Consider the following 144,179-nt stretch of genomic DNA (forward strand, 5'->3'; position numbering starts at 1 on the left):
CCTTGCCAAAAATATAGGAAAGTTGGACAAAAATGTAGGAATAAAGGATTATGTAGAAAACTAAAAACTGAAACCCTAAGATGCAAAACAAAAACACAAATTTGGCTAACAGAATCTTTGGAAGATGATACAAAAATCGTCGAGACCTTGCAAAAAAGTGGAAATGCAAAATTGTCGCAAATCCAACTTGCAACTTTCAAAAATGCTTAACAAAATCAAAGAAAATGATTAGTATGAAGGGACTAGAGCCTCACCAGGCATTGCCAAAATACAAATAAGTCACAATTCAACATACACAGAAGCAGCTCCACAAAAGGAGATGAAAGGAGTAATCTCATGATGTGTGTCATGGAGAACTACTAAATTGTCCACATGCCTGAATCAAAGGAATGCTAAACAAACTTAAGAAATCTAAATAACTATGAAGATACCTATAGAAAAACCTTATAAGGAATCGAAGGTGAGATGATAAGTGGGTTGTAGTGTTGGAGACTTGTTGAGAGAATTCTAGCAATGTGTGTTGTCATTGATGTCAACATTGGTGTCACATGGCTTGTATTGTATGTATATGATGAGGTCACTATGGTTGATATTTGTATGTGTGTATGATGATTTGATCATTTACTGGGAGTTTGAAGAAAAAGTTCACGTCGTGACGGTGAGTTCTCTAGTGACTTTGGGTTAGTGTTTTGCTCTGTACCACATTACACCTTTGGGTTGTGCGGTTCAGAATTTAAGCTTGGTGATGTCTTATGTGTTCACTATCAATATATTAGTTGATTATATTGTCTACAAAAAAAAGTTATAAGTGATTGATCTTTTTCTTCTAGTTTGATAGAGACAATTATAGGACAGTCAGAAGAATGCTCCACATTCTCCCATATTAACAGATATGATCATATAGGTTTGAGGATATGATAAGGATGGCGTTGTGGATCAATGACATGAATTCCAGGTCTATTGGTGTCTTTGGTGGATGATTCTTTGCATACCATTGTTACACAATCTATTAGATCTACATAGTGATTACCAATTCAGTAAGATATTTCCTTTATATCAACAGTCGGTGGCTTGTCAGTTCAAGATATGATTGGACAATGGTTGTCTATGGGTCAGATGTCTTTTTTGGTGGTTCACATTATATTTTGGATGTCAGGCTGTGTTGGGATCATTCTTTGATAAGCAAGTTTGTTGTTTGAAGCTGACTATGTGTATTTTGTTTGTGGTGGTTCTTGACCTATTCTAGTTGTGTTGGAGAATTCTTGGAGGTGTGTTATCAATTATTAAAGTTGACCATGATATTGGGTTGATCCACAACCCATTTTACTGATAAAGTATCATGTTTGGAGTTGATTTGTGTCTTGTCACATGTTTTTGCTCATCAGGTCCTATTGAGCCAACCTACTTGATATTTTGGGATATATATATATATATATATATAAGAAGAATAAACCATTTGCGATAGATGTCTGTATACATATCTTGATGGAGATGTGAAAGTCAATGTGAAGTTCCATATTGTGTGTAGTAAGATGGATAGATATTTGAGTTGTATAAAGTGTATATCAAAGGTGTATAATTTGTGTAAATTTAGTGTGATAGAATAGTTTTGGACTACAAAGAGGATTGTACTATCATCATATCAAGGATGCTACTATAGTTTTTCACCATATATTTTCATTGTATCTTGCTCTAAAGAAGTGATCTTTAGTTTGTAAGTCATTATATCTTTTCCATAGGGTAGTGCACCTTAGTCTGCAAGTCTAGATGGTAGTGAGTTTCCTTGGCAGCAAGCCTAAAATTGACAATGTAATACTTGATTTATATATTGTGAGCTGATCCTCGCCATTTTTTTTCCCTCATTGGGTTTTCCATGTAAAAATCTTGGTATCCTTGTGTGATGAATGCTCTACTCTATTCTTTATTTCTACAAATCTAAATTTAATGTTTTAAAAATTAATTAATGGATGAATTTTAGCTTATGTTGATTCACCCCCTCTCAGCATTTGGTCTATGTTCAACATGTAGCTACCATCAAAGAGGAAGTAAATATCCTGAAGCATGTTCCCAATTTTGGCAATGTGTGAATCAACAAATAACCTTGCAATATTTGGCAAAAAATCATCCCATAATGTTGAAATTGGAAGTGAAGTATCATCACATTTAACTAAATTGATCTTTGAATAAGCAAGAGGTGGAGTAGGAGGAGGCTCAACACAAGTCTCAAGAACCAAGGTGGATGATGGAAGTACACATAGGCTCAAGTGACCAAACCTCTCCTCAAATATCTAATCCACTTTAGATGCATGAGAGTGAGGATCATTCAATGGAGCTACAAGCTCTTCAAGAGAAAAATGAGAGAACTCGTACAATCAAGATGCATGATCAACATTCCTAGCTACAATAATACCTCCACCATGTAGGTCTCTAATAAGCACCAAATCATGTGTAAACTTTATTGTCTTGCATTTCCCACTATGAGTAATATGATAGATGGAAATGAGATTGGAAGATAATGAAGGGACACAAAGTACATAATTAAATGTGTCATCATCAATATTTATAGAACCCCTCTTGGTAACACTTATATAAGTGTTATTACCCATCAAAATGTGTGGTAGAGTACACTGATCAAATGAAGAGAACATAACCAAAGTTAAAGCCATATGACAAGAGGCTCTTGAATCAAGAAGTCATCGACTTGACTAAAGATGTGTGGATGCAAAGAGAGTGTGACCTCTCATCTTTTCTTCTCCACATGCCATAAAAGTTAAACTGTGCAACTACTAAGTGGAAGAAGAGGATGGACTAGATGAAGGTAGTTGAATAAGATTCTTCTCTATAAGGTGCTTCAATTTATGAATCTTATTTTCATACCACCTTTGCTCATCGTGTCATGTCTTAGTGCAATATGCACACTTCAATTTATCCTTTTTAGATGAATCCCTCTTAGAAGAGGAAAAATAATTCAAAGTATTTTGAGAATATTGGCTTTCTCATGTGATTTGGAATCCTTGTGTTTTTGTTTCTTTCCTTTTCAATCTGAAGCCTTTTGATCTTGGGTTCATGAGAGGCTATGATTTGGAAGATTGTAATCAACCCATCTATACCAATTTTGCTTTCTCCCTAGAGAAATATGAAACAAAATCATCAATTGAAGGCATGGTGAGCCTAGTACCAAGTGCATCTCTTGTTATATTTGTGTGAGTGTTGTCATTGATTTCAAACCCTGTGATTCAATTAGGACTAGATGTAGCATATTGAACAACAGTGGAAGATAGGTATGTATGTGATGATGAGCAATAGTGGAAGACATGTATGTATGTGACATTGAGCAATAAAGTATGTATGGATTACTAGAGTTGTTTTCAAAAGATCCTTTGCTCCAAAATCTAGTGTTTTGTTAGTCATGGTTGATTTTTCTCTTTGTATCCAGTGTTGGTATCAGTTGTGACAGTTGCATTGCTATCCAAATGTTTGTATTGCAACATAATCTATGAATCCTATGCTTTGAAATCTATTGCATTCGTATCTTGAAGATGGAAGTTTTTATGCTTGGAATTTGTGTTTATGGGTCCGATAGACCTTTGTTGTGCTCTAGTAATTAAAACATGTGTTTCGATAATTAAGAATGAAGCAATGGCTGACTTGGTTACCCTATTTTGGTTGAGGCATGTTTGATTAGCGTGTTGATCCGAGTGAGGTATTTTTATGTAAACCTTTAGATGATATATTATCTTGGTATATGTGCTTACCAGTATGTATATATCTATGTATGTCGATGTGTGTATGTGTGAGTGGTAAAAGAGAAGGAAGCAAATGTATATGAGTAGTAAATTGTGATATGTGTAAGAGAGAAGTGTGGAAAGTGCTAGTGCAGTGACCGTGTTGCAATAAACCCTCACTGGATCTACTACAAGCAGTTGGATTGACAGATTGATGACAATGTTGTAGTAATCCCTTACCAGATCAACTGTAAGCAGTTAGATTGACAGGTTGGAGAAAGTGTTGTAGTGATCCCTCACTAGATCTGTTGTGAGTTGTTGTTTTGATATATGAGCTTATCTTGGAACTGACCTCATGCATTTGGATATGTAATTTTCCTCAATTCACTTATTTCTATTGCACTGAGCATTCTGACAGTAAGTCGTATTATAATCAAGTAGCAAGCCAACCGACAGTGAGCCACGTCCCTTTGTAAACACCATATAACTCATTATATTATCTTGAGAGTTAACGGTCTCTATGGTTTTTCCCATTTGGGTTTCCCACGTATAAAAATCTACTGTATTTCTTGTGATCATGTTTTCCTTTTATTTTGAATTTGCTAAGTCATGTTGATGAGATTAACTACGAAGGTTAAAATCAGTGGAAAGTTTTTTATTGTTGTGGGAAAACTGATTCACCCCCACCCACCCCCACCCCCCCCTCTCAGTATTTTGGACCATTCAACCATTCAACATCTCTAGTGGCATACAAGATAGATACAAAAACTAAATAATCAAAACCAAGCTTGGCAAGGATGGAGAGAATCAATTGAGAGTCCTCTTTTTGAATACCATGTGCTACTACAATTGCAATCTAAGAGAATTGATTTCAGTGAAGAAGTCCTAGATGCCATCAAAATATATAAGTGTCAAGCCAATAATCTCATTGTCCAACTAAAATCGTCTCAAAGTATCATGCTTCCCAAACAAGGATTCCAATTGAATCTGTATTTGATTATGTTTGGTATAAGATTCGATACGAAAGAGAATGTATGAAGACATTAAAATGCATAATATCTTAAAAGCCTCATCACACCTATTAAACCACTTTCTCTTCCTAGCAACATTTGTAGGGTCAAGTTCTATACTCATGGTTACTATGTATAACCCTTGTTGCTTTAGATGAATCTCCATTTGTTTTTCCAACCATAGTAGTTAAATGGAGTGAAGGGAGAAATGTGGTTTGGATTCATGATATATTAATGAAAAAAAGTACAAAAAAAATTGATATAGCAATATAGACCCTCTCAATACAAAATAATTCCACTTTGATCTAAAAACTTGCCTGATTTACATGTTTTCCAAGGAAGGAACTTTAAAAATAGATATCTAATAGAAATAAAAGATACTTGGTAAATATTTTAGAAAAGTAAGCTTGGGATATGTGTAGCTAATGGAACCATCTTTCTGATGCCATAAGAATCACAAAAAATGGAGTTTGGATGTGAATGTTATGGGCCTCAAAGTGCAAACAACTAGATTTGATTTTAAAATTTTGTAGAATACACCAAGAGAAAAATATACAAAAATCACCTCCACCACTAGATTAGTCTCAAAACCAACTTTCCAACAATATATTGATCCTGAATGCCAGAGATCAAACACCCATTATACCCAATCTATTTAAACTTCTCTATTTTATCTAAAAATTAAAACAAGGAGCTAAAAATAAGGGCCCATGGGAATATGGGGGGTAGGTATTAGTTGTTGGATGCTTGGATGGTTGGTGGGTGATATTGGTACCTTATGTGGTGGTGGATGTAGGCAATGGCACATAATAGGTGGTAGGATAGTGTCAAAGGAGCTTTTGGTGTTGATAGTGGAAAAATGAATTTTGATCCAATATTTTGTTGATCGAATTAAAAATGGTGACCGTGTAGAATATTCCTCAAAATATTTCAGGTACTTGCTAACCTCACTTTGTGCATGCACAAATGGTCAACGACAAAATCTAGTGGGTATATTCATTGGAATATTCTACCAATTTATTTCTCTAAAGGGTTTCTCTACATAAATATGGTGTCACTTATGGTATTATTGATTTTATGATTTTGTTGAATGCACAATCATATATCATTTATTGGTTAATATTATTTTTTTAGATTCACAATAACATTCTAAATTTGATATTGAAATTTAGTTTTATCTTGTCTCAACAAGATCCTTTTTAGGTAGATGCTCATTGTTATCATAATACATAGGATCAACATGGAGTGTCTTGGATGGTAGTGAGAAAGATATGTTGATTTTGGTCTAATAATCTTGTCATTAATGTCAAAAGGATTTATACTAAAGGAAGGGATTGGTATTGAGATGGGTCAACATGACAGAGAGAAACAAAGAAGTATTTGAGATTCCATGAGGTTGATAGACATAGAGTAGATGTGCATCTTCAGGCAGAAGAGACAGAGCACGCACAAAAGGCAAACAGATCATAAGTAGAAGGAACAAACCTATGCATGTAATGGTTTTGACCATTTATCCCACATTGGTTGTGTGGTGGTAGTATCAAGTTCTTAAATAGACTGGTGAGTATGATTTAAGTGAGTAGTATCTCACATGGTTTTGCCCCTTGACTTAGAGAATGCTCAGTGCCAGGTCATTAGTGAGACATAGTGTTTTCGGTGAGAGTTAATTTCAGTCTTACCTTGATATGGCAATGTCTCTTCAATGTGAAGAGTTGAAAGAAGCTCGTCAAGGAGACACTGTGCCTTTAATATGAGTTTATCTCTGTCTCTTCAATCAAAAATGTGGAGTGGGCGTTGAAGTGAGTGTTCGATCCAAGAAAAAGGAAGTGAGAGCATGCGGGAGACGTGTGGACCCCACATAGTTTTGACAAGAGCCATGGAGATGTGCTATTGAAGAGAGGTATAAATTCATCTCTTTAATATGATGTTATTACATTGTTATAGTAAGTGACAAGTTGTGTTGGACCTACCTGCAAAGTTGATATTGATAAGACTATGCTATTTCAAGGAGACCTTTTTTGAGTCACACTGATATTGTGATGTATCTTCGATTAGTTGTAAGTTTGAACTGTTGATGAATTTTAAATGCATGTCGATGAGATATGGCCTCATCAAAGAGAGACATTTCCATGTCTCTCTGCTATAGTTGGAGAACTTAATTAGAAGGCTAAGATAAATACAAAGGAGAGTGTCGATAAGAGACTTTCCAAGTCTCTTCGATGTGACATATAGAAGAAGATCTAGGGAGATTGAGCAAGCTATAAAATTATGTGGCATGTGGAACCACCATGGTGGCAACAATGACCAAATCTTTTGGTCAAACCAAGATCATCAATGGTCCAAATTTAAAGGATCTAGAGGAACTTGTTTTGGCACGATAATAGAGCAATTTGGGAACTTGCACAAGTCGACTTAGATAACTATCTATTGAAAGCAATTGGAAAGATTGTGATGAGTTACAAAATGGGATGGATTCTCTATGTTGTGATGATAAGAATTGAATGTAGACCGACTTAATGAACGATCCTAATTCTAGCATAGAAAGATGTATAGATCATACTGCATGATTACGATGCAAATGACTTCTTGTATGATCTGTGATGTGATATTAACCAACTTTTTGGAGGTGAATACAGAGAATATAAATGGAATGCAATTTGATATAGATGATGATGATGTTGTTGAGAAGAAAAGATCTAGAAGTGGTAGAGAATCATAACAAAGTGAGAGCAGATATTGTTTTATCAATCTGAGTAGTAGAGAAGGAGAGTTGCAAAGCTGAAAGGGTGTGAACCAAATTTCTAAAGAGATAGTGCAGAACTACATAGGTTCATTTTGATTTATTTTCCTGGTATTAAGATTATTACATCAATATTGTAGTCTTGTATGTTAATGTAAAGGGGTTGGTGCTCCTTTGGATTGGTGTCCATAAAGTGTAGGTGATTGGTGTCTTCAAATTAATTATAAATAGTTGATACATTTCTGAGGCTATATTTGGACAGTATCTCCAAGCAACATTTTCTCACCGTGGTTTTTTCCATCTTGGGTTTTCCACGTATATCTTGGTGTTGTGTGTTGCATATTGATTTTCTTATTCTTCTGCATTATATGATTAATTACTTGTGAATGTTGAAAAGTGTTTTTAGAAGTATTAAAGTGATACATTGATTCAACCCTCCCTTCTTAATGTATTTGTATGTTCAACAATTGGTATCAAAGCTTGGTTCCTTGGTATAGGCTTAATCGCTCAAGGTAGATCTTGGTATTGAACACATGGTTGGTAATGAAGGAGCTTCATCCAACAAGGCACCATTGTTCAATGGTACAGACTATGCTTTCTGGAAGATCAAAATGAAATCCTACATTTCCTCTCTTGGATTTCATATTTGGTAGTCAGTTGTGACTGGGTATACACCTCCTACCAATTCTCCATCTACTCTAGAAGAGAAGAAGGAATATGAAAACAATGGAAAAGAAAAGAATGCCATATTGTGTGGGCTATCAAACTTAGAATTTTTCAAGGTAATGCACTGTAAAACCACAAAGGAGATTTGGGATTAACTTCACTATTAGGATAACCAGTGAATAACTGAGAGGGGGGGGGGGTTGAATCAGTTGTTAACAGATTATATCATTTAATCCACTTAATAACCTTAAACTAGATTAAGTACCAGTAAAGAAGAAATAGATACCAGTAAGCAATAAAACTTAACAATGAAACAGATAATCAACACAATGCAACCATACCACATAACACCATGATTTGTACGTGGAAAACTCAGAAAGGGAAAAACCACGGTGGGAAGCCTACCCACAGTCAGATGATTCTTCTGCAGAAAGTATGTGATACAATGAGGGGCTTGCACATGCAGGAAGGCACACTGCCTAGAGCGTACTGCTCATTACAAAAGAGTCTCACTGACTACAGAGAGGCAACAACTATCTCAAGATAAATGGACAACAATCCAATAGAGTGAACTATTAGAGATAGCATCTACCATGCCTAATTATAGTCCTGGTTAAGCTCAATACTGGAGGCCTTTGACCTCTTCCCTAATCCCAATTCGATCACCTATGATCGACCAAATCTCCTTCACATATGATATTGCATTCGAAGACCACAAATACAATTCCCATTTCCATACCCATAATCTACAATGAGATCTTACATCATTTTATACCAACCCTAAGGCCTAAACCAATTAGGTCGGCCACCTAAAAGATATTACAATAAGATCATTACATAAATCCATATTACAATGATATGCCATGTCAACTTAAGACCAAAATAACAATAACCAATCCATAGAACATCCTGAAACATCTTGGTAATGTGTAGAGAAAACGATAACATGATATTGATCCATAACCTAGATAGGTACGAAACCTATTTTGGGTCCACCACGCCAAAGCAATGTCTTCAAGTAGTTGAAGCATGATCAAAGAACATCTTCAGTATCCTGAAATCCATCTAGAAGTTGCACCAACACCACTTATGCATCCTGTCAAGTTTTCTCAGTGAAAGCTCTGTCAGTTAAATCTTAAACCAATGTCGTTAAGGGCTTACAAGAGTGTATGATAGAATATGATTATCAAGTCAATACCAACTGACCAAAACATGCTCCAGGAGCATATAGCACATAAAATCAAACATACTTCATTGATCCAAACATGCCAGAAGTCTCCAACAAATAGTCTCTTCTGCCAATAACACTAGATCTTCTACCAGTAACCAAAACTTGTCTGTCAGTAACCAACCATAATAGCTAGTGTTGACATCAATGACAAAACATCAATGCAACACATAATCAATTCATCCATAATGCCAACAATCTCCCCCTTTGGCATTGATGGTGACACTAGATGTGAAAAACATTTAAGTACCAAAAAATGCCAAACAAGTCTCCCCCTATGGAAGACAACCAACAATCTCCTGAATATCAATAACTCTCCCCTTGTGAGTGATATCTCTGTATAGTTCTGAATTTATTTTTCACATTACTATCTCTCCCCCTTCAACATCAATGCCAGAAATCTGACACAAATATCAAAGCAAGAATATAAACCTCTGAATCTCAAAGCTGACTACTCCCCTTGATTAGTAGCACCACTCATCAATGCCAAAATGAATAATATCTCTGATAATTCATGTCGGACCGATGACGAACTGCATCAATCAAGTCTCTGTCGGAGGGGCAGAAACCCCTAACCTATCTCTCAAATACTCAAATGATTCCTTAGATAGTGGTTTAGTGAATATATCTACAATATGTTCTTTAGTGTTCACATAAACCGATTTGACTTCCTTTCCTTCTACCTTGTCCTTCAGAAAGTTATACTTTATTGATATATGCTTAGTCTTAGAGTGAAATACCAGATTCTTAGACATGTCAATAGCTGCAGAGTTATCACAGTAGATAGCTACTGGTTCACTATAATTTACCCTGATATCCTTCAACATTTGCCTCATCCACAAGACTTGAGTGCAATTAGTTGTTGTTGCAATATACTCAGCTTCTGTAGTAGATAAAGAAATGGATGACTATTTTTTGTTGATCCATGAAACTAGTTTCTTTCCAAGAAAGAAAGCTCCACCAGAAGTGCACTTCTTGTCATCAATATCTCATGCCCAATCTAAGTTGGTATACGCACATAAAGTGAAATCATCATTTCTAGAATACCATAAGTCATATTCTGTTGTTGCTTGAAAATACCGAAATATCCTCTTTACTGCACATTCATGATTTTATTTAGGATTACTTTGATATCTTGAAACAATACTTACTACATTCATAATATCCAATATAGTCTGAGTTAAATATAACAAACCACCAATCATAGACTTATACCTTATCAAATTTACCGGTGTAGAAGTATCCTTGATAGATAATTTCTCACTCATCACCATAGGAGTACTTATCGGTTTGGAATAATCCATACCAAACTTCTTCAACAATTCCCTTAGATACTTAGTTTGACAAATAAAAATGCCTTTGTCAGTTTGAGTGATCTGCAAACCTAAGAAAAATTTCATCTCACCAATCATGGACATTTCAAATTCATTCTTCATATTGTTAGCAAATTACATGCATAATTTATCTTCTCCTCCAAAAATGATATCATCAACAAATAATTCAATAATCAGAATATCATCATTAGTGATCTTATAATATAAATTACTATCAGCACTGCCTTTAGTAAAACCGAGCTTTAAAAGATATTTATCCAACCTTGTATACCAAGCTCTAGGAGCTTTTTTCAATCTATATAAAGCTTTCTTCAATCTGCAAACCATATCTTTATCATTTGTCAGTGAAAATCCATCAAGTTGCTCAATTATACTTCTTCCTCAAGTTCACCATTCAAAAATGCACATTTAACATCCATTTGATAAACCTTATAGTTCTTATAAGCTGCATAGGCAAGAAATAGTCTAACAGCTTCAATTCTAGCTACAGGTGCAAATGTCTCACCATAATCAATTCCTTCCTTTTGAGAATATCCTTTACAAACCAATCTAGCCTTGTTTCTTATAACTTTACCATCCTCATTCGGTTTATTCATAAAAACTTGTTCATCCTTATCTTCAACTTTTGTTGCCAGGGCCCTTTCTTCATTCATGATAGCCGGTTCCGATTTATCTTCCTTTAATGCATAGAACACCCATTCCTTTCCATTGTCGGATCCACTAGCAGAGTCTTCTGTCAGTTCATCTCCAGAGTCATCACTTACTCCTTCCTCATCCGCTATGTAGCATTGTTTACTTTTCTTGAATCTATATCTGTTCTGGTTAGGCTTAAATGATTTCTTAACTCTTTCCTCAAATCTTGCATTCCTTTCAGGACATCTAGATGCAAAATGACCAGTCTTATTACATGCAAAACATTTAAAAGGTGCTTTTCCTTCATACTTATTTCTTGTCGGACCTTTAGGTACTCTTCTAGCAAATAAGGCTTCAAGTTGCTCAAATTCTTCATCTTCTTTCCTCATATCTTCCAATTCTTTTGCATATGGGACTTTCCAATCACTTTTGTTGGTAGATAATGATGATGATGATGCATGAAAAGAAGGTTCATACTTTACAGCTCCAGAATATCCAAATTCTTCAAGCTCAAAAGCAGATAATTTCAAAATCAGAATGTCTCTGTTAACTGAAGAGTTATCCATTGTTCTCAACTCATTAATTGTAGTTGCCTTCATCTTGTAAGCCGGTGGAAGGGCTCTCAAGACTTTGGAAACTATTTCATCTTCAGTCAGAAATCCTCCACAACATTGAATTACCATAACAATCTCATGTACTCTTTCCATAAACACAACAATTCTTTCATTATCTTCCATCTTCAAGTTTTCATATCTTACCCGATAACCATCAAGTTTAGCAATTTTGACAGTAAGATCACCTTCATTCAGAGTTTTCAGTTTATCCCACATAGCCTTTGATGATGATTTATCAGTCAATCCCATGATTTGCTAATCAGTAAGTGCACACAAGAGGCAGTCTCTAGCTCTGCAATCATTTTCAATATTCTTATCCAAGTCAGCAGGAGCATGATTGCCAGAAGTCGAATCATAAGGTGTGTATCCTTTCTGAGTGATCTCCCAAATGTCCTTGTCAATATATCTAAGATGAGTCTCCATTCAATTTTTTCATATCCCATAATTTGTTCCATCAAGATTAGGAATTTCTCTTCTGAAAATAGTTGCCGGTGGATTTGAAGTGTTAGCTGCTATAGGATCTACCTTAAGTGGTTAAGCTTCTGCAAAAAAGGATCAAAGCTCTAATACCAATTGTTAGGATAACCATTATAACTCAATGATGAATGGATAGTACCAAACTAGTACTGAGAGGGGGGGGTGAATCAGTACAGACAAAAACACAATCTTAAACCGGTTTGTAAGCAGACACTGTGCATTGACAGACAAACAGTAACACCGATCTTTAAATAGAGTACAACCGGAAAAACTTAGAATAACTGAGACAAGCATAAACTGGTTGACACTTATCTTCTCATACAGTCTAACACTTCATTTCCATTTCACCCTAATGCATGAGCAAGTAATCTATCATCAAAGATATATATATAAACAACTATATCAACATGATTCACTGCTTGACAGAAAACCAACATAGCATCACATGAAGAAGACATCACATATGCCACACATATTTTTCACGTGGAAACCCAACTAGGAAAAACCACGGTGGGGATGAATACCCACAAGCTTGTTTTTGAACTCTTTAGAAGTCCGCTCTATAAGGAGCCTTGTCCGGTTAAAGACTAATACAATAGGTTCTGTTAGGAACTGATCCTATGAGGAATCACCCGGTTAAGGGATGGCTAGAATACCCGGTTAAGGGTTAAACCCTGTTAAAGGTTACCTTGTTAGAGGATTTCAAGAACTCAATGGTTTTGAGTCACCCTGTTAAAGGATTTACAGCAAGCCGGTTAAAGCTACTCTGTTAAGGGATTTTCCAACTGTTGAGGTGGTTAGAGATCAACAAGTATTACAATGATCTGGTAACAACACTCAATGCCAATGCAAATCTGCTTTAGCTCCTCTTCACCTTCTGCACTTACACTCTGTAGGTATCACTTCTCTCCTCTGGTCTGGCAAGAATCACGTATCTCTTCTCTTGGATACACACACATAACGTTTGCCAACAACCTCAAAAAGAAACACATTGACCTTATCGGAAAACAGATAGGTTGGTAGCATAAACCCTAAACCCTAAACCTGTTAGGTTAAGGAATTTAGATGGTTCAATCCTAACCATTGAGCACACTACATTAAATGCAACAGTCTTGATCCAATCTTGCAATGTTCTCCATCGTGGCGGTTGATAACCCATCATGCGTTATCACCGTTTACAGGCTTTGCACATTCCCGAGGTAGATGGGAGCAATCTCCTTCATGCAAGATCCTTCACGCGCATAAGAAAGACGTGGAAACATGATGTATTCTTTGTTACCATGCTAACTCATCACACAAAGTCACCGGTTGAGCCACATAGGCTTGAAGCACTTCAACCGAAAACCCTGAAGTTGAGACGACCAACCAGTAGTCATACAACGCTTCCATGTGTTGGTTCCCATAATCATATGTCGGTTCACCTTGAACAAACACACCACTTCACTTTGGCACAAATGTCGGTTCACAGTGTTATACCGATTCTCTTCTCTTCATCATATTGACATCAATGACAACACACAATGCCATTATGTCCTCATACTAGTTCACATAATGTCAACAATCTCCCCCTTTGGCATTGATGGCAATATACAAAGATATCTCTCCGCTTCACATCTTCTCCCCCAATTTCTGCAGATATCTTCTCTACTTCACATCTTCTTCCCCTTTGACAACAATGCCAAAGTGGAGGCACAAGCTTCCCTGTTCCATTATGCCGCTCCCCCTAAGGAGTAGCATCCTTCAACACATCAATCCAAAAAAAAATTTGACTATGGAATACCTGACTGATGTGGAACATATGCCTTTAGTTTACCTCTTGAAGGTGAAACACCCCTAATTCACCTCTTAAGTACATAAATGTAGCCTTTGGGAGAGACTTGGTGAATATGTCTGCTAACCGCTCCTTACTGGAAACATGTTCCAGTGTAATCTCTTTGTTCTGAACCTTTTCCCTCGAGAAATGATACTTAAGCTCAAAGTGCTTGGTTCTAGAATGTAAAACCAGATTCTCGAAGATGTTAATTGCACTAGTATTGTCACAAAATATACTTACTAGTTTAGATACAGGAACTTTGAAGCCATTTAACACATGCTTCATCCAAATTGTCTGAGTGCAGTTCATGAAAGCTGCAACATACTCTGCTTCCACTGTGGACTGAGAGATATAACTCTACTTCTTACTCATCCATGAGACCAGTCTACCACCGAGAAAGAATGCACCACTGGTTGTGCTTTTTCGGTCATCTACATTACCTACCCAATCAACATCTGTGTATACTTTCAAGTTGAAATCCTTCCTATATGGATACCACAATCCATAATCAATAGTTCCCTTCAGATACCTAAGAATCCGCTTGACTGCAACCAAGTGGGATTCTCTTGGGCTTTTCTGGAACCTTGCAGTAATGCCAACTGCATGCACAATATCTGGTCTGCTATGCACTACATAATGCAACTTACCAATCATTGATCGGTTTTCCTTCTCATCAACCAATGTTGAGTCATCCTCTTTGGATAGTTTACAACCGATCACCATTGGTGTACCAACCGATTTGCTATCTTCCATGCCAAAGGTCTTCAACACCACTTTGACATACTTGGACTGAGTGATAAAGATTCCATTTTTCATCTGCTAGATCTGCAGTCCAATGAAGAACTTAATCTCCCCTATGAGTGACATCTCAGACTCTTTCTTCATCTCATCTGCAAACTCATGACTCATCTTGTCATCTCCACCAAAAATAATGTCATCAACAAATACCTCACAGATCAGGATCTGATCTCCTTCAGACTTCAAGTAAATATTGCTATCTTCACTTGTTCTCTCAAATCCAATCTTCACAAGATGGGAATGCAGACGTTCATACCATGCTCTAGGTGCCTGATTTAGACCATATAAGGCTTTATGTAGCCTACATATCATGTCACTATCTTCAGATAGGGCAAATCCATCTGGTTGCTCTATATACACCTCCTCTTCAAGTACACCATTTAGGAATGTAGATTTTACATCCATTTGATATACTTTGAATCCTTTAAAAACTGCATATGCAAGAAGCATACAAACTCCTTCCAATCTGGCTACAGGAGCAAAGGTTTCTCCATAGCCTTCTCCTTCTTCTTGGGCATATCCTTTGCACACCAATCTGGCTTTGCTCCTAATCACTATGCCATCCTCATTCAGCTTATTTCTAAAAACCCATTTAGTACCAATGACATTTTTATGCTCCGGTCTGGGTACCAAAGACCATGTACCATTTTTCTCTATTTGGTCAAGTGCCTCTTCCATTGCCTTGATCCAGTCTTCATCTTTATGTGCCTCTTTGAATGATTTAGGCTCAAATTCAGAGATCATACATGAGTTTTCTCTGACCTTTCTTCTTGTAAGGATTCCTGCATCCTTATCTCCTATGATCTGCTTAGGATCATGATTTAGCTTGACATACCGAGGAATGGTCTTGATAGATTCCTCTTGCTTTTCTTCTTCATCCTCATCTCCATCAATATCAGCATCTACATCTACTGGTGTACGAACATTGTTACTAGTACTCGGTTGACTGACAACCGGTTCCCAGAAGGTTACAACCAATTCATTTACCGCTTGCTCACTACCGGTTTCCTCATTTTTCTCAGAGGTTTCATCAACTCTTACATTGATGCTTTCCATAATTCTCTAAGTCCTATTATTGAAACACTTGAGAGCTTTGCTCTTGGTGGAATACCCTAGGAACATTCCCTCATCACATTTTGCATCAAATTTGCTCTGTTGTTTTCTCCTCTTGATGTAACATTTACTACCAAACACTCTAAAGTAGCTAACCATAGGTGTCTTACCGGTCCAATACTCATAAGGAGTTTTATCCTTACCTTTCTTGATGAGTACCTGGTTCATTGTGTAGACTGCAATGCTCACCGCTTCTCTCCAAAAGGTGTGGGCTACCTTTCCTTGAATCAACATAGTTCTAGCTACTTCAACCACAGTCCGGTTATTACTCTTTGCTAGGCCATTCTATTGTGGAGTCCGGGGGCCAAACAGTTGCCTCTTGATGTCATGTTCTTCACAATACTTGTTGAATTCACCGGAAGTGAATTCCCCTCCTTGATAAGCTCTCAGGCACTTGATCCTTTTACCACTTTCCTTCTCCACTAATGCTCTGAAAACTTTGAACTTTACTAAAGCTTCAGACTTATCTTTCAAGAATGTGACCCACATCATTCTTGAGCAGTCATCAGTGAGAATCATGAAGTACCTATCACCCTGCACACTCCTAGTTTTCATAAGACCACACAGATTAGTATGCACAAGATCAAGCAAATTGTCAGCAGTGAAAGGTTTACCTTTAAAGGTTGAGGAAGACATTTTACCCAATTTACACTCTCTGCACAAGGTATTATCTGGTTTTCTTAGCACCGGCAACCCTCTAACTGCCTTGATCTTACTAGCCTACACATTGTTATCAAAGTTTACATGGCAGAGTCTCCTATGCCATATCCAACTATCATCAAATTTAGCCATAAGACATGTACTTATATTTGCATTCAGCTGAAATAGGTTACCTTTGGTCTGCATGCCGGTGGCCACCAATTCACCATTCTTTCCTTTGATTCTACACACTCCATTCTTGAATTCTGGAGTGAGACCACTATCATTCAGTTGGGCAATGCTCAAAAGGTTGTGTCTGAGACCATCAACCCAATACACATTGTCAGCACTACTCTTTCCATTCAGAGAGATGGACCCTCTGCCTTTGACCATGCATGGTGCATCATTACCAAAGTGAACCACACCATCATCATACTCTTCCAAGGATAGAAACTTTCTCAGGTCACCAGTCATATGGTGAGAACAGCCACTGTTAATAATCCACTCATTGGAATTATCAAACCGGGAGACAAGAGCCTTCTTGTCTGACACATCTTCCTTGACAGCAACAAACACAATATCTTCTGATTCTTCATCTGTGACACCTTCATCAACTGCCACAAAATAATTTCTTCGGTTTCCTCCTTTGAATTTATTAAACCTTTCCGGTTTGTCCTTGTTGTCTCCATAGGGACAGTTTACAGCAATATGTCCTATCCGGTTACAAGAAAAGCATTTCAAAGGGAGATTACCTCTGTATTTGTCAATTCCCTTAGGAATTTTCATGGCAAGAAGAGCTTCAAATGCCATCAAAATCTCCTCATCATCCATTTCTCTTCTCTGTCTTGGTTCACCACTAGTGCTAGCTTCTTTTCCTTTTATGGATGGTACAACAGAAGCTTTAAAAGTTGATTAAGTCTTTTGAACACTGCCATCAAAACTGTTTAGCTCATAGGCTGTCAACTTTGCAATGATGGAGTCTAGAGATACCTTAGTCTTGTCTATTAATCTCAGCTTTTGAATAGCAGCAACCCTTATTGCATAGACCGGTGATAAGGATCTCAGGACTTTGCTTACCACAGTGGAATCTTCCATTTTACCACCTGCACTCTTGATATCTCCAACAATGGTTTTGATTCTTATTCCATACTATTGAATGGTCTCACCTTCAACCATCTGCATGTCTTCAAACTTCCCTCTAAGGCTTTCTTCCTTAGCTTGTTTTACATGTTCATCGCTGCCATAGATATTTTCAAGAGTATCCCATACCTCTTTGGGATTTACCTTATCTTGGACATCAATAAACTCAATGTCAAATAAACTACTAATTAGGGCTTCCATGGCTTGCCCATTCTCCTGCATCTCTCTCTTTTGGTCATCGGTGAGAGTACCGGTAGGGGCAATAAAGCATTCTCAACATAGCTCCAGTGTTGAGCACCCATGCTTCTGATGTATATCTTCATTCCGTCTTTCCATATACTGAAGTTTTCTCTGTTAAACTTTGGACCTTCCTTCTTCATCATTAGACTGGGATCTTTACCTCAAGCGGTTAAGCTTATAACACAAAGGACCTAGAGGACGCTCTGATACCAATTGATAACTCAATGATGAATGGATAGTACCAAACTGGTACTAAGAAGGGGGGGTGAATCAGTACAAATAAAAACACAATCTTAAACCGATTTGTTATCATACACTGTGCATTGACAGACAAACAGTAACACCGGTCTTTAAATAGAGTACAACTGACAAAACTCAGAATAACTGAGACAAGCATAAACCGGTTGACACTTATCTTCTCACACAATCTAACACTTCATTTTTATTTCACCCTAATGCATGAACAGGTAATCTATCATATATATATATATATATATATATAAACAACTAGATCAACATGATTCACTGCTTGACAGAAAACAACATAGCATCACATGAAGAAGACATCACATATGACACACATATTTTTCATGTGGAAACCCAACTGGGAAAAACCACAGTGGGGATGAATACCCACAAGCTTGTTTTTGAATCTTTAGAAGTCCGCTCTGTTAGGAACCTTGTCCGGTTAAAGACTGATACAATAGGTTTTGTTAGGAACTGATCTTGTTAGGAATCACCTGGTTAAGGGATGGACAAAATACCCAGTTAAGGGTTAAACCTTGTTAAAGGTTACCTTGTTAGAGGATTTCAAGAACTCAATGGTTTTGAGTCACTCTATTAAAGGATTTACAACAAGTCAGTTAAAGCTACCCTGTTAAGGGATTTTCCAACTGTTGAGATGGTTAGAGATCAACAGGTATTACAATGATCTAGTAACATCACTCAATGCCAATGCAAATCCGCTTTAGCTCCTCTTCACCTTCTGCACTTACACTTTGTAGGTATCACTTCTCTCCTCTGGTCTAGCAAGAATCATGTATCTCTTCTCTTGGATACACACACAACTTTTGCCAACGACCTCAGAAAGAAACACAACATCGAACTTATAGGAAAACAGATAGGTCGGTAGCGTAAACCCTAAACCCTAAACCTGTTAGGTTAAGGAATTCAAACAGTTCAATCCTAACTATTGAGCACACTACATTAAATGCAACAGTCTTGATCCAATCTTAAGACGTTCTCCATCGTTCATTTTCCACCGATTTCATGGTGGCTAATAACCCATCACGCGTTATGACCATTTACAGGCTTCGCACATTCCCGAGGTAGATGGGAGCAATCTCCTTCATGCAAGATCCTTCACGCGCACAAGGCAGACGTGGAAACACGATCTGTTCTTTGTTACCATGCTAACTCATCACACAAAGTCACCAGTTTAGCCACACAGGCTTGAAGCACTTCAACCGGAAACCCTGAAGTTGAGACTACCAACCGATAGTCATACAACGCTTCCATGTGTCGGTTCCCATAATCATATGTCGGTTCACCTTGAACAAACACACTGCTTCACTTTGTCACAAATGTCGGTTCACAGTGTTATACCAGTTCTCTTCTCTTCATCATATTGACATCAATGACAACACACAATGCCATTATGTCCTCATACCAGTTCACATAATGCCAACAAACTGGTGAACAATTGAGAGGCGGGGGGTGAATCAGTTGTTAACAAATGATATCATTTAATCCACTTAATAACCTTAAACTAGATTAAGTACCAGTAAAGCAGAAACAGATACCAGTAAGCAATTAAACTTAACACTGAAACAAATAATCAACACAATGCAACCATACCACATAACACCGTGATTTGTACGTGGAAAACCCAGAAAGGGAAAAACCACGGTGGGAAGCCTACCCACAGTCAGATGATACTTCTGCAGAAAGTATGTGATACAATGAGGGGCCTACACATGCAGGAAGGCACATTTCCTAGAGAGTACTACTCATTACAAAAGAGTCTCACTAACTACAGAGAGGCAACAACCATCTCAAGATAAATGGACAACAATCCAATAGAGTGAACTGCTAGAGATAACATCTACCATGCCTGATTATAGTCTTGGTTAAGCTTGATATCAAAGGCCTTTGACGTCTTCCTTAATCCCAATTCGATCACCTATGATCGACCAGATCTCCTTCGCATATGATATTGCATTTTAAGACCATTAATACAATTCCCATTTCCATACCCATGATCTACAATGAGATCTTACATCATTTTATACCAACCCTAAGGCCTAAACCAATTAGGTCGGCCACCTAGAAGATATTGCAATAGGATCATTACATAAATCCATATTACAATGATATGCCATGTCGACTTAAGACCAAAATAACAATAAGCAATCCATAGAACATCCTAAAACATCCCGGTAACGTGTAGAGAACACGTTAACATGATACCAGTCCATAACCTAGATAGGTACCAGACCTATTCTGGGTCCACCATGCCAAAGAAATGTCTTCAAATAGTTGAAGCACGATCAAAGAACATCTTCAATATCCTGAAATCCATCTAGAAGTCGCACCAACACCACTTATGCATCCTGTCAAGATTTCTCAATGAAAGCTCTGTTGGTTAAACCTTAAACTAATGCTAGTAAGGGTTTACAAGAGTGTATGATAGCATCCGATTACCAAGTCAATACCAAATGACCAAAACATGCTCCAGGAGCATATCACACCTAAAATTAAACATACTTCATTGATCCAAACATGTCGGAAGTATCCAATAGATAGTCTTTTCTGTCGGTAACACTAGATCTTCTACCGGTAACCAAAACCTGTATGTCGGTAACCAACCATAACAGCCAGCTTTGACATCAATGACAAAACATCAATGCAACACATAATCAATTCATCCATAATGCCAACATTCACAATATCTATGAAGGTGATGACATAGTTAAGCAAGCAAAATTGCAGACTTATAGAGATCAGTTTGAGGGATTGAAAACGAAGGAAGAAGAATGAATTGTGGAATATTTTATCAAAGTGGATGAAGTTGTCAATGCTATCAAAGGACTCAATGAAGAAGTTAAGGATGCTATGATCGTGAAGAAGGTGTTAAGATCTCTACCCTACAGGTATGACTCAAAAGTCTTTGTTATTAAAGAAGTTAAGGGCTTAGATAAGTTTCCTATGGATGAATTTTTTGGATCTCTTTCTACATATGAAATGAGAATAGGAAATGGCGATACATCAAAGAGAGAAGCTACATTTATGGTTGTTCACGTGGAAGATTCAAAGACTGACAATGAAGAGGCTAAGGAGATTATGAAGAGGATAAGGTAAGTACAAAGGAAAACTACCATTCAAATGTTTTGAATGTGGAAAAGTAGGACATTATGCATCCCAATGTAGAAACAAAAAAGAGAACAAAAATCAATAAAAAATTCCTAAGTACAAGAAAGGAAAGAACCAAAAGAGTCTTTATTCCAAAGAAGATAGTGGTACCTTAGATGTTGAAAGCGATGTTGAAGATGCCATATAACTTGGAAGCAAAATTATTTATTCATGGCAATTATTGATATTGAAACTAAAAAGAATGATTATGAATCAATTAGATCCGATGAAGAAGAATCTGAGGTTGATTTGGAAGCAAAGAATAAAAAATACAAAAAGAAGATTGAGGAATATGAAGCACTAACCATCAACCTCAGAACTAAAATTGAAGAAGTGAAGAAGATAGATGATGCCTTGACAGAAAAATTGCAAGGCAAAGAAAAAGAATGTGAGCTACTTGAGGCTAGGATAATATGTCTAAGGAAATATGACAAAAGCACTGAAGCCTTGGATAACATGTTGAGTAAATAATGAAAGCCTAATATCTTGGTTGGGCTAGGTTGTGAGAAGGGATAATGTTCTAATAGCACTACGATAAATAAGAAGAAAATAAAAGACAAAATCAACGATGTCTTTGTTAAATTTGAAGATAAAAGGAAAGATGAAGAGATGATCCAATCAGTTGTAGAGAAGGAGGATATAACAACTGACAAGAAATCTAAAAAACAAGGAAACTGAGGGATTCGTTGATGTTATCAGTAAGAAGAGAAGATCCACAAGATCATCTCTTGCCAAGCAACAACAAGCATTCAGGTTCTATCACTCTTTTCCTGTCTACTGTTTCTCTTGTAATAAGTATGGTCATAAGGTAGTAGATTGTAAACTTAACATAAGAAGAAATACTTTCATGACTCAAAATCCATTTGCATCTTTTTCTGATTTCACTACAATATGTTATAAATGTAACAACTTTGGTCATATAATTTTTTTTTGTAGAAGTGGTATTAAGTCTACCAAACAAGATAAGAAAATGAATACTCATGAAAAAGAAGAAAAGAAAACTAAATCTGAAATAGACCAAAAGAAAGAAACTAAAAGGGAATGGAAGGTGAAGAAGGAAGAAAAGAATCTTCTTGTCCAGGCTACATTTCATGCACAAGATGAGAATGGTATATGGTATGTTGACAGTGGTTTCTCAAATTGTATGTTAGGTGACAACAATAAATTTCTCTCATTAAAAGAGACTTGCAAAGGAATGGTAATATTTGGATCAAATGACACTGCTACCATAGTTGGAAAAGGTTCAAGAACTTTTGATAATGGAAGGACAACAACGTAAAATGTCTTTTATGTTGAAGGACCCAGACACAATTTTCTTAATGTAAGTCAAATGTGTGATAATGGATATAATGTGGTATTCCACAAGAAAGGATGTGATATCAAGAAGTACGGAAGAGTAATTATTGATGCACATAGATCTGATGGAAATTTGTACATACTTAATAAGTTCAAGGAAATGAATGAATCCAAATGTCTAATGAGTCAAAAGGATGAAAGTTGGTTGTGGCATAAAAGGTTGGGACATATGAACTTTGACAGTCTTGTCAAAATAAGTTCAAAGAAGGCTATAAGAGGCATGCCTACTATCTCAAAGCCATCTAATACTGTATGTAAACATTGTCAAATTGGCAAGAAAACAAAAGTGAGCTTCATGACTAAAGAGCATTCAACTACAAGATCACTTGAGTTGGTACACACTGGTTTATGTGGACCCATGAGAACAAAAGGTTGGAATGGTGAAAGATATTTTATGTTGTTTATATATGACTTCTCTAGAATGACTTGGGTGTGCTTCTTAAAAGAGAAATCATAAGCATTTGAGAAATTCGGATGTTCTAAGCCTATGATTGAAAATGAGATGAACTTACAACTAAAATAATTAAGGCCTGACAGAGGTGAAGAATTCACATCAGATGAATTTAAAGATTACTATGAAAAACATGGTATAAAAAGACAATTTTCTACAGCTATAACACCAAAATAAAATGGTGTGGTTGAAAGGAAAAATTGAACAATGCAAGAAATGGCAAGAACCCTATTGAATGAGTAAAAAATAACTAATAGATTTTGGAAGGATGTTGTTCATACAATATTTTACATTATAAATAGAGTGCAGTTGAGACCAAATAGATTTAAAACTCCTTATGAGTTATGGACAGGAAAGACAACTTTAGCTAGTCATTTCAGGGTGTTTGGAAGTAAATGTTAGATAAAGTGTGATGATGACAATCTTGTCAAATTTGATGCTAGATCGGATGAAGGATACTTTGTTGGATATTGCTCAAGAAGCAAGGCATATAAATGCTATAATATGTAGAAATGTGGAAAGCATACATGTAAAGTTTGATGAGGATTCACTTTGTACTCCTGCAATTGAAGATGACTCAGACGAACCCAAACCAATTCATACTAAGCCAATAATTGAGGAATCAACAAGGAAAGACACAAAGGTACTATCAAAAGTTGTACAAAGAGACCATACAAAAGAGAAAATTATTGGTGATAAAAATGTAGGTGTGCAGACAAGGAGAAATATTGCAATGATGACACAAGAAGTTCAATCTAAAATTGATACCCAACCTGAAAGATTTGCTTTAATTTCTTTTGTTGAACCCAAGAACTTCATAGAAGCAAGTCAAGACAAGAATTGGGTTGATGTTATGCAAGAAGAATTCAATTAGATTGAGAAGAATGAAACATGAGAGCTTTTCCCTAGACCTAAGGACAAGAATGTAATTGGAACCAAATGGGTATTTAGAATTAAACGAAGACGATAAAGTTGTTAGAAACTAAGATAGACTTTGTGCAAGGGTTATGCACAGGTTGAAGGCATAGACTTTGAAGAAACAATTGCACCTATGGCATGTTTGGAAGCTATTAGAATGTTTCTTGTATTTTGAGTCTACAAGAACTTCAAAGTGTATCAAATGGATGTCAAATCCACATATCTAAAAGGTAATCTTGAAGAGGAAGTGTATATTGAGCAGCTAGAAGGTTGGTTATTAACAAAAGATCAGATTTTTGTATACAGACTTAATAAAGCTTTGTATGGGCTAAAACAAGCTCCTAGAGCCTGATATGCAAGATTGAATTCATATCTACAATAGTAAGGGTTTAGAAAAGGTCTCGTAGACAACATTTTGTATATCATATCTGAAGGAGATCATCAATTGATTATGGTTGTGTATGTTGATGACATAATTTTTGGGGGGAGTAATGATGAGATGCGTAAAGTATTTGGTAAAGCTATGCAACATGAATTTGAAATGTCCATGTTAGGTGAGTTGTCTTCTTTCTTGTTTTGTAGATCACTTAGACTGACAAAGGTACATTTTTATTTGTCAAACCAAGTATGTAAGGGAAATGTTAAAGAATTTTTAGATGGAAGATTGCAATCTAGCCAACACACCCATGGTGACAGGGTGTAAACTAAGCAAAGATGATGAATCTCCATTGGCAGATCAGAGAAGGTATAGATCAATGATTGGAAGTTTGTTGTACCTAACTACTTCTAGGCCTAATATAATGCATGCTATATGCATGGTTGCAAGGTTTCAGTTTGCTGCAAAGGAAGCTCATGTTAAGGTAGTCACAAGGATATTCAAATATCTACAACATACAAAAGACTATGATTTATGGTACCCTAAAGGCAAATATTTTAGCCTACATGCCTATACAAATGCTGGTTGGGCTGGGTGTGTTGATGATAGAAAGAACACTAGTGGTGGTGCATTCTTTCTTGGGAACAAATTGGTTTCCTGACACAAAAAGAAACAATACTGTGTGTCAATATCAATTGCAAAGGAATAATATATCACTACCACTTCATGTTGCACTCGACTATTATGGATGAAACAAACTTTGAAGGGCATAAAGGTAGAGTATGAAGAGCTAGTATTGATTATTTATGATAATACTAGTGCCATTAATATATCAAAGAATCTTGTGATGCATTCCAAAATGAAGCATATAGTTATCAAGAACCACTTTTTGAGAGAAAAGGTTGCAGATCAAGAGGTTCAACTAGAATATGTGGCCACAAAGGACCAAGTTGTAGACATTTTTACAAAGCCACTTCCCAAGGAGATATTTGTGTTTTCGAGACATAAGTTGAAGGTTTTACCCCTTTCTTCCTTGTGAAATGTTCCTGAAGAGAGATATTTTACTCAAGGGAAGCGTATGCAATTTTAGTTTTTCCCTGGAGCAGAGTTTTAGTTCATCCTTTCTCATTGATAAGAAAGGGGGAGAGATTTGTCAACTAATCATATGAGAGTATTGGCAGATATGGTGTAGAAGGAAAGATCAAAAGGGGAGTGTGTTGTACAGAAGCAATAACGAGTTAAGTTTTATCATCAATGACAAAGTGGGAGATTGTTAATTTTGGTCTAATAATCTTGTCATTGATGTCAAAAGGATATGTACTAAAGGAAGGGATTAGTATAGAGATGGCTCAACATGACAAAGATAAATAGAGAAGTCTTTGAGAAACCATGAGGCTGACGAATATAGAGTAGATGTTCACCTTCGGGTAGAATAAACAGATCATGCATAGAAGGTAAAAAGACCGTGCATAGAAGGAACAACCTATGCATGTAATGATTTTGACCATTTATCCCATATTGGTTGTGAGGTGATGATATTGAGTTCTTATATAGATCGATGAGTGTGATTTAAGTGAGCAGTAGCTCACATGGTTTTGTTGCTTGACTCAGAGCGTGCTCAATGCAAGGTCATCGGTGAGATGTAGTGTTTTCAGTGAGAGTTAATTGTAGTCTTATTGATACGGCAATGTCTCTTCAATGTGAAGAGTTGAAAGAAGCTCGTCGAGGAGACACTATGATTTCAATATGAGTTGATCTCTATATCTTCGATGCTCATGTCTCTTCGATCAAGAGTGTGGAGTAGGCATCGAAGTGAGTTTGTTTGATCTGAGAAAGAGGAAGTGGGAGCATGTGAGAGACGTGTGGACCCTACATAGTTTTGACAAGGGCCATCGATAGGGGATGTTTTATTAAAGAGAGATATAAACTCCTCACTTCGATACAATGTTGTCACACTGTTATGGTAAGTGACAAGTTGTGTGGGACCCGCAAAGTTGAAATCGATAAGATTATGCTATTTCGAGGAGACTCTTTTTGAGTCACACTGATCCTGTGATGTCTCTTTGATCAAATGCTAAGTTTGAAGTGTTGACAAAGGTTAAATGCATGTTAATGAGACATGACCTCATCGAAGAGAGACCTTTCCATTTCCCTTCGATATAATTAGAGAACTCAATTAAAAGGCTAAGAGAAATGCGAAGGAGAGTTTTGACAAGAGACTTTCCAAGTCTCTTCGATGTGACATACAAAAGAAGATCCAGGGAGACTGAGCAAGCTGTAAAATGATTTGGCACATGGAACCGCTGTGGTGGCAATAATGTCCAAATCTTTTGGTCAAATCAAGATGATTAATGGTCTAGATTTAAAGGATTTAGAGGAACTTGTTTTGGCACAATAACAAAGCATTCTTGGGAACTTGCACAAGTCGAGTTAGACAACTATCTATTGAATGCAATTGGATAGGTTGTGATGAGTTACAAAATGGGACAGATTCTCTATGCTGTGATGATAAGAACTGGATGCAAACTGACTTAATGAACAATCCTAATGCTAGCATAGAAAGATGTACATATAATACTATATGATTACGATGCAAACAACTTCTTGTATGATCTATGATGTGGTATTAATTGACTTTTTGGAGGTGAATACAAAGCATACAAATCGAATGCAATTTGATATAGATTCAATGATGATGTTGTTGAGAAAAAAAGATCCAGAAGTGGTAGAGAAGCAAAACAGAGTGAGAGGAGATATTGTTTTATCAATCTGAGCAACAAAGAAGGAGAGTTGCAGAGCTGAAAGGGTGTGAACCAAATTTTTGAAGAGACAAAGCAGAACTATAGAGGTTCATTTTGATTCATTTTCTTGGCATTAAGTTTATTACATCAAGATTGTAGTCTTGTATATTGTAAAGAAGTTGGTGCTCCTTTCAATTGGTCTCCATAAAGTGTGGGGGATTGGTGTCTCCAGAAGGTTGGTGCCTTCAAATTAATTGTAATCAATTGATACATTTGTGAGGCTGGATTTGGAAAGTAGCTCCAAACAACATTTTCTCACCATGGTTTTTCCCATCTTGGGTTTTCCATGTATATCCTGGTGTTGTGTGTTGTGTATTGATTTTCTTATTCTTCTGCATTAAATGGTTAATTACTTGTGAATGCTGAAAGGTGTTTTTAGAAGTATTCAAGTGATACACTGATTCAACCCCCCTTCTTAGTGTATTTATGTGTTCAACAAGATAAACCAATATAGATGGACTGAAATTTAAATTAGGGTAGGATGATTGTGAGAAAGATAAACCAATATGCATATCCAAATCCTAACCAATGTAAATATACATATGTATCTCAAATCTTAGGGAATTTAGAAATGGATGATAATATTAGAGTTATATCATATGTAAATAATAAAAATAATAACGAAACTGTATCCCTTGAGTAAAATTATAGTGGATGTAAGCATGAATAAGTTCACCAAAAATTTAAAAGAGAACAAGTTATCCCTAACCATAATCTATTTGATCAAATGAATTTCATACCACTCAACAAATATTAACCTAGATTAGTTATTTGATAGTTAAGGGAGTGATAATTAAAATATTGAATTATAAGCTAGGAAAATAAATATGAATGGCTAATGATACTAAGCTCTAGAACAATGAAGAAGTAATAATACAAACACCATTGAGATTAAAGGCATTTCCTCACTATCTATACTCAACATGAAAATTTGGACAATTTTTCAACTTTGTGGCTTTCAATCTTTTTGTAGGTACATATATGATCTATTGTTCATAGATAAGATTTGGTACAACATGCACTCCTACTTTCTAATTTGTTTATCTTCTATGATTGTTAAGGATTGGTGATGTTTAGAAACACCTAGAGGAGATTTTTGGATCACAGGGTTCATGTTTAGCTATTTCAAGCCATTTGATATGACTGAACTTTATAATCACGATAGTGATCAAGGACAATAATCTTCAAACATGTAGAAGATCTAGAATGATGGTGCACTTGGATTCATTTTAGTGCTCCAATCAAAGTGTTCCTACCATGATTTCTCTTTAATTGTAATCATATTTTAATAAATATTTGATTTATTTTTTGATGTGAAATGAGTGCAAGTGAACGCCTTTAAGTACAATGCCATAACAATTACATAAAACATGTATTGAATTGACTCATGGTAGGAAAGAAATCGGAAAAAGTCGGATTTTTTTTTTAAATTTATAGGATTAGATATGTAGTGCAAGATCAATTCCACAATGATGTAGATCAAATACCAAGGATCTAAGAAGGATAGTTGATCTTTATAGCCCCACAAATTAAACTCGTGTAGCTTAATTTTTTTTTATAAGCCACTTTTTGGAAATATTTTTAAACCTAAAAATATCTTCTTCTTTTATCTAAGAAATTTGAGAAGAGAAACTCCCACCTTCATTTACATGAATACAGGTAGATCATCACTTTTATACCAACAAAACCATTCTAAATCTCAAGCCAAAATCACAAAAAAACTTATAAATCCCCACATTGTTTAGGAAACATTAACTCATTCTACTTTTTAAAAAACTTGAAAATGCTTAAAAAATAAAGATGAACCATAAATATGAACCAAGCATGTAAAAATCAACTTCAAACATATGCAACCATACTCTTGTTCATTTGGAACCCCTCATTTGAGCACCAAGAAATTTTAAATTCAAACTTTCACAAAGTCATAAATTTTTAAACTCATAGATAATTCAAATCATGAGAATGAGATAAAATGAATAATGCAACACACTTTTGAAGGCAATTTTTTTTGGATTAATCATTATTTGAATTTAAATTGAGTCTCCTTTCCTATTCAACAATCTATAGGAAAAACAACAAACATACATGCATTGAAATTTGAAACAAATTTTATCAATTAAATAACCCCTACAAATTTGATCTTGAAGCATCACATCCAGCTACATAAAATGTAAAATAACTCTCATTTTCAAACATCCAACCCTCATAGGTGCCAAGGAAGCTATTTTCTTCATTTTTTCTTTAATTTCCTTTCATAACCTTCATTTTTTTTCATTTCCTTGCATAACCTTCATTTTTTCTTCATTTCTCCAACCTTGGCATAGCTTTTCAACTTGTTGCAATACATGTGATATAAAATCATTTTTCCCAACTCACTTGGACGTGGGAATCCCTCCTTTTCCCCCTTTCATTTGTGTACAATATTAGTTGAAATATTTTCTAAACATTGTTGAAAAATCCAACAATTTCCACTTCTAGGTGCCTAGGACTTTTTTCTATCTCATAATGACAATTTTCAAAAGACATAAAGTAGTCATATAAGACATTTAATGAGACTTTTCTTGCTTTAAAGCATGGTTTTCTTGCCCATAAATAAAAATCAAACATTTAAATTTGCAAAAGAACAACTTTGATTTCTTGAACCTTTGACCTCGTGAAAATTAATAATAAAATTTTGAGAGTTGGGAGATAAGTTGCTAGAATTAAATCAAGTCTATAGATGAACATCATAAAAAAAATGAGACATGAAAATAAAGCAATTATTTTTTGTTGTGTAGGATTGTTCGTGCACCTGGATGATTCTGCATGAAACACCCCAAGTAAGAAGAAAGGTTTCATGAGTTGGACTCATAAGCATTTGAATATCCTTTGCTTGTTCTTCATCCATCATTCCTCCTTATCCTCTTTCTCTTTCTTCTTTTTCACCTTACTTTGTACCTATCTATCTCTCCCTTCCTCAATCTTTCCTCTATTTCTCCCCCTCATGAAATTTACTTGACTATACCATGATTCATTCTCTACTCTATCTTATTATTTTCATCACTTTCATACAAATTGTCTCTAACAAATTCATGGAAATCAATGAATCGAATTTGGAAAAATTTCTCACCTATTTTTCCTTCATCCTCTTCTTCTCGTGGGACAAATATGAATAAAATATTGTTGTAAATCAACTTGAAACATGTTATATCTAAACCTAACCACTCCTCTTTCTCCACATTCCTTCATCATTTCTTTGAAACAAAAAATAACTACAATATCATCTTTAATAAACGTAGAATTTAAATTAACAATTGCTCTATAATACCCCCCTTTTTGTCTACATTGACATTCTTTTCAAGCTCCTTACATCCTTCCAATTTTTCCAATATATTTTGTATGCAAATCATCATCATCAAAGAATTCACAAAATTCAAATTTTACCTTTTCATTTTCTGTTATAAATTTTGCTCCATTTTCTGTCAATGCTAGACACTCATTTTCAACTTCTACAAATCACATTTGTATATCATCTTCTTCATTATTCTTTTTATTCCCTTCACCATTTTTTATTTTCCTTATTTCCATGCACTCTTCTTCGCATTGTTCATCCCAAATTTTTAACTGTCTCCATCCCCTTAATAAGATCAAACCTGTTGCATCTTAACTATTCTTCATCTTTGTAGCTTTATTATCATCTACTATAGAAACACTATTATTTTCACTTTTTTTCACATTAAGAATGTAATTCCTTTTCAAAAAACTCATCATCAGATTCATTTTCACATATCTCAAAAAAATGATCCTTTATGTGTGTAATCTCTTGTTTTTTGACTATTGCCTAATTTTTCCTTCATGAGAATTTTCTTCTACATTCTTTATACTCATCTTCCACCTTTTCTCTGTCCTCTCTAGTTCTTGCAATCAAGACACCATTAGATAAAACCAAGTTTCTAAAATTACTATAATCTACTATGACCATTTTCTCCTCTTTCTTTCTCCATTCTTTCTTTCTTTCTATTTCTTTGATTTTCTTGCTTTCTTTCTATTACAACGATGTGGGTTGCTCCCACATATTTTTCTCTCTATAACCTCCCCATCATAGGATTATAGTGATGCATCCTTTCTTCTTGTCACCCTCTTTATTTGATCTCCCACTTTCATGAGAGATATCTAGCGCTTCTCCTTTTTTTGGATAACATTTTGCCCTCTCATCATGTCTTTCAACTTTACACCTTTCCCTATTCACCACACCTTTCTCACATAAACTTTGTTCACCCTTTCTTTGAGCCTCTTTGATATATTTTCTTTATCCACTCTTTATCACATCTAATATAGCCTCAATTTTATTTTATTTTTCAATAAGAAATTTTGTAAACCTCTTGTCTTGCCATTTTTTCAAAGGGTAAAATCCTCACAAGTATTCTAATGACTCAACTTGTCTTCTTCTTCAAAGACATATTTAGAGACTCATAAGTCCCTCTATAGTTATAAGTCCTCCTTGCAACAACCTCTCTCACTTTAGGGTATCAACCTTCTGCAGTTACAGGTGCACCTTGCAACAAAATTACCACATCACACTACCCTCTACCCACACAAAATTTGGAAGACGCACCTCTTGAAACCCCCTCTACCCACCCTCTCTTAGTAGAGGAAGTTGTACACCTTCTACCCAACCTTATCTATGTTGGAGGATAGTAGTTACAATTCCTTTCTCATGTCTGCAACAACAAAATAAAAAAAACTTTTTCGTGCCTATAACAAGTAAAATCTTACATAAATTTCCTTTTCAACTCTCAACAAAACCCCAACAAACAATCGTCTCTGATATCATTTGATGCAGATCAAAGACCAAGGCTCCAAGAAGGAGAGTTGATTTTTCCAGTCCCACAAATTAAACTCATGTAGCTCAAAATTATTTGATAGGTCACTTTTTAGAAATCTTTTTGAACCTACAAACATCTTCTTTTTGATCTAAGAAATTTTACAAGAGAATATCCGACCTTCATTTACATGAATATAGGTAGATCATCATTTTTCTACCAACAAAACAATTTTGAATCTCAAGCCAAAATTCTAGAAAAACTCATAAATCCTCACATTCTTTAGGCAACATTAACTCATTCAACTTTTTCAAAATATGCAAATGCTTAACAAAAACAAATCTTTAACCATACATTTGAACCGAGCATGTAAAAATCAACTTCAAACATCTGCAACCATACACTCTTTCATTTGGAATCCCTCATTTGGGCACCACGAAATTGTACATCAAGGATCTCACAAAGTCTTATTTTTTCAAACTCGTAGATAATTCAAATCGTGGGAATGAGATAAAATGAATAATACAACACAATTTTAAAGACAATTTTTTGAGTAATCGTTATTTGAATTTAAATTAAATCTCCTTTCGTGTTCAACAATCTATATGAATACAACAAACATACATGCACTGAAATCTGAAACAACTTCATAAATTAAACAACCCTTGCAAATATGATCTCAAAGCATAAAAAATAGCTACATACAATGTAAAATAACTCTCATTTTCAAACATTCAACACTCATGGACATTCTTGCTTCACCTTTCCTTCATTTCTTTGCATAAAATTCAATTTTTCTTCATTTCTCCAACATGGGAATGACTTTTCTTCATGTTGCAATACCTACAATATAAAATCATTTTTCCTAGCTTGCTTGGACTTGGGAATTCCTCGTTATCTCCCTCTTTCATTTTCATACAAGATATTTTGATATATCTTCTAAAAATTGTTGAGCTCTAACCAATCCAACAATCCCCACTTCTAGACACCCAATATTCTTTTCCAACTCATAAAGACAAGTGTCAAAATACACAAAGCAGTTACATAAGGCATTTAATAAGCCTTTTCTTGCTTAGCGTGGAGTTTGCTTGCCCATAAATAAACATCAAACTTTAGAACTTGCAATGGAACAACTTTTATTTCTTAAACCTTTGGCCTCCTATAAATTAATAATTAGAATTAAATCAAGCTTGCAAATCAACATCACGACAAAAATGAGACATTTAAATAAATGAAAGCAATTTTTTTTGGTTGTATAGGATTTGCTTGTGCACCCGAAAGCTCCTCCAACACATACTTGTGGGATTGACTTGCGCCATGGAAGCAATAATATTTAGTTAGAAAATGGAAGCCCAAGCATGAAGTGCAATGATAAGTATGATACATATCATATATGAGAAAATATACAAATAAAGATAAAACAGAGCCAAGTGTAAGAAAAATTACAAATAAAGATGGATAATAAAATAAAAGAATGCACCTTTTACACAAGATAGAACATTTATCAATATATAAACATATTAAACCATTCCATCGAAATAAATCTAAAACTAAGCAAAAATTAAGAATGCACCTTTTACACAAGATAGAACATTTATCAATATATAAACATATTAAACCATTCCATCGAAATAAATCTAAAACTAAGCAAAAATTAATATAAATATATGAATTTCACCATTACAATACCTAATATTTATATTTTTAAATTTATATAAATATTATATTAAAAAACAATCCAATTACCTTTACCTTTCATCATTTCAAAAATAAAGTAAATATTATTAATGGAGAGTGATGATATGTTAACAAAATAGAGAGTCCATCCATCCAAATATAACATACATATATATTAGGGACAAGAACATTCAAATTGAAACTTTTAAGCCAAACACTATATTACCTAGAGAACAACCCAATACAGGTGTCGAGAAACTTGAAAGTTGCAGTGTTTCGTTAAGGAGATGTAGGATCCGAGTTACTAAAGGCCTAAGCTTTTGCGGGTTACCTCTTATTGCATTAAATAATGAAGCACACGTAAGAAGATAACAATCATCCCATGTGATACAATTTATATTTTGTCAACTATTATGCTAAGGCTGCAAGTCAGCAAAAAGAGAAAAATCGAAATTCAGATGCAAAGCACTTGAGTTTTATAAGATCCCCAATTCCGCATTTATCTTCTTTGGAGGGAGTGGGACCAAATGCTTTAGCGACAACATATGATGATGGTACTTTCCAAGGGGAAGGAATACAAAGTCCCTAGATGTGATGGTGTCATTGTGGTGTAGTACTGGGTGTCGGCTATGGCTATGACCATTCCCCTCCGCTCTTCTCTATTTTTCAAATGTTTACTGACCCTCCCAGTTTCCAAGCACGATACACAAGGAGTTTTACACAGGCCAGAGGCTACATGCAGGTATTTGCTTACACCCACAAACTCAAATCCGCCTTTACTTCGATCTATCAGTAAGCTAGATCCGTTTTCTCATGTTTTGGAGCTTATTCCTTTCAAAAGTTGAACACCCATATGCATATTTTTGTTGTATGTGCACTAGTGAATTTTTTTCAGAGAAGTCTATACAGTCAACAGACATATAAGTGAGGTCTAGCTAGATTAATTTGATTCATTTCAAATCTGAGGTGAACACCCAAATGCGTTTTCTACTGTATAATTGGGGCGCTGTTTCAGAAAGCTCCCAACAGACATATAGTTGATCTTTGGGTAGGTTAGTTTGGTTCATTTATTTCTTAAACTGAACACCCATATGCGTTTCCTACTGGATGATTGGAATATTGTGTTAGATAACTCTCAGTAGACAGAGAGGGGAGCTCGGGGTAGATTAAATTGCTTCGTTTTTTTTCTAATGCTTCCTGTTCTCTCATCTGCACTTGCCTTTGTATAATTGGATTTTTTTTTGTGTATATACAAATATGGAAAAAATAAAGCATCAAGGAGAAATATGATATGGATTATAAAATAGAAATACAGAAATTGCTTATGAACAGAGTGGATACATGATAGGTTATATGTACATAGATATACACGGTAGGTCACGTCCCTGTTAATCCCTTCCTAGCAACCCTTGGTAACTAATGATGCTTAAAATGGTATGTAAGAAATTTTGCTTCAGAGAGCTCTACACAGGCACATAGGTGAACTCTTGGCGGACTGTGTTGATTGATTTTCAAGCAAACGAACAGTTTAAACCTTCCTAAACCGAAATGTAATTTCTCTAAGTGCCTTACGTTCGGGCTTCCTCAGACTCATTAGCAGTGTGTTGATTATGTATTGGCATATGATAATAGTAAAAATTTGGTAAAAGGGTTCCTATAAAGCCTCCCATGTGGAGCCTGTACTGAGGATCCTTCCAGGATAGGACTTTGTGCCGCTTTTTGGCCAATTATGTCTGCTTGACATTGTGGCGACTTTTGTTTTTAGCAAAATTCTCCAATTAGATCAGGTGCTTGAATGAGGATATAGAATTAGTTGTTTTTATTTGCAGTCCTACAACCTTAGTAAGCCTCATGGTGAAGGTGTGTATATTCCATACGGGAGGGCATGTGTTTAAATCCAAAACGAGGTCATACATCTCGTTGAACAAAATATAAGGTAAATGAAGAAATCAATTTGCTTGTGGACTTCACAAGGGGAATATCATATATTGAATTGATGTCTCGCCTGTTGGTGACCTAAAAGACCTACCTTTATCTATCTCAGGATTCTGTGAGTGTCTGAAAAGTCTAAGTAATTGGAATATTGCTACAATTCGGGTGGACTTGCATAATGTAGGCTCATCACTCTCAAAATATAGCGTGCCCTTTAGATTTTGCCAGCAATAGGTTCTGGCAGTTGAAACTCCTGTAGCTGTTTAGGACAAGTTATATGAAAGGAGCTGGTGCGTCTGATCTGAACCATATCCTTTGGAATTTGAGCACAGGATGACTGTATAGGATACATTCAATTGCTACTTTTGCTTGGTAATTGTTCTTGGATAATTATTAAAATAAGCATATTCATCTTTTTCTTTGAAAGAGCATTGGTCCAATTTTTTGCATTCCTCTTTGATTAGGAATAATTCATCAAATCCCATGACAACAAGACACATATAATTGACATGAAATACCATCAAATCAGGAAAAATGCGATCTTTCCAAAAAAATAATGCGCACAATATTAATTGTAGCAAATGATATGATTTTTGAAGTTCAAAATGAGAATTTAGTTTTTACTCTTCAGATTATAAACTATTCTCACCATTGATTTCTCTTTGTAAGACATATAATGAGAGCTATGACATCCTTTCTTTTTCTTTGAAAGAGCATTGGTCCAATTTTTTGCATTCCTCTTTGATTAGGAATAATTCATCAAATCCCATGACAACAAGACACATATAATTGACATGAAATACCATCAAATCAGGAAAAATGCAATCTTTCCAAAAAAATAATGCGCACAATATTAATTGTAGTGAATGATATGATTTTTGAAGTTCAAAATGAGAATTTAGCTTTTACTCTTCAGATTATAAACTACTCTCACCATTGATTTCTCTTTGTAAGACATATAATGAGAGCTATGACATCCTTAATTTATATTTTAATAAATTATTGATTCTGTGGAACTTGTTTGGCAGGGGTAAATGATGATAAATGAATCGTAAATGTAGGAACTATTAGAGTCTTGAAGATTCAGCACATTTGGGTGCAAGTTCCCATGGACTTGTAATATGGGGAGCAGGGCCAATAATTCAATGTAAGGTTAATACGTCTGTGTTTTGTAATTGGATTATCAGTTGAATTGTAATGGAGTCTGATATGGTTTTATTGTAGCATTTAAATGCAAACTGTAGATAAATTGGCAAATCTTGATAAGACTTTTTTCGCAGGATGGACTATGTTTAGCAACAGCTGGATTACATCTTGATAGGAGCATACATTTTCATTTAATCATGGAACATGTAGACTTATTGGCTTTGACAAGGGGTAACGACAATGGAGAAAGAGACTTATGAATAACCAACCTTATTAAAAGATGAAGATTTATTACATGTCACGTTGATGTTTACAGCTACTTAGAGTTAAACAGGTTTGACAATCTGATGGCAACGCCGGGGTCAATGGAAGGAAGTACTAAATGCTCAGAAGAATCAGATAGCTTTAAAATGTCCTTAAAGGTGGAGAATTCTCAATCAGCAGAAGCAGATAGCACAAGACAATCACTAGTGAAAACCACCTCTCAAATAGAAGATGTTACATCAAACAAACAATTGAATGGAGTGGATATTTTACTGTCTAATACGTCAAGCTTGGTAAAAGATTTACAGGCATTGAGTTCTAGTCATGAAATAGAACCAGCTTCTTCAAAGCATTCTTCAAGGGAAAAAGGTGTTTCTAAGTTATCAAGAGCAGCAGCATCAGGAAAATCACCCATGAAAAAACCTTTAAGGGTTGGGATTCAGCGGGCATCTGAAGCAGGCATATCAGAAACAATGACCTTGAAGCAAGCATTAAGAGGAATGAGCATTTCTCAGGCATCAGAACTAGCTTCTTTGAAACGACTCTCAAAACCACCAGTCACATCTCAGTTAGCAGAAGCTGGTGCAATAAAACAAAGATACAGAGCTGTTGTATTTTCCCGTGGATTGGAACCAAGTACTTCTAAACACATAACATGGACACAGGGCACTTCCCGTGAGTTAGAAGGTGGCATTTTGAAACCATCACTAAGGGAAACTGATGCTTCTCAGACTTCAGAACCATGTTCGTTAAAGCTTTCATCTCTAATTGACACACCCCTTTCTTCTGCAGCAAGTTCCTCAGAAGCTGGAAGTAGCCGAAATAATGAAAGGGCAAACAGACAAGGTAATGAAGATACATCAGGGACCTCGTTGCCTGTTAGTAGTGGTCTTGATGCTCAAAGCAGTATCAACAACACAGATATCGTCAGGGTGACAATCACTAACAAAACAAGTAACAATGGAGAAATTAGTGTTGATAACGGCAGTGAGAGTAAATCTCATATGGGAAAGACTATACAAGGATCAAAATGTAGTGACAGGACAGATTATGTTGAAATTGCAAACAGTAGTGCCAGCAGAGGTAGCAGTAGCAGTGGCGTGAGTGATGAGAGCAGTTGCAGTAGTCTAAGCAGCAGTGGCAACAGGCCTCATATGTCAAATGATTCAAGATGGGAAGCCATCCGTGCTGTTAAGATGCGGGATGGAAATTTAGGGTTGAAACATTTCAGGTTGTTGAAGAAATTGGGGGAAGGTGACATAGGCAGTGTGTATCTCTCAGAATTAAATGGTACAAGGTGTTATTTTGCGATGAAATTTATGAATTATGGATCTTTGGCTAGTCGAAAAAAGATGTTGAGGGCTCAGACAGAAAGAGAAATCCTTCAGATGCTGGATCATCCTTTTCTTCCAACATTATATGTTCACTTTCAAACTGAAAAGTTTTCATGTTTAGTTATGGAATATTGCCCAGGAGGAGACCTTCATATACTACGACAACGACAACCAGGCAGGAACTTCTCTGAACAAGCAGCTCGGTATGACATTCAACTCTTCTGTATTTTGGAGCACTTCTTGTTTCAAGATTTTCAACTATCAGTTTTTACTTTTTAGGGGATTATTAGTGTAAACTTCAATCTGTGAATGCTATAGCTTAAAAAGTCATAGTAATATTGTACAAGAGTGTTTTCCTCTCCTTTAAAGAGTTTAAAAAAGTAGTGCTTCAAAAGTAAGCTCGATTTTAGTTGGACTAGGTGAAGGTGTAATTGCTTCTAATGGTTAATCCATAAATTTTTAAAAGAAAGAGTATTTGAAGTGTTGGATGCCTAATGTCTATTAATGACAATCTTTTAGGTTGTGGACTATAGTACAACAGAAAAAATGGTACTTATTATATTGAACCATGACTCATGATATATTTAAAAAGGCCTTATTAAGATGAATTTGAGTTCAGAGCAGGATTTGAAAACTCAGAAAACACAAGACATCTTACAATCACAAGTCATATGAGATGAGGATGAATGATATCTTCACCAAGTAGGATCAATCCGGTAGCTAAAGTCAAGCAATTTATGTTTGGTCTGCTGTTTCCATATGTTTTAACAATTTCATATCATTAACATCACCCATTCTCTAAAGTTTTGTGACCCACTAAATATACCAGTTGGTGTTCCAATCCTTGTTGCAATTTAATGCCTTAAAATACTTGTGTTACATACTTTCGATCAACATTCCATCATGTCTCAATTGTTTGTTGAAACTTGGGTGTTTTGGATGTTGAAAACGCAAGCTACTGGGCATTAAAACTAGCTTCTGCATTATTTTTAGAGGAAAGTTTATTCCTATTAGAGAGTGGGTGAAGTGTTGGCCAGCTTCCTGAGCAACATAGTAACTGCTACTTTCAGAATGAAGATGAATAGCAGGCACCTGTGGCTCTGGAGCTCCATCCCCATTCATCCTCCACCCAACAGGTTCTTCTGATCAATAGTGAGACTGAGTATAGTGGCCTCTCAAAGTGGAGGAGCTCTGGAAATGAAAGAAATTGTAACAGAAGCTCCAAGCTCCTCCTTCACCTGTCAGTCATGGCTAAGAAGTATTCTTCTACGCCTTTCCATACATCATTTGCAGTTAAGTGCATATATTTGCATGCTCAAATGAGCATTAATCTTGTTCCTCTTTTGCTGAACACTGGGTTGAGTCAGACGTCTGGTGTGGAATCTCATTCTTCAACAACTCTTGCCTGGCCACGCATACTGTCAAATTTTACATAAATATTTTCAAGATTGGGAGAGTCTGTGTTAGAAAATAGTACATTTGATATCTCATTCTTGGCATCAATCAGGTAATCATCACTCGATACCCTCTGCTCTACACTCTTCCCCATTTTATCCTTTCTCCACCTGAACCACCCATCATATACAAAGCACAGGGTATACAATTTCTTGCACCTAAATCATTTTTTCCCACAAAGTGAAATAGATGTGTCTCATACCTACAGGTTTGAGGAATTTCTTTCTCACAAAAGACCTGTAAAAATCTCTGGTGGTTGGAGATGAACATCTGTAGCCTTTTTCATAACTTCCTCACTTAATCAATCTTTTCAATGTCCTTCAATGCTTAAATGCAACATGGGGTCCAGTAAAATGCTTGTACCAGATTTAGAATATCAACTCAACTAATTTGCAAACATGGGTTGTGTGTCACACAACTTGTATTGCATTGGGGAAACATCCTCCCTCTAACATCTCTCAAAAACCAAAATTTTAAAGCTGCATCCTTGTGCGGTTTAGAGCTCTCAGCAACTCCAAAGGAAACATAAATCTGCTGCAGATATATTATTATTGATGAATATCCATTGGTACATTCATTCCAAGTCCCCATCCTTACCCACATCCCCAACTTATCCATTCCAAAATGTTGGATTTCAATTTCTAAGTAAAGTTTCTGTTGAGGTCTTTCCTGAGGGTCCTGCAATTGTTGCCTTGTTAAACATCTCTCTCTAATAAGGAGAAGTGGCACCATGGAATGGAAGTCCATTGGAAATGAAAATAATGCCCATTGCATTATCTGCAGCTTGACATGACATGTATGCAAATGGATTCTCTAATAGTCTCTGGAGCCCTCCTTTTATGTTTGGAAGATCCCATTTCCCTCTCCACATTAGCCCTTTGACTTTTCCAATTAAATGAATAGTGGTTAGTAACTTAGTATGTTTCACAGGAATCTTTCTCTCTCTGTCTAGAACTGTGTCCACTTGCAGCCTTCTCTTCAAGGGCCATCTTTTTGCAGTTTCTCACCTTACCCCATTTTTGTGCATGAGAAAATCTCTTACCCTGTTTTAATTTCTTTGAAAGCTTGTATTGTATACATGGGATAAAAATGATGTGAACATCCATTGTTTTCAGGTTTATTTTTGTTTCTGCACCAAGCAGGGGTCTACTGATTTGATAGGTCTCTGTACATAAACCATCGTAATTTGTGAGGTGTATGAATATGTATATGAAGTTTTCTTGTAGATTTGTTGTGTTTCTAATTTACCTTTCTTTGAAATTAGAAGGGGAAGTGCCCTTTTGAAAGGCTGAAGGAAATAATAAGTTTCCCGATGCTGAAATTATGGTAGTTATAATCGGTGGGGATTTTGGTATGCAATACAAACAAACTTAAATGAAAGCCTGCCTTATTGTTAGGGTAGGGCACAAGGTGATTTGGTACTTTGCACTAGACAAAAGGTCTTATATCTTATATCTAATGCAGAAAAAGACCTATAACAGTCAATTGAACACTCACGCTTTTCAGCTAAACTTAGAGACTGAAAATTGCGAGTATAATATGATTGGATTGAATGGAACAGATACACAAATTACCATGAGTTAAATATGAAGATTGCATAAACAGCTGCAGTACTTCCTTCGATAAAAATTGCATGACAAAGCTTGCAATAGTTATCAAATTATATTGAATTCACAAAACAAGTAAAGATGGAAACCAGGAGAACTCTTTGGATAGAAATTGCAGCAGCAAATACACATAGAATTACTATTCACTCCTTTTTTCTCTATCAATCTAAATGCAAATGACACTTATTTATAAGAGTTTACAAAGTTTTGCCTGAAAAATAATTAGAAAATCTGACTAATTCTTTTGCTGTAAATACTTTGGATACACATAAAGCAAATTTATTAAACAAGTTTATCCACAAATTCCAAACCCTAAATCAAGGGATCTTCAAATAAATTTTTGTAAAGATGACTATCAACTAAAAATGGACCTTATAGAAGATCATTTAAAAATAGCTGATCTATAAATACTAGTAGCTGTTCAAAAAATAGATTTCTCATAATATGATTATTTCTCAAAAATGGTGATGGCTAAAAATAGCATAGACTATAAATAGCTCTAGCTTAAAAATAGCCAATTTTATGGCTGGCTCTCGAAGATGATTCTGACAAAGTTTCTCTGCTCTAGGTAGATCCTTTGAAGAATTCTTAAATCCTGAAGACTAATCTAGTGCCTTGAATATGCAAAACCTTACAATGCATGAAAATATCGGCAATTGTATATATGAAAGATCAAATCGTCCCTTAAATTATCAAAACAATAACATCCAGTAACTTTATCAATAAATCCCTTCTGCCTTATGCACGTTAACTGCTGTTTACAAGACTGAAAGACCATACCAATAGTACTTATGGTAAAAAATATGTGAGTGACCCTTCACTGTTCTGTTACAAAACTGTACCTTATACTGAAAATTTGCTCACTGTGGCTGCCCCAAATTTCTTGATATATATCTGAAATTAGAGACATCATGAAAGCATTCAAACTGCTGTTATATATACTTAAAAATCTGCTGTTATCAAAGACTTAAAATCCTTGATGACCCTGCTGTTCAATGGAGGCCGCTGAAAGAATGAAGGTCTTGAATGGAAAACCCCAATACCAATTGAACAATTGGCAAACCCCTTTGAAACAATGGAAGAGTGGAGAATGATGATCTATTTATGAACAAAAACAAGCTATTTCTGTCTTGCTTTTTCCTTGAATTGTCTATGTATAGAGCTTCTGTTTTTAAGCTTTTGACTTTTTGATCAAAATTGTGTTTACTCTTGACAAATTGCACTACCATGTACATATATGTATAAACTCAAAATCTTGAAAAACCTACCTTTATACTGGCATGCGTTGGTCTACAAGTGAACATTTTTGTTCTAGAAAAATGATGTCCTTCAATGTGATGCTTCTCAATAATGTTTTGCATTTTTGAATTTCTTAAACACTGTCACCTCTCAGTATGGCATGTGCCTATTTATATGATTGCATATTTTGTTTTTTGAAAACCTGTATAACCATCAGAATGGCATGCTGGTTCATTTTCATGCAATTAATTTTTTGATAGTTTACAAATATAACTCAAATGACTTAGAAATTACTAGTACAAGCCAAATAGTGGAAGACGAAGAGTCACCACCTAGAGTTCCACCTTAGATGTCACTTTAGGGATTTGGACTCGGAAACCACTTGATCTTAACCCCTTGGACTTCTATTTTGTTCTTTTTTTTAAAGAAACTTGTTGCTATCTACTTTTAGTAAGGCACTCATTGATCCATAGCGTTGCTTTTTTTTACGTAGTGAAAATTCCGTCAACCTTCCACATTACATGTGAGGCACAAAAGGGCCTGCAATTTTTTACTCAACAAATTTATTTTCGCCTTGTCTCAGGCATACCTATATATGGGCCTGCAATTTTTCACTCAATAAATTTATTTTTGCCTTCTATCAGGCATGAACCCTTTCACTGGGCAACAAATTCCATGCCTCAGTGAACTTTTGTCCATACTCCATCATCCAAGCTGTAATCTTCACCTTGCTGGATGTATTGGAAGGCTTATTTTGTTGCTGGATGTATTGGAAAGCTTATTTTGTTGGCCTTGCAAAGAGATTGACTAGAGATGGCAAAAACAACATTGATGATTTTGACAAGGTTTGAAGTGCTCACAAAGCCAGGAATTTAAGAATTTGACTCAAAGGATGACTCAATATGAAGAAATTTTGTGTGCATACAACATAGGTAAAGCTCACCACCCTATTCCCCATTTCTCCCATTTGCTTGCTGCCTGCTGATTCAGTTTCATATTAATAGCTTTCACTGTGCTGTGTATCTTGTTTTGAAGATTTTCTTTACCAATATTTGATTAAAACTTTAAAGAACACATAAGCTTGAAGAGGATGAAAAGAAATAGATAATTCCCAATATGCTCCTGAAAATTTTAACCCCTTAAAATCCTGCTTCATTGGTGAAAATTTCTCAATCAGTAGTGAAGAAAACACCTGCCCCCTTCTGTGCTTCTCTTGCTAATATACCCACTCATTGCTCAAAATGGGAACATCAGGGTTCAAGAGCTAGTTTATGGTAGTGTTGATGTGTGTTTTAGGCACATAACATTACAGAATAAATTACCAAGATAATTTACCCTCTGTTGAACAAAATCACCTCAGATGCTAAGAATGAGATCAACTAAAATGATTCCAAGGTTTCTACATGTCAGGTCTTGACGAGTGGTTAAGTTCAGTGGTTGATGTGAATTGCTGTGTTTCACTTGGGGACTTACGCAAATGTTTGGATTATCATGAATGATGCGGAATAGGTGTGCTGACAACTTAAGATTTATCAATATGGCTCTGGATTTTACTTCTTACTAAAAAAGGGGGAAAAAGAATAGGGTTTAGGAAATCTATTCTAAGCCTAGGAATGTAGGAAATGATGAATGGATCTAGTGGAATCAAACCAGGCAAGGTCTCACAATCAGGTATTGACACAAGCTTAGTGCAATCGTCTAAGGTATACTTAAAGATTTTCAGGCTATCACCATCAAACGTAGACACCATCCAAGTTGATGCTTGTCAACGGACGCGTAATAGTTGAAGTTAAGCTTACTTAAATTCCAGTTGACCACACAAGGCACACTTACCAGCGGCAAGAGGCTAGTGGTATGGATTAAGGATTCCACACAAATGAATTCAACAAATCTTCCACTCAATCTAACATACATGAAAATAAATTCTAATCTAACTTGGAGGAATTGAGAACCATGAATGCAAATACAACACTTGAAGAGCAAAATCACCAACAATTGAACAATGATTAGGATTCAAATAGCTGTAGCATATACCAATAATTCTACAAAAACTCTCTCTTACAAATGAGAGACAAGGAGGCATATATAGAGTCTCTTACAAAATGGATGGCCCAGATTGATCTAAGATCAATGGCCGACATCATGCCAACAAAACCCTAGAATTGCCCTTAGGGTTACATAAAAAATGGCGCCACCAACATATGGCCCAATGAAAAGATACCTAGTCATCAAATAGGGAATCTTCTAGAAGATTCCTCCCAGCATCTCTCTCTCTCCTAGCATACTCCAAGAATCTAGCCAATACTGAATCTAACTCCTCCATGGAAATGCTAGGCAAGGTATCCTGCTGTAAATCAATCATGTCTAGTGAATTCGAGCAAGCATTCAAAGTGTTCTCCCATTCTGGCATGAACTTCTGCGAACTATGAACATGAATCAACAAAGAGACCAAGTCATCTATCTGACTCTAATTCAAAGAGTCCAACTAGCAAAAATACATAAATTTCATCGTCTCTTAATTCGGCTATAAGTGTAAACCACTAGCATCACTAACATCAACACCCAATAATTCCTCAATCGAGGCAAGGATCTTCATCTGAATGTCCTGAATTAATCCTTCCATCTCCATACAACTCGATTGGGCGTTCTCATAAGTTGATTTCTTCATGGCTAGTGAACAATACCAGCCATGGAAATCGTATCTGTCTCCACTGTGCACAATGTTCTTGTTGACCAAGGTGGAATTAGGAATATTCTTCAATGGCTGGAGGCGTGGAATAGTCTTGTCTTGAATAGGCCGGAATTCTTCCCAAACTCCCTCCAAATACTGGATTTTGAATACAAGCCCTGTTGTCCTATCATATGCATGAACAAACTGAGTAAGGAAATCGTCTGCCTGCTTTCTTGTGCTCTTAATCCACTTTTCCACCTCTGAGTGTGTACCTCTCGCTACCTCACAGTGTGAATGTATTCCATGGTCAACTGCAATAGGGGAAATAAGGGTGGGATTTTCACGCCTTGTCCCTGCAATATACTCTCTGAGTCTAATATTTTCTTCTCTGTACCTTTCTTTCTCCGCAATTGCTCTGCCTAACCTTGCATCGATTGCCTGGAGGTTTTCACCAATCTCTTGGAATTCCTGTTTTTTGGATGTACGACTAAGGGCAACTGAAGTGATCTAGAAATCCATAGGAGTAGCAATGTCCGTTGTCACGCTTGCAATAGGAACAACAATCTGCGCAATCCGCATTCTTGTCTCATCTCTAGCTATGTGCAACAAAATCTTTGCTCTCTTGGGCTCCTTCCCCTTAGCACTCCTAGCTAGGTAGTCATCAATATCATCAATAGGCTGCACCTCTATCATTTCTTTACTTTTTTTCATACTTCTCATCAGCCATTCAGGAATAGCGGCCATTTCCATACCATCATCGAGACATATTTCTTGATCAAGTCCTTTCAATGCTAAAATAACATCATCATTATCATCAGAATTATTCCTGGTCCAATCATATACTTCATTTCCCAAACTAACTTCCAAAAGGACGGTAGGGGAGTCTGGCTGATCATTGTTCTCATCAGGAGGTGCAGATGTCGTTGTGGCATGGAACTCTTGAATATTCTCTGGTAGTATCACTGTGTTGGAACATTGCCGAGTCTCCTTGTTCTGTTTTGTTACTTCAATCACATCGATTGATGAGACACTGGGAGGGGGTGAAGGAATGATAGGCGGAATGATAGTCTTCTGTTTCTTCTTCACCTCCTCAATCTTCTTCCTTCTAGCCTTGACTTCTAGCGTGTTCTTCCTTCTCTTGGGAGCTTGACTTTCTTTGTCTGCATGAATCTTGACATCACTGACAGTCCTTTGATCATCCTCAGAAGTAGACTCTTCCGGCTTCATTCTTTCATAAGTGAAGGGAACACCCATGTCAACTAATTTATTCATCTGTATATCCACCCATAGGCGGGAGAAATTCAAGACCTCTCTCATCAATGTATTCAGGTCAATCTCTTCTGACTTTGACCAATTAGGCAATAGGATTGCCATCTTCATTTCACTCTCATACTGTGGATGTGTATGATCTCTATCATCTAATACCTGATCAGGAATGAGGAAAAGTCCACACTTCCTCATGAAATCCACTGACATTCTGGACTACATTCTTCTCTTCACTGCTTGCTCGTCCATCAGGTTAGCCCAATAATCTTCTATGTCAATCTTATGAGTGAACTTCTCTCCTCTGATCCTTCCGACCTTCTTGTCTAGATCAAATCTTTCTCTTTTCTTGTATGTAGCAAATCGATAGAATGCAAGCTCCTCACTCGCAATGCTGGTGGCTATGGCGGATTGGCAAACCTCTGACGTCTTCCCAACTGAAATAGGGAATGTCATGCCTGTCCTGTGCTTCTCTCTCTGGATAACATCGAACTCTAGAAGCTGTCTCACCACTTTTAACAATATCATTCTGTCTGTTGGATACTTAGGAAGGTTCAAATTGAAACCCATGAATCCTGAGGTATGTGAAAGTGGGAAACTGTATATAGCATGATCCATATTTTTCTATTAACTCTGTTGCCTCCTTGGACAATCTTCTGTGGATTCCGCCTTGCAGCATCCGCGTGATGTACATAGTGAATGCATCATTCACTCTCTTATAGTCTTCAATTCTATGCATGCTCAACTCGAGGTAGCATTCATAACTTTTGAATTGTCCTTGCCCATTCTTGACTTCACCTTTGCATATTAATCCTCTGTATGAAACAAACCGTGCAAGCAAGTACATCAGGTAAGAAGTCATAGCGAATGACTTGGACCGCTCTACATTCCTCAGCTGAAAATCCAGATTGTCACTTATAATCTTGGACCAATTCACTAGTGTTCCTCTAAGACAATCTAGGATGAAGTAGAACATCCATCCATCAAATATTGCTCCCTGCGGCATCCCTATCACTCTGTTGAGTAGGAATATCAAATCACTATATTCCTCCTTAAAATCTATGCACATGAGTGTCTTGGGAGCCTTGGAATGATGAGACCTAGGCTCAATCATCCACTCTTTGTTAATTAAATTCTTGCATACACCCATCTTCTTCGTGTATCTTTCTGCATAATCCTCCTTGGTCACATCCTTCATGTCTGTCCCGCGTGGAATTCCGAACACCTCCGCAATAGCATCCTCAGCAAGGTAGGCGATGACAACGCCCTTAGGACTCTTGATCATTCTTGTGAGCGGATGGTAACATCGTGCACATTCCAGGATAAGCTCACTGCACTGTATGGACTGTGGAAATCCAACGACATGGAAAATGCCACTCTTCATAATATTCGCATATGCTGGGGAAGGAACCTGATCTTTGACTCCGAACATCCGACGCTGCATCTGGTTGAAGTCCAGGAAATGCATGTTTGTATCAGCGATCTCCTTCCATTTGGATGTAATTTTAAGCTCTGGATAAAATCCAGTCTCCAACATCTTCAATAGTTATTTCCTTTCCTTATATCCCGACTTTGACATCGCACCTGTACGAAGCTCGAAGTTAGACTTAGGAAAATAATATTCGTAATAAAATTTCTGACTTTCTAAAGATTTTAGCTTATTAGAGCATGGAGTCAAGAAAATAATCCATAAACTTGGTAAATTTTAGCAATTAAGTTCAAAGTGTGATGACACTAAGGCATGTAAGCCTTCCATAAAATTCATTTAATACCTCCTTATGCTTAGAAAATATGCAAGCTAAAATGCGAAGGAGTATACCGGATAAATGATGACTAAGGAAAGGTGTGAAAGGTTTGTATTTTCACACAATGAATGTCTGAAGACACATTCCGCAGTCAACAATGGAGGTCAACAATTCTGAAGGCAACTTGAAAATCAGACTTTTAAAACATGTTGTAATTTTCAAGATGTGCATAATCTTGATAAAAATTAGTTCTAATGATCAAAACAATCATATTAAGGAATGTAAGTATGGTTGGTAAAAAATTAATTTCTGAGGACAAGTCTGAAAATTGAATACTTCAGACTTACCAGCACTTTGCAAATTAGTCAAAAATCCCTGAAAATGATGAAAAATGGCCAAGGAATCATTTCTAAGCAAAATTGTCAAAATGTTTAGGTCGCTGGAAATGAAAATTTCTGAAGACAACCGCTTAACAATGGAGTTTTTCAGACCTGCAACAACGATAAAATGGTTTAAAAAATGCATAGAAAACTCCATAAAACACCTCCAAATGCAAAATGCCCAAGTTAGAATTGGCTGGGCAATAAAAACTTAGGTCAAAATCTGAAGCAAACCTCAGATTTGAAGCGAATCAGCAGGCTGGAAATGATGGCAGCCACCAAGCATGAATGAAAATCACTAAAATGTGGCATCAAATCACTCTTAAAGCAAAATCGAAATTTCACCAGCTATGGTGCCAAACTGAAAATCTGCAAATGTTGTCAATGGCAGCTTGGATCTGCAGTGGCAAGGATGGCAGCAATTTGGAAAATCGCCCAAGTTGGGATTGGATACCCCAAACACAAAAAAATTGCCTGCCTTAGCAAAAATCGAATTTTTCCAGCTATGGTGCCAATGTGAAATTCTGAAAAATGTTATTAATGGCAGCCTTGATCTGCAGCAATGGAGGTCTAGACAACAAGCAAATGATGGAGGAAAATATTGCTCAAGTCTCCAAACATAAAATCACCAACTTTCACTAAAAAATGCCAAATTTGGAAAAATCACCAAACTTAGCAAAAATCGAAATTCTGAAACTGGTTTTTAATGGCAGCCAAGAGGAATAGATCAGCAAGCTGGAAAAAATGGAGAAAAATAAATCCTCAATCCCACACTTCACCAAAAACGCCTTGCCAAAATTCACCCAACTTGGAGAAAAATCGCTTTCATGGAGACACCTGACAGATTTAATAAAATAATGCTAAGTCTCCTCTCTTATACTTGCTTTCACCTCTCACTTTCACCACACAAGCAATGTGGGATAAAACACTTGTATAAATACTTGCTTGGTGAAAACCTAACTTGCTTCTAGAAGGTTCAAATATTAAATGATTATTGCAAGTTATTAAATTTTGTTATTAAATTTCAAATAATCATTAATAATCATTTAAAAGCAATAAAAAATGGGGCTTATTTATTAAAATATTGCAAATTAAATCCAAAATAAGCTTCCAGGGGAAAATCGACTTGGGTTGGGATTGAAAAAATCCCTTTAAAAATCATTAAAATGTCAAAATTTGCCCCATAAGGGAAATTCAACCCTAGCTTGGACAAAAATCCAAGCATAAATTCATCAAAATTGCACACAAAACCCTCTCTAGGGGAAAATCGATATGAGCTTGGACAAAAATCCAGACAAAAATCTAGACAAAAATCCACTCTATTTGCAAAAAATCACCCCCAAGGGGAAATTCGATATTAGTCTGGACAAAAATCCACACTCAAAACTCACTTAACTTGGAAAAAACCTTCTTGGTGGAATTTCGACCTTAGTCCGGATGAAAATACGGATTCAAAACTCTTTACAAATGCTCTCAGGGGGAAATCGATCCCTGTCTGGATGGAAATCTGGACAAAAATCCTCACTTAATGTTCTTAGGGGAAAATTGACATCTGTCTGGATGAAAATCCGGACAAAAATCCGCACTTAGTTGTCACAAAAATCTTGGTGGAAAATCGACCCAGGTATGGAATCCTCCTCAATGTTGTTCGCATTCCAGTTCGCACTCCTGGGGGAAAATTGATGACAGTCTGGATAAATCCTGACACTTAGCCAAATTTTAGCACTTCCAGGGGAAAATCGATCCAGGTATGGATAAATAGTGAGGGGAAAATAGTAGCCAGTATGGATTTCAGGGGAAACCCATGTGTAGCGTGGATTTTGAGTGGGGGAATGGGTTGGGTAGTCTGGAATGTGAGGGGAAAAGCACCTCTAGCATGGATTTTGACCCTTTAACCCTAGGAATAAGGATTTCCCTTAGGATTTTATCATTTTAACCACTCAAAATCATTGAAACTTTAAATTTGACTGGACTTAGGCTAATTTCCCAAAAATATGAGCGAAACGCTAGGAACAATATTGGAATAAAGTGCAAAACCAACTTAAATAATACCTTAGGAGCGAGAAAACAACTCCAAAAGGTCTGTGAATACCTTGGCACTTTAAAATCATTGATGTGCGTGTTTAAAAACACGTTAATGTTCAAAAGGTCAAACACTTAGCAAAACTTAGGATCATTAAAATATCAACTTTTGCAACTTGATCGTATAACTTCAAAAAACCCTAGACGGCACTAAGCATGATCAAAACTCCGAGACTCGGACACGAGAAACGCAAAATTGCCCACTAAGCAGCCAAAACCCTAACCTAACAACGCAGAAAGCCAGCAAAGAGGGGGTCCCCGTTAGCAATGGGGCGATGTGTGAAAAGGTCACAACAGGTAGTCATTTTGTTTCTAAATTATTAATTTTACTTGAGATTATATTTTGTGTTATAAGAGTTTTTCAAGGAGGCATAATTTTTGAATAGCATTGATTGCCATGAACATTTGCATGCTTGGGCATGCTTGAAATGTTTATGGGATGCCTAGGCATCTCTAAAACATTAGTTGGAAGCCCCGGGTATACATTCAGTTGTTTCTGAAATCTCCAAAATCCTCTTTTCTGGTACCTCCAAGTAGTTCCAAGGACATCTTTATCATGTCCTTTATATTTCAGGCACAGCCTGGGATACTTTGTAGTAAACTTGAGGTTCTCCATATGTATTGAATAAGGACCTTGTGTATTTAAGGATTAAGATAAGGGGAAGGTGTGAATGGCAGATGTTAGGAAGTGCCTGAAACAGGAAATTCTTCACAAAGTTAAGATATGGATCTGGGATTGTATATAAATAATTAATAAATAATAAAGACCTTGTAGAACCATGTTAAGAATTAAAATAAGGGGAAGGTGCAAATGGCAGATGTGAGGAAGAGCATGAAATGAGAATTTTTTCACAACGGTAAGGTATGACTCTGGGATTATATTAATGATGGAGGGGGAGCAGTTGCAGGGAGGCCACTGTTGCCTGCTAGGCTTGTGGTGATATGATCCAGATGTGTTGCTTGTTGACTTGAATATAGCAAATGAATTAAGGTTTAGTGTATTATTTCGTTGTTTATCAAACAAAAGTGCTGTTTTTTGAAATTTCTTATACTCTGGTTTATCTTATTCTCTACATGATTCATGTGTTTTGTGTCTGTATTTATTCTCTGTAGAGGGCCTGGTCCAACCGCTTGATATCGACAAAGTTCTAACATCTGAAACTTCAAAGGTCTATCTGATACAGTGAACAACTATGGAATAATCTGAGTGGCAGCAAAAATAAAGATTGTAGTCACACGGTGATAGGATGTTACTATTTATTGAATTAGGCTAGTCTTGCTTCAAAATTATTAGGCTAGTCTTGCTTCAAAATTGTAATGTGGGGCAATATGTGAATGAATGAACAGCAGTAAGCATTTGGGTGACCATAAATTTTGAAAGCATATCTGTTATTAATGACGACTACCTTATCATGGCAATTTCAGTTGTTTCTTTTATGTGGATTTTCACTTAAAGGTAGACTGAGTTGCACAATTGTAAATAAACAGCAAGAAACCACAGTAAATCTACCTGTGAGATGCTGAACATGTTGGAAGTTGTAGGTCAGTTGACGCAACTTCATAAATGTTGTTTATAAATTAGAAATTTTAATTTTAATAACACTATGTTGCCAATTCAGGTTTGGCAATTTGCCCATTTTTTTCTGGGTTCGGCATATATAAAAATAACCAATAATTTGCTCAAAATGGACAAAATTAAATACTGAACTGAGAATGCAGCTGATAGCTGATAATTTAGTGTTAATTGTCAAATCATAATGTGAAATAAAAATAAAAATGATTTATCTTAGTGCAACTACACATGGAAAATTAATACAAATTAATAATCATCTTCATAGCTAGAGTTATTTTTTATATTTTTTATATTTTTTGACTCTTTTATAAAACCTAGAAGGTTCCATAGGTTTCATTCCAGGCCTGCATATTCAGTATAGGTATGTCTCAGGCATGCCAGTCCGTGGTCATCCAGATTCCAGGGTTCTTGGCAAACCTGGCTTCAGCGTAAAACATGCTCAACTTTGCTTTCTTGACCCAAAAACCATGCCAAATAAAACGTGGTATCAAAGCTAGAACAAGCTGTTGTGTTTGTAATGAAGTTGTGTTGGTGGTTGAAGATATGTAGCTGGACAAGCAACAATGGAACTTCTTATAGTAAGAGCCACATGAATCATGTTCTGTAATGTCCCCACTCTAGCAGATTGACCAAGTATATGTGCGTTAGCCTAGCTCTACATGGTCCCGAGGGCTAACGAAGGGTTTAAAGGGATCCTGGAGTGTTTTGGCCTAGTCATTTCCAGTTTGGGCCAAAACGAAGTTGATTTACTTAGTTTCAGGCATACTTACTATTTTTAGTAAGTCAGCAAGACACAACGGGGGCTAGTTTTGGTGATTGGATTTGATACTCCTTGGCGAGAGCTTTCCGACGAGCTATCACTCACGCTATTCGGAGTCCGATTGCTAATATATTTTAATGCCTGAAGTTTTATTAAAGTAACATTTAATTTAATTGTAAAATATTAAAGTGTTACTTTAATATTTATTTCATGGAGATATGTGTAAATCAAAGGGGCAACCAAGGGAGACATAAGTGAATATTCTAATATGTTTTATATTGAACATGTTTTATCCCACATTGCTTGAGTGAGTTGGGTCGCCCCTTGGAGAAAGAATAAAAGGGAGTTTTTGTGGCTTCATTGGGGAGGGGGAATATGAGAAGAATTTGGTGTGTGAGTTGCAGATCCGTTCTTGGCATTAGAGGACGTCTATCCTCTCTTGTGACATTCTAGACGTCATTCCTTTGGGGTTTGGCCTTTGGAATCCTTTGCTATCAGCTTCATTTACAAGCAGATTGGGTGCTTTTCCAGCTACAAGCAGCAGCATTATTTGGTTGCATTTCCAGCTGCAGGCCGCGACACTATTCACGCGGGTACTATTCACGTGACACTATTCACGTGGGTACTATTCACGCGGCACTATTCCAGCGGGTACTATTCACCTGGCACTATTCACGTGGCACTATTCACCTGGCACTATTCATGCAACACTATTCATGTTACTGTAGCAGCAGAATTAGAAACTTTGGTTGGAACATTATGTCAAAATGCTGGAGTATTTAGTGAGTTGAAAATAACCTGCTATGTATTTGATTTTTGTTAATTCTGGAAATAATATTATAACAGCAGTAGTTCAATTTCCAGCTTGCCTATTATTGTAAATTCTTTTTAGTTCATGTTATGTGGTTTCATACCTGTGCAAAGACTTAAAAACAAAAAAAAAAACATTGAAACATTAAACAGAGGAATAAGGAGTTGGCTGCAAACTGTTTGACTAAATTCCTATCAGCAGTGGGGTTAGTTTTTGGGCATTCTAGGGTGTCCACTACAGTGGTATCAGAGCAGAAGATTCTGCCATCTTGTGGGAAACTTTCACCAAAACATATTGCAGAAATAAAACAGGTCCAGAATGTATGATTGAGCATGCGACAGGGGCATTATAATTTTCGCAATACCAGGGCCAGACAAAATAGAAATCCGGATAGTCAGAGTGAGCAGTCTAGTTCATTCGTGCAGGTGGACATAGAATCTAGTCATACAGACATAGAGGAAATATTCTTCGATCAGGACAGCAATATGGGTGACCGAGATGAGAGGAATATCGTTCCAGATCAGGGGGAGGTAATGTTCAGACAGTTGCTGGGTACGTTAGAGCAAGGGCAGCGTATGCAGCAGGAGCAGAATAGGCGAATGGACATGATGTTGCAGCTTATGGCTAGACAGATGGGCGTTAATATTAATCCAAGTGAGGCCAACAATGGAAACAATAACAATGGGGGAAACGATAACAATAGGGGCAATGATAATAATGGAGGCCGAGGCAACAACAATGGCCCTGAGAATAACATTAATGGTAATAATGGACATGGCAACAATGGAATTGAGGCGGATAACTTTAGACACATTGCACACCCAACTCGAACAGCGAGCTCGAGACCTCTTCTACCCACCTTTCCACCTAGGGATCCGGTTCAACCAGTGAACGAACCGCAGATTACTGAGTTACAGGGTCAGTTCAGGAGGGACTGGGAGGCCAGTGGACCCGAGTTTCAGGCAGATATTTCCCTCAAAGATTATATGGACTTGAGGATGAGACATATGCCTAGAGCAGGAGGGAGGAATCATAATTTTGAGCTGAGGAAGAAAGTTGGAAAACTTTCCTTGCCTTATTATGATGCTTCAGGGAAGATGACTGCACGAGCTTGGGTGCAGAAGGTAGATACATACTTGCAGCTAAATCCTATGCCTGAGGATGAGGCTATCAAGTATGCGGCTATGCATTTGGACGGCGTTGCGCATGAATGGTGGCATCATGGCATGGTGACTCTGGGGCATAATCAGATTACATCCTATGAGGAATTCACAGAAAGATTGATTGAGAGATTTGACACTAGGGATCTCGAGTTACATTTCAAGGAGCTAGCACAGTTAAAACAGTCAGGGTCAGTGGATGCTTACATCGCCGAGTTTCAGCGTTTGTCTGTACTTGTTACTGATATCTCTCCTAGGAGATTGGTGGTGTTATTTTGTGATGGGCTTGCTGATCCATTACGTGGTTGGGTGAAGGGACATGATCCACTCACCTTAGCAGAAGCAACTAAAAAGGCACGAGATTTAGCCCCTTTGGTATACAAAGGAAAATACCATTCAACAGATTCTTCCTACCGCAAGGACAAAGACAAAAAACCATTTCAGAAAGAGTATAACAAACCCAAAGAAGGATCAAAAGGACTAGACAGTGAAACCTTGAATGAACTTCGAAAGAAGAAACTGTGCTTCCAGTGTAGAGAGCCTTGGGACTTATCTCATAAATGCCCTCTCAAGGCTAAGGCAAATCAAATGGAGTATTTTTCAGCAGAGGAGTCAAAGTCAGAGGGGGAGGATCAGCACTCCGATTCAGATGAGGGTAACATGATAGAGGAGAGCAGCATTCCTAAGGATGATAGATCGTTGGCATGCTTGACAGGGGCCCAAAAGGCAATCACATTTAAGGTCAGGGGTACTATCCAGGGGCAGAAAGTGATATCTCTCATTGACACTGGGGCTACACATAACTTTATAGATACACAGTTGGTAGCCAGGAGAGGTTTACAGATAGAGGAGCATGATGGTTTTAGGGTCATGGTGGCTAATGGCCAAAAGCTATTATGTACTCAGAAGGTGTCAAATCTTCACATTAGATTTGGAGATGGCTATGAGTTGGAGGATGATTTCTACGTTGTGGACGGGAGATTACGACGTCATCCTCGGTATGACATGGATGGCATCGCTGGTTGAGTTCACTTTCAACCTAGCGAAGTTGGAAATGAGGTTTCAGCATGAGGGTAGGACTGTTGTTCTCAGGGGACTTTCAGATGGGAGTTGCAGGATAGTCTCTTTGAAGAGAATGGAGAGACTTTTTCGACATAATGACATAGAGTGGGCCATAGAGTGCTTAGTTATGCCAACTTCACCGGAGCCTCGGGTGAAGAGTCATCCATCAGATATACAGGAGATTCTTGACAGGCATGCCAAGGTATTTAGTGATATTTCTCACGGGGTTCCTCCTGACAGGGGTGCAGAGCATGTTATTGAGCTCGAGGAGGGAGCCAAACCAGTGATGATCACTCCCTATCGTCATCCTAAGAAACATAAAGATGAGATAGAGAAGGCAATTAAGGAGTTGTTGGAAATGGGGCACATCAGGCCTAGCAAAAGCCCCTTTGCTTCAGCTGTAGTTTTGGTAAAGAAGAAGGATGGGACAATGCGCATGTGCATCGATTACAGGGTACTGAATAAGAAAACAATTAAAAACAGGTATCCCATTCCTAGGATTGATGAGTTGATTGATGAGTTGCATGGGGCATGCTTCTTCACCAAAATTGATTTGCGATCCGGATACCATCAGATCAGGATGAGAGCAGAGGACATTGAGAAAACAGCCTTCCGATGTCACTATGGCCACTTTGAGTTTATGGTTATGCCATTTGGACTAACCAATGCACCCGCTACATTTCAGAGTTGTATGAACCAGGTATTCAGGGAGCAATTGAGGAGATTTGTCTTGATCTTCTTTGATGACATCTTGGTCTTCAGTAAGACCTGGGAGGAACATTCACAGCATTTGGAGTAGGTATTATCTATCCTCGAGAGAGAGTCTTTATATGCCAAGGAGTCTAAGTGTGAGTTTGGTATCACAGAATTACTATACCTTGGGCATATTATTAGTGCAGATGGAGTTCGAGTAGACCCTGAAAAGATTAGAGCTATAGTAGATTGACCTACTCCCACGAACCTCACACAACTTAAGGGGTTCTTTGGTTTATGCGGGTTTTACAGGAGGTTTGTTAAGGGGTTTTCACAGACTGCAGCACCTTTGACAGACCTCACTAAAAAGGGAGCCTTCGTATGGACAGAAGCAATGCAGCGATGTTTTGACCACTTCAAACAAGTGATGTCATCTTGTCCGGTTTTAGCTCTACCAGATTTCACGAAGCCATTTGAACTTCAGTGTGATGCTTCAGGTGATGGGATAGGGGCAGTGTTGATGCAGGAGAAACATCCCATTGCATTCGAGAGTAGGAAGCTCCGAGGTGTCGAGAGGAGCTATTCTATCTATGACAGGGAGATGTTGGCCATAATGCATGCATTGGCCAAATTCCGATCATACTTAGTAGGCGGACGGTTTGTGATCAAAACTGATCACAATAGCATAAAATATTTCATGAGCCAGCGTGATCTTAATGACCGGCAACAGAAATGGGTTACTAAATTGCAGGCTTATGACTTTGACATAGAGTTTGTCAAAGGTAAGAAAAATGTGGTGGCTGATGCCTTATCTCGGAGACCTCACTTATGTGCTCTGGCAGAGATTTCAGGAGATTGGAGAGATCAGATTATAACAGAGTATGTCGGAGATGCTTGGGCTTCTGGATTGATTTCAGGTACTATACAGGATGATCGCTATGAGGTGATAGATGGATTGATCAGAGTTCAGGACAGGGTTTATTTGATTCCGTCATCACATTTGAGAGAGGTGATACTAAAGGCATTTCATGATGCACCCACAGCTGGGCATTCGGGGATCTTCAAGACCTACAGGCAGATCCGAGAGCGGTTCTCATGGAGAGGGCTCAAGGATGATGTTCAGAGGTATGTCAGGGAGTGTGCGGTTTGTCAACAGAATAAGGAAGAGCACACATTTCCTGCAGGCTTATTACAGCCCTTGCCCATTTCTGATAGGAAATGGGAAAGTATTTCGATGGACTTCATCACTGGGTTACCACGAGTGCAGGGAAGGGATTGCATCTATGTGGTGGTGGACCGCTTGACGAAGTTCGCTCACTTCTTTGCTATTCTGTCCATTTACACAGCAGCACAGGTGGCAGATCTTTTCTTTAGAGAGATATTCAGGTTACATGGGTTGCCCAGATTCATTGTCAGTGATCGGGATAGTAAGTTTATGAGTGTTTTTTGGCAGGAGCTGTTTAGGTTGTGTGGTACAGATCTTACACCTAGCACTAGTTATCATCCGCAGACAGATGGGCAAACAGAGATTGTGAATAAATGGGTGGAGGGATATTTGAGGAACTATGTAACTGCACAACAAAAAGCTTGGGTCAGATGGTTGCATATGGGAGAGTATTGTTATAACACCACTTATCATATGTCCATCAGGATGACTCCTTTCATGGCACTCTATGGTTATGATGCACCTAGCTTCATGGATTTAGTTTTGGGGGACAACAGAGTGCCCAAAGCCAAAAACTTATTGCAGGATAGTCAGGACATCCTGAAAGTGCTCAAGGAGAATATACAGCAGGCCCAGAATCAACAGAAATTGTACGTTGATCAGCACCGAATAGAGCGCAGTTTCGAGGTAGGGGATATGGTTTACTTGAGGCTACAACCATATAGACAGTCATCACTCAAGAAGAGCGGAGCTGAAAAGTTGAAGCCTAGATTTTATGGTCCCTACAGGGTGATTCGCAGAGTGGGCGAAGTCGCCTATGAGCTTGAGCTTCCAGTGGGCAGTCGGGTGCACAATGTATTTCATGTGTCTAGGCTTAAGAAAGCTATTGGTCAGAGTGTAGTACCTTCTGCAGATTTACCTCCTTTGGATGAGAAGGGGAAGCTCGTGTTAGTACCTGAGGCTATTCTGGACACCAGAGAGAGGAAACTCAGAAACAGGATAGTGAAGGAGTATTTGGTCAGATGGAGAGACCTGCCGGAGGAAGATGCTACATGGGAGAATGAGCAGGTGATACAGCAGGCTGGACTGAGATTGCTTGAGGACAAGCAATTTCAAGGGGGGCGGACTGTAATGTCCCCACTCTAGCAGATTGACCAAGTATATGTGCGTTAGCCTAGCTCTACATGGTCCCGAGGGCTAACGAAGGGTTTAAAGGGATCCTGGAGTGTTTTGGCCTAGTCATTTCCAGTTTGGGCCAAAACGAAGTTGATTTACTTAGTTTCAGGCATACTTACTATTTTTAGTAAGTCAGCAGGACACAACGAGGGCTAGTTTTGGTGATTGGATTTGATACTCCTTGGCGAGAGTTTTCCGACGAGCTATCACTCACGCTATTCGGAGTCCGATTGCTAATATATTTTAATGCCTGAAGTTTTATTAAAGTAACATTTAATTTAATTTTAAAATATTAAAGTGTTACTTTAATATTTATTTCATGGAGATATGTGTAAATCAAAGGGGCAACCAAGGGAGACATAAGTGAATATTCTAATATGTTTTATATTGAACATGTTTTATCCCACATTGCTTGAGTGAGTTGGGTCGCCCCTTGGAGAAAGAATAAAAGAGAGCTTTTGTGGCTTCATTGGGGAGGGGGAATATGAGAAGAATTTGGTGTGTGAGTTGCAGATCCGTTCTTGGCATTAGAGGACGTCTATCCTCTCTTGTGACATTCTAGACGTCATTCCCTTGGGGTTTGGCCTTTGGAATCCTTTGCTATCAGCTTCATTTACAAGCAGATTGGGTGCTTTTCCAGCTACAAGCAGCAACATTATTTGGTTGCATTTCCAGCTACAGGCCGCGACACTATTCACGCGGGTACTATTCACGCGACACTATTCACGCGGGTACTATTCACGTGGGTACTATTCACGTGGCACTATTCCCGCGGGTACTATTCACCTGGCACTATTCACGCGGCACTATTCACCTGGCACTATTCATGCAGCACTATTCATGTTACTGTAGCAGCAGAATTAGAAACTTTGGTTGGAACATTATGTCAAAATGCTGGAGTATTTAGTGAGTTGAAAATAACCTGCTATGTATTTGATTTTTGTTAATTCTGGAAATAATATTATAACAGCAGTAGTTCAATTTCCAGCTTGCCTATTATTGTAAATTCTTTTTAGTTCATGTTATGTGGTTTAATACCTGTGCAAAGACTTAAAAACAAAAAAAAAAACATTGAAACATTAAACGGAGGAATAAGGAGTTGGCTGCAAACTGTTTGACTAAATTCCTATCAGCAGTGGGGTTAGTTTTTGGGCATTCTAGGGTGTCCACTACATGTTCCTGCAAGATAAAATGTAAGTATGTACATGACAATCCCATCAATAATTTCTTTGGTGATTGTTGAGGTCGAAAACAGACTCAGGACAAAGAATAGGAAGCTCGAGCCAGCTTCTCCACCTGAGCACCTCTTGGTAACTCTATTCTAATACTATCCTACATCAACATTCACAGGTAAATTTAAAAAGGATAGGATTAGGTATAGTTTAGAGAAATGTATAATAATTAAAGGAGTTGATGTGCCAGGATAGAGAATAAGAAATTTTGCGAAGAAATTGAGAAATGCAAAACCATAAACTCGTTTTATGTTGCAAAGAACACTCCAATGTAAATATCATATGCCCAGAGGTTACATTCAATTACAAGAAGAAACTTGCAGATGGGAAGGGACCTCTTGCAGCTGGGGATGAGGAGGTGCGGGGACTCCAGTACCAGTATTTGATGCCTTTGGGAATTTTTTGGCAACGACAAGATGATGGGGACCAAAATCTGCAGAAAAATGCCAAGAATGTGGCCAATCCTCTTCACGGAGCCCCTCATCAAATTGCATAGAATTCACTCTAAAAATGAAGGGCAACACACAACCATTGATTTAGTAAGAGGTCTAATGGATGAGATTTTGAGAGCATGCTTTCCACCATTATTACACATGTCCACTTTTGCATACATAAGGAATGTGGTCCATGTCGTTGGTGCTTTTATGATCTTCCTTGACTGGGGGAATTGCAAAGAAAATCTGTTTTTATTTGCAAGCCTCACATTAATTTACTTGCTTCACACTCCCCCACGATCCAAGTGTAGTGATATATTCACCACAGTGACCAATGGAATAAGCAGTAATAAAAGTAATTGATAAATTATTTGATTTAAAGATTTCATTGCTAAGTTATGATTAGCAGCAATATGGAAGATTTTTTAGAGCAAAGGAAGGCAAAGTTGAATAAATTGGTGGGAGGATGAGAAGTTGCAGATAAAATGCAAGGTAGCTAATATTGTGGTGTCAGTGCTGCTGTTTTTGCAAGACACAAGCCTTTTCAGTGCAGGGAAAAATAGGTTTATATTTTGGAGGCTGCAGTTAAATCACAAGCCTAATCTGTTTACTGATGTTGTTCAGGAGTAGGCTTCTTGGAGATCTAGTATACAGGCTTACTGCAATCTGTTTTGCTCAACAAGCAATCATAAAAGCTTTTCCCATGATGGAATCGTGGCAAAATAGGCTTAGAATGCAGCCAAAATTCTCTTGATCCCAGGAATTAGAAGATTGTGGTTGTAGCTCCCTCCAATTGTCAATTTAAAATGTGGCCTCTGATATTCCTGGCAGTTCAATGCCACCTGATTTTTTAAGCCCACACACACTCACACTGGCAACTTGTCTTTCTATTCTATAAGCATCAAAATACACATTGTTATAATTACTCTAGAGAAATGATGATACATCATTGTAGATGCAATAAGGAAAGGCAAATTTGGCCGTGTGTGTTAAAATTGAACAATCCAAGGATTTTGGTTTGCCGAACACACAAAATTTTTATGTGGATGCATCGTGAATACTTGGGTTTGGATTATCCCTCCTTTAGATAAATGCCATCTATTGCAAACGTTATACTGCACTTATGATGTGCCAGATGGTGTCTCTTCTCCTACCCTTCCTATGAACAAGCTTCTCCTACCAAATCAGCAATCATCCACCAGTTCCACCTCCACAGTCAGATAACTTTCACACCAAGTAGCCAGATGCTGATTGGCCAGTGGAGTTTTTTCCAAGAGGAGGCAATGGTCTCCTCACAAGGAATACCTCCCAACAATCCAAATCAGAACTTACAGATCTGCTTTCTCCAATAAAGTGCCACAGATCTGCAAAGAAAAGATACAGGGATTTATCCCATTCCATGTCAGAAGAACAATAACTATGCTCAGTTTCCCACAAGAAAGGAAAATTAATGCTACCTAAAGATGGACATGCTTCCAAAGATATCATTCTCAATGGATGTAATAGAGTAGTGAATTTCGATGTTTGAAAAATGAGCTTTCATATGCTCATATATGGGAGCTTCCCAGTTCCAACTTCTAAGACAATAAGGATATGGCATCAAAGAGAACTGGAATTTGTATGGTTCAGTTAACATCTTAATGATTCCCTAGCAATACTTATTTGAATATATTTCAACAAAACAAGAGAAAGATCAAAATTTCAAAGTTAGTCCAGTGTTCATAAAGGAATGATGTCTTTTCATTTAACTTTGGTCCCTGGCCTTCAATCCAACTAAGGATTTGCCAAGCACTGAACAATTTTGGGGGAGGTTGTCTCTACTTCCAAGTGAATGCTAGCAGGAAAGTGCTTTGAAGAATGTTGGAAATGCCATTGAAGAGTAAATAATAACTTAAAGATTCAGTAGAAATTTGGGGTTCCCCAATTACACACGAATCTGTGTCAATCTGGATCTTGATAAACCTTTGCATGAAATGCTGGCGGGAATGTTTTCTAAAGAATGTTGGAAATGCCATTGAAGAGTATATAATAACTTCATGATTCACTAGAAATGTGGGGTTCCCAACTACACAATTCTGTCTATTTAGATCTCGATAAACCTCTGTATGACAGATTGAGTTTTGGAGAGGTGGAATCAAACAGGAAAAACAAACAAACCTCCAGACTATGTAGTCATATCCTTAAGATTTTGGATTTGTCATTAATATGGTCATCTAGGTCATCTCTCTAGGGTATGTCTTACTCAGAATCTACAAAATTAGGTAGTGCGAAAGTAAGAGCAGTGGCAATCAAGCAATGATCAACCTGTATCTGCTTAAAAAACAACCTTAAAATCCACAATAGATCATAATAAACAAAAAATAGGTTCCAAAAGGATTACTCAAGAACAAAGAGACATGGAAGCAGCAATAAGATTGCCACAATAAATCCCTTCATTGCCCTCATGGACCTAGACATAGCAGTTGTGGAGGATCTCCACATCACAATGCCACCAATAAGCCTCTACAATCTTCATGGGACTTATGATATAGGACACATTGAGAAATCTGAAAACCTACAAGGCCGGGACAAAATACAGATGGCTAACCTTTGAAGATTTGGCATGCCAGCACTATAATTCCCCCACCATAAATCTACAAAAAAGAATGTAAAAAATATAAGAATCAAGTTTCTAATTTCTACTTGTAGTATTGAGCTAAAACTTAAAAGATTGTTTTAACTGGTTGTTGTTTTTCTCTCCTTTGAATTGCTAGCACTGAAGGAACGAGTCTCTCTTCCACACTCTTGTAGACCTTGAAGAGATAGATGAAATATAGCATGTTAATTATTATGTATGTATAATGGATGTTTATAGAGATTCAACATTGCCAAATTCATAAATAAGATAGAGTAAGTTAGATTTAGTAAATCTCACCTTGAACTCATTAAGAACTTTGTCTCTTATACCAGCATCTGGCACCATCTTATCAATGCATGAAATAACACCTGCCATGACCTCTTCATCAACCTTAAATGTATTGGAGAAGTAGAACTTTGGGTTGAAGTTTTAGGCTAAGGAATGTATCTGATGGCAGAGTTGGTTTGTCCAATGATGCGGAAAATGATTTCATATATTTTTTTGTTTCCACCATAGTAATACAAAAGGCCCTCTTTGGCCTTATCCATGGCTTCATAAAGGAAACCCATTGGCATGGCAACTCCATCTACCATATGAAGAACCTTGACCAAAGGTTTTATCACTGAAAAAATTGAAAACAAATTTCAAATTATTACAAAATTAATCCCCCCCCAAAAAACAAATAGATAATTTTGTATAAAATTTATGTGTGTATTTGTTACTTACCTTGATTTAAATCTTCTCATTTTTTATGAATAAGTCATCAAAAACTGTTCTTAGTCTTCTCTTGTAATGTGCCCTACCAGATCTATTTCAATATATTAAAATTGATTGATATTCTTCAATTAGTTATTAACAAGTGCTTATCTATTTTCCTCATTAGATGATTAATATCATTATTAATATAGATATCAAACCCTGCTACTACTTCAATTTTAAGGGAGAAAGGTTTACGTTTGTTACCAAAGCGCTTAGAGACCAACTGCAATAGGTTCCCTCAAAGTTTACAGATCCAAGCCCTTACCTATCTTGGGTCTATACCCTCAAGGCCTATGGGTCGCTGATCCCCACCCTATCTTGGGACTTAACCTATTGTTTGGATTTAGATTGCCCCTCTTTGGAACATTTCATCCCCATCTTCTTAAATACTGACAGTAATAACATGATTTAGACATTAAGTACACTAACTTCTCATGTATTATGAATATATATGATATTAAGTATGATTGTCATACATGTTGCTGTTTATAACAATATTATTACTAGATTCTGCATAACAGCTTTATCAGGCTTCATATACAAGCATACATATTAAGCACATCCCCATGCATACCACCAAGAACAAGGATGTTACTGCCTGTAACTTGATAACAATTCTGATCTGATCTGATCAATGGTGATGTCACTAGATGCTTTTGATTCCTTACCTTTATATCTCTCAATTTGAGGGAGAGGTCACACCTCTTCATCATGTATGCCCTTTGGCAAGAGACATACCCTTTCACCATTAGCACCCTTTGAAAGAGTGCAACTCTTCATTATTTCTACCCTTTGAAAGGGCAACAGCCTTTTGTAATCAGATCTGCACTTCTCATTTCCAATTTATCCTCCCTCTCAAATGAGGTTCTCTTCTCCTTTTTATATCTCATTGTTGAGGGAGTCACAACTTTTCCTTTCATGTCTTTTGACTTTTCATTATCTAATTAATTATATTATTTTATATTTTAATTTAATTTTTAATGTTTTAATTTTATTATTATCATTTATTATTAAATTCTATTTCGAAGTGGGGACATTACATCTCTCCTTAGACTTTTTGGAAAATGGAGAGTTTAACCAAGCATCAGACACAAACACTTTCTTCAGATGAAGAATTGCAGCAATAATGCTTTGCAAAGTGCTTGCCATTCGTGTGCTTTCTCATCAAAGAAAGGATCCAATTATGGTTATAGATAAGTTTGGTAATTTGTTTAGCATCTTCAAACACACTTTTGACCCATCCAGTCTTCCCATTGCCCTCTAATAACAATTCCAAGCAATGTGCAGCACAAGGAGTCCAAAAATAGTAGGATGCCTCTCCATAATATATCTCCCTGTGGCTACATATGCTGCTGCCTTATTTGTGATAAGTTTGACAATGTTTTCAACCCCAACCTCCTAGATCACCCTGTCCAACAGATTCACAAAGTCTCAACATTTTTGACTTGATGCAAGGCATCTATAGCTTTCAATAACACTAATGTGCCATTAGAAGCTACTAAAAAGTTAAGGAGAGTCCTATTCTGTCCATCTATCCATCCATTTGATAAGATGCTGTAGCTTTGTATCCACCATACTTTCTTTTAGTCATCAACCACAAGCCATGCATTTTTTACAACTTCCTCTAGCATTGGACCACTCAATTCTTTACTTGTTGGAGTCTTGAACCCCTTACCAGCAACTATTAACGAATTCACCAACTCTTCCCAATATGGGCTGTTTGCCATATTGAAGGGTAAATTATTACACCATACTTTCTTTTAGTCATCAACCACAAGCCATGCATTTTTTACAACTTCCTCTAGCATTGGACCACTCAATTCTTTACTTGTTGGAGTCTTGAACCCCTTACCAGCAACTATTAACGAATTCACCAACTCTTCCCAATATGGGCTGTTTGCCATATTGAAGGGTAAATTATTATAGTATCGAAAGTTTTCTGCTGCCATCCTAACCTTATGGTGTTTTTCTTTATTCCAAGTGGTACCTTCAAGTGAGGGTTGTGCTCTTGGAACATAACATGGAATAAATAAAGTTTGTGATGATGAAGGAATATGGCCAGAAGTAGAAATAAAACCTTTAGGACTCTCACCAATACAGGAATGTGGATGATGAATGCATGAAGTTGGAGTAACAACGGAATCTATAGATACATTTGGACTCATCACTCCTACTATTGCTTCGTTTGTCTTTTGCTTTTCCACCATTTTCATTTCAAACTGAACAAGTAGGGCATTCATCTCTCTAGTAACCTCTTCAAACACCTTAGGGCATGCCTTCACATTTTGTCTAGGCATTTTAGCAAGGTGGTTTTTTAATCTACTAATTCCTCCTATTATAGGCTGCTTGCATTCATTACAAGTGATTTGGCCTTTGATAGCTCCCGGTGTCCCATACTTTATGCAGGATCTTTTCTACCACTCATTTGTGTTGAACTTGATATTGCTGTATTAACGTGAAAAAATTAAAAATCAGTAGCAAACAAAATGATAAGCATGTATTTAAAAAAAATTGAATGCAAATATAAGCTAAAAGTGTAAGGAAATAAAAGACGAGGGGAAGTGAGCCCACACAGGTAGTGGAGTTGGTTTGGGCCGTGGGTTTGCTCCCTATTGGTTCCGGGTTTGACTCTAAGGCCCGGGCTTACCCAATACACGTGGTTTGCTGTAATGTCCCCTACCTGATTAATATAATTAATCTATTTCAATATACTAAAATTGATTGAGAGACTAATCATGAAGCCAGTCATTGATATTCTTCAATTTATTAGTTAGTAACAAGTGCTTATATATTTTCCTCATTAGATGAGTAATTTCATTATTGATAGTTCTTAATATAGATATCAGGCCTTGCTACTACTTTAGTTTTAAGGGAGAAGAGTCTATGTATGTTACCAAAGCGCTCAGAGACCAACTACAATAGGTTCCCTCAAAGTTTATAGATCCAAGTCCTTACCTATCTTGGGTCTATACCCTCAAGGCTTATGGGTCGCTGATCATCACCCTATCTTGGGACTTAACCTATTGCTTGGATTTAGACTGCCCCTCATTGGAACATCTCATTACCATCTTCTTAAATACTGACAGTAATAATATGATTTAGACTATAAGTATACTAATTTCTTATGTATTATGAATATATATATATATATGAAATTAAGTATGACTGTCATACATATTGCAGTCTGCATAATAACATTATCAGGCTTTATATATTAAACATACATATTAAACACATCCCCATGCATACCACCAAGAACAAGGATGTTACTGCCTGTAACTTAATAACAGTTCTGATCTGATCTGATCTGATCCATGGTGATGTCACTGGATGCTTTTGATTCCTTTCCTTTATCTCTCAATGTGAAGGAGAGGTCACACCTCTTCATCATGTATGCCCTTTGGCAAGAGACACCCTTTGAAAGAGTGCAATTCTTCATTATTTCTGCCCTTTGAAAGGGACACAACCTTTCACAATCAGATCTGCACTTCTTATTTAAATCAGATCTGCATTTCTCATTCCCAAATTATCCCCTTTTCAAATGAGTTCTCTCCTCCCTTTTATACCTTATATTTTTGGGAGAGTCACAACTTGTCATTTCATGCCTTTTCACCATTCATTAACTTTAATCAATTTTTAATTATGTTCTTTTATATTTTATTTTTATTTTTATTTCTATTCTTTTGTCTTTAATTTTATTATTCTCATTTATTATTAAATTATATTTCAAAGTGGGGACATTACATTTGCGGGCTCTTGCGTGCATCCCCAGGGGATTAGTCTCGCTCCGGCTCGCCCCTCCTTGACCCCAACTTGGCAATAAATAAGACCAAGGTAAGACAGGTTGGGCGCTAGGCTGGGTTGGGTTGTGGGGATACCCCTGGCAGAACAAAAAAAAAGAGAGATGAGGAGAAGTGGAAATTTTTTTGACAGCATTTCCTCTAATTGTTCAAGATTTTTTGATTTTCGAATCAAGACAACAAAAAAAAAGAAAATAATAGTTACTTGTTTCATGATTTGATCAACTTTTGAATCCTGAAAAATTCTCTTCTCAAATTGTCTTCTTGCTAGGTTGATGTTTCGCTAAAAAATGACAAAAAAATGAATGATTGTTCACCTAAAAATCGCAGCTGGGTGTTTTGGTGTAGTTCAGGAATCTGAGCTCAGGACTCAGGAGTTTGAGCCTGAGACTTGGTGAGTCTGGCCTTGGTCTCAGCTGAGTACTCAGCCAGACTCTGCTAGACTTGGCTCACGAGCCTAGTTGACTTGGTGCGGCCAAGAAAAAGACTTGTGAGTTTGCAGAGTCTTGTAGAGTACTGGGCGAGTCTCCAAACACTGGCTAATATTACCAAGCCAAATACATTGAAGTTAAAAAGCTCTAATGGGCATTGCTTTCAGGAAGCACTCCTTCCTAGAAACATAAAAATACTTGAGTTCAAATGCATTTCATCCAAGATAGCTAAAAAGAAAATTAGTAAATGAAAACTTTCACGTTGATGTATATCTAAAAGTAGAAAGAACTGTCATAAGATTCATGCATAGATGGATGCTAACAATATCTAATTTAGAGATATCAGAAAAGAAGGCATCACAAGACCTTCTCAAATTCCTATTTGACTGTTTTTATGGAACAGAAGGGGTTTAGATGTTTCTAATAAAATTTGGTAATTGAAAATAAAAGTATGCACAAATGGCTATATTGGTAAATGGCGAAGATAACTAATGATCCTTTGACCTTGAACACACAATGTGATCCAGTGGGATTCATACAGGTATATACAAATCTCAACAAGCTTTAATATGAGAATTGCTTGCAAACTTTCATTACTTACAAATTTCACTTGAATTTTAATATTGTAAATATATGCATATTCTAATGGAAAAAATCATCACTTTGTAAGAGCAACTAGTAGATTGAATTAGAACAATCAATCCTCCTAATCTCATCCATCTGGGTGAATTCAATATTCTGTCAAACTTCTTGAGTAAAAAATAGAGGAAGAGGGCTATAGAAGCACTCACAAGTTTGGAAACAGATATGTGTTATATCTGGCATTTGTAGAAGGCCCATACACGTTCTGCAATGAAGAAAAGGAACACATTATATGGCTAAGAAAATAGACAGAATTACATCAGCATTCAATTGATCTCATCAACAAAACAGATCTCCGGCAATATCAATGATACCATATTATCAGATCACTGGCTTGTAAAACTCACAATCTCATCTTCATACAAGTGTTAAGAGAAAGACTCACTTCAGATTTGAAAGAATATGGATATTTCATACAAGAGCTAAGAGAAAAGTAACAGTGGCATGAAGTAGGTAAAGTTCAGGGACCTGCTATTAAAAAATTCGTGGGAAAACTCCAGCATCTCACTTTTTGCATAATAAAATGGAGCAAGAATGAATTTGAAAATGTTCACAAACAAGCATCCCATACCGAGACACAATTTCCACAAATATAGAAGAAAATTGAAGAGACAAGTCTCAAACAAATGGCAATGCTATCTCATCCAGGAGTTCACCTGCATCCAAAAGAAGGAAGAGCAGTATTGGAAACAACAATTAATAGATCAGCAGGTGAAATAGGGTGAGATGAACATAAATTACTTTCATAAGTCTTACCTGAACTGTTAGAATATGAATTCCATTTAGTGTATCAAAAAGGAGGATGAAGAAAATATGATGGCAACCGATGACATAATGGAACATGTCATGTTTCTCTAGCAATGCTCTTACGGAAGTACAGAAAACAATGAGATGCAAATATGCCTATCAAAGGATGGTTAGTGAAATCTCTATATTAGTTGATAATGAGGACAACTCAACAATATGCAGCTTTACTTGCCAACCGGATAAAGCACCTGGGTCAGATTGCATTCCTCCATTATTCTATCAATAATGTTAAGAACTAATTAAGAAGGATACTCTGGACATCATGGAGGAATCTTGATTCCTAAGTGAAACTCTATGCAAATTGACGGATGAAGCCAAATCAAATGAAAGCATATGCAGCATAGTTGCCATATCCAGACAGACTTGGGCTTTAAATCTGGCTGGATCTTGTTTTTTGGACCAGCGGGATATGTCTGCTTCAATCTGGACTTTTTAGTTACTACAGAAATTTTGCTGATATAAAAAAAAAATTCTGGGTTACCAAATTTTTGTTGATCCTGTAAACAAATAATTTTTTTTTTGAACCTCGTCATTTAATACAGTCTCCCAGTTATTGGAGGAGGCTAGAAGTATCTAGACTTCCATTTTGCTGATGGTTCACTTCTTTTGCCAACTCTTAGCCTTAGGGAATTCAAGAAACTGCATTATTTGTTGGAAATCTACCAACAAGCCTCTGTACAATAAGTCAACAAAAGCAAATCCAACAACTTCATCTCCCTTAAAAGAGAGATAACATGATGTAATTTTAAGAATACAAGCAACCTTTGAAATTATTAGGATTTCCTTTACGTACTAAACTGAAACGAGGATTATGAGAAGCTGTCATTGGTCAGTAGGAATCCAAATTGATTCATTGGATGCATAAATGGATCATATTTGCTGGGAGAGTTCAACTTCTGTGAACTGTATTATATAGGGATTCCTATCATACATGCTCACTCTCCTTCACAAAATGAGGATAGGCGGACAGTGAGCACAAATCCAGAGAACTTGTGCAAAGAATTAAATGAAAACTATAAATTTCCTGGACTACCATGGGCCACACTATGTACCACTAGAAGAGGATATGGTATCAGAAGTCTTTGTCATTTAAGTCTGGCATTAGCAATGAGAAAAGCACAGAGAATGTGGCATGCTCAATCTCAATGGAGAACTATTCTCCTGCAAAATTACTTCCCAGCCAATAGGAAAATCCATTCAAAAGAACGTGGCATGTCCTCTTGCATGGATGGCTTGACTACATAGAACAGGTAATGTAGATGCTCAGAACTGAACTCACTTGTACTCATTTAGCAAGCAGGAAATGATAAAATCACTCTTTTGGGAGGATAACTTGAATGGATATATGCCACTTTCGCAAACAACTCTACAAGGCTTAAAACATGAGTTCCAAAATCAAGGATTTGAATATCACAGGTTATATAAAACAACACCAAGGAAAAATGGGTCAATCACTTAGCACTTATTGGTAAGTTAACTAAGATCCATATTTATCAGCTTTTAACATAATGCTTTTGAATGGCTTGACATTAGTCACAGGGAATGCACCGTGGCAAGTCCCTGCTATACAAGGACCCAGTGAAACTAGTCTCAGTTGAAAAAATGTATAAACATAAGGTCATTGCCTGCATGTCTAAAAATCAGAATCTTTCAACGAGTTGTACGCAATTGTGGAATCATGGCTAATGGCCAACTTCAAAAAAGAGGTTGTATAGGGCCCCATGTTCGTATCAATTGCAACAAAGATGGAAAGGCAATGCATCATCTCTTTTTACGCTACCAACTTGTTGAGTCTACTTGGAAAACAATGGCTCCTATGTTTGTCCAAATAACATCAATTCCATATTGTCTTATCAAATACAAAAATCTTATGGCCTAGGGTATAGACAGAAATTTAGACCATCAAAAAATTTCATCAAATGGCCCTAGGTTTCATCCTATGGAATATAAGGAAAGAACGACACAAGCAAATAGTCAATAGCACTTTACAAGTTCAGATTCAGATTCTGAGAAAGGTCATAGCTTAAATCAAAACACTGATCTTACTAATTCAAAAAAGCAATGGATGTTTGATTTTTCAATTTTGGAGATCTGCAAAATGGATAAGAAATAGCCAATAGGATTTGGCATTCCACCACAGGTGGCAGTTTACTTAATTATGCATCCAACACACAAGTGGATACCTCCTGAGAGGGAATATTTTAAATTGACTTTGATGGAGCATCCAGAAACAACTGAGGCCAAGCCATAATGATATTATGATAAATGAGAATGCCATTCGTACTGTTTGTAATATAAAATGGATAGGAATTTAATAAAATACTTTTCCAAATTGCTGGCAATACAGATGTTATTTCAGTTAGCAGTCAAAGAACAGATGAGAAAAATCCAGGCATGCAAGAAAGGTATACCAGACAAATAACTCATTCTCTCTGAAAATTAAGTTAAATTGGAAAATGTATAATATAAAATTTATTTTGTAAGGATCTAGATAAGAACGAGAGCTTTGGAACACAGAAAAAAAATTTCAATTCAGTGGCAAACCATCTTGCTAATGAAATCATCAATCGTTGAGAGACAAATAAGAATTTATAGAGGCCAGGATGTTCTACCATCAAAGCTTGGTCATCTAATTCAAAATGGAAATGCCCACCATACATTTATAAATTTATAGGACTCAGAATCAAATCTTGTGGCCCAAAAGAAACAGAAATTACATAAACTAGCACTCAAGGGTTGGAGTTCGGGGTAATACAAATGGAAGATTCTATAGCTTCCAAGTCAGAACAAAAATGCAATGAATGTGCCTCACATATCCAAGTTAGCTCAGGTGAGATTTTCCTGTTGATTTGACACAATACACCTATGCCATGTTTCCTTTGAATATTTGTATATTGGTGCCTAAGGGATGGTTTAGTACTAATGCTTCTGCTAAGCCATGTTCGCCTTTGTATATTGTGGCTTCAAACATTGAACTCACAATCTCTCCCATACCACAAAGTGTCCATGTTCCATTCACACCCATTCTGAACTGTGTCTATTGGTGCCTAAGGGATGGTTTAGCACTGACACTTTTGCTAAACCATGGTTACCTTCGTATATTGTCACAGCAAGCTTTGAACTTGCCACTTCTTCTTTAGCATAAGCATTCACATTCCATTCACATCCATCCTGCACATTGTCATTGCATTCTGACTTTACCAGTTCAGTAATAATGGTCCATCAGTGTTTAATTGAACATATAGTGACCTAAGGGAGGAAATAAGACCATGATTCTACCCTACTCACCCTCTGTTTTGAAAGTCAGTTGTAATCTGCTTTTGCTTTCCGGTTGATGTTTTCCTTAGCAAAAATCTACGATAGAGGTATGCCACTTCATTTTGTATCAAATACTTCTATTTTGGGTGAAGGATTACTGGATTCAAACATGTTGAATTACATTTATTTTTCCAATCCAAGTTTAAAACTGTAACTTTACTAATCTTTATTCAATGATATTGTTTGCATGTTAATATGGCTTCGAATCACGCTAGAAGTAGAGACTATATTCTTTTGATTGAAATAATATGAGACTTATTAAAATTTGCTTAAGAATTGCACCACATCCTTTAAAGACCTCCTTGCCACTTCCCAAATGTTGGGTGGCTGTGTTAAGAGGTTTGCCTTAGTCAAACTCCTGCTTTGGTATTCCTACCTCCATAGACAACCAAGAAGGATAATAGACACCAATAATATGGAAAAGAGTCAACAAATGTAAATGCTTCAACAGGAAAGATATTAATTATGCTACGGAAATGAAGTTAATGATATTAAATCTCCACAGTGAAGGAGAGACAGCCAAAACAATAGAAAGACCTCTCCAATAAATTGCCACGATCTTCCGAAAGTGATCTCTTCAATGCCCAAGAATTGTGCTATACCAAACCACCATGAAAGTATGCATGCAATTGATGAAATGTTTACAAGATGGTATGTGAAAGCTAGAGAGAGAGAATTGTGTTGTATGAGTTCTATCTTTCAAATTGTTTCTCCCTTTGTCAAATAAAGGGTTTTTGCCTATAATAGGAGGTCTGGATCTGTCTGTGAGACCTGACTTGGCAGGCAAGGGACATTACCTTGGCAGATTCTAGGAAGTGTAATGCTCCAATAGCTTGTTGAATCGTGCATTTTTGCAAGACTCTAGTGCGCCATGCAGACATTTGAGAAAATTGGACCCAAAAGCCATGGAGCAATATAAAATCACTAGAATAAAGGCATTTTGAAAAAATCATAGCATAATTACAAACAATGTCTTTTCCAAGGCTAAAGAGAGGTTTGTGTAATGTGAAATTGCAATGGTATGCAATTTACGACACTACACTTATGTTTGAGGAAATTAAATGTTTGTTAGTTGCCACTATTTGTGGACTGCCTTACCATGATTCAGGATTGTTGAGAGTTGGGACTATGAAATAGAACATAAGGTAGAAGAGAAGGATCTTTTGGAAAATTAAAAAACATTTGACTCTCACTTTAGTGTTTATGGCATTGCTACGGTAGTTGGGTACAATGAAGAGGAAACCCTTTAGGTGTGAACCTATCATCTTGGGGAGGGAAACCCTTGGGAGAAGTATATATCAGTTAATATAGAGTTTGTAAGATGGAAGTACACAGTAATTTGTATTAGATTGGTAGTCTTGCCTTTGAATTATGTTGTTAGTAGAAAATTATAAAAAATATAAAAATTATAATTGTTGTTGGAGTGTTTTTATTTGTGCAATTAGCAGAGGTTATTGCAAAGCAGCACATGTTTGTGTGAAGTCTTTTTTAGCTAAATGGAGGCAAACCTAGTTTAAAAAGTTATGGCTTCTTGTGCTCAGCATTGTGAGGATTGATTAGAAAAGGGGGAAATTGAGGCAATTTGCAATCTTCTAGTCCTTTCACTTGTTCTTGAAGACCAAATGGAACTGTTGCAAGTATGTCATCCTTTTCATATGGTGCACAATTTCTAGCTTGATTTGTGTACATATTGTTGTACTCATACAAATCTTTTTGTATGAAGTCATCTTTCAAGTCAATTTCTTGATCTTTGTGTTTTGAGCTTTTAGGTGAGTTGTTATTTCTCTCTATCATGAAGGTTGTTCTTGTTTCAAGTTAGTGTCCTTGTGGGGCTAAAGGAGAGTGTTTTCCAATGTGATAGTCAAGGTAAAGATCGATATTTGGATCAAGAAGGAAAGTTGAGACTGGTCCAAGGTGTGGAAATAATACATCAGGGCTTCTAGAGCACGCTTGGACAAGTTTGGAGTGTTAAGTCATGGAAGAGGGTGCATAAATTGTCTAGGCACACACTCATGAGAAGTAAGGTCACTTTGGAGTGAGTTTCAATTGGAATAAGTGGTTAGTAGGTCAAAGTGAGTGCTTTTGAGTGTGAAGGAGGTCCTAGCAAGTTAAAAGGACCGCTTTTTATCACTTAGGTGAAAAGTAGAAGAGTTATAACGAGTCAAGTTTAAATTAGAACAATGAACTTTAAGTGAAAAAGTGCATAAATTGTCCAATGCCAATGATAAATTAGAAGAAAAAGTGAACTGTAAGTGAAAAGTGACTTGAGTGAAAATGTCAACATGAAATTAGAACAAAAAGTAAACTTTTTGGTCCAAAAGGTGCAAGTGAGAAAAATGTGTCCTAGGGGACACACCATGTTTAAGTGAAAAATTGTATTAGGACCGGAAAAAGTGTGCTTAGAGAGAGAAAGATAAGTGGATTTCAAATTAGAAGAAAATTGCATGAAGACCCCAAAAAGTGTTCCTTGAGGGAGAAAGTCACATGTGTACTTCAAATTAGAAGAAAAAAGTGCAAATGGGTTTTAAATATTTTCTTAGAGAGAAAATCAATTGAGTGATCAAACATGTAAAAATGGTGCGTAAGTGATGAGGACATTAATTTGAAAACATAAAAAAGGTGATCATAAGTGAAAAAAGTGCATGCATTTTTGCTTAAGTGAAAATGAACTCAAATTAGATCAAAAAGATGCATGGAGCTCAAAAGTGCATGCTTGAGAGAATAGACAAATTTGTTGGCAGTGGGCCAGCGTCCCTCGCGGGGATTTGCGACATGGTTTAACAACATCCTGTGGATTCTACAAGTCTAGTGGTTGTATGGGGCATTGATAGGTTGATCTTTTGGTGCAACGACAACCATAGCTTGTAACAAGTGGTATTAGAGCTTGGTCACAAGTTCGAATCACGTAGGCCGCGATGAGTGACGCTGGGAGGGGGATTGTTGGCAGTGGGCCAGCATCCCTCGTAGGGATTCGTGACATGGTTTAACAGCCTCCTGTGGATTCTATAAGTCTAGTGGTTGTATTGGGCATTGACATATCGATCTTTTGGTGCAACGACAACCCTAGCTTGTAACAAAATTTTAGTTGAGAAGTGCATGGAAGGGTATAAAAGTGTGCTTCATGAAGGAGAAAGCATTGAAAGATAGGAAGTGTTGTTCAAGGAGTTAAAATGTGCATTTCTACCTAGAGATGTCTAAGTTCCACCTTCAAAACACAAAAAATGCCATTGAAGAAGACTTACTAGCAGATAGTTCTTTGTTTGCAAGTTTTGTTGCAAGCTTCTAGGATCAATGTTGTTTTTGTTCTTCCAACACCTAGGGCAAGGTTTCATAACACCAAGTTATCAGATTTGACACTAGGGTTTGGAAGGCAAACATTGAAAAATTACCTGATTGAAAATGCTTCAAGATTAATGGTTTAATGATTTGACAATGAAAAGATTATGTGAATGACTTACCAAGCAAGTTTAAGGTTAAGGTTTCATCTTCGATGTTTGGAGCTCCAAATTCAAGTCACCAAGATGGTTTGGTGAGTTTGTTAGTTGCAAGTTTTTTCAAAGGATTTGCCATGGTCAAAATGAGGAAGCTACATTAGAATCACTATGAGTAGCCAACTATCAAGTAGGCTATTTTTAGTATGTGCTGCTATAGCCACAACTATTTATAGTCATTGACATTCTGGAACAACTATTTCCAAGTGATCTTCTAGAAGATCCATTCAAAGATGTCCTATTTCATTCACTCTTATTTTAACAATGTATATGACGATGATATTGCATTTAAGACTTGTTTTGTGTGCAACAAACAATTGATAGCATGTGAACTTCAATATGTTTTTTATTTGTCTTGAAGAAGTCACATTCAAAATATTGTAAACACTTAGAAATAAGTGCTTTTGGTTCTTAGATATTCTAATGGTAATTTTATTCTTGGCGAAATTGATGTTCAAGCTTACTTATGTGTTCTTGTGATATTGTGATTTTGGGAGTTGAATGTATCTTGATAATTATTGTAGGCATTGTATTATAGTAGTTATTGACTTGGGCTTTTTGGCGTTGTATACAAATCTCCATGTTCAACTCATCATATCTTATGTGTTTAATCTAATTCAAGCTTTGTGTTGTACTAATGATTTTTAGTCTTTTCTTTTAGCGAAGTACACATTTGTTAGTTGTTGAATAATAGAATATTGTAATGTTCTTTAATGGTCATCTTAGTCGTCTTTAGTTTATTTAGTTGGTTTCTATTTTCAGCTTTAGTTTACGTTTGTTTCTTTTAGAAACATCATCTCTTGTAAATTCTTTAATTCATTATATAGAGCTCTCGCTCTATTGTTTCATAACATCGAATATTTTAACATGGTATCAGAGCCGGTTTGAGTGTATCTCCCTCATGGGAGGGCTCAGGATTTGGGAAGACTTTTCTGGTTCTCTGTTTTGGTATGGATTTGCAAAGGCGGGTTTCTGTGTTCAAACCCATGTCTTCTAGGCAAAGATCATGTAGGATTTTTGCATGTAGAATTTCGTGGGCTCTTTTGGAGCTATAATTCGAATTTTTTTTGAGTTCGTAGATCTGTGTTCGTGGGCAATTTGGGTGTTGCATTTGAAGATCGTGGAGGTTTTCTTATGTTTTTTCGTGCACACAAATTTTTGGTTTCTGTTCGCGACTATGGTGTTTCAGTTCTGCAACCTACATTTGTATTCTGCATTCTGTGACCTAGGGTTTCAGATCCTGTGTACCGCAGTCTAGGGCTTCATGGAGTCGGGCCTTGTTCGATGTCTTCATCTCCTTGCAAAAATGCGACTAGGGCACACAATCTGCCTCTTTGTTTGGTCGCCTGGAGATGTTTTGATGGGTTTTCATAATTTTTTCCGTAAAAAATTTGTGATGGGTTTATAATTTTTTTTCCCTCAAAAAAAATTGGTGGGTTTTAATAATTTTTTTGAAAAAAAAGAATGCTTTGTAATCTTTAGTTTCTGGGATTGGCGATTTTTTCCTTAAAAACCATGGCTTCTTGCAGTCTGTCTTGGGGCATCATGCTCATCTGCAAAAGTTTGTGGACGATTTATGTTATCCAAAAGTTCTCCAGATTTTGACAGGGTCAGTGGTAGGCTCATGTTGCAGAACGTTTTGAGAAGAAGGTGGCAGCCTTCTCTGTTTTTCTCTAATGGTCATCTTAGTTGTCTTTAGTTTATTTAGTTAGTTTCTGTCATCTTAGTCGTCTTTAGTTTAATTAGTTAGTTTCTATTTTCAGCTTTAGTTTACGATTGTTTCTTTTAGAAACATCTTCTCTTGTAAATTCTTTATATAGAGCTCTCGCTCTATTGTTTCATAACATCGAATATTTTAATTATTGAAGTTATTTACTTTAAGATAAAAAGACTTAAAAATTTCTCATCATGTGTAGAAGTGTTGATAAGCTTTGAGCTCTTGCTTGAGAACCAAAAAGATAAGCATTTGTTTGAGTTTGTAATATGTATTGAAAAATCAATTGTTTGGGGTTCTAGGGTTGTATTTTTGTTAGAAGGGAGCTTCCCCTTCTAATTCAAAGAAAGGTTTTATTTTACATGATGTTAAGTTTTGTGCTGTCCTAGAAGGGACTAATTAAAATGCTAACATGTAGGAGTTGAAGCAGCTTATGATGGGTGAACAATGGTTTTCTTCTCTAGGATGTAGTGTCACCATTGTTTGATAGCTCGCATGATGACATGCAATTATTTCTCATAGTTGGAATATTGCCAAATCATTTCACTAAAACTGTTTGAGTGAGAGTTATCTAGATGTCCTTGTTGGGTGAGTACTATGTCATGTGCATAATTTGATGCATTTGTCTCTATCTTGAAAGGTATTGTGATGTCGAGCATGGCCAAACTAGTACAACACAATGGCACTTATTGAGCTCCTCAATTGCATGATTTTAAGCAAATGTATATTGGAAAACAGCCTTGTTGTGACTTATTTGATGCAATGGCCAGACTAGGTGTTAGAATGCAATTACGAATGTGTGATAAAATTTGCAAGTCAGAACTTCTTAAGCTCCTTGAAATTATGTGGGGTTGGACAATCTTGGATGGCTCATTTTTATGTGATCTACTCATATGCTTCCAAGGTCAATGATGTAGCCCAGTTATTTTGCTGAATGAACACTCGCTTAAGTTGTCTTGCAACTTGTGCTGGGGTAGGGTAGCTACGACACATGCGATTTGTAGAACCTGTTTCTCCCAAGTCTTATTGAAGATGAGAATACCATACAATTAGAAAATAATGAAGGACATGGTATGGGTAAGGGTTTGGGGATATCCTTCATCAAGTGTATAAATGTAGCTGATACATTGGTTGAACTGAAAGACAACTAATCCTTTATGCAACTCACCTTTTTTGTCTTCCAAAAATTGTTAGGATTTACAAGAATTAGATGGTGGGCAAATTTTAGACCAATCTTGATGAAGTAGCTGGTCTATATAAGATCATCAATATGGGGTAGGGGATGTTAGTTCTTTGTAGTTATCTTGTTGAATGTGTGATAGTCAATGTAGAGTTTCCATTAACAATCATTCATTGGAACGATTGTTAGATTACCACATGAAGTAGAACTAAGCTCAATATTTTCTTAATCTAGGAGCTCTTGTATTTGGTGTGGGATCTTATTTTTGTCCCAAATCTACTTGCAACATATGGAGCCATTTGAAAGAATAGATCCTAGAAGTAGCTTGATGATGTTTTACTGTGCAGTGTGTTGGAATGCTTTTGTGTGTACATTCAAGATGTCTTTGTACTCGCAATATTTGATTAATTTGTTATTGTTGCAAAGTTGCATATTGTTGTTGGCTTGTTTCCAAAACCTTTATACTTTGGCGCTCAAGTGTGTCTATGCAAATTGTGAAGAACACAAAATTTTGTGTGTGACACAAGATTGTGACATTGCTTCGTTGATACCAAATAGATTTTGGTCTTCAAGAGGGATTCCATAATTTTATAGAAGTGGTCTTACACCTTGATGGTCTTGATTTATGCTTAACTCTATAGGAATCATCATGGTTATAAATGTATGGCATGCTGAGTAGAATGTCACATACCTCAAATCTCACGGTGTTAAATGTGATTGCATAATGCTTGGGCTTGACTTAATACTCAAATGGGTTGTGGTGCTTGATTTGGATTCTTTACCTTGCTCTAACCAACTTAGATAGTACAATTGACGGTGTTCTTTAGATGAAGGCCCAAATACTTGATTGCATCTTGTGCAATGTTCTTTTGGGCCCCATTGTCAATGATAACTGACCTTTGACCCAACACTTTGTATGGAAGAGGCACTCTTGTTCCATAGAGATGTTGGTGGTAGAGGTATTGGCATATGGACAAGTACTATATGGATTGATGTCTTCTACTTCTGTGACATTTAGAATTGATGTGGGTCCTTGTGTGGTGTTAGTGGCATCGTTATCTCATTACTTCTTGCTATATGTTTGAATATTGATCTTAAAGGTGTCAAATCCTTTGTTCCTGTTTTTGATAACCAGTGCCTTCTTGGCACAATGTCTATTGCTTTTGTATAGAAGGGTTTTGTTTACAAGGCTTAAATTGAGCATTACATGTAATGTTGAATGACAAGGAAGTGAGTTGCTTCCTCTTGGTTTTTGCTTCGATCTTTGAAGCATAGTGATAGTCTGGCTTCATCGATGAGGAAGAATTCCATCACACTATGTTACCATCTACGATGAGGAATTACATCTTGTCATGGATTTAAGGGTAAAGTCCATTAATGTTCTTCAACACCTTATTTGGTTCTGTCTCTATCGTTGCAACATGAAGGCACGTGAAATAGTCATCTTGTTTGTGTAATCTTGCATGGATCAATCCTTGCATTAATGCAATTGTTGGAACTGGATGTACTCATCATTGTAGTGCTAGAGGATAGTATTCTTCTTGTACAATTCTTGTGAACTTCTCTCATGTGTCAGTATGCTCACATTGGGTGCTATAGACATCTCACCAATATGAAGATATTGATCTTGGCATCAAGGAGGTAGTTAATAGAGAAATATGATTCAAGTTGGCATGTCTATTTGTTCCATGGAACAAGATTGATTTTGCCTTGAAACAAGAGTCTTGATTTATTTGGACCTTAAATTAGCCGTAATACTGAAAAGGCATGGTAGCATGTGATGAAATAGACGGGACCCAACTGCTTCATTGCAGAACTAGTCGAAGAGTGTAGTGCATCACTGATTGAGAGTATTCTTGATGAATTGTTTGTTGTTTGGAGGCATCAGAGATTTCTTCTGGGGATCAACCGGTGTGAACAATTTCACTGCAGATTTGATTCAAGAATGTGAATTGAAAATCTAGCTCTAATACCAATGCTTTGGATCCTGAGAAACTCTTAGGGAATAACTTGTAAATGTGTTATAAGTAGAAACAATATTGACAATGAGTCAGAAGACTATCAAAGAGAGGTGTGCAAGATAGATAAAACAATAGACTGTATTAGTTTGTACATTTTGTACATATCATACTTTTGACAAAGATGTGTGACTGTTTATCATCTAGCTCCATCTGTTTTATCAATCCAAGAACTAGATGCTATCTGTAGATCTCTTGATCTGTCTTTTGGCTAATTTCCTCCGTGCACGTTTCATTGCAAGTGATAGTAACATCAGAATAGTTACAAAATATTTGAGGTTTAACTTCTAGCTTATGATGGGTCACCATCCTACAAGTGTGACAATTGATTTCTGACATAGAGGCTGTGTGGACAAGTAGTTTGACATGACACAAAGGTCCAATGTGGTGTGTTGAAGCATGCAGGAGGTCTGGGTGTTGTGTGTCAACTTTTGATGGTCCAACTGAGTTGTTCAAGGAAGGCGAGTTCCACAAAATGGCAGCAATCTATTGGTGTGAAGTTGTGAGACAAGGGATCTCTGGTGATGATGTGACGTGCACGTGTTGGTACAAGATGGAATGATGAAGAGCTGCGCAACATGTCCAATACTGCAACGGAAATGTGCAGCCTAGCATGACTTGGTTCTAAAATATTCGTGGTTCGCTATCATTGTTTTACTGTACTTGTATAGAAGGGTAGTACTGGGGGTTATACCTCACACTGTAGGATAGTTAGATCAATTAGGATGGAACCACATTAGATTTGTTTGAATGCAAAATTCTATTCTTTAATGCAATGCTCATTTTGTATTCTTGAACTAAATAAAATGTCTAATCCAACAAAATGATGGAGTCCAAAATCTAGAAGTATAGGTAAATGAAATTAATTGAATGAATGATAATTCGATAAATTAATTACGAAGATGGTGTTCTAAAAGAACAAACCGTTAATCTAAAGCTTAAAAAAGCTTAAAACACTAAATAAAGCTAAAAAGCTTAAAACTAAAAAGCAAATTATGCGTTCTTATAAAAGAAGCAATAGTTACACTTAAAAGACCAAACAAACTAAATAAGTCAACTAAAAAGTTAAAAAATAGAATTTAATAAATAATAATAAAATTTAAATATTAGAGATTAAATTAAAATATAAAAGAATATAATTAAATATAATTAATTAAAATGTAATTAAGTTAATGAATGGTCAAAAGACATGGAAGGAAAAGTTGTGACTCCCTCAACAATGAGATATAAAAGGGAGAAGAGAACCTCATTTGAGAGGGGGATAATTGGGAAATGAGAAGTGCACATCTGATTTAAATAAGAAGTGCAGACCTGATTATGAAAGGTTATGTCCCTTTCAAAGGGCAGAAATAATGAAGAGTTGCACTCTTTCAAAAAGATGGTAATGGTGAAAGGGTGTGTCCCTTGCCAAAGGGCATGCATGATGAAGAGGTGTGACCTCTTCCTCACATTGAGATATATAAAGGAAAGGAATCAAAGCATCCGGGAACATCATTATGGATTGGATTGGATCAGAACTGTTACTAAGTTTACAGGCAGTAGCATCTTGGTTCTTGGTGTCAATACTTAATTTCATATATATTCATAATACATAGAGGAAATTTTAAAGTCTGCCAGCAGGGAATATACATAGAAACTGTCAGGAAGGGAAAAGAGAGAAGGGAATGAACACAGAGTATTGATCTGAGTCTGCCGGTGAGGTAAGAAAGGAGCACGTGAAGAATCTTCAGGTCTGCCAGAATAGGAAAATAGGAGCAGGCAGCAACAGGTATGTAGAAGACCAATTTGTGTTAGAATATTAAAGTATACCAGCCAACAAATTATAATTATATTAAATCTTATTGATATATCATTAATGGTAACTGTTGTGTATAGTGTTAATCAAATAGAAGACATTAATATGATATTAATTTGAGAGACAAATTAGATAAATGATATTAAAATGATAATAGAGTCAAACTGGACGTATAAATATAAATCTGCACATTAATTTTGGAATACATAATACAATTAAATTCAAGCTACACAAAATATTGTAATGCTGTAACTGACTTATATAATAATCTGATTTCATCTAGGAAATATAATAATCTGATCATATTCAACAAATATAATTCTAACAGTCATTAATATAGCAGATTTGATATCATTTAATATAATTCATATTTCAGTTTAAGCATGATTTCATATATGTTCTCTAATTTTGTTGCCAGAAAACAATATACAAAGGTACGCCTATACAACTCAATTACTTATTTATAGATCTGGCCAAATTTGGGTTAAATTAAAGCGTAACTAATTAGGGGACATTACAGAATTACAGATGATAATGTTTAAAGAAAAATTATAAACCCCATGAACAATTTTTGAGGAAAAAATCATGAAAACCTTGCAAACAATTTTTGAGGGAAAAATTGTGAAAACCAAAAATATCACACAAACTTTGCGGATTACAAATGATAATTTCCAAGGAAAAATTATGAACCCTATGAACAATTTTTGAGGAAAAAATCGTGAAAATGTAGCAAACAATTTTTGAGGAAAAAATCGTGAAAACCAACAAACCATTTTTGAGGAAAAAATCGTGAAAATCTTGCAAACAATTTTTGAGGAAAAAATCATGAAAACCTTAAAATGTCGCACAACAAAACACTAGACATCATGTGGCAAAACCCTGATTTTTGAGGAAAAAATAAAGCAAAACCGACCCATGATTTTTTTTGAAAAACTTAGAAACCGACCCATGATATTTGTGGAGAAAAATAAAAAAACCTAGAATAATTGTTTTTCCTTAAATAATTTTTTAAGGCAAAAAAATATTAAAAACCTAGAACTATTTTTTTTTTTTGTAGGGAAAAATTATAAAAACCCAAAAATAGGAACACCCATGACGATTTTTTTGTTAAAAGAACCTAAAAAAATAGGAAAAAACCCTATATCGCGGTAATGCCCTAGCTGCACACAACAACGACCCATAAAATCGCGAGATCCATGAAAACCAGATAAAATTCCCGCCACCGTCCAAAAAAACTGAAAATCGTGAAAAACTTAGAAAAAAACAGAGAATCCCAACATGAGAATGGGCTGCTGCTGATGCGCTGAAAAAGCCAAGAGGATGCCCAAAAATTCACCACCGCGAAACTGGAATCCGTAGAAAAACTTGGCCGAAAAAAATGTTGTTGCCGAAAAATCATTTCCTCCTCACGCAGCCTCTAAACGCGAAACACAGAAAAAACGTGCTGCTGTAAAAACGTGAAACACAGAAAAAATGTGCCATAATAAAAACGCGAAACATGCGACCACCACAGATGGAAAACACAATCGCGATTGCCCACAAAATCCATCACGTGCCCTTGGAGGGCTGAAAAACTCAAAAAACCCTCGAAAATTCCAAGTTTAGAAACCCACGAATCTTAAAATAATCTCAATTTTTTTTTTTTCATAAAAAAACTGGAAATTATTTCCAGGAAGCCCTCCACGAACTTTATTAAAAAATTCGCCAAAATCTAAAAAATCCCATCGACCTGTTCTGATACCATGAAATATAATTGAATGAAATGATAATTCAATAACTTAATTACGAATATACAACAGTATATAAAGGAATTATAAGACGGTGTTCTAAAAGGAACAAACCGTTAATCTAAAGCTTAAAAAAGCTTAAAACACTAAATAAAACTTAAAAGCTTAAAACTAAAAAGCAAACTATGCGTTCTTATAATAGAAGCAATAATTACATTTAAAAGACTAAACAAACTAAATAAGTCTACTAAAAAGCTAAAAAGCTAAAAAGCTAAATAAGCCGACAACTAAGATGACCACTAAGAAATTAAGAATAGAAGATGACCATTATAGAATAAATATAATATTATTTTAATAGTAAATACCATTTTTAAAGGTAATCCTTGCAAGGTATCATTTATGGGAATTTCAATTCTTCACCAATGTTCTATGTTTGTGTTTGCATTTAATACTTCCTCTTGTCAGAGTATGGTTGAAGATAATTAAAGACCAAGGTTGCAATTTTGCATTGGTTTAAGATTGATTAAAATAAAAGAGTTTTGCGAGTTTGAAGCATTTATATACACAACCAATTTATATTTTAAAACAGCAAACAACAAAGATGTAATGATCTACAAACCTGTCACGAAACCTAAAAAATGTATAAGAATTATATTTGAATGTTTTGAATGTAATGATCTATGAACCTGTCACGAAACCTAAAAAAATCTATAAGAATTATATTTGAATGTTTTTGTAACAAAAGGTCTCCTTGTTTTTCATATATCTTGGTTACTTTGTTTTCTCTTCCTCTAAAGTTGTTCTACAATTTTCAAGACTTAACGTGAGAAATTTTGAGAAACTACCATTTGTATGCGCATTGCTATGAAAGTTGTATAAGAGGTAATGGTTTGCTTACTAGTTGGTATGTTTTCCCTATGCTTCAGCCATATTTCCTTATTGATATATTACTTTATTTTTGGATGTCCCATCTACAATGAAATTCAGGGAGTTTCACTGTTTGTTTAGAGACTCAAGTGATTCTTTAAAGGTATTTGGATCTCTTCCTTAAAGAGGTTGTCACTTTTAAGTATAGTACCTTATTGGGGACCTTTTAAAGCTATTGGGCTTATTACCTCCTTTCAGCTTATTGTTACAATGTTTATGAGCACCAAGCACCATTCGAATGCTGCTGATTCACCTTCAGATGAGGAAAAAGTACCGAGACAGTGCTTGTACTTTGTTTCAACATAACTCTCCGAGCCCCACAATTAGTTTCACAAGGGCACATTCACATTAACAGTTTTTTCTCTAAAACTGGTTATTCTTTGGCCTTTAGATGTTAAGAGAGGTTCAAGGGGGAGTGTCATGCCTCTTCCTATGATTGTTCGGTCAGGCTCCATTGGTCTTGGTCATTCTATGATAGATATTGTTGTGTCTTGCATTGGCAGTTTCATGCTTTGCTGCACATGTAATAAAATCGTTTATCTTTGATGACGTGTTTTGGTATTCTTCAGCTCCAACCTTCATTTCTTCATTCGGGCATCCTTAAACTTATTTGGTTAAATGCACTTATGTGTTGTAGTCTGAAGCTTTAACTATTTCTGGTTTCTCTTCTCTAGCTTTGTTTGTTTGTAGCTTCTTAGTTCTTACACTAGTTGTTCTGTACTGCAATTTGTAACTGATTAGACTTTGAAGCCATTGAATGACTTTGAACATTTGTGTGCATTAATAAATTTTTATTCTCTGCTCTAAGATATACAACACATCATATGTAAGCTATGTGACTATGTGTTTCTAGAAGATATATATGTAAAACCCAAATAAAGCTATATTGTGCTAAACTGAAAAGATGTGTGTGTGTGTTTGTTTCACATTATCAAACACTAGTAAAACATTCTCCCAATTTGTCAGGTGCCACTGTGTGTGTGTGTGTGTTTTTTACATTATTAAACACTAGCAAAAACATCCTCCCAATTTGTCAGGTGCCACTCTGTGCGTGTGCCTGCGTGTATGTGCATGCGCGTGCATGTGATTTACTTTATCAAACACTAGCAAAACATCCTCCCAATTTGCCAGGTGTCACATATAATGGTGGGGAGCATATGGATTAGGAGCTAACCACTAATCACTAAAAAATGGAAGTAGAAGTATGTTGATGAAAGCGTTATGTAACATCTTAAAATCTTAATGGTTTTAAAAAGTAGTACAGTTATGTAAATGGTTCACATTTTTATGGCAGGTTTTATGCAGCAGAGGTTCTTCTAGCTTTGGAGTATCTACATATGCTGGGAGTTGTGTACAGAGACCTCAAACCTGAAAATGTTCTTGTAAGGGAAGATGGACATGTTATGCTTTCAGATTTTGATTTATCTATGAGGTGTGCTGTCAGCCCCACTCTAGTTAAATCATCATCTGTTGATCTTGATCATTTAAAGAGGATTCCAGCATTTTGTGTCCAACCGGCCTGTATTCCACCTCCTTGTGTTGAAGCAGTCTGTGTACAGCCTTCCTGTTTTACACCCCGGTTCTTTTCGCAGAGGTCAAAGAAGGTAAGGAAGCCCAAAATTGAAGTGTGTAATCAAGTGACTCCCTTGACTGAGCTTGTCGCAGAGCCAATCACTGCAAGATCAAATTCATTTGTTGGAACTCATGAATATTTAGCTCCAGAAATTGTTAAAGGAGAGGGTCACGGGAGTGCTGTTGATTGGTGGACTTTTGGAATATTTTTATATGAACTTCTCTTTGGCAAGACCCCCTTCAAAGGTGAAGGTAATACTGCTACACTTAACAATGTGGTAGGACAGCCTCTCAAGTTTCCAGAAACGCCCACTGTAAGTTATGCAGCGAAGGACTTGGTCAGGGGCTTGCTTGTTAAAGAGCCACAACATCGACTAGCATTCAAGCGTGGGGCAACAGAAATCAAACAACATCCTTTCTTTGAGGGTTTGAACTGGGCACTTATTCGATGTTCCACTCCACCTGAAGTTCCGAAACCTTTTGAGACTAGCTTGCCTGTTAAGACATTGTCTAGTGGTTCAACAAGTCAAAAAAAGTTTTCTAACATGGATTCCAGTTCTAGAAGGAATCATTTGGAGTTTGAAGTATTTTAGCTTTGCCTTTAATGCAATGATTACATGTGTTTTTTGCACAGAAGTCCAGTTTTACTTCTGCAAGAATGTACAATGCAGGTTGTTTGTGATGGACTATGTAATGATTAAATATTTAGGAAAGAAGAAAGCAGTGCTTTGTGATGCAAGGAAAACAAGTGCTGTTGTATTGTGTATCCTATGCTCTGACTAAGAAATGCATATCATTCTGGGATAGCCTATCAACTCCTGTCGCGAGCTTTTGACCTTTCAGTAGATTTTAGTCATTTGGACCTTTGTTGAGATTTTAAGATGTATTTTAGTGGTTATTGCTGGCTTGGAATTTGGGTAAATTCCCATCCAATCAAGCTTGATGTTTATGCTCAGTGATAGATGCATTCCTGCTGAAGAATTACTTTTTGGCAGAAATTCTACATTAGATTTTTAAGGATTTCCCTTTTTTACAAATGTTGCAAAAGCTGTAGTGGATGTATGTGGGAAATCATAATGCTGGCCCCTATTATAAACGGGGGAAGATATATTTATATATATTAACATGTAAAGAAACAGGTATGATAAAGGTTATCAACTGTGAACCTGATGTAATCTTTTATAAATACTTAATTTGTATCTTGGAAGGTGTGATCATGTGTGCCCACCTCTGTGGCTGTGTACCTGATTTAAAAAAAATATGAACACATTTTATTAGAGTTGTATGCTTCTTCGTATTTTTACAATGTTCTCTCATGATTTATCTATCTCTAGCAAAGCATGTTACATTTACTATTCAGGTTTCTAAATCATTAATGTGCTCACTTCCCATTGGTATTGAAATTTAAGCAATAAATCCTGAGATTTTTCAATAAATGCCGCAAATCATATTCTTTAAGCGAGAGTGCTGATGCAGTAACTCAATAACGTGGACATACTTTTTAGTAGAAATAATGGAGTATTGGAAGGAAGGATTTATGCGTAGTGGGCACAACATGAAAGCGTTATTCTACAAGGACAATCAGGAAATGCAGAAAAACAAGTAACACAGACAAACATGAAGTACAAAAGACATAGAAGCAAACCTAAAGCAAGAATTTGAAGTACAAAAGAGAAAAGAGATAAAGAAAGAAATGAAACAGATGAAAAGCATAGACAATGAATCAGGGGAAAAACTGTTGGTAGAGAAGAAGTTGATTTGCTGTAGAGAAAAAGTTGTCTGCAGATTATAAGGAGGCCATTTTTTTAAGAGTTCCATGTGGCAAGATTGAGATCAAATATTGGTAGAATCACAAGAACCATCTTATTTGACCTACTGGCAGCGATGACAAGATTCTATGATTACAACATAGAGGATGGGGGTTCTTCGAACAACAGAGGTTGAAAAACAAAAACTTCTAGAGGTTTGCATTTGAGGGTTATTAAAAATGATGATGAGGCTTATTCTCATACATTTTTGATATTCAACTTCCGTTGATTTTATTAGCTTATGATTTAAATTTCCCATTTTGGAAGCATAATCAGCATCTTTATAATATATTTCATGTTGTTGGGTCAAAGATAATGGGCAATAAGGAGGCAAGACTTGGCTTAACAACTAAATGTCAAACCAGCGTACAGAAAGGAATATAGACTGTTTGATGGAAATTTTGAACTCATAGTTTTGTTGACTAACAATTGGAAATTCAACTAGCTGATGGACATTTGAGTCCAGGATGATGCAGTACCATAACATGTCAAATGAACACCCGGTAGTAGGCATATAGAGTCAGAACTGAAGCAATGGATGAAAGGAAATAAATGCAGAACAGTAATGCAACTTTTATATATGTCGCAAAGAATTTACAATCATATGGGCCTTATTTACAAATGGAACCTAGGAAAAGATTCTCCACTTGAATTTTCACGCCAAGTCTTTTTCAAAATTTGCCAGGCTTTTCTTCTGAAGGAACACATCCTTAAATGGTTGATCATTGTAACACTTGACATGCAATGACAAATTGAACATACAAGAATAAATTTGCGAAGTCTCCTTAAGCTAAAGAAAAGTGGCATTTCAAGAAGACAAATTGAACTCCAAGAATGCTCTTTCATTTCCTAAGTAACTGACCGCTCACATGCAGTCTGCATGGGAATCTCAAGTCAATCCTGAAGGATCAATTGGTAGGTGTAAAGGTTATCTCAAAGAATAACAAAATTGGAAGAAAGGCAGATTGAAAGAATCTGGTGCAAAGAAGGCATGCGCGGGCGAAGATCATGACAGAGTGGTGCAGTTGACATAAGCCAACTCAAAAGCTTAGGCACCATCCCATAAAAGTCCATCCAGGCGCCCAATAATGACATTGAAAGCAAAGGTTGGTGTAGAGTTTTATGTGGTAGTGTGCAGGATGTGCAAGCAACATGTGCAGGCAAGAATTGCACAAAGCATCCAACAAGTGATGCTCAAATATCAAATGCATAGGGTGTATAGAAAGATGAATCAAAGATCCAAGGTTGTGCAAGAAGAAACAAGCACACAAACAAATAAAAGTATACAAGGAAAAACTAGTATGTGGAACAAATATAAACTATTTTGAGTAACGCAAGATTGTTTTTATCCTTTGGATGCTCTTGCATCAAAGGAACAAGGAGGGATTTGGCTAGGAATGTAGATCTATATATATTTGCGCACAAGGACCAACAACGGAGATGGCTAGAGAGTTCAACAAAAGGAATGTTAAATCGGATATTATGTGTATTGTTGAAATTGCAGTGACAAACTGTTCAGTGGTACATTTTTGTAAAATTTGTGATCGTGAGAGAACACAATCTTTATCGACCCAATAAATCAGGCACTAACTTGGCATTCTCCTTCATGTGGCACATGGGTTGATCTTCATGAATCATCAAGTGGTGAAGTGCTCGTGTTCTTATTATAATGATAAGTTGGTGTATTGTGTTCTTTATGCTATTAAATGGTCCCACTATTTGGTTGTGATAATATTTGCACATGGTGGGGTTTATTTTCTATTTTTTAGAGTTAATTAATTATAAAAGTGTGCAAAGATTAAAGTATTGTGAATTGACTGAATCATGGAATAATTGTGATATTGTAATTGGAAGTTGTGATTGTAGGGAAATGTGGAAATTGTCATATAAATGTTTTCACCAAGCAATATAATAAATATACAAAACTAGGACATAATCATGGTTAAGAGGTTGGAATTTTTTAAGGTACTCTTGGCTTAAGGTTTTTATCTAGGTCCAATGGATTATGTCCTCTCAACCTTGGTAGAGGGTACACAACTTTATGTATTGCTAGAATTTCCTTTGCATTGTTATCAGAATGTAATTTGGCATGATTAAATTCAATTTATCTTATAAATGGATCTTGTGTTTTTCTTTTTGCAAGATTTATTTTTTTGGCTTAGATTTATCATACACAGTAAACTATTTTCAGCTACATGTCATGTTTTCTCTATCTGTGTAATGTCCCCTTCTTAGCCAACTTTTGCCGATCAAGGTTAGTCTATCACTGATTCCTCATAGACTAACAAGATGAGTAAGGACCCATATGATGAATAAGAACACATGTGAAGATAAAAAAAGGACCTAAAGTATATTTAATGATTGGATGGGAAGAAGTAAGGAGACTAAGTTGTTGGCTACCCATACAAACAACACTTTCAAAAAATTAAAGAACAAGTCAACTACATAGATCATGCATGTCATTAAAGGAAAGGGTATCATAGTTCCCTATTTCTTCGAAGGGAAGGTACTATAGAGGTTGAACATATGATGAATAAGCCACTTATGACAACCAAGCACAAAGAGCAATTGGAATTGTGTACACATGGAATAAGTTATGAATCAGAAATCACATGTTGTGCTAATGATTTTGGGCTTAAAAATGCTTAGACATATCATTTAGGAAGTTTAGTGAAGACTCAAACCATGATAGAACAAAAGAAGATTGTGCTTACATATTTTGGATCGGCTAGTAAGGGATTGCAAACATAGGTAGAAGAAGTTAAGGATGAACTAGTCTTGATTGGGAATCCAAATACCTTGGAATTGTTTGATAAGTTGCTTCACAATTTTGGACATGATGTTGTCCTAATCTCAAAATGGGCAGGAAATTTTGATTTTATGAGTTTGAACAACAATCCTTTGTCATCACATGAGCCTAATCTTGAACTTTGCAACAAAGATACTCAAGATTGGATAGACAAGTATGTGGTTAAGATTGAAATTTCAAATTTGTCACACATTGATTTTATATCAGCAGATTAAAATGAGCATGAGTCAATTATTGTGTTGACACACCACTCTTATGATGAAGATCCTTTTTGTGAACATGGAGACACTCTTGGAGATGTCACTAATACACTATTCCTCATGATGCATTATCAGAGCAAGGAGTTGTTCCATCTTCAAGGAATGAGGTATGGATGATCAATGTTATTCATGTTGAGTGGTTTTTACTTGGAGTAGGTAAGTTCTAGCCAAGCCTTGAAACATGACATGATGAGTTACACAACAAAATAAGCATTTCAACCATAATTCATTGGGTTGTGATCCACTTATTGGTGTTAGAAAGATGTTCTATACTATTGATCACAAAGATTTTAGATTATCCTTTGGGGACAACAACTAATTAGTGGAATTAGGAAGGTTTGTATCGTCTTCTCCTTGTTGGAGGTTGGCACATAGATGAGCCCCCATCAGCCCTTGTCCTTAGAGGCACTTGTTGCTTCATTTGGAGCGAGGTTCTTAGTTGGATAAATGCTGTTCTAATTCATAATAGTAGCATATGGTGGATTGGCATGACTGATCATGCACTTAGGATGCTCATTTTGTTAAGGATATAGCTTCATTTGGATTGAAGCAAGTAATATATAACGACATTGAACGAAGGGTCATGTCCCTGTAGGGTCATGGCTCTACGTGGCATAAGCCATGTAGAAGTCGTGCCGCTACGTGGACATGACTCTTCATCCTTTTATTTATAGGCATCGACACTTGCTGTGAACTAAAACCAATAACTCTGGCAGTTTCACGAACCAACAAGCTATCGATATTATCATAGACACACACACACACACACACACACACACACACACACACACACACACACACACACACACACACACACACACACACACACACACACACACACACATCGAAGGTAAAACATATTCATTGTAGTGATCTTATTAAAGTCTAGCCTCACTACATATTACTAGACTATTGTATTCTCTATCTCTGATCTAAATTCCTTAACATGGTATCAGAGCCACGTTGGTAGAGAAATAATAAAATAGTGACACCTCTTTTCTAAAAAAAATTCAGACTTGCACTCAGAATCAAAGGAAAAACAATCATGGTGCATCCAACTTCATCTCATGGAGAATTCGAATAACAACAATTCTTCAAGAACTCGAACTAGATGCATACATAGAAGAAGATACTAAGATGCCTGAAGACGAGCCAGAGAAAACAACTCAGAAAAGACACAACAAGAAGGCTAAGAAAATCATAATTGATGCAGTTAAAGATCACATTCTCCCAACCATCTCAAAACTAACTACAACTTATGATATGTTCAAAGACCATTCAAAACTCATATGAAATAAATAATGCAAGCAGATTGCTCACTTTAAAACAACCATTAATGCATATCTACATGAACAAAGGAGAAACAATCACATCCTATTTCATGAGGATTTCAAAATTAAAAGACCAATTGTCAACTATTGGGAATAATATAGATGATATGGAGCTATCTCTAATAGCACTTAAGGGATTACCATCCAGTTGGGAATCCTTTATTCAAGGCATTAGTGCTTGTCTGATGCTACGAAAATTCGACCAACTCAAGAATGATTGTACTCAAGAAGAATCTCGACTAATCACAAGAGGATTGGGTCCAAACAAAGGGGGAGAAATTCAAGCACTACATGCTAACACAAGCAACAAAGGGAAGAAAAGGAAGTTCAAACAGAAGAGAGGAAATAATCACAAAAGCAAAAACTTCTCCAAGATTCAATGCTACAAGTGTGATAAATTTGGACACACTCACAGGTTCTGCCCAGAAAGAAAGAAAGCTCAAGCAACTATAGCTGAAGTCAAGGAAGTAGAGAATCCTCTATTTTTCTTAGCCTTATCAAGCGAACTAAACTCAAACAAACATATGTGGATAATCAACAGTGGAGCATCTCGACACATAACCGGTTTTAGAGATCAATTCGAAACCTTTGAAGGCCACTCAACTGAAGAAGTTACAATAGGAGACAATTCTACCTATCCAGTGAAAGGAATTGGGAGCTTCTCAATTCAATTAAGAACATGAGTTACATTACAATTGAAAGATGTTCTCTTTGTACCAGGTATCAAAAGGAATTTGGTCTCTATTTCAGGACTAGCTGATCAAGGATATCGTGTCACCTTCCATGAAGATAAAGTTCTACTCTGACCTAAAAACTCTAACATAAAGAATGCTATTCCTATAGAATCTAGAGATGGTAGTTTATACAAATTATGTAATACTAAAAAACAAGCACTAAATAATTAAGTATCAAACTCTAATGAAATTTGGCATAAAAGATTAGGACATCTTCAATTTAGTGCCCTACCTTCTATAGGAAAAATTACCATAGGATTACCCAATCTAAAATCTGATCATGTTGGAACTTGTAAAGGATGTGCTCTAGGGAAGAACTCAAAATGGTCCTTTCCCTCAAGCGAACACAAATCAAAAGTTGTACTAGAACTTGTCTACACTGATTTGTGTGGTCCAATGTCATTACCATCACTAGGGGGATTCTTGTATTACGTGATATTTGTTGATGATTACTCTAGGAAAACTTGGATCTATTTCATAAAACTCAAAGAATCAAATGAAGTGTTATTGAAATTTAAAGAATTTAAGGCCCTAGTCGAAAATCAAACTGGGAAGAAAATAAAGACTCTAAGATCAGATAATGGGGGTCAATATATCTCTGAAAATTTTAAAGAATTCTACATTTCTGTTGGGATTAAGAGGGAGTGTACTGTACCTTATAATCCTCAACAAAATGGAGTTGCAGAAAGAAAAAAAAGAACCATCATCGAAGCTGCTAAAGCCATGATGCATGATCAAAATCTACATATCTTATTTTGGGCTGAAGCCTCAAATACAACTGCGTACATTCAAAACAGATGCCCTCATTCAATCCTAGAGAATATAACACCTGAAGAAGCCTTTACAGAAAATAAACCAGATTTAAGCCATTTAAGAATCTTTGGTTGCCACGCGTATATTCATGTTCCTAAAGAAAAGATAACCAAACTAGAACCCTCTGGGAAGAAAGGCATATTTGTTTGCTACAGTGAAACCACTAAAGGATACAGAGTCTAATTCCAGGACGAAGATCTATTGAAATCAGTAGAGATGTCAAATTTGAAGAAGATGCTGCTTATAAACTATCTCTAAGTGCAGAAGATGATCTAACCGCAAAATCAGATGAAAATCCTACAATTGAAAATCAGAGGGAGAATAGCATATAAAATCATGGACTTCAATCACCTAATTTCGAGAATGCTGAAAATCCTAACAACAAGAAAAGACCACTATGGGAAAGAAAGATGATTGAAGAAAATAATGTGGAACCTGATAAAATCTTCAAAGAGGATAAGAAAACAAGAAGTCAATCATGCTATGTTGCACTCATGACCGAACTTACAAAATCTGAACCATCAAATGTTGAAGAGGCTTTAACATGTCAAGCTTGGAAAGATGCAATGATTGAGGAATACCAATCTATCTTAAAAAATGATGTCTAAGACATTGTACCTAGACCAAAAGACAAATCAACTGTCTCATCAAAGTGGTTATTAAAAATCAAATATGCACCAGATGGTAGTATTGAAAAACACAACCAAATTCGTTGCCAGGGGGTTCTCTCAAAGGCTGGAATTGATTACGAAGAGACATTTTCTCCAGTTGCCCGATATACTTTTGTAAGAACCATCATTGCCATTGTAGCTTCCAAAGGGTGGAAGATACACCAAATGGACATGAAGACCGCATTTTTGAATGGTGTTATTGAGGAAGAAGTATATATAGAACAACTTGAAGGCTTTACTACACATGATAAAAATCTCTATGTGTGTAGACTAAAAAAAGCTCTCTACGGCCTTAAGATAGCTCCTAGGGCATGGTACGAAAGGATAGATAGTTATCTTTCCAAACTAGGATATTCCAAAAATGAAGCAGACTCTAACATATACTTCAAAATATCGGATGGTGACATGTTAATACTTGTTCTCTATGTTGATGACTTGTTGATAACAGGAGAAGATCACCTCATTGCAAAATGCAAACAAGATCTTGTGGTTGAATTCGATATGAAGGATCTAGGTCTACTACACTATTTTTTGGGCCTAGAAGTATGGCAAAAAGAGAATTATATTTTCCGAAATCAAGGAAAATACACCACTGATATCCTGACCAGATTTGGTATGATAGATTGTAAGCCTCTATCCATTCCAATGGAAACAAATCTTCATAAGCTCAAAAGTGAAGCAGCAGATTCAAAACCTAAAGATCCTACATACTATAGACAAATTATTGGATCTCTTATGTACCTGGTAAACACTCGCCTTGATTTGTTACGCTACCAATGTGTTAAGTCATTTCATGTGCAAACTTAAGAAGATTCACCTAATGACTGCTAAGCATATTCTGAGATACTTGTGTGGCACTATTGGACTTGGCCTGAAGTATAAAAATGTTGAGATACAACTCCAAGGGTATTGTGATTCCGACTGAGCAGGAAGTTCCATTGATCATAAAAGTACAACGGGGTGTTGCTTTAGTCTTGGATCAGCTATGATATCCTGGTTTAGTAGAAAACAATCACCAGTTGCTCAGAGTTCCACTGAAGCTGAATATATGGCTGCCTCCATGGGAGCATGTGAGGCAGTATGGTTAAGGAAATTGCTAGTTGGACTATTTGGGAAGCCCCTAAACCCCACTGTGATAATCAAAGCTGCATCAAACTTTCTGTAAATCCAGTTTTTCATAATCGATCCAAGCATATAGAAATCCCACACCATTACATAAGAGATATGGTAGACAAAGATGTCAGCAAATTGACCTACATCAGCACTGAAGAGCAAAGTGCCGACATATTTACCAAACCTCTCACAAAGTTGAAAGTGGAGTACTTTAGAGGTAAACTTGGTATGACTAAATTATAATGGAAATTTTTGATATTAATCTTAATCATATGTAATTAATATATTCATGAATATCTTGAATGCAATATTGCATGTATTTGTTATGTCATGGAAGGTGACGATCTTTCATGTGATGCAAGTGTAAGATCGCTATTGTAAGGTGACGACTTTCACAATAGCCTGATCTGTTATCAAGATTGACTACATTAAGTTGCTGTCCCAGAATGTGTCGGAAATCTTGATACTAAATTTTCTATGATGAGTTATTGAGTTGTTATCATTAAACGATTGTTCCAAAATATGTCGGAAATTATGATAACAATTATATCATGATTGACTACATTAAATTGTTGTCCTGAAATGTGCCGGATATTATGATACTAAAATTATTTCACCTGTGATAATGACAATGTTACAATTGTCACTAGAATCAAGGTTGTAATCTGATAAGACTTCAAGTAGTTGTTGTCCCAGAGTGCTGGATATCAGATAATCCATATCTCTATGAGATATGAAGTATTTCACTAGTAAGTGTTACTGAGTGAATGATCATGTCAAATGAATGTGTATATCTAGAATGTTGTTCCTTAAAACTTAATTATGAAATTCAATCCTCTTTTGCTAAGAGGGAGTGTTAAGGATATAGCTTCATTCGGATTGAAGCAAGTAATATATAACGACATTGAACGAAGGGTCATGACTCTACGTGGCATAAGCCACGTAGAAGTCATGCCCCTACGTAGACATGACTCTTCATCCTTTTATTTATAGGCATCGACACTTGTTGTAAACTAAAACCAATAATCGTGGCAGTTTCACGAACCAACAAGCTGTCGATATTATCATAGAAGATTAACACACACACACACACACACACACACACACACACACACACACACACACACACACACATCAGAGGTAAAACATATTCATTGCAGTGTTCTTATTAAAGTCTAGCCTCACTACATATTACTAGACTATTGTATTCTCTATCTCTGATCTAAATTCCTTAACACATTTTTCACATCCATGGGAGATCATCTGATGTAGGAGAGTTGTATGCTAATAGCTCTTCAAGATATTTCTATTTTCTCATGATTGATGGATATGACAACGTGATGATTTAGGATCCTGACATTGATAGGTTTGGTGCATTACTTTGTTGGAATCATGATAAGTTGTTTCACAATTCGAGGCATAGTGATGTTTTTATTAGAGTGGAGCAACAAAAATTTGAAAGAGATACACATGGGAAGACATACTGAGGGCCTATATTAATTTGGGATCTGGGTATTGGTGGGAACATTTATGTCTAATGCAGATTTGATATAGGTGATTGCTTGTGGGCAAGAACTCTTGGGGAGGGTAGACTATAATGTCCCCTTCTTATCAAACGTTTGTCAATCAAGGTTAGTTTATCACCGATTCCTTGTAGACTAACAAGATGGACAAAGGAACCATTTAGGGTTGGTTTTCTCAGCTTTCAAACAACATATCCGAGTGGTTCAGGAGATATCAGGGCATTATTTTGTGATATTAGAAAAAGGTTCCTAAGTTAATCAATATTTAACTTATTTAAGACTCCTCGAAAGTATATATTATGATATGATTCTAGAGAGAAATTATGGCATCCCAGCAGAGAGAAAGTGGAGCTCACTGCAATTTGTGGTTATTTGTAATATTACAAATGAAATTGAAGATGACCTTGAAAGTCAAAATTATTAAATTATGAAAATGACTTTATAATAGTCATTGAAAACAATAAAGGATGAATATAACTCAATTTGGATGCCACCTTATTTGGGATTATTGTCATAAAGTGAAATATTAGAGGGGGAAAATAAAAGTAAATAAAGCTATAAGTTGGGCACTAGAAGAAACCCTAATTAGGGTGTACCTTTTAGGAGAATATTTAAAAGCAACTTAGAGTTCATTTTGAACATGTCTTGGTGAAATATTTTCTTACTTTTGCCTCCTAAGAGGAGCTTGTCTGAACCCTAGGGTTTAGAGATGCTTGTGGGGACAAAATCCTCCCTAAGTAAACACACCTGCAGTTGTGAGAGACCATCTCAGGGTGTGCATGGGAATTCTATTAGCAAGGATTTCATTTGTGCTTAAAAGAAATTAGTTTAGAGGTGATTTTGCTGGTTGAAATCTGAAGTTCTTGCTTGCCTAGCTACCCCCTTTTCTTGACAATTTGAAGTTGTTTGAAGTCCAAACTTGCTTCTCCAACATTGGTTATCACCAGAATTTCATCTTCAGCGCGTGTGGAGTAGCCTTCAAGCATTTTCAATCACTAGAGGGGTTTTACAACACAAAATACCAGTCCATTTGTAGACTGTATAGATCAAGGGTATTGGAGCTTCATTCCTACCAAACGTTGGTGTCTGGTGAACCAATTTTGACCCATTTTTGGTGTCCAGATTAGACTTATATTTTGGGCAATATTTTGAGTGGAAAGAGGTAGATTTTAAAGTGCTACAAACATATTTATAGGTGAGCTACTTGGCTACCACCTTGCCATTAATCAGACCTCCTTATTTGCTATTCTAAAGCACATCAACTACTAGATTCAAGAGTAATATTTCTGGGTATGTCTGAATTAGTTTTGTAAGGCATTTTCTAGTCTTGGGTTATCATTATTATCATAAAATCTTGCAAAAATTAGCCCCTATCTAAATCTGTAAATTTCAAGGACTTGGTTGCATATTTTCTATTTGTTTTCAGGTTGTTTCATGAATGCAAAAATAGCTCATTTACTCAATATCATTGTTCAAACAACCACACCATTCTACACCATTTTGCAACTTCTGCCTGGCTCTGAAAGAAGACAAAAAAAGAAAAGAAAACATAGTATTATTAATTAAAAATTAACTACTAGTGTGCTACAAAATTGTTTGCAGTGGTTCCACTTGGGGTGGCACATTACAATCTGTCATACTTTGGGATTCCAACGCTTGAATAGTGAAGGTTTTAGCATTTGCACGTAGGTAGGCAAAATATTTCTTTTGAGATTTTAATTGCCTTAAAAAGTAAATACTTCACACATCTCCATTGACATTAGAGAATAGGTTCTGATCTAAAGTATTGTTCTCTTTTGTTGAGTTACTTGAACACTCCTCAATATTTAGTCCGATTGTTTCTCAAGTTTTCCTTTTTATTATAATTTCCAATTACTTTACCATAATACAACTCACCCTATTATGTGAGGAAGCTGCCCCTCTCAATCACAACGAGAAATTACCTTGTTCATAGTGATACATACAATGTAACGAAATATGTGGTCCATTGGTGAGTCACCCTCATTTTATAAAAAATGAGGTGACAAAATTAAATATTAAAAGTTTTTGGCAATTCTACTAGAGAAAAAGTTGCTTTCAAATTTGTTTCTCCATATATTTATGGTGGTAACGTTTGTCTCTACTACAAAGGGTGATCATTTTGGTTCACTGTGTCTAGTCTATAGAAACTATGTACTTCGAGGATTGAGTTTGTACTTTCTAATGTTTGGAAGAGATGGATTTCAAAGGCAAATTGACATCTTTGAGCTTTCATCATTGGCTGCAAGTCCTTGCAGTTGTTCATGAAGATGCATATGTAAGGATTTTTATTGAAACATTGATTGGATTTGTTGTCAAGTGGTTTCAAAACCTAAATGATGGATGCATAATAGATTGGAACAAATTGCAAAACTAGCTTTTAGCAAATTTCCTGTGCTCCATGGGGACGTGTCCCCTATGCTAGTACTCTTGTTTGCGTATTGAGGATGGTACGGGGTTCTTGAGGACGAATTTGAAACGTACCTCGCCCATCCCCAAATCATGCCCAAAGTCATATATGTTTCTAAGACGGTTCCAATTGTGGCTAGGGACATAGGCGATGGCCAGGAGTCACCTAGATGTCCCCTAGCTGTCTTAGGGATGTTTGGCCATCCCCTATGGCCCAAGCCACTTTTGGATGTCAAGTTTTAAATAAAAACACAATTTTAATTTAATAAAAAGGGTGGCTAGGCTCATAAGGACCCCCCCTTAAACAATACCAAACCCTAAACTAAGATAAAACAACCAAAAAGAAGAAAACGACATTCATTTTCACGTTTGCAAGGAAGGAGAAGAGCAATAAGAGGAGTAGGTGGTCAAGGAGTGAACAACAACTGAAAGAGGAGGTTAGGGCATCAAATATACTTCAGTAGAGATAAGTTTTCATTTTGCATTTGTTTTAGATTTTTTCAAGTTTTTCAACACACGGAGGGCATTGCGAGTTTTTTATTTTTATTTTATTTTTGAACTTGAAGCTCTCTTTGAAATTCTTATAAAAATAAAATCATGAGCAGTAGTGGATGTAGTGATAGTGAGGATGTTGAAGTTGAAATGGAAGAAAGAACTCAAAGTACTAGACTTAGAAGTATGACATCCATTAGGGGGTCTTCAAGGAGTGGGAGTGTAGTAGGGGCAATAAGCTCAAACACATCTGAATGCCCTATCCAACTCCTCAAAACCTATGCAAAAGGTTCATTCAACCCTAAAAAACCTCTATTACAATTTGCTTCAAAAGTTGATAAAGATAAGAAAAAAAATTCAGGGGGTAGTAGAGTATGGGAGTGCCTTTTGTGCCACAAACAATACAGGGGCAGCTATACTAGAGTTTATTGCCACCTTGTGTGGATAGGCAATCAAGGGATGAAAGGTTGCAAAGAAATATTTCAAGTAGATAAAATTGAGACAACTAGATTGCATATGGAGGGGGAGACATTAAGTAAAGGGACTCTAATGGAGAGTTTGCAACCTCGTGTCTCAATGACTACAAGATCTGTGGATGTTGGTTCTCATGGGGAGGAGGGTTCTACTTCTATTAGAGAAAAGAAGAGAAGTACTAATGTTGCTAGTTTGTTTAATGTACAAGCACAAGATGTGGTTGAATCCTTTATTGCTAATTTTTTTTTATGCTCATGCTATTCCATTTCATGTTTCACGTTCCTCATATCTTAAAGAAACATTCAAAGATATTATGGTTATTGGTCCCTTATTTGTTCCACTTGGAGAAACTAAGCTACGCACCACCCTTCTTGATAGAGAGTACTCCAAGGTGATTGTTTTGATGGAGGATATGAGACAAACATGGATGGATGGACCAATATCAAACATCAACCACTCATCAATCTTATTGTCACTAGCACAACATGCTCTTATTTTCTTAGACCTATAGATTGTTCAAGGAAAAGTAAGGATGCAACCTTCCAATTTCAGATTTTGAGAGAGGCCATAATAGAGGTTGGAGCCTCTAATATTGTGTAGGTAGTAACTGATTCAACCTATGTATGTAAGTTAGCTAGATTGGTGGTGGAGAGTTTTTATAAGGGTGAAGGCAATGGTGTTAAAGGCTAGAGATGTACAAATGCTCATTTGCAACCATCACACTTTGCTTGCATTGTTTACGATATTTTCGAGGAAGGAATTCCTCAAGCCCGTGGAGAGTAGATATGCTAGCTACTTTATTTTGCGAGAGAGGATTCTTGAGGTCTAGGAGGGTCTACAATCCATGGTTGTCACAACCCTCCTTTATCACTTTTTGATTTGATACAATTCTATTATATTTTTGGTTGAGCTATTGAAAATAATTGAATGAATATTATAAAAGAATAAATAATGGACCCACATACACACTAGGAGAATATAATTCAAAAGACATTATTTATTTTTATTTTTATTCCCAATTATGGCACATGTTGTAGGAGGAATTAGAAGCTTCTAGATGAATCTTCAATACCTTGCATGTAACTCCCCCACTAGGATATTAATCAATTTTGCATGGGTCTAATATTGGAAAAGAATCTCATTCTTAATTAATTTCTCTAGATAGTGGAATTAAGGGATTTTTCCTATATATTGTACGCAAGTTTTCAAAAAAGGGAGTTGGTGATTCTTTGAAGAAAGTTTTCTCAAATAGTTTGTTTTTAGTAGTCATATTTTCATTTTTGGAGAATAGTTAAGTTTGTTTTGAAGAATTTTTCCAAGCTTGCAAGGAAGGATCAAGGAAGGCTAGGCTTGAAGATTTGGGAGGATTCAACAATCAAAAGGCTTCTCCAGGTTCCCTCTCTTTTTGTATTTGATATTTCTTTATGTAAATTTTTATATTTCAAAGGAAATATCTCCTCCTAGATTCTTTAGTTGAATACTGTTTTCTGAAAGAAATCATTTCTTAATTGTTAGATAGAAAGGAAATCTATTTTTCATTAAAGAAATGCATTGATAATTTTTTTTTCTTTTCTTTTTAAAAATACAAATGCAGATTTCTCTTTTATTGTTAATCTATTTAAAAGAAAGAAATCAAATTCTGCTTTTCTGTTTTTTTTTAAAATCTAGAGAAGATCTTGAATAAAAAAAAAGAGGAAAATAAATCATGTTTTTTTTTCAACATCTCTATTCTTTTTTTTTGAAAAACTTAAATTCTTTTATCTCTGTAAATAATCTTTTTTCCTATGCATATAATCATTTGTATTTAGGAATCTCACTATGTGAAATAGTATATCAAATATGATTTCTTCTTATTGTTGTTGTATAAAATCCCTATGGGAAATATTGTCTTGTTATTTAAATTAATTTCAGAAATCTCATCAAGAATTTTATTATCTCAAAGACAAATTTGTTGAATATGATCTCTGTGAAATCAAATTTAAGCATTTACCTATCCCTGTGATAATTTAGTTATCTGCATATTGCTGAAACAAATTAATTTCTCTATTTTATTTCATCCCTGTGATTAAATTCTTATTCTCATTTTTACATTAACATTTTTTTTCTTATACATATATCTTTTATCTATTTCTCTCTTATATTATTAAATAAACTGGAATGAAAAAACCATATATATATATATATATATATATATATATATATATATATATATATATATATATATATATATATATATATATATATTGCAAATTTTAAACTTAATGCCAAAAAAAATAATATTTAAGTTAATACGTAGTGTTACCGGTCAACGCAAGGGGGGGAGGGGGGGGTTTATTACACCACCAGGGAGTGGTACTCTCCACTACCCCCTGCGGTCACTGCTACAACAATGGCCGCAGAGGGAGTGGAGGGGACCACGATTGTCCCCTCATCACTGCGGGCCTGTACCTGCAGGTCCGCAGTGGTGATGGGACTCGTGGGCCCCATTCCCACTTGGCTTTTAAAAGCCACTACAAAAAAAAATTCAAACTCATGGCAACTTGGATTTTGTTAACTTTTTTTTAAATCCAAATTTTAGTTTAATAAAAATTTAACTTAGGTAAATTTGAAATTTAATCATCCTTAGTAAATTTATAATTAATTTATCTTTAGCAAATTATAATTGTAAATTAAATTATATCAAAATTTATAATTAGAATTTTACAAACTGTTTAATATTCATTGGGTCATGTAGTTGGCATTTTAGACTCATTAAAAGCAATTAATTCATATTAATATGATTTGAACCAATGGTCTAAGCTAATTGCTATTTTTGGGACTAGTGACTTTATAAGTGATTATTCTCATGGTAGAAATCAACACATTGCTTAACCTTGCATGTAACTTACACTATCCTTGCTTCATGCGAATTCTTCATACATTATTTGCATTTATTAATGACAAAGTTACATTTTCTTCATCTTCATGCAAGTTACACGTTTAATTATTAATATGCGAGTTTCATAATTGTCATTATTATGCAAGTTATATTTCAAGTTTTGAATATTAAATAATTTAGTTATGGTTTTTATTCCACGTGGTTCATCAAGTAGTTATTTCAATTAATTAAGCTTTGCAATGTCTAATTATGCACGTTCAATTCATAATTGGTTTCAAGCATGATGTTTTTCATAGCTTCTTAGTTAAGAAAACTAAGTAAAGGAAGTCGGAAAACCAAAACCTAGCAGCGTTTGGTATTTACAGTGCCTCTAGGTCACGTTTACGGGCAATGCCGTCGTGTTGAACTACTGCACTTAATGCCTAATAAAGCTGCATCAACGACGTCTGTGGCATCGTCCCTATAAATCATCGGGGAGTAATAAGGGACACTTGGAAGTTAAAATCCAAGGGGTGGGTAATCCCCCTTGGATCGATAATCTAATAAGATAATCCTTAAATGATTTTACATCCACTGAGTTAAACCATAGTAAACCCCCTTAAGGTTGATTGAGTGAAATGCTTTTATGAAATTGATTTAATCTTGAAGAGTTGTTGACGATTTGGTCAAGGGTGATGCTTATGATAGGTATTAGGATCTAGTTGTTTTTAGGCCACAAGCAATAGGCCATCTTGAGCCTTTGCTTAAGTGCTACCACCGTGGGTAGCAACCGCAGAGAAACTGTCTGGGACATTGACCCTAGAAAGGGTTGTGTACCCACTAATCAGTTTACATCAAACCATAGCATAGAAAATAGAACTACATACTTTACGCCTTGATCCCGTGCCGAAACGGGTATGTAGGCAGTCTAGGGACGACGTTGTCCCTAGTACTCAGGCGTTCGTGGATGGGGTCTAGGTTTGGTAAGAAGAAGGATTGAGTAGAATCCTAATTTGAAAGATAAGTATAATAAAAAGGAAAAATTAATTCAATGCATACTCAGAAGGAATCACGTATGGATTCGCTTGACTTCCCGAGGCTTTACGCTAAATTCTGAGGCGGAATTCAAGTTTGTATTATGTTATTTTGATTTCTCCTAAGGACGGCGACCTCGGTGCACTCCTATTAGAAGAGTGTAGTACTTAGTGAGTGACCCAGGACCCGAATGGTCCCGATGAGTTGAAGTCTCTGGCCAGAGCACCTCCTATCCCAATTGGATAGATGCCTACCCCGCATGGGTAGATGCCTATCCCGTATTGGATAGATGAAAGCTCCTGCTTTGTATGAACAAATGCCTAACCCGTATGGTTAGATTCTCGTCCCAGATGGATGAATGCCTAATCCTAATGGATGGATGCCCAGAGTATGCGATTGAATCAAACACAAATGATTAAAGTAAACAAAAAAAAAATGGTCAAATTTTGTTGGGTTGAGTAAAGTGGGTTATTACAATGGTGGTCAATGCAAAATGGGGTTAGATGGCATGAGAAAAACACGCTGAAGGGAAGAAGTGTGAAGAAAAAAATCCTTGATGATGACTGGTGGTCCACAATGAGGTAAGAAAATTGGCATTATTGATTTTTTAATTTAATTTTTAAAATATCTATTTAATAATTTAGTGATTAATATATGTTTCTAACTTGTAACTTGTTTACACCTCCAGATATATTTGCTCCTTTATTGAGCCTATTGTGAGAGTGATTGGATATGCTAATATTGACTCTCTTAACCCTGGAGAGATTTATGAGACCTTTGATAGCATGCTTGGACAGATCAAGGAAGTTATTCATAGCAGGGACCTTTTATGAGACCTTTTTAAGTTTGTTGGAAATAAATATAAATTATTTTTCCAAATCTCCCAAGTCTAGAAGGAAAAAATAAGGCCATGATGGACTATGTGACACTCTTCAACAAATTGTTAAAGAAGTTTCTATGTCCACTTAGCCAAGCCCCAACACCACATTTCACATGCCCCTCAAGTTCATTTCAATCTTGCAATGTTGGATTAGGACTCTCTAGGTAGACACAAGTGCATTTTAATTTGATGATGGGTTAAGTTATTCATGCTTCACTTTCACTTTAATGAAGAGCTCATGAAGATTATTTTAAAAAAAAAATGAGGATTTCTAGCTTGAATAAGTCATTCAATCTCTTTTTCTTCTTGACATGGAATGTTTCATGAAGGAGGTTGAAGTATTTCCTCATGGTGTACATGCTGAATAGGTATCCTTTTTTAGACTACATACAACATGGAGTTTGTACTTGCTCCTTTTTCAACATTGGAGTTGACATGCTCATAAAGAGAACCAAGGTGTCTTGTGCAATTTTTTAAGCTTTCAGCTTGAATCCTTTCAAATTGAAGACATAGTGCTATTTCATTTATGAGGAGTTTGCTTACGAGGGTTGACCTTCCAATTGGATTGGGATGTAGTAGCTCTCATGTTTATGATAACAAATAGCTAATTAAATTTGGACAGCTTAATTAACTATTAGATGCAAAAAGTAGAACATTTGTTATGGTAAAATTATCTAATAATAATGATGGGTTATTAAATGTAGATCAATATATGCATAAGGCAGCCTTAAAATGTTTGTTGAAAATAATGCATTTGATCTTATAGTAGAGTGAGTTTGAAATACATTTTCTCATTTGCACTTGTGGTTTTGTATAAACTTTTGATAGGATTTAACTAAGAACTTACATGTATGCATGCATGATGTATAATACATGCATTCTATATATGTCTATATTGTATGTACACACACACACACACACACACATATGTTTACATGTATGTATATATTCATAAATAGGTATGTGCATTGTATGTATACACACATATGATACACACCCACTTGAATATATGTATATATGTACACACATGTAAGTATGCATGTGTACATTTGCATATTAGTGATAACTTAAAGAAAATGTCCCTAAAAATTTCTAAAAAATCTTGGGATATTAAAATTAACGGCATTCATTTTCATGGTGGATTTATACACATTACTAAAAATATATTGAAATTTATGACAAACCTTGACAATCACTGAGGAAATTATTTACCATGGTGAATCCTTATGTAATTTTTTTCTTTTCTTTTCTGTTGACATAGTCTTCTCTAATGCTAAAGTAGGTGCCAAGAGGTGAGAACCACCGATGGGATCATGGGATAGCACCCCCTTACGAGGTCTAATGATAGTGGCTTCAGTGTCAAGGGGTGATGCCTCTTGTTGCCAACAACAAATCCACCATCAAAAAGGCATTGGTGCACACACAAATGATTTTTTTTAAAAATATGACATTTTGAAAGTAAGGCTCAAATGAGTGAATTTGAACCTTATAGTCAGCTATTGATCATACGAATTCCATAACACTTTAAGCATTTATTTTAAAAGGTTAATTGAGTCCTAAATTTCTTTTATGCTGTGCACTTTTAACTAGTGATTATAATCTAATCATGCGATCCAAAAGAAATTTTGAACTGAATAGATCTTTTAAAAGATGCATCTTTATAAAACAATGAGATTTAATTAGAATTGTAAGATTATAATAGAAATCAATGGTCCCAAATGAAAGCCCTTTTCCTTTACACATTTAAACTGCAAAAATGGGAAATGACTATTCAACCATCAAGATGCATCATGACATAAATGGTTTGATGCTACATAACTGAAGTTTTTGACTTTTCATTGATGGGGACTACTATTATTCGTTTGAGATGATGTTACAGTGAATAAACGATCATAGTGATGTAAGTCAAAACTTCAGTTATGTAGCATCCAATCATAGATGCCATGATACCTCCTGATGCTTCGAAAGACATTTTTGCAAAGCAAACAAGGTGAGCTGAGGCGAGACTAGTCCCAGGGGGTGGGCTCCACAGCCCGCAAACAATCCCCCCTCTTGAACTTGGGGAGGGAATTGAACCGGAGATCTATGGGGAGCAAACCCACAACCCAAACCAACCCACCTACCCATTCGGGCTAAAGATACTCTACTTTTTATATGAATGTCCCTATCACTGATTCATAATATTTATGGGCTCACAAGGATTAATAAAAAATCTAAACTTTCTATTTATTACAAGAGATTTTAAATGTTCTACTTACTATTTGCAGAGAAAAAGTATGTTTTTTATTATTAGCAAAAATGTTTATGTATGGTCACTATGGACATTTATATCCTTAAATGTATGATTTATTTTCGAATTTTGAATTCTCGAAATGCTTGAATATATGTGGGCAGTTCGGTTAATAATAAATGTACACATTTACTTTGAAAAACTTTAGCATAGGGACATCAAACTATTTGCAAGATGGAAACTTATTGTCTGATAAAAGAAAAAGAAAGAGCATCCTACAAAATACTTGTGAATTCAAGTTATTTAAAATTGTATTTTCTCCGTGTTCTTTTAGAATATTTGTATTTGATTTTTTTTAAATAGTTGATAATCTTGAATTTTATTCTGGATTCTTATGATATGATGTTTTTTATTTTTTATTGTATTATTTTAAAATAAAATATGGTCATTGGAGCATGGTATTGTTCTTTAATAAATTTATTTTATTTTCATTTTAGATTATAGTTATTTGACCATAGTTTATTGGTGGCTTGCACTCAGAGTGCAATCCTATGTATACATGGTGCAATTCTATGTAAGGTACAATTGTGTCTATATAAAATATTATATAGATATCTATAATGTATTTATAATAATATAAGTAATAAAATATTATACAAGTTAAACAATGCAATTATATTTTATTCATATGTGAAATGAAATTTTAGAACAAGATTTTTGGATAAGATTATCTTTATAAAAAATTAAAGTTTGTATGATGTATTTCAATCTATTTATTTTTCGTTGCCTTCAAGTATTTCGTGAGCTTACTTTTTATGCCATAAACCCAACTGCGAGAGTTGAACCTTGGACCTAAATGGGACAAGTTCAAAGCCTTAGCACAACCTTACCAACCATTTGACCTAGCAGGTTACATAAAAAAAGTAATCCATTATAAATCTAAGGTTTGTGTGAAATAGATTGATCTCCACCATCGGTTTAGGTTATGATAACTAAATTACAGTTGCTATATTAATGCTTTATAAACAACATTCCAAGCTCAAAGTAATTCAACAATGTTACCATATTGGATTTTTGGAAGTCATAGAGGTCACATAAAAAAAAAAGGATACTGAATGGGATTCTATTAATGGGGGCCCTATCCCATAAACTACTAAAAATATACACTACAAAGATAGATATTGCATGAGCGACCTTTATTAAGGGCATAGTAGGACTATTACTAAATATGGTTTGCGCTAACATACTAACAAAATTCGCTAAAAGAAGAAACTACTATCATACCAACTTATTGATATTTAGCTTCACTTTTTTGTGTGCTTCTACATCAACATGGGAAATCTATTAAGTGTGGGATGTAATTTACAGGATAAAATTTGGGATTGAGAAGCTAGTTCTTTGTATGATCTTGAATGAATTCTAATTAAAGTTGAAGGAAAAGGGAAAGAAGATATTGAATATAAAATCCCATTAAATAAGGGATTTAGTTTTCCTATCCAAACTTGTAGAGAGCTCATATTATTTGAAACAAATAACTTATACTGAAAAGGAAAGGGCAAAAATGTGCACAATTATCATTTTATTTGTAAACTATAGAGTATCAAGTGAACAAACTAAGACATAGAATAACATAGCAATTAAATTTCTATAGAAACAATAGAGGGTAAAATATATAGCACAACAAGACGAGATAATTTATATATATTAGTTGTTTCACAATGCATAAAAAACCTAACTTGCATAGTTGTACTTTTCTCAGTTAACTAAATATAATAAAATCCAATCTTTTGCTTTGAAGGCCTAAATATCAAAAGGCTTTATCTTTTTCTCTACACCCAAAATGATCATTTTCAACCAGCATCACATAAATATTTGTACCGTTTCTCATGAGTAAAATAATGCCAATAATTAAAAAAACTGAAACTATGTGCTATGAATTTGCATGATCTAGTTTAAATTGACTCTCTAAATAATAATGTTTGATGAAATACTTGGCATGCATTTTCTTCTTTAATATCTCTTTACTTTGATCGTTGGCCAAGCTCCTCTTGAATCACATTGGATGAATCCGAGGAGTCCATTTGACCTATACTACATTTACTCTCCTCTAATAATGCAACAAAAAACATGTGTTGGTCTTTGCCAATATCTTCAATGAGAATTGAGTTGTCTTGTGTCCTCGTTGTGGTGTTATATTCTTTATGGAGCTTCATTCTAAACGAGTTCCACCACTAGTTAACATGTATGTTTTTGACCAATATCACAACATTCTTGAGTTTCCATACTGACAACTTCGAAACACTTCACACATCCTTGATCTTAGAGTTTTGTTGTACTAGAACACCACCTTATACTTCCTAGCTTTTATAAAAATGGGAATCCACTCTATCCATCATGCCATATCTAGCCTATGGATCAATTGGAACAATGTAACAACTTGAGTCTACTTTTGAGAAGCACAAAGGTGACATGTATCATATAATACAAGATTTTCTTGCTTTATTCCTTTATATTTGTAAAAGGTGAAGATGAGGAAAATGCTAAGGTTAATTAAAATGCCAAAATATGAAAAACCATAGAAAGCACCAAAATAAAGAATCTTATACCTTTCCCAAGCTCCTTCGATTGAGATAGAAGTGGAAATGCACCCTTGATTCTCCACTTGATTTGATCCTAGTGACGAGGGATTGTGTATTTCTCTCCACTACACAACAATAACATTTGAATTTGGATGATTATGTGTAATAGAATTTGGGAATAATAAGGATATGATGGGTGAATTTTGATCTCAAATGAACAGAATAAGAATACTCAAAAGGTGGATGATTTGTGAGGAGAGGAGACTCCAATTTATAGATTGGAGGGACCCAAAATTGATGGCCAAGATCAAAGATTAATGAAGGGTTAGGATTAAAAGAAGGTGGGAGAGGATTGAGAGGACAAAATGGGGGATCCTAGAGATTTGCCATAAAGACATTTCTTGTCTTCACACTTCTCAAGTACACGGGGAAGAGTTCCCCAACTACCTTGGCAAGAGATGAAAGAAATATAAAATTCCTTAGGGGGGGGGGACAAGAGGAATTAAAAATTACAAAATAAGAGGATGCATGGGGAGAATAAAGGAAAAATGAATTAAAATTTCCTTGGGAAGAGGGGGTATGAGAGATTCAAGGAATTTGAAATTCCTTGGAAGAGCCAAAGTTGGCGGCATTTAAGGTTTGGAGGATGGGATGGGAAAGCCATTTATGGCAAAGAGTTGACCCATCCCTAATCAAGGTGATTAGGGATGTTCAAATGATTAAGATGACAAATTAGGTGGCTTAATGAGGGATTAGGAGTGCAAGTGGGAAAGTTAGGAGGATGGAAAATGAGGAGAGAGAATGACTGGAGGAATATAAAATTGGAGGAAATGTTAGTCATGATTAGGCTAGGATTAATTTGGCTAGATGATAGGATTAAGGGGGTTGATTTGTAGGAATCAAGGGTATTAGCTAATTAATTAGAATTAATTAACTAATTAGGATTTAGAAGGAATATTTGAGGTTGAAATGTTTTTAAAAGAATAAGGAATATAATTAATTTTGATAAATTAATTATAAGGGCTATAGTGATAAAATTAATTAAATATAAATTAATTTTAAGAAGAAGAGGACTATCATAATTAATTTAATTGATTATGTGGAATGGTTAAATTAATTAAATATAAATTAATTTTAAGAAGAAGAGGACTATCATAATTAATTTAATTGATTATGTGGAATGGTTAAATTAATTAAATATTAATTTAATTAATTTAAGGAATCTACATTTTGCCCCCATTTTATGTAGCGTCAAAATTGGCGATGGGTAAAAGATGAGAAAAGGTGAGATATGCCCCCTCGAGAATTTAATCATAAAAATTAAAAAAATTACGAGAAAATTATCGAAAAAAGATAAAAATGGCAAAAAGGATGAAAAAGATGAGGAAAATAAAAGAGGAAGAGATTTGGGGGAAGGCAAGAAAGAAGAAAAGAAGATGGGATATAAGGGCAAAAGAAGGGCTTATATGGGCCACATGGGCCCCATAGAAGGGTCATTGTCACACTCACTATTCAATGAGCCATAGAGAGCCCAAAGTGAAGGAGCAAGGTGGTGCACATTCCAATGCACAAGCAACGTGACGAGAGAGTCTGGCTCTACTGAAGACCACTTGAGTATGGCCCACTGGTATGTACCCCTGACTTGACTTTATCGATTTGGTAGAATAGTATTAATTATGGGTAATTAATGGGGGAGAAAGGGAAGTGGGGTGTAGACATCGATTGCCTAATCAACGCCTATACTTGGGGATCACATAGTCAATGCCTGTACTTGGGGATCACTGCCTATGTGGACAATCCCCATCTATGCAGGCAACATGTCACCTACTTAGGCGTTGATCCAACGATCAACGTTTGTTGGGACGAAGAAGTGGCAAAAGATGGCCAGACTGAGGATCGCAATCTATGCTCTGCAGAATGATGCCCAACTTGTGGGTTCGACATCTCTGCAAGGAGAAACATCGTCTCCGCCCTGAAAGGGGGAGATAGAAAAAGGGAAGACATGAAAAGAAGTGATGGGATCCCGAGTGATGCCTCGAGGCTTTGGATAGTGGGGAATTTAGAAGAAAAGGCTGACATGAGTGGATTGCATGGGTGCAGGAGGATTTTGTTCCACTACAGTCACGGGAGTGCTGGCCTTCCACTATGAGGATTCAGATCGAGCTGTCGACCTCCGATAGGGCCTTGCTGTCATGGTGCAGGTTGGATTGGGTATCAAGATGGCTAAGGATTCGGGCAATGTCTACCCAGCCCCTACGATGCACCAACATGCAATTATATATATAGGTAACATGTAATGTATGGGTAAAATGTATTGTATGCATAGGATGTGGTAGACGTTGCCATGTAGTTATATGTATGTGTAACATGTAATGTATGTATAACATGTACTGTATGCATAAGATATTGGTGCATCGTAGAGGCTAGGTAGATGTTGCCAAGGATTCATGCTCATGTGACAATGATGACTACATTTGTGGAGTGATGACACATCGATACGTGCACTTTTCATCTACCTACTGGAGAGGCCTCCATCACATTTCTAGATGTATGGTTGATTCCATGAGTGTCAATCCACAATGTTATCCTTGAGTATCGACTAGATGGCAATGAGTACTACTTGCAACACGTGCTAGACTGACAATGTACCGATGGACCGAACTTGGATGGTATTAGAGCGAGCGATGGAGCTGCATTGACGCATCCCACAACTGGTTTTGCACATTTGTGGTCTCATTAGTGGTCAGATGATGCCTAATCTTAGTGCGCATGGATTTTATGTTGGGTTGTCCATATGCTTATACTATATCACGAAGGACGAAGTTTATTACGCCTAGGGGTTGGCCATACTCGAGCAATTGTACCATGATATTCACATGTGTGTTTATCATAGGTACAAGAACTTGGGGATTAGTGTGACTCTCCTTCATGTGTGGACCTTTTATCATATAGCCATGTGTTGGTCTCTTAGTGTCAGGGATTGGTAGCACTGGCATCCATATGTAGATGGATATGAAGGTTTATTACATTACACTAGAGTAGGCGCGATGTAGTTCTGGCACCGATGTCTAGATGAGATGATGGGTTTTACATGGTGGCCTTACAAACTTTGTAAGGGATGAAGTTGGTGAGGGATGAAGTGATGATGTACAACTTCATTTTGTCTAGACACAATGTTAGTTGATCGACTGTACCGTTCATGTCATTGATCAGTACTTGCCACATTGGGTGATGCAACATTTTAGTCAGTAGCAGGATATAGTAGGCGAAGAACGCACACAACCTCGTATCACTCGAGAGACATCGACTTGGGGAGATGCCATAGGGATGTTTTTGGCTCGCCTCAATTGGAAAGGGATGGCACCCATGACGTGGAATGAGAGGAAACATATTAATGACGTGGGTTGTATAGGAGTGTACGTAGCTTGGTGGGAGGTGCACTGACTATCTTGGCTTACCTTTCTAGGAGTTTTTGCACCAGGTGAGATAACTCCTTATTTGGATCAGGTCATCAGTGGGGATGGAGATGATGGGGGAGGAGATGGAGAAGGAGGGCTGTAGCTATTCTGGCTCCAAAATGGCATGCCATGCCATGATGCAGCTCCCCAAAATCGCATGCCCTTTCATGCCATACAACCCCATACAATATGTTCTGGGACCCACCATCGGACTTCTGACGTGGAGGCATGTTGCCGTTGCCGTTTGCGGTTGACGGAAAGCATTTGCACGCTGCATGCGACTAACATTTGCAAATTTGAATTTCAATTTTAAAACTCCTCTCCCGCTTCAACCCAAACCTAATTTCAAACATATTTGTTTTGATTTCTATGTTATTGAATTCCATTTTCTTTTTGAAGCTCAGGTTTAGAGTCGGGGTGAGGGAATTGGGGTTTTCTCTTTGTTTGATTTTGTTTGGTGCTGCAGAATTTTTAGATGGAGAAGACGGAAGGAAACCCTGTATCTCGTCATTGGCTGCCATGACTAGTGTTGGAAATAGGAAGGCGGAGTTTGCTTCAGCAAGACAGAGTGTTTCTGTGCGCAGATCGACGGTCCAGAGATCTGCAGTAAAAAGATCAATGTCTGGTTTTGGTAACGCCTGGTCCTGGGAAGGTATGTAAGTAGATCATGGTCTATGTCCAGAAATGCCCAAGGAAAGGCTGGAATAAGCAAGATATGGTAAATTAGTGTCATTATTTTTTGCATGGAGATAAATGTTTGTAACTGACGATAATGGAATAGTGGACATAAAATCATTGGCATGGTATTCATATGTGAGTATTCTCTTCCAAATGCTTTGCCAATATATTTACGAAATGTTGGGCAATTTCATCATGCAATTTTCTGTATTGTGAATCATGCGAATAGTTTTTGAGGGCTCTTGATGCATCTTCCATCCCTGTTCAAGCTATGGAAATATGCAGTATTCGAATTACTCAGTTTCCAAAAGGAGTGGTGGGCATAACCGATACCACATCTGATCTTCGAACTAGAATAGTAGTTGGAGAGTTGGGGGCAATCAAGAGTTCCGTTGGGGGCAATCAACAATAGTAGTTGGGGGCCTCTATAAGGCTTCTGCTGCTGAAAGGACGGAGAGAGCTAGATGGATTCCTTCCCAGCACTATAACAATAGAAACCAAATATTGTCTTTCTTACTATTATCTCAAATATATGAATATTATAACAAACTAAAGGAGGCACAAAATGTGTGAAAATAATGTATACACTTTCTTCCATATTTTTTTCACTATGCTCTTCCTATAATCTCAGTTTTTTATGTAAGATGGATGATATTGTCTTTGGTCAATGGCCAGACAGAGTTGTTCCCAGCATCGGCATCGGGGATAGCCATAAGTTATTCCCAGATCTCTCACGAAGCACCAGCATCGGAGATAGCCAAATGGAGTCGTTCCCACCCAGATGTCTCACAAAGGGGAAGGGACATTCGGGATCGCGGTCACCCTTCAGCAGGACCAACTAGATGAGATTGTACCAATGATTATATCAAGGGAATATAATTTACAATAGAAATTGTGTTCAAGGTAGAAAAAGGGCTAGGATAGGAATTAGTTATAAACTGCCAAGTATAGCTTGGTTAGAAGATAGGTTTGAGGCTAGGTTATGTCAATTTATACATGATAACTAAAATTAGAAATTAAGATGGTATATTTATTGATAGGGCTAAAATTGAGTGTAACACAAGAGTGAAAAATGTGAAGTGTGCGCTTTTATTTGTTCTATATTTTTTCCCATTATTTACTATGCATATATATCTACCATGAAACATGCATATACTAAAGTAAAATATAGAAATGAATAAAGTAAAACACATTTACCAGATACAAGTTAGAGAATGGCCCTTCATTCATTTTATATAAATCTACCATGAAATATTCATGTACTAAAGTAAAATATAGCAATGAATAAAGTAAAACACATTTATGAGATACAAGCTAGAGAATGGCCTTTGATTTTCTTCATATTTGTCCATGAGGCTACCTTTACAAAATTGTACACGTGGTCACAAAAAACATTATCTTATCACTCACTAACACGATCATAAATAAATATTGATATCTTTTATTTACACGAACCAAAATTATTATCACAACAATATCAAAGCAACAAAGTGAATGGAATCATGGAGTTATGATTGAGATGGACCCCATGAAACCATGACAAAATGTTTCAAAAAAAAGGCATCAAATTATGAGGGTTTTCGAGGTATTGCAACTAAGTTGGTCTCCTCAATCTATATAAAGTTTGACACATTTTTAGGATTTTCAAGGAGTTAGAACTAGTGGCATCCCCTCAATCAATACAACATAAATTCATGTAAAATATAAAAAGTGATTTCTTTGTGTAAGGTTGTCAAGGGCTTGAAACCAATGTATCCCACTTATTGTGTATAGAAGATTCAATGAAATTGCAATGCTTATTATATTGTGCTCCTCTCAAATTATATAATTGCATCATAATAAATATGATTTGAGAGGAGAAACTATAAAAGATAGCCACCATAATAAATTTTGTGTCCTAAGTATGTGTAAAGATGTGCATGAAGCACGTGGAAAAAGAACCAATTCCTTGAAGGCTTGGACAACATTGTATTAGTAGTGGTATATGGAATAAGGATGCCACCATTAGACAAGATGTTTCTAGTAAATAATGGCGTGTTTAGTGAGTGGTAGAGGTCATTTTAATCAATCTACTATTAAACAAGGCAAAAAGAAAAGAAAATATTTTGAAAGGTTTGAAGTTCTTGAGGCAAGCCATGGGACTAGTGGTATAGGTTGGCTAAGTACATTCATCTTAAAAATATTTGATGGAATTTTTACAATATAGACTTACACTTTTTTTATGCATAATAGATTCAAAGCTTGATTCTTGGCAAAGAATTGAACACAAGATGAATACCATGCCATGGATCAAAGGGACAATAAACTAAGCCTTAATTCATACATCTAAGAATTAATGAAAATAGTCACTACAAAGAGAACCATGAAATTTCTAACGGTGTTGAGCTCTACCCATCATTTAAGTGGAAAGATTTGATCTATGCCAAGGTAGGAAAATCAAATGATGATAAGTAATGTGTTTTCCAATATATTGACAAGACCATCCCTAAAAAAAAAACTATTATTAATCCTAGGAAAATTAATGGATAAACTTATGCATCTAGTTGGTACAGAAAAATAGACGATCTTTATGGTAAGCATAACAAAAAAAAGGTTGAAAAGTGTATTTAAGATGCAAAGTGGCTTACTCCATGTAGCACAGTGGATGCTAGAGGAGGAATCTATGGTTGATGACCATTAGTATAGAGTGAGCATAGATGTCTCATCCATGTTTTAGTAATGTTAGATCTTAGAGAAGCTAAAGAATTAATCAAAAAATGGTCAATACTTTGACTAAGGTCAATTATTTGACTAAGAGCCAATTCCTTGAGGGCTTGGACAACATTGTATTAGTAGTTGTCTATGGAATAAGGATGCCACCATTAGACAAGATGTTTCTGGTAAATAATGGGGTGGTTAGTGAGTGGTATAGGCTGTTTTAATCAGTCTACTATAAAACAAGGCAAAAAGAAAAGAAAATATTTTGAAAGGTTTGAAGTTCTTGAAGCAAGCCATGGGACTTATCAAGGGAATTTGATTTGCAACAAGATGAGTGGGCTTATCAAGCCTATCATCATGAGAAATATTTAGAGGCTCAAATGAAGCAATATGAATAATATCTTGCAGTGAGATAAAAACCAAGGAGAAGTAGATGAAGGTTTTTCTTGCTCAATTTTATAGGTTGGAGACTTAATCGGCTCTTTAAATTCCTATCCTCAAACAAGCTCCCTCAACTACAATAGATCATCTTATGAAAGAAGAGGTTCGTAAGTAAAAATTTAAAAGTTTTGGGCAAGGTAAGCCTATTCAACCTTCAAGTGATTCTTCTAAAGTTGAAATCCCAAGATTTAGAAGCTTTCAACGCATGCAAGATGTTATATGTATGTAGAAAACTAGGTCATCATTCCCCAAGAGAAACCCTTTAAAGACATGTCTCTACCTCAAGGAATCCCCAAATCTTATCAAAGTCCTTTTGCAAATCAACTTTCATGCCCTAGCATCATTTTCCTTTGTCCAAGAGGTCCTATTATATATCTAAAGAGCTATTCTGTTGAACAAAAGAGAGACTTTTTTGAGGTAGAAACAAAGTTATCTTTTGTCAATACACTTGCAAATGATGTAGAAATAGAAAAATTCAATTTATTGCAATAAAATGATATGTATGATGATATAGAACAATAGGTTAAAGAGAAAGGAAAAAGTGTTGATAACAAGTTTTTGATTGTTTTGTTTAATGAGTTACCTAGTTATATTGAGCAAGATGATGAGATAATGCTTGTTTTGTTTAATGAGCTACCTTTGTATGTTATTGATGAAGAAGAAGATACATCTATAATAACTCAACAATGATTTTGAAACATCATCAGAATACAAATTATGTTGACCTCAAGGTGTTGATTCATCAATATTATGTTTTCTCTATCTCGGTATCCCCTCCTCTCTCTCTCCATCTCTCTTTCTCTCATTTATCTCTTGTCTCTCCCTCTCAGTATCTATCTCTCTATCTCACTCTCCTCCTCTGTTAGGTGTGTCTCTCTCCCATTCCCTCCCTCTCCTACCCCTCTCTCCCTCTCTAGGGTCATATGGTATTCTTAGGGTTCATATGGTATCCTAGGGATCCATGCATGTGTCCTACGGGGTCATAGGACACCATATGAGTCCTTAGGACACCATATGACTTGTAACAATACATAAGATGTCATATGGAGTCCTAAGGGGTCATAGGTTGTCTCAATTTAAATATGTTAGTGCACTTCCCCTTCTTGGTGATTTTGGATCTTGGTGTCTCAATTTAACCATTGGAGGTCACCCTAATTGGTGCAATGAGAGGGAGAGAGGGAGAGAGTGAGAAAGAGAGTTAATGAGAAAGGGAGAGAGGGAGGGGGAGGAGAGAGGGAGAGAATAAGAGAGAGATACACCTGAGAGAAGGGGAGAGTGAGATAGAGAGGATGAGAGGGAGAGACTTTAGAGATAAAGAGAGAGAGAGAGAGAGAGAGAGAGAGAGAGAGAGAGAGAGAGAGAGAGAGAGAGAGAGAGAGAGAGAGAGAGAGAGAGAGAGAGAGAGAGAGAGAGAGAAGTGAAAATGAGAAAGGGAAGGGGGGAGGTAGGGAGAGAGTGGGAAAAAGATACACTTGATAGAAGGAGGAGAGTGAGATAGAGAGATAGAGATAGAGAGGGAGAGAGACTTAAGAAAGAAAGAATGGGAGAGAGAGAGAGAGAGAGAGAGAGAGAGAGAGAGAGAGAGAGAGAGAGAGAGAGAGAGAGAGAGAGAGAGAAGATTCATGGAACATTGTTTAGGCACATAGTGTGTTGATGGAAGATTCGACTAACATAGCGTGTTAGTCGCTTTCGTTGATTCGCGGACTGCATGGCTGCCATTTCCTTTTGCCCCGTGAAACAACAAATTCGACTAACATAGCGTGTTAGTAGATTTCGCTGATTCGTGGGCTGCGTGGCCACCATTTTCTTTTGCCTTGCGAAACCTGTGAATTCGACTAACATGGCGTGTTAGTCGCTTCGCTGTTTCGCGGACTACGTGGCCGCCATTTCTTTTTCTTCGCGAAACAGCGAATTCGACTAACATAGTGTGTTAGTCGCTTTCGCTGATTCGCGGGCTGCGTGACACAAACGAAGTGACTACATCGAGGAAGCATACACCGATAAGACCGAAAAAACCCGATAAAGAGAGTAAGGTTAGTCAATTGCAACCGTTCATTACAACTTATAGCGACAAGTTAGTCAATCGTGTTAGCGACAGGTTAGTCAATCATGTTAGCGATAGGTTAGTACAGCGTGTTAGCGACAGGTTAGTCAATCACAACCATTCATTGCAAAATTGAGGGTGTAAAACGCGCGACTAACATGTGTGTTAGTCGATCCGTACTGTCATTTTGGACCTAGAATAGATGCGTTCGGTGCAAGAAGACTCATCAGGATATCTTACACTATCGGAGAAACATTTTTAGAGTTCTGCCAATACCCGATGGGCAGAATGCCACAAAGGTCAAATCTATTGGGGAGACTATAACTATTGGAAGCAAGGAAAATACGCTATGCCGACGCCTGATGAAGCAATCAGTGAAAGTTACACCGATCAAAAATAAAGTTAGGGATGTCATCTGGCTCCAAAATGACAGTACGGATTGACTAACACGCATGTTAGTCATGCGTTTTACACCATCGATTTTGCAATAAACGGCTGTGATTGACTAACATGTCGCTGTCACGCTGTACGAAAAGGTTTTTCTGGAGCCAAAATAACTTTAGCCCATTCACTAACACACGTGTTAGTCAATCCGTACTGTCGTTTTGGAGCCAGATGACATCCCTAACTTTATTTTTGATCGGCGTAACTTTCACCGATTGCTTCATCGGGCGTCGGCATAGCATATTTTCCTTGCTTCCGATAGTTATAGTCTCCCCGATAGATCTGACCTCTGTGGCATTATGCCCATCGGGTATCGACACAACTCTAATAATGTTTCTCTGATAGCGTAAGCTATCCCGATGAGTCTTCTTGGACCGGACACGTCTATTCTAGGTCCAAATGACAGTACGGATCGACTAACATGCGTTTTAGTCGCGCGTTTTACACCATCGATTTTGCAATGAATGGCTGCGATTGACTAACCTGTTGCTAACATACTGTACTAACCTGTCGCTAACCTGATTGACTAACCTGTCGCTAACACGATTGACTAACTTGTCGCTGTAAGGTGCAATGAACGGTTGCGATTGACTAACCTTACTCTCCTTATCGGGTTTTTTTTGGTCTTATCGGCGTATGCTTCCCCGATGTAGTCACTTCATTTGTGTCACGCAGCCCGCGAATCAGCAAAAGTGACTAACACGCTATGTTAGTCGAATTCGTTGTTTCGCGAAGAAAAAGAAATGGCGGCCACGTAGTCCGCAAAACAGTGAAAGCGAGTAACATGCCATGTTAGTCGAATTCATAGGTTTCGCAAGGCAAAAGAAAATGGCAGCCACACAGCCCATGAATTAGCGAAATCTACTAACACGCTATGTTAGTTGAATTTGCTGTTTCGCGGGGCAAAAGGAAATGGCGGTCACGCAGTCCGCGAATCAACGAAAGCGACTAACACGCTATGTTAGTCGAATCTTCCATCAACACACTATGTGCCTAAACAATGTTCTCTCTCTCTCTCTCTCCCTCTCTCTCCCATTCTTTCTTTCTTAAGTCTCTCTCCCTCTCTGTCTCTATCTCTCTATCTCACTCTCCTTCTTCTGTCAAGTGTATCTTTTTCCCACTCTCTCCCTACCTCCCCCCTTCCCTTTCTCATTTTCACTTGTCTCTCTCTCTCTCTCTCTCTCTCTCCCTCCCATTCTTTATCTCTAAAGTCTCTCCCTCTCATCCTCTCTATCTCACTCTCCCCTTCTCTCAGGTGTATCTCTCTCTCTCTTATTCTCTCCCTCTCTCCTCCCCCTCCCCCTCTCCCTTTCTCATTAACTCTCTTTCTCACTCTCTCCCTCTCTCCCTCTCGTTGCACCAATTAGGGTGACCTCCAATGGTTAAATTGAGACACCAAGATCCAAAATCACCAAGAAGGGGAAGTGCACTAACATATTTAAATTGAGACAACCTATGACCCCTTAGGACTCCATATGACATCTTATGTATCGTTACAAGTCATATGGTATCCTAAGGACTCATATGGTGTCCTATGACTCCGTAGGACACATGCATGGATCCCTAGGATACCATATGAACCCTAAGAATACCATATGACCCTAGAGAGGGAGAGAGGGGTAGGAGAGCGAGGGAATGGGAGAGAGACACACCTAAGAGAGGAGGAGAGTGAGATAGAGAGATAGATACTGAGAGGGAAAGACAAGAGATAAATGAGAGAAAGAGAGATGGAGAGAGAGAGGAGGGGAGACCGAGATAGAGAAAACATAATATTGATAAATCAACACCTTGAGGTCAACATAATTTGTATTCTGATGATGTTTCAAAATCATTGTTGAGTTATTATAGATGTATCTTCTTCTTCATCAATAACATACAAAGGTAGCTCATTAAACAAAACAAGCATTATCTCATCATCTTGCTCAATATAACTAGGTAACTCATTAAACAAAACAATCAAAAACTTGTTATCAACACTTTTTCCTTTCTCTTTAACCTATTGTTCTATATCATCATACATATCATTTTATTGCAATAAATTGAATTTTTCTATTTCTACATCATTTGCAGGTGTATTGACAAAAGATAACTTTGTTTCTACCTCAAAAAAGTCTCTCTTTTGTTCAACAGAATAGCTCTTTAGATATATAATAGGACCTCTTGGACGAAGGCAAATGATGCTAGGGCATGAAAGTTGATTTGCAAAAGAACTTTGATAAGATTTGGGGATTCCTTGAGGTAGAGACATCTCTTTAAAGGGTTTCTCTTGGGGAATGATGACCTAGTTTTCTACATACATATAACATCTTGCATGCGTTGAAAGCTTCTAAATCTTGGGATTTCAACTTTAGAAGAATCACTTGAAGGTTGAATAGGCTTACCTTGCCCAAAAATTTTAAATTTTTACTTACGAACCTCTTCTTTCATAAGATTATCTATTGTAGTTGAGGGAGCTTGTTTGAGGATAGGAATTTAAAGAGCTGATTAAGTCTCCAACCTATAAAATTGAGCAAGAAAAACCTTCATCTACTTCTCCTTGGTTTTTATCTCACTGCAAGATATTATTCATACTGCTTCATTTGAGCCTCTAAATATTTCTCATGATGATAGGCTTGATAAGCCCACTCATCCTGTTGCAAATCAAATTCCCTTGATAAGTACACTTATATTCAAGTTCTCAAGGGGTTTGAGCAGGGATGGGTGGGTGGTAAGCATATTGAATATGCTAATATCTTGTTGTAGAAAGTTTGTCTGGGATAAAACTAGCAGTGTTGTGGGTCTAATTTAGATAGTATAGTGTAGGAATATCACTCTCATGAAACAGGGTTTGATAAAGTATAGACATATCTATTCATTCAAAGAGTTGGAGAATCAAAATAAAATAGATTTTCTTTGAAACATACCAACACTTGGACTATTGAACCAATAGATTTGAACTCAGAGTCACTAGGCATATGAAGATATTGCCTCAAAAGGAAGATATCATTGATATAAATACCAATATCAACAATATATGGAAAATCCTTGGACTGAAACAATCTGAACTATCCCACTTGGTGTGCCAAAAGCTATTGTTACTAAGGATTGTGCCCAAATGCTAAGATGTAAAACTCAGTAATCTTGCATAACATGGGGAGTTTCTCAAGCTATGAGTGACCTAAAACAAGGATGAACCTCCATATTATGAGATACTTCCCTTGGAAAACCTCCTAAAATTATTGCACTTGACAAGAGAAAATGATAGAAAGATTGCTTTTGAATTGAAAACTACTAGCCCTAGGAGGTGATGCACTAAAATTTTGAGATTCTACTTGGTATCCTAAAATCACAATCAACTTCAATGGAGATCAAATTTCATTCGCAACTCAAATTAGTCACATGGACACACAATTTAGTCACAAATAAAGAAAATTAATATAATGAAAGCATACAAAATATTTTTGTCCACCGTGCCTTATCAATGCACCAAGCTACTTCCAAAAGTTGGGGATTTTTTGTGGATTTCTCTTCATAGTAGAATCCTAATAGGTGATAGACTCAAAACTATTGGCATCTCGAGCCCCAATCACTGTGTTATGTGCTGCGTAGATGAAGAATCGACAAATAATCTTCTATTCAATTGTTCGGAGGTAGAATATTGTTGGAACTGATTCATTGAAAGAATAAATTGGGCTACGGTAAAAAATGAAAGACTTTTTGACTTCATTCTCTCTTGGCCAACCAGACAGAAGTCAAAGTAGAGTGATCTATGGATGATTGGACCATCCATAATAGTATGGCACATCTGGAAGGAAAGGAACAAAAGAATTTTCAAAGAAGCATCACTATCAAATCTCATGTTGGTGGACAAAATAAAAATGGCAATAGAGGAAGTATGAAATGGAAAGAAACTAAAAGGTAGTCCTAAAATATACAATTTCAATCTAAGCCTAAACAAAATCTTACTATAATTACAATCTAAGCCTAAAGTTAACTCTAATCCTAGAATTAAACCCTACCTATAATTTGAACTATAATCTAACCATAATTGAACCCTAACCATAAACTAAGCTCTAACCCTAATTGAACCATAATTCTAATCATATTCTATCCAACCCTAACCCTCAATTACATATAATCCTAATTTAACCTTAACCCTAATGTAATCGAATCATAACCCTAATTCTAATGTTGATTGAACTCTAATACTAACCCCGACTATAGTTAAACACTTACCATAATCAAATGCTAGCCTTGATAGTATCCCTAATCTAAATTAAATTGAATCCTAACTCTAATTGTACCTTTGGGTTAACATAACCATAACCCTAATTAAACCTTAACTCTAACCTTAAAATCAACCTTTATTGAAGGAGCCTAATCCAAACATCATGCTTCATACTTAAACTTTGACTACATTTGAATCCTAACACTTACTCGAAGAGTAATAAAACCCTAATTAATTGAACCCTAACCATAAATGAAAAATTATGTGTATAACCTTATTGAATACTAATCCTAATCTTAACATTGATTCTAACTGATCACCCACCGTAACCCCACACATTAACCTAGAATAGTAACCTTAATCATAACCTAACCTTAACACTAACCTCAATATAGCCTTATCTCTGGCCCTAATATAACCCTAATTGAACCCTAACCATAACTGAATCCTAAAATTATCCCTAATCCTAACCCTAACACTAATCATGATGTAAACCTAACCCTAAACACAATCATAACAATAACAATATCCCTAATCCTAATCCTAACCCTAACCTAGTAGTAACCTTGAACCCTAGCCATAGAAACAATCTTTTGTCCTAACCCTAAAGATTAACCCTGACCCTAGCAATAATCCTTTGTCCAGAACCAAAAGCCTAACTGTAAAGCGGAAAAATCGCGATCGAACCCTAGTTGCTCTTCCCTCTTCCGACTCCGAGGAGAGAGAAGGGAGGTTTGCTAGGATTCGATGGTTTTTCACTTAGGGGAGAGACTTTACATTCAAAAGAGGGGTTGAAACTCATAAGATCCAATCCCACGCAATGCAAGATTGGATGCTAAATGAATTTCAAGGGTTAGGAAAGCAAGGCTACCCTCTTTTGTAAAGAATGTTGTTAAGGAAATTAAGCTAAGCATGCATAGAAAGTCATAAAGATTCGCTTATAAACTGAATTCGGGTTATAGGATGAAGCTGCAGACCTGGAATTAGCAGTAAAATGTTGATACGACGCTGTCCTGCAAATTTGAGCAAAAGTTGTCGGGACGATGGCGCCCGGCGCCACGGTCCTCCGAAAAATCCGCGAAACGAAGGGGGATCTGTTCGTCTCTGCACAAGGATTCCAGATCTTCAATTTCAGCCGCGTACCTGCAACCTACACACAGAAAAGCGAAGACAATTGGGGGGTTAGGGATTGGGGGTTTGCCTTTAGGTCAAACCTCGGTTTTGGAATTAACCAAGAAATGAGCAAGTGCTGTAAATGTAAATGTATGTAAAACAAGTACTAATACCTTGTTCTAAGGATGTTTGTATCCTTATGTGCGAAGGTTTAGATGTTGTATGTTGTAGCATGTAGTATGTGATCTCCTCTTCAATGGTTGAATCCTTGTCTTGAATGCAACACTTAGCCTTGAATGGAGACTTGAAATGATCAATTGCTTGAAAGAATGCTTGAATGCTTGAATGCTTGAGTATAGTTTCCACGCCTTTTTCCTCATATCGAATGAAAGAGGAAAATGTCATTTATATACTTGTCAATTAGGGCTGATAGACTGATTTTCCCGACCTTAGGCCGACCAGGGAAAGTTAATTTCCAAATTGCAAACAAAAAGACCCGAGCCCCTTAGGAGACCGGGCCCAAAATAGGACCCAGGGACTAGGGCGCTGGGCGCCCTGGTCCTGAGGGACCAGGGTGCTGGACGCTCTGGTCCCACCTCCCGGGACAGTAGGGTGCAAGGAGGTTCAGGCCAGGGTGCTTGAAAAATGCAGTTTTCAGTGTCGTGAGCAAGTTTCAGGGTCTCCATTCAGGTTGCATGTTGCGTCGCCATCGTGAAGACCGAAATGCAGTCGAAATTGCAAGTGTCGCAATTTTAGGACGCTACATTTAGCCCCCACTTTAGCGGGAGTATGTATGCTCATACTTCCGGTAAAGTACAAGGAAACAACATTGAAAGACTTTCACCACGTCAAGGAGGCAAGATACACCGAGCCCCCAGTGGACTAAGGATCTTACAACTTTGATTGACAAAGTAAAAGGGAAGATCACGAGGAAGAACCATGACTGTCAGTAGTAAGGTTCCCTCACTATGAGTCATGCAAGAAAGATATCAAAAATTTTCAAGGCAAGGTTAAATTTACCAAGAAATTTTCAAGTATCTTGAAAAGATATGAACGGGATGTATGCCCCCCTACGTTAAAGCGATCGCACACGCCTCACCGGGGGTGATTGTTTTAACGTAGTGATACATATAAGAAATGAAAAAGGAGCACATTATCACAAGGATTTAGCCCCCAAGTGTGAGATAAACCCAAGGATAATAGACACAAAACACAAAGCACCAGGTGACTTCGCTTTCCTCAGGGTCAGTATGCTGTATGATAATTCATGTATATATATCATATGTATGTATGCATAATTGTTCTTCATTCCCCAATCAAGGAAGGTCACCTAGAAGAAGGGAACACATGTGTCTTTTGAGTCAACATGAGAGAGACCAAAAGAGATCTCAATGCTTTGCATCGTCCTCAAGTAGACAACACTAAGGACAACAAATAGAAGAATGAGAATAACATATAGAAGAAGTAACACAAGAGAGGAGGAGAGAATCTGCTATGCTAATGTAACTAGTCTAGCATGTCATCTACCCCCCGATCTTGCTGATCAACGTTTCGGGAAGGCAGGGAACACGCCAGAGGAGGAACATCCAACACAGCAGATGGAGCTATCACAAGATCCAAACAAGGGCTATGTTCATGTTCCGAGCCACATTGTTCTTGTCTAGGAGCTAGGATAAGTGCTTTAGAAAATTCGTTAGATAAATGGTTATCAACATCAACAAGTTCATATTCACTATCAGAAGCAAGAGGAGTAACATTTTCATCTATATCATCATCAAGATTTATAAAAATAGGATCTTTAACTCGCACAGGATCAAGACCATCATGCATCTTATGTTTAGGAGATTTAGGCTCAATGTCCGGCTGAGGAGAAAATGGAATAATGCTTGTTGAAGGTGTTTTTGGAGATTGCAAAGTTTGAGCTCTAAGACGACGCTTTCGCCGGCGTTCACGTGTAGAACGATTTCGACTAGTCTTAGTAGGAAGTGGAGAAGACTGAGGAGGAGGAATGTTCTCATCCTTAGCACTTGGGTGTTTAGGTTGTGGTCTCTTAGGCTGGATAATAGGAGAAGAAGAAGGTCTCTTCTCTCTATAAAAAGAAGGAGGAGGAACTGCTCCATACAAAGGAGGAATTTTTGGTTTAGGGAGAAGACCCAGTCCATCATGACGAGGAGGTATAGGTCTACTCTTAGGAAGTTTATTAGGTATAGACATAGTCACATCCATAGGGATGGGTTGAGATTTTTCTTGAGGAAAGACATTAGTTTTATCTTTCAAAGGAAGAACTTCCTTCTCAAGAATGATAGGAATGTCAAGTTTAGGTGTTCTAGGTTCACTTAGAGATAGGATCATATCTGTTTTCCACTTTTGATAAGATTTGAAAAGATGATCACTTCGCGGAGGAAGAGATTGGAATTGTTTAGGCCAAAAGTAATCAAGAGGAACACTAGAGGTTCTTTCAGCTGGTTTAAAGAGACTATGATTGACAGTAACAACTTCACCATTATGGGGAAATTTCAAACACTTGTGAATAGGAGAAGCAATAGCTTTCATGGAAGATAGCCAAGGATAGCCAAGCTTCACACGAAATTGTTCGGAAGATGGAATAATAGCAAAGTTCACATCAAGGGATTTGTTATGGACTTCAATAGGCAATGTAATAGAACCAATTGCAGGAGAAGAAAATGCATCAAATAATTTCACAATCACATCTGTTTTGTCATAGATCACTTGATTCAATTGCAAAGTAAAAAGAAATTCTTCAGTAATAACATTAACCATGCACGAAGGATCAATAAGCACTCCATGGCAAGGTGTATTCTTGACTTTTGCAACTATGTATAAAGGACCATCAGGTGCCCTAATGGTTTCGCTAGAATCAAATGTGATGGAAGGTTCTTCAAGAATTTCTTGCTGCTCTACAAAGTTAATCACATTCGGAGTCATAGACACAAGACCATCAGATGAGAGAGAGGAATCATTAGTCTCAATCACATTAGAGGTATGAAAAGGCAATGGATCAGTGAAAATCTGAAGATTTTGATTAGGAGGAGCTACAGATGTGTTGCCTTTATCATTCACTCCAGAAACAGAGATAGTATTATTATCAATCAAATCTTGAATTTTACCCTTTAAAGAAAAACATTTTTCAGTATCATGCCCAGGCTGACGATGAAATTGACAAAAAGCTTTGTTATCAAAATAAGGTGAAGTAATCTTTGCAGGATCAATTTGTCTTATAGGAGGAAGAGTAAGCACATTTTGTTCCAATAACTTATTCATAATACTATGCAATGATTCATTCAAAGGAGTATACTTTCTTTCTTTCTTGAAAAATTTAGAAATAGGGGGCACACCTGATGCTGCATTCACATTGTTGTTGATGATGTTTTCATTGAATTTGATGGAATCTCTGTTCGGTTTAAACTTCCCAAATGGTTGTTGACTGCTATCACCCTTATCACTCGGAGCCATAGGATGTGATTGTTCCATTTGACTCACAGTCAGTTGATAATTGTGAAGAGTGGCGCACAACTGTTGGAAAGAAGTAAACTCAGAAAACAGAAGTTTGTCTCGAATATCTTTTTGTAAATTAGAAATAAAGATTCTTTGAATATCATTGTCAGGCACTGGAAAAGAAATTTGAGCATACAAATGCTTATATCTACCAATGAAATCAGTCACTTTTTCTTTAACACCTTGTTTACAATGCATTAAATCAATCAAAGTAACTTTAGGACTTATATTGTTTTGAAATTGTTGAATGAAAGCATTTGCAAGTTGTTCAAAAGAAGTAATAGAATAAGAAGGCAACGAGCAATACCATTGTAGGGCTTTGTCTCTTAATGTTCTAGTAAATAGTTTTGCAAGCAACCTTTGGTCATAAGCAAAATCAGTACAAATTGTTTGAAAAGTCTTAACATGTGTTAGAGGATCTCCTTTACCATTATAAAGTTCCAAATGCGGGATTTCAACATGTTTAGGAGGGATAGCTCGAACAATGTCAAGAGAAAGTGGGCTCGCAACATCAAATGTGGGCACACTAAACTTAGATTGATTCATAGAGGCAATTTGTTGCTGTAAAGAAGAGACAGTTTGTGCTAGATTGTTAATGGTCGCTTCAGTCGAAGAATTCATATTGGATGTGTTAGATTGAGATGGAGGTGTTATGTTATTGAAAGAAGGTAGAGAGTAAGGTGGTGGGACCCTATGATAATTAGTCATAGGAGATGATTGGACAGGAGGAACACTACAAGGAGGAATAGAATGATTAAATGAATTGCCCCCTTGCGTCATGTTCATTTGTGATGATATAATAGGCACACTCATTGGAGGAATGAATGAAGAAGTCGGATTGAATGAAGGAATAGGGTTAATTGAAGAAGAAGGGTTGCCCCCATGACTGGTGATCACAGGAGGAATGTCTTGTATAGAGGTAGCCATGATGTTTGATGTAAAGGTAGGTATACTAGCAATAGAAGTCGTCAAAGGAATAGAATGATTGTCTTGTGTAGGAGGTTGTGTATAACCTAAGGTTTCGGCACAACTCTTCATAGGCATCACATTTGAATCCACAATGTGTGCAATACCACGCAAAATATCAATTCCATTCTTATCACTTTGAAGCATACGTTTTAGACCCTCAATTAAAGGAAGAGCTTGACTATCAGGGTATTCTTGAGACATCCATTGTCGAAAATCGTCAAATTGGTTATCCAATTTCGAAAGTTGTTCTTCAGAAACCTCATGGAGAGCTTCTTCATCATTAGGAGGATTAGAGGAATTACCCATGTCCTCGTTAAAAAGGCTATTCAAATTAGGTTCCATCTCCTCAGTAATTAAACCTTGGAAAGACTTAATTCTATGGCTTCGTCTAACGGGAATAGTGTAAGTAGGGCTTATTGTTGTAAAACTCATGCACTAGAGAAGGAGAGAAAATTTTGAATTTAGAGGTAGCAATTTTCAGTAAGATCAACCAATTTTTAGTAAGATCAACCAATTTTCTGGATTTAAGCTGTTAAATGCAATCACAACAGTCTCCCGAAATTTCGGGAAAAATGTCTGGGACCGTGGCGCCCGGAGTGCAACACGGTCCCTGCAACTTTTTTCAAAATTTGCAGGGATGAAAGGTATGATGATTTTAGAGCTAATCTGAAAAAATTGAGTGATTTTACGATCTGTAGATAGGCCAAATTAAAGTTGTAATCTCAAAATTGAACCCTATCAAGATTGTCGAAAAATGCACAAATATGAATTGATCAAATTGGTCAAAGATGTTTTGATTGGTCAAATTGTCAGACAAAGGTTGAATTAAGAGGGTTTCAAAAATTAGGGTTTTGATATTTAACCACTTAATCTTCAGAATTAAAGCACAAATATGAATTGAAAATTTGTAATAGAAAGGCAGATCTGAAACAGGCATTAACATTTAGACATTTCGCAAGTTCAATTACCAAAAAGAAAATTTGGGGTTTTTATGCAATCACCTCTAAAATTTTGCAAAAGATCAAACATGGAAATGTAATCAATTTGTTTTTTAGATCTAAGCATGAAAAATCAGAAAGGATGTTCACATCGGGTTCACCAAAATGTAAAGCGGAAAAATCGCGATCGAACCCTAGTTGCTCTTCCCTCTTCCGACTCCGAGGAGAGAGAAGGGAGGTTCGCTAGGATTCGATGGTTTTTCACTTAGGGGAGAGACTTTACATTCAAAAGAGGGGTTGAAACTCATAAGATCCAATCCCACGCAATGCAAGATTGGATGCTAAATGAATTTCAAGGGTTAGGAAAGCAAGGCTACCCTCTTTTGTAAAGAATGTTGTTAAGGAAATTAAGCTAAGCATGCATAGAAAGTCATAAAGATTCGCTTATAAACTGAATTCGGGTTATAGGATGAAGCTGCGGACCTGGAATTAGCAGTAAAATGTTGATATGGCGCTGTCCTGCAAATTTGAGCAAAAGTTGTCGGGACGATGGCGCCCAGCGCCACGGTCCTCCAAAAAATCCGCAAAACGAAGGGGGATCTGTTCGTCTCTGCACAAGGATTCCAGATCTTCAATTTCAGCCGCGTACCTGCAACCTACACACAGAAAAGCGAAGACGATTGGGGGGTTAGGGATCGGGGGTTTGCCTTTAGGTCAAACCCCGGTTTTGGAATTAACCAAGAAATGAGCAAGTGCTGTAAATGTAAATGTATGTAAAACAAGTACTAATACCTTGTTCTAAGGATGTTTGTATCCTTATGTGCGAAGGTTTAGATGTTGTATGTTGTAGCATGTAGTATGTGATCTCCTCTTCAATGGTTGAATCCTTGTCTTGAATGCAACACTTAGCCTTGAATGGAGACTTGAAATGATCAATTGCTTGAAAGAATGCTTGAATGCTTGAATGCTTGAGTATAGTTTCCACGCCTTTTTCCTCATATCGAATGAAAGAGGAAAATGTCATTTATATACTTGTCAATTAGGGCTGATAGACTGATTTTCCCGACCTTAGGCCGACCAGGGAAAGTTAATTTCCAAATTGCGAACAAAAAGACCCGAGCCCCTTAGGAGACCGGGCCCAAAATAGGACCTAGGGACCAGGGCGCTGGGCGCCCTGGTCCTGTCCTGAGGGACCAGGGCGCTGGGCGCTCTGGTCCCACCTCCCGGGACAGCAGGGTGCAAGGAGGTTCAGGCCAGGGTGCTTGAAAAATGTAGTTTTCAGTGTCGTGAGCAAGTTTCAGGGTCTCCATTCAGGTTGCATGTTGCGTCACCATCATGAAGACCGAAATGCAGTCGAAATTGCAAGTGTCGCAATTTTTGGTGAAGGGATCGAATTTTCGTTTTGAGGAACTTCATATGCAGCGAAAGAGCAGATCTTTGAGGACTTCAACAACACTCAACATCATTTTATCAAGCATCTATCAAATTCATTCATCCACTTAGGGCTTGGAAGACATTGAAGAACAATAAGAGATTACCGACTGAAGATTGGCTCGTACTCCTCCCTCGAGGGTTGGGTATGATTTCGTATTGTTTTCATGTCTTTGCATAAGCTTTGATACATCATTTATTCATGCTTTAGATCACATTGCATCTTGATTTAGAGCATTTACATTATCATTTACAAGCAATTAGGGTTTACTTTCTAGGTTGCTCTAGTTTGCTTTCTTGCATTTTGGACCTTGCACACACACTAGGTCTGCACACACAATACATTTTACAAAACAACTTGGCTATTCGTGGAGGTGGAAATCACCGAAGCGAGGGTTTGACTAAGGCAAAACCCTATATAGCTGCCCGTCCCCCTTTTCAGATATTATTGTAGGTTTCGGGATTCGGACGACGCCGCGGGACACAGATCGGGAGAGAGAAGGCTGAGGCAGAACCCTGTGTGAAATTGCAGCTCAGAAGACCAGGACAGGGGCGCTGGGCGCCCTGGTCCTGCTAGGACAGGGGTGCTGGGCACCCTGGTCCCTGGGACAGAGGCGCTGGGCGCCCTGGTCCTCCGGACAGACAGCTTTCTGACGACTTTCCGACAGTGTTTCAGGGTGCAGAACAGTGGTTTCCGGTGCAGTTTTCAGGACAGTGGCGCCTGCGCCCCCGTCCCGAACATTTTCAGTCCGATTTCGACTCCGGGTACGTATCTGCATTCTTATTTTATCCTTACACTTAGAGCTATTCATTGTTTAATCTCAATTCTGCAATCTTGTTATTAGTTCATACTTGCATTTTGAGATTAGGGTTTGAACTTGCATTACTTGATCTTACAATTTCAACAAGGGAGTAGTAACCTTGAACCCTAGCCATAGAAACAATCTTTTGTCCTAACCCTAAAGATTAACCCTAACCCTAGCAATAATCCTTTGTCCAGAACCAAAAGCCTAACCCTAACCATAGCCCTAACCATAACCCAAAACCTATCCCTATCCCTAACCGTAAACCAATATCTAATCTAAACTAATATCTTAGCCCTAAACCCTAACCCTAACCCTAACAATAAAGTAAACCCAAGCCAACCATATACCTAAGCATAATCCTTAGCCTCAACCCTAGATGTTAACCCTAACCCTAACTACTATATTAAATCCTATCCTTAATCATAACCAAAATGCTAAATGTAACCCTAACCCCAACCATGATGTAAATGGTAACCGTAACCCTAACTACTATGTAAACTATAAACCTATTAAAATTAACTCTAACCCATACCCTAAACCATAATTCTAACCCTACAAGTTTGAAATCAACAAAGGCCAAGATACTTGCCAATGGAGCTATGCAAATAGTAGAGGGCCAACGCTATTCAAAATGTTTGAATGAAAAGAAAATTGCCGCCCTTCTGAGAGTTATAGGTCAACACCCTAAAGACAGAGAGATGGACATTTTACAAATTGTCTACCACAATGCATACGCTCAAGATCCATATGCAAAATAATTTGGACTTAAAATCATTGACAAGCTTGCTTCAGTAGAAGCTCGAGTTTTGCTTGCACCTTGGCTGAAGTATCATGAAGTATCATTATACTGGAAAAGAAAAAGGATGGAAGCGACAACGTTGTTGTTTGACCTGCAAATGAGAAACAATGGAAGGAGCTTGTCATTTTAGTTGCCATGGTAAGCTCATGTTAGAAGGAAACAAGTAGCACAACTGACATGTGTGAAAGCGTCGAGACTAGTGAACTTATTTACCATAGATCATAGGAAGTTGTTCCAAGCACGTTGTGAAAAAGGAAAAGGTCATTGCAAACCATGATTTTCAATCCTTTGCAAGCATGGCTTGTGCTGATAATAACCAATTTCATGTTGTGTGTCTTGATACATCTTCTCCAATATTTTACATGAATGACACATCACACATGATCATAAACACTCTTGAAGGATGTAATCAATTTGAAGAAACTCCATACGGATTATAGTGCATTTCGCAACAACCACCCTAACCCTAACCATCAGGTATTGGCATAGCGAAAATGGCATTGCTCCGATACTATATGTTTTGCCGATGGAAACATTTGGTAAGATTTTATTTCGTTCTTTTCCATCAGGTATCGATGTAGCCGAAAAGGCCTTCCCTGATGGACTAAGTTATGCCGATGTAAACTTTTGTTATACCAATGACAAAGCCAAAGGAGAAGTCTTCATTGCCATCGGGTATCGGTGTAGGATATAATATGCTATCCCGAGAAGGTATGCTACCCCGATGGATCCACAGTGAGGTAATATATTTTTAATTTTTGTTTTGCAAAGGGATACTATAACACAAAATTATATTTCTTAGGTTTGCATAAGAAATTTAATAGAGTATTTTATTTTCATAATGATTTTTTACCATTCATGTAAATACCATAGAAAAGGAAAATTATTATTTTAAAAATTATATTTTCCACATTTTATGAACTTTGAATTATTTTTTTTGAATTAATAAGTGGATTTTAATGTTATGATCTTTTAAGCTTTCATAAATATTTTTACCTTAATCAAAGAATGAGTACATTTTTATTATTTTTCTCTTTTGTTGATTTAGAGAAATAATATTTCCAACGGGATTTGTTACTATTGAAAATTTTCAGAATTTATTAAGTAAAAATTTCTCTAAACATTATTAAATGTAAATAGACAAATTTTAAAATGATTAGTGTAACTTTTGAAAGATATCTTTGAAAATCATTTGAATGTTAGGGATTCTTATTTATGTAAACATTTGGGCAAATTATTAAATATCCCCGGTGTAATATGAATTTTTTATTACATTGTTTGGTGTGCAACTCACATATGAAAGTTTGAATTTATTTTTCCCAAGCACATGTTGAGCAGGGAGTATTTCTCACCACATAATGATCTTTATTTACTTGCAAAAGCATTTTGAAAACAAATCTTATTTGTAGTCTTTAATATAATTATGATAATATTCTAATTGCTTTGAAGAAGTTATAAAATAATATATTTTGACAAAGGTGAAATTATATTTATACATCAAGTACTTTCAATATGGTGACCTAATAATATTGTCTCTCATCATGTTTTTACCTTAATTTTTTGAATTGAATCCATATTAGGGTAAATATTAATCTTTATTGTATGAATAATGTATTTGGGGATTATATTTTGTTCAAAGAAGAAAATCTATTTTGAAAAGTTCTTTTTACCCAAGGTAAAATGATGAATAACATTTATTAAAATGGATTTTGGTGTTTTGAGGCAATCTTTTCATATGCATATTATTTACCCTAAGTTAATAAATTGAATATGTTCATTATGGTAAATTATTTTTTTAATGATTTGATTGATTTTTGCAAGTCTATATTCTATTGGAATTGCCCTAAAAGAGTGAAAATGAGTTCTTATCACATGGTTGGAATATTGATTCATGGATGTCATTTCCAAAAGGGAAGTATATTCTTATCATATCACACTACCTTATGTTATTATTTGAACGCACATCAAGATGAAACTTATATATGTTATTTACCCTAAATAAGTGTTGTGAATATATATACACTTTGGTGTATTATTGTATTTATGCTACAAAATTGATGAGTTCATATATGATATTTAGAGTTTTAAAGAAAACATATGAATTGTGTATTCATTAGATATAGTTGCATATTTGTATTTAGTGATTTCAATGGAAAGGAAATTATATACAATGTTGAGTTTGTTAGGGTTTATAATTTTGTTTTCCAATAATCCTTGAACATAATTAAATATACATATGACTATTTCTTGGATCATAAGCCTATGAATTCATTTATAGAAGTCAGTTTAATATAAAATATTTTTCATCTTGACTACATTAACTATCAACAAGAAAAAATATTAGAACTTGACATTTTTTACCACATTGACTACCTACATATAAAGAAAAAAGGATAGAGAAATAATATAAAAATTTTACCAAAAAACTTATAATTAACTAATATAAACATAATTTACCATTATATTGATAAGAGATGGCCAAAAATAATAACATAATCAAATATATAGTTGTTGAACATTCTTTCTTTCCATCGGAAATTAGTTTCTTCCTTTCTGACGTTTTCTCTATCTGGTTAGGGCACATACCACCGGGCCGCACTCTTTCTCTGTTCCTGTTTCCACCTCTGCTACTAATAATGGGGGGAATATTAATTTAGTTCGAAAGCTCCCATTTTGGCTTACGAGTGGGAGAAAAGAGTTTGAAAAAATCAAACTTTGAGCGGGATTACGGATGAGGGAAATGTTAACCCGTAACGGCGAAGCGGACAGGTCAGAGGGGCCCACACCAGCCAATCTAAACGGAACAGTCAACCCTTCAAGTGCTTTCAGAGGGGCCCACACCAGCCAATCTAAATGGAACGGTCAACCCTTCAAGTGCGTTCGTTAAGCCTTCTGTCAATCGGAAAACGGCAACATGCCTCCAGATCAGCCTCATGGTAGGTCCCAAAATGTGACTCATCGCGTCATGGGAGGGATGTATGTCAATTGGCTCCGGATGCATGTCGTTTGTACGACAGTGCCGTTTTGGAGCCAGTATAGACGCGTCGAGAAGGAGAGAGGGGAGCCAGAGGAGGCCAGTGAGGTTAGAGGGCTGCGCGAGCTCCTTAGAGGGCTCAGAGGGGAGGACAGGCAGGACGACGACGGGTAGCAGCAACACCTTTATAGGTACAGGCTCCAACAGTGGCAATTTTTCCACTCCAGCCAACCTGAACAACCACAGGTATCGATGGTGGCACATGAAACCCTGGATTAGATGACCATGGAGAGGGACACTAAGAGGGATCAAGCAGCGATCCTGGATGACGAGGTGGTGCAGGAGCGAAGTAGGGCTGACAGAGAGAGGGCTTGGGCAGAGAGCCTGTAGGCAGAGGTTGATAGAGAGAGAGCCCAAGCAGACATGTTTCAAATAGAGAGATACACACTGTGGGTGGCTCTGGAGGCAGTTAGAATGGAGAGGGACGTTGTCAGGACAAAGGCTGACAACACCGCAAAGATGTTATAGGCGACTCGAGGGGGGAATGGTGGAGCACATGGGGCGGATGGATGAGGAGATGGAGGGATTGAGGGCGTAGTTGGTGAGGGCATAGGAAAATGTCACCCACCTCCAGGGAGAGCGAGATGTGGCCCGATAGCTATTGATTCTGGGGTGGCTTAGGACCGTTCTTTACCGAGGTGACAGGAGCCTGACTACAGATTGAGAGGATGGATTGGGAGATCCAATATTACCGGGATCTCTATCATCAGGCCATGCTGGTAGAGAAGAGGGCAACCTCATACACATAGCACTAGATCTCGACAGACATAGAGCCAGCAGTCGGGTGGATTATTCAGTATGCGTGCATCGCAACCACCACCAGTAGGACCATCTGGAGGATGGGCAGATCCAAGGGTCGGTGACATAGGGAGTACTGGCTAGCCCTATTTTTGATGACATTTGACCCTTCATGGATGTATTCATTGTATATATATATATATATATATATGAGATGACTCATGGTTTTTGGCGGTGATTCATTCATTGTTGTACCTTATTGATGTACATTTATTATGGACTTTGATGATGATGATTCATGATGATGCATGATTATATTTATGATGATGATTATGATGATCTAGCTGACATAGTTGTGATGTAGGATGTGTGGATGGATGCATGCCTACATGATACATGCATATGTTTATGATTTGTTTTATAATTTTGTATATGAGATGGTCCTAATATGTTGTGGATGTAGGATGTGTGCATTATGTGATATGTATGCTATGATGATATAGATGCAATGGATATATGATAAAGATGCCTAATTTATTGTGTATGCAGAGTGTTTTATGGATGATATGAATTATTGTTGGAAGCATAATGTGAAAATTGAGATGATGTATTATGCATAATGTGTATTGTAATGATTAATGTGGAATTGGCATAATGAATGATTTATAAGAATGCAATGAATGCAATCTTAAAATAAAATGATATACAATATAAAATGAAATTAATAAAATGATTATGGTATATAACAATTAGGGAAATGAACCTAAAGAAAAATGAGTCCTATGATGAAAGAATGAATTCGAATATGATAAATGAAATGGATTAATGATGATGAACAATAATGCAAATGAATCCTAAAATGAGTATAATATGTAATGAATGTTAAGTTGTATGAGAATGAATCCTAAGTGAACCTTAAGATAACGTGCAAATGACCTAAGGATGAATTCTAAAGAGAATGAAATGTGAAACTAAAAGAAAATAAAAATGATATGAATCTATAAAAGAAATGCATTACAAACTCTAAAATGAAATGAAAATGAATGGATGTAAACCTTAATATGCAAATGAACCTTAATATGGGATGAAATGCAACCAAATCTAAAATGATAAAGAAAATGTCTCCGTAAATGACGATGGTATACACATGTAAATGTATTGCAAAATGGCTATACAAATGAACCTTACAATGAAAATGACTCCTAGGATGATGATGATATGCAAATGATGTGATTATGCAAAATGGAGATGGAGATTTTTTTGCGATGAGCCAACCATAATGCAATGAAATAGACTAGATAGAAGAAGAAGAAAAGAGAGGCAGAATGAATAAATTGGAGTCTCTATGGTAAATAGATCAAATGGAATGAGTGGATGGATGGGATTTTGTTGCGTAAATGTGGAGAGAAAAGCTAGTTTTGATATTGTCAGGAGTTATCTACACCATTATTGATAGAAATCAGGATGTTGTGAATATCCAAGGCATGAAATAGACTCTCAAACAATAGGTATCTTAATGGACACATGTTCGCAAACAATGATGATGGTGTAAATGCGAGATTGTTGGATCGTGTAAGAGAAACCATCAAACATGCCATACCACAAAAAGATGTCTCGATATACACCAAACTAGGACATACCAAGATATAAAATGATCAAGATAGCCCTAACTAGGTATAGACATAGGACACAAAATGAAAATCAAAGAGAAAGACCAATCATGCAAATGACACACACATGGCCAACTGACATCTCTTGCCAAGAGTAGGATGAGGATTTGGATAGGCTGCTAGACAAGGGAAGGATGCATCCCGATGGACAAAATGATGGATAAGAATGAAAGGTTGGCAAAAGATAAGGTGGTTGTGTAGGGTATGCAGAAGGGAAATTTTCGCTCAAATTTGATTAGTGCAACATGGTTGGGTGCTTGGTTGACGTGCAAGTCAAGAAAAAGCTCAGATGGGTGAGAAAATCTCAGATTAATGGGGTAAGCTCAATGTGATGGGATAAAAGCTCAGTGTGATGGGAGATCCTTATTTATGGTTTGGAGTACAAACCATCATCTCAATGGGAGGGAGCAAGCGATGAAGGACCAATAAAATGAAGGGAGATTATGGTCAGGGAAAAGAGTGTCTGCACATATAGGAGAGGTGTTATTGGGAACATGTGAATGGAGTACAAAAGGGAAATGGGTGTGGGGTGAAAGCGGTGCAAGCAAGAGTGATGAGCATCCAAATAGCTGGTGGATCTGGCTTATTTACCTTGATGTCTGAAAAACAGGTTTTCACCAAGGTACTTGCCCATAACACCACAAAGTGGTTTTCATCCAAAGGTTCTCCTTTAGGTGTGGCCAATTAGTAAGCTCCAGAACCGTACTTTGCAGTGATGACATAAGGGCCAAGCCAATTAGGCTCAAACTTGTCTTTCTTTTTTTGTTCCTAAAGATTTCTTTAATTTTCCACAAGAACAAGATCACCAATGTCAAACTCTCGGGTCCTGAATTTCTTATTATAGCTAAGTCGGAGGTGATTCTAGTATGGTAAAAAATGATTTAAGGCCTTAAGATGTCATTCATCTAATAATTCAAGCTCTTGTAATCTGCCCAATCTGTATTCTTCATTAGGGAGGATGTTCTCCAGGGACACTTGAAGTGAAGGGATGTATGGTATCGCTCTTGTGGGCGTGCAGATACTTGTGCAGTAAGCCCAAAGGCTAGGATAGATTTGCAATTACCAATCACGACCAACTTCGTTGGCTGTCTTCTTAAGAATTTTGATTAGGGTTTTGTTTGAAGCCTCAACTTAACCATTGCCTTGCAAATAGTATGTAGTGGAAAAGTGGTGTTGGATGGCGAATTTCTGGCATAACTCGTTGACATCTTGATTCTTGAAAGGTTTTCCATTATTGATAATGATAACCTTAAGAATTCCATATCGGTAGATTAAATAGTTTAGGATAAACTTAACAATCTGTTTGTCAGTGGTAAAGGTGAGTGGTATGGCTTCCACCACTTGGTGAAGTACTTTGTGGTAGTAATTATGAATTTATGGCCATTGGATGAATATGAGATCGATCCACCACTGTGAGAAGGGATAGGGTGTAATGAATGGCTGTAGATCTTGAGATGACACATGAATCTTGTCACCATATTTTTGACAAGGCACACATTTCTTAACATAGTGATATACATCTTGTTCCATTGTGGGCTAGTAATATCTAGTAATCAAGAGCTTCTTAGCCAAAGTGAGGCCACTTGAGTGTGCCCCACATATACCTTCGTGTACCTTGCGTAATGCTTGTTCAACCTCCTCTTTGTCTAAACACCTTAGGAGGGTTCCATCTAAATGCCTTTAGAACAGGGTGTCTCAAAGGATAGTGTATCGGGCAAATCGACAAATGAAAGTTTTCTATTGGGTTTTAGTGAGGTAAGGTAGGATGGTATTATCATGAAGGTAGGCATAGGTTTCTTGTAACTAGGGAGAGTCGGGACCAACAAGGACACAAACCATATCGAACTTAGGGATATCATAAGTTGGTACTAGAAAATGCTCAACCAAGAATTCACATTTCTGATTGTTTTTTGGCATATGTAGGAGGGAACCGATAGTGGCCATAGCATCGACAACTCTATTATTTGTCTGGGAAATTTGCTTAAACTGGATGGAAGAGAAGTGTTTCTTAAAGGTTTCTACTATGCGGCAATAGGGTAACAACTTGTCATCTTTTGTTTGGTACTCATTGTTGACTTATTTAATGACAAGTTGGGAGTCTTTATATACATGTAGGTCAATAAGCTCCCATGAAATAGCCAAACAAAGACCACTAATGAGAGCTTCATACTCTGCGATATTGACTCGTAGAATGTCTGGCCCCGATCCATGTTGTATGCAAGAGACATCTAAGTAAATATGCCATTTGGTGGATTGGGTGATTGCCATGATGGAGTTGTCAGTAAATTCTACAACTAGGGGGTGTTCTCCTTATAGGGGAGCATCAACCAGTTGATCAACAATGACTTGTCATTTGGTTGCCTTTCGGTCTACATACTCAATGTCAAATTATGTTAGCAACATTACCCACTTAGCAATACATCTTCTAAGAGAAACCCTTGATAATAGGTACTTGAGGGGATCAAACTTCACAATGAGTTTGGTCTTGTGATTGAGCATGTAGTGGCGAAGCTTCTGAGTACAAAAGACCAGTACAAGGCATACTCATTATGTTAGAGTATAGTTAAGCACATATTCTACTAATGCACGACTAATGTAGTAGATAGCATGCTCTTTACCTTGCTCATCGATTTGTGCAAGTAATTCCCCCAGGGCCACTGAGGTAGCTAATATTTACAGAAGCAATGGTTGACTGAGCATAGGAGGCATTAATACTAGAGGAGATTCCAAATACTCTTTAAGTGTTTCAAAATATTTATGACAAATACAATCCCACTGAAACTTGGTGTCTTTGCATAAGAGATAGGGAAATAGATGGCATTTGTTTGCAAGTTGTGTTATGAATCATCAGATGGATTGAATCTTACCTTGTAAAATGTAAAGCTACTCTAGTGTCCCGGGAGGAGGCATTTACATGATAGATTTTGCCTTTGCTGGATCTACTTCAATTCCTCTACATGACACAATGAATCCCAACAGCTTGCCAGCTGTGATTCCAAAGACACTTTATGTGATTAAGCCACAACTTGTATTTCACTAATATTTCAAAGATCCTTATTAAGATGTGAATGTGTTCATGTGTTTTTTATTTTCCCAAGAGATTGTCCACATAGTCTTCCATGATGTCATGCAAGAGGTCATGCAAGATGGTGGTCATTTCTCTCTGATAAGTGGTGCCTTCGTTCTTTAATCCAAAGGGCATGACTTGATAACAAA

The 144,179-nt window shown here is 36.6% G+C and overlaps 1 protein-coding gene across 2 annotated transcripts; it reads left to right on the top strand.

The window, feature by feature from the left end:
- Window positions 1-34,384: 34,384 nt before the first annotated feature.
- LOC131037170 (serine/threonine-protein kinase D6PK) lies at window positions 34,385-89,219 on the top strand. 2 transcript variants are annotated; one of them, XM_057969241.2, is made up of 4 exons: window positions 34,385-34,704; window positions 36,923-37,041; window positions 37,175-38,841; window positions 87,667-89,219. In XM_057969241.2, exons 3-4 carry the CDS (start codon window positions 37,388-37,390, stop codon window positions 88,535-88,537), a joined length of 2,325 nt encoding a protein of 774 aa, XP_057825224.1. In that variant the 5' UTR covers window positions 34,385-34,704; window positions 36,923-37,041; window positions 37,175-37,387; the 3' UTR covers window positions 88,538-89,219. The 2 variants fall into 2 exon arrangements, with proteins under 2 accessions (XP_057825224.1, XP_059066920.1); XM_059210937.1 differs by lacking the exon at window positions 34,385-34,704 and adding an exon at window positions 34,988-35,010.
- Window positions 89,220-144,179: the final 54,960 nt, after the last annotated feature.

This window comes from Cryptomeria japonica, chromosome 9 (assembly GCF_030272615.1).
Source record: "Cryptomeria japonica chromosome 9, Sugi_1.0, whole genome shotgun sequence".
NCBI classification, from domain to species: Eukaryota; Viridiplantae; Streptophyta; class Pinopsida; order Cupressales; family Cupressaceae; genus Cryptomeria; species Cryptomeria japonica.

Coding starts and splice junctions, on each gene's coding strand:
- LOC131037170 (XM_057969241.2), top strand. CDS start 37,388: ATGGCAACGCCGGGGTCAATGGAAGGAAGTACTAAATGCTCAGAAGAA. Junction 38,842..87,666: donor TTCTCTGAACAAGCAGCTCG/GTATGACATTCA, acceptor TTTTTATGGCAG/GTTTTATGCAGCAGAGGTTC.